This window comes from Cimex lectularius, unplaced genomic scaffold (assembly GCF_000648675.2).
Source record: "Cimex lectularius strain Harlan isolate CLEC.00 unplaced genomic scaffold, Clec_2.1 scaffold117, whole genome shotgun sequence".
NCBI lineage: Eukaryota > Metazoa > Arthropoda > Insecta > Hemiptera > Cimicidae > Cimex > Cimex lectularius.
The window spans coordinates 6,284-128,179 of record NW_019392706.1 but is presented as its reverse complement, the minus strand read 5'-3'; the positions used below and the strand labels follow the sequence as shown (position 1 = coordinate 128,179).

Here is a 121,896-nt window from a genome sequence, read left to right as displayed (position 1 = left end):
TAAAATAAATCATTGTAGTGTTTACAATGATTACGGATGGAAATACCAACAGGTTAGTGATATAAAACTTTAAATTAATTTATATCGGTTTTTGTAATCAAAAAACGAGGAAGAAGAGCCAACAACAGTTTCGACTTCTGACCCAGCATCGGGTTGTCGACGTCAGGTAGCAGTGACACAGACAGAGAAGATGTCGCGGAGAATCGGATCTTCTGAAGCGTCGAGGTCTCGGTGAAAATCATAGAAAATAGACATCGAACCAAAAATGGAAGAAGAGAAAGACAAAGAGAGAGACAGAAATACCCGGAGAGTGAGTTATGTAAGTCGAGTCAGCCATTAGGAGGCGAGCTGACTCAGTGAGCCCCCACCTTCTTCGACTCCGTTCCCACTCTGCTCTTTCGTTTCAGTTCTCCGTTAGCTCTGATCCTTGTTGGGACTCTACATGTGAACCCGTGCTTTTGTGTCCTGTGCAACAACAATAAATAACCCGACGAGCCGGTGAGTACTATTTATCGTTTTTAATAAAGAATCTGGGAAAATTTGTTTGAAAAATTTTCCGGGTGAGTATTAAGTCGTGTTTTTTGAACTTCCCTCTCGGTAAGCACATGCCTGCTCGATCTTTGTACTTTGGAAAAAGGATTCTGCGTCCTTAGGTGTACACCAGTCCTTTTTTTTTCTGCAGACCATGCTGTCATCTATTTATACGGGCGTTATTAAAATTCGACCTCGACTGTTACATAACTCTGTCTCTCGTAGCGTTCATCCGCGGGAATAATTCAATAATAAAGGGAGACCGGTTCAAAACAAAATACCGATGTGAAGTGCAACCAGTTTTATACCATTGACCTTGATGTGCCAACAGTTGCGCAATAGGTCTTCCTCTTGTTTTGTCCCGAAGATTTTTGTTGCGATTTGTTGTTATACGAGAGACAGAGAGAAGGAAGGAAGAAAGAAAAAACCGTGGGCTTCTGTTTCCTCATCTTCTTATCTCTTCCTTACATAACTCTGATAACACGTTTTACTTACGTCTAAATGAGAAAACCAATTGAAAAAATACGAGATAAAAATAAAACAGAAACACCTGAGTGATTTATTGCCGTTATCAAATACGACTCTTCTGATTATTTTTTTTACCTTTCTAAAAAAAATCCGCTTTTGCGGGCGAAACCTAACGGAGGATCGCCAGAGGTTAACCTCGTTTCTCTCAGATAATTTTGAATCTCTTTTATTCCGGAGAGGAAAAGGAAACATCGGAAAATCGTCGTGGGTTTTTTCGAAGTTGTTTTTCTTTTATTCAACTGGAGTTGGAAAAACGATGAGTTTGCATCCGCTTCACCGACGAAATCGCAGGAGGTTGATAACCCCGGCCGAGGATTTTCCGACGCGGGTGATTTCGCGATCCTTCATCCCATTCCTTCCTTATTTTCCTCTTCTTGCGGCCTGATTGTTGCATCTGTTTTTCGATTGAATATAAAAAAAACAAAAAAATTAAAATAAAAAACATTCCATTATAGCAGAATCACGAGTTGAAATTTTTGCAAAATAACATCTCAGCGCAAAGTTTCAACTTGAAAATGCAAAAATTCTACTTGACATAAAATCAGAGTGCTGTATAAAGAAGTAGACATTTTTTATTTCAATAATCAAAGTAAAACTCTTCAGCTTTATATTTACCTCATTTCAGTATAAGCAGACTGCACACAATCTAAAAACTCCTTCATACAAAAAAAAAAAGTAATCACTTCTTTCCCTTGTTTTGAGTGTTTTCCGCACATAGAAACACACTGGCGAAGTTAGTTTTATAGTAAGAACAATGAGGATTTTGCAGGTGAGGAAGGTCCGACTCGACTTAGGGTCAGGGTCGCCTAGAACCCATCAATACAATTTTTATAGTGGAGTTTCTGTCTTGTGACACACATTTATATTTTTTTGGAAGAAAACATTAGATCTGATAGACAAGGTATCGTGGCCTGTAAGGGCTCTCTTTACTCTCTTATGGAAGTAGGTATCGTCCAAATTACTGTTATCTAAAAAGATTAAATCAAAAACACTACCTAAAGTAGCCAAATTATAAGAGCATAACTGTCATCCAAACTTTTGTTATTTTTAAAAAGGTTAGATCAAAAACGCTATTTAAAGTGGCCAAATTATAAGGTCTCCTGCTAACAGTCCTCAAAATTTTAGTTTCCTGTTTGTTACACATTAGAGAAAATATCTTAGCTAAAGACGCCAAATCTTAGACGGGCTTAGATATGGAAGTAATATCGTCCAAACTGTAGTTACCTATCAGCAGATTAGACCAAAATACCCTAGGCATCGTGGCTAAATTATAAAGGCATTCTTTCTCTCCAGTGAATGTACCTGTCATCAAAACTACACTTACTACTAGTCAGAAAGTTAGACTTGTACTTAAGTATTCCAAGACCATCATGTTTGTCACATTTATATCTGGAGTTGTGACAACCCTAAGAAACTTTTTATCCTAAGAAACATGTGGGACTCCAGGAAGGATCGCGAAACGAGCTTCACGAGCATGTTGTACAGTAATATTTTATTATAGACTGGACTGGCGACAAAGGCGAGGAAAACGTCCTCGAATAGCTTTAGGGGAGTAAAAGTGAGCTTACGGTATGCTATCATCCTAGAATATTTGCTCGATTCGGACCACGACACAGTCACGCCTTCAATTTGGACTTCCTCGCACGACAACGGTCTATAAACTATCGTTACTTTTTTATTGTGATTAATTATAATTTTTGAACGACGGCATGTCAAACTTGTTCGGTATTGTATCTACCCGTGTGTAGAGATTAGTGACCGTTAATCGATAATTATTCGGATATCGTGAGATGCGGTCTGGTGTGATGTAGGTGTCAGAAAAACATTTTCTTTATACGTTGGCACGATAAAGAAAATGTTTTTCTGACACCTACATCACACCAGACCGCATCTCACAATATCCGAATAATTATTGTATCTACCCTCAAAGAGGAAGAGTAGAGAGACAATTTTACATCCTGGCAAGGTGTTGTTTTAAAATATACAAGAATACATATACATAAAACGATGGATCCAAGGATAGAGCTTGAGGAATACCTGCCGAAATTTCACTAGGTTGGTAGGAAAACAACTAATAATAGTATATGTATCCTGCTTACACGGCTTCGCCGAATAGGATATCAGCTTGAGGTTACAATTCACAATAGAATATACAGATCTTTGATCCCTTCTCAAGTCATAAAATCACTTCGTTTGATATTATTTATCACATGAATGGATCAAAATGTACACATTAATTGAAGATTACAATGTTTAATAAATTGTTTACTCCTCTTGGATTATTTCACTTAAGGCAATCATATAAATGATAAATTAAGATAGTTTTCATGACTGTATATCTTTCAATTGTAACCTCAAGCTCGTGTACTATTTGTCAAAGCTATGGGTAACCAGAAGGTACCAATGGCCGCTGGTAACCAGCTGGAGGTTACTATTACAGTACTTGAATGTAAGTACTGCAATGAATCTTGAGTCCTGGGAGTGCTGAACTTGTATCTTGGTCATGGTTATATATCTTCATTATAACCTCCAGCTGGTTATCCAAGGCTTTACGGAATAGAACAACTAGCTGGGGGTTACAATTACGATTTAGAATGGGTAGTAGATCTCGTTCCACTGTCAAGTCATTAAGTTTAGAATATATTTTAGGTAGATGGTTTATATTCCAACATTGCGAATGTCGCCAAAAAACAGTACTGCCAACCCAAGGGCAGAAATATTAGGAACAACACCTCGCCCTAGACTCACAGGATTTATTTATTCTTTCTTCTTATTCTTACTCGTTTTACCCAGGAAATTTAAATTTTTTATGTACAAAACCTTTCTTCAGGAAAAGATATAATTTGACGTATAAAAATCAACCACGTGTTCATAAGACGACGACGATAAAAATTCGCCCTGAATTTCTAAACACGCCGGTCCCCCTGGAACCGGTGCCCTTTGTGCCAGATTCGAGACCTCGAAGTGTTATTTCATTTTATGGCATGGCAACTTGCCCTAGATCGACCTAACCAGTTAAGAAATGGTTCGGACTCTAGAATTTATGAGATTAAAATAGTATTACAAATTTTTCACATATCTTTGTATTATTATTATTATTATTATTGCTGCATTGTAATAATGCATCTCTTTCTAAATGAGAACGCTCATTATTGACCATATAACGAAAATGCTTTCAGATGATTTACCAAACATTTTTCTGAAAACTTTAGCCTTTGTCAAGTTTAGCTGTGAAATGCTAATACACAATTAAACATTATTCTGTTATCAAAAAAACGAAACCACTGCATATATTTTACCATTTCAGATGTTTGAAAATCCCCGTCAATTATTATCAGTTGTCCTTCCCAACAGCAGGCGGGATGATAAAAGATCAGGGCAATTGCGTGTACTGTTTGATGAGAGAGGTTTTTGTTTTGTTTTTGTGTTTGTATAGCGATTTTGAAGTGCTTTGTTAAACGTCAAAAAGGGATGTTTTTTGGGCTGATTGGATCAAGTTCTTCCTACTTGTGAGATTTCCGTAAATCGCGTTGTTCCTCTAATCTTTCTGACCGTGTATTGGCAAAACTGAATTTTTTTGCGCCAATCTCCATCTTGTATATCGTGTTTACATATACGAACAATGTAACAACCTGCCTAAATTGTAAACTTAAGCTGGCTTTCCTATTCGCTAAACCAAAATTCCATCTTTATTCTACGTACTCTGATACGAATATGCAAAAACCTAATAACAAAATAAAACCCCTAACCTATTTTTGAAAATTCGCACATTTTATGTACTGGTTATTGTATCAACAACCTGTCCATTCTTTAAAGGGTCTTGAACTATTTCGTAACGCCATGGATAACCAGCAGGAGGTTCGAATTACGATATTGAGTGGACTGCTTGTAAATCTCACCTACAGACATGAATATCTATTTACAACTTTAAACTTGTAGTTGCAAACATAGTGAATATTAATTAATCTTTATGTAAGGTATTGGTTGAGATAAAAAAGTCAGGGAAACGAGAGGGATTCGAACCCACGATCTTAGGCTAAATACGCCGCTGCTCTACCACTTGAGCTATCGTGACTTCGATCCACTCGGACACCAACTCCCCATCTCAACCCACCTTTCGAATTTTGAATGATTGAAAAATGGCAAAAAGAGAGAAAATTTGAAAGATGGGTTGAGATGGGAAGTTGGTGTCCGTGTGGATCGAAGTCGCGATAGCTCAAGTGGTAGAGCAGCGGCGTATTTAGCCGAAGGTCGTGGGTTCGAATCCCGCTCGTAACACTGACTTTTTTATATCAACCAATACCTTACATAAAGATTAATTAATTGAAAAAAGTTATTTGGTCAATCGGACCACGAACTCTAATGGATAGTGAATATATGTGTTAAGGTTTATGGACAACTCGTCCATTATTCTACATCGACCTTAATTGTAACCTCCAGCTGGTTGTACCATTTCATAGAACATGGATAACCACCTTGAGGTTGCAATTATGTTAAAAAATGGACGGCTTGTATAATCATTCTACTATTTAAAACTTGTATAAATATATTTGTTTAAAAGACCTGATATGTATTACAAAAAATATGTTTTAGTTAGAAGTTTTACTATTAGGTATTAAATATTAAAAATATTTTTATTAGATATAAATTAATATTTCTACCTGGAGATACACAAAGGCAAGAAATAACCTTAGAAAACACACACACACACACACACACACACACACACACACACACACACACACACACACACACACACACACACACACACACACAAACGTCTCGTTGCTCAAAACCACCAAATTAAGTACTAAATTGTTCTGGGTTCGAATTCCGGTCTAGCCTTTGGAATTTTATTTGAGAATAATTTTTATTCAAACCTATATTCCACGACACCCAATTGGTAGTTGGACGTGAAGCTCCCTTGTATGGCATTGGGGAGGGGGGTTTACTTTACTGTAAATGTCGTATTAATGATGTTATTATATTACCTATCGTATAATAATTACTTTATATGTTTCTGCCTAATTTGTTCTTTACAAATCAAGAAAAAAACTCGTAATAACCTTAGAAAGTGAATGCTCTGCTTTCTTTATCTGCAACAGCAGGTTCCTGAGGATAACCGACTGGAGGTTACAATTCTGGTAAGCAGAGAAAAATGGCGGCTGAGAAGTTAGGTCTGACGCGTATGTGCCACGCTAGGGGTTCGGGCTCGAATCTCGGCCTGGCCTTTGGAATTTTTTTGGGAATAATTTCGAAAAGAACAGGGTTGTAAAGTGGTTCTGATCAATTTTTGGAATTTTTTTGGGAATAATTTCGAAAAGAACAGGGTTGTAAAGTGGTTCTGATCAATTTTCCACGTCACCCGAAGTTAATGCCTTCCTGTTGTGCAGCATTTGTGTTTTTGTAGATCAGAAAGGGTGAATTATCGAAAAATTGTTCTTATGCATTTTATAAAGTATATAATTTTGTTTTCACAAAACAAGTCAGATACACCTTGAATAAAGTACAAAAAAATTGAGAATTCAAGATTTTTCGGACGGAAGTAACACAAAACTATATAGAATGAGTAGAGTAACTCAGTCGATGTTGTTTTTGAACAGTTTTCGCCTAATGATTGATTAATATGCGTTCAAGGATATTTTACAAGCATAGGCATTTGAATTTCAGAGCGAGAGTAGAATTGCAAGTGTCTAACATTCCCGGCGTCATATTAGCTGCCAAGGCCTACAGTTTCCAGTCCTAAATATATTTCTAACAGTGGCTCAGAAACTCGTTTCAAAGGTATTTCGTGTCAAGGTTCGAGCCGGCGAACTTGAAATCCTGTGCCCAGTCGGCTGAAAGAAGGGTTTTAAAACGATTTTTTCTCTCTTTATTATTCCTAGTTATTTTGTTTGAACAACTGGTTGGTTTTGACACGAAGGTCGGATAAGTGTCTGAACGAAATGCGTTCTAAATTTGAAACACAATCGTTTCACTGGAAAAGTTTTCTTTTGCCACGGGACTTATGTCTTTAGGTCGACTTAACTCTGTAACAAGTCGCTATTCGAAATTCCGAAACTATTTTAACTCTCGGTTTTCTTTCAATAAGTTAGATTCTAGACGATTCTCTTAACGTAAGCGTGCCAGGTCGCGTTACACCTTAATCATTTTTGTACCGGTTTAACTATTAGCACTTGAATAGTTTTCACCTAAAGACTTTCCAATGTGACCCGCCGATAAGAAGCTGAAGAAATAAAGAAAGGACCTGTTGTGACTTAGCATGGATCACTATGTTTGATTTTACAGAAGGGCTCCTTGCCTATAGATAATAAAATTGTTGTCTTCGGCTGGTTATCCTATTCCGTAAAGCCATAAAACCAAAAGGAGGTTACACTTCCTTCTGTATTCTACGTAATCTGACCTAAACATACAAAATACCTCGTATCAAAATAAAACGCCTAACTTATTAAAATTGTGGAACACATACATAAAACTATTATTAAATTTATGGCTTAAAACGTGAATGGAGATCAGCTTAGAAGAGCGAGCGAGATCTACCAACCGTTGTAAATTACAATTGTAACCTCCATCTTTGCTTGTAGGGAACGTCAAGAAAACTCCATGTATGCAGTTCACATTAAAAGAAACCGATGTTTTGATTGATTTGTACAGATTTACATTATTTAGAGCATTTGTTTGCTTAAAAGCTCAATAATTATAAAAGAAACTTGAGGGTGCTTAAAAGCTCAGTAATAATAAAAGAAACTTGACGGTGAAGAGCAATGTTGGAGAAAATTCCGTGTTGCCACACGAGCAGAAACTTTAGGAACTACACCGTGCCCCTAAACTCGCGAGATTTCATACAAACCTTGAACCAATTGGTAAATTAGGTGTCGTTCATAGATGAATTTGGCACAAAAGGGTTAATTTCAAGCTAAAGTTAGTGTGTATTAAGATTCCCAGATGGAAATTCTATATTGGCTGCAAAAATTCAGTGTTGCCACATAAGGGCAGAAACACTGAGAACAAGATTGAGATCGTCCTAAACCCGCAAACCTTACACAAAATTGCTAAAATTGGTGTAGCTCTGAGGCAAATTTTATTCAGAAAGTGATAATTTCAATAAAAATCTATAGGTTTCTACTTGTATAAGTTTAAGTTAGTATGAGTATTCCAAGATGGAAATTTTAGATTAGAGTTGTTGCTCTGAGGCAAATGTTGGGCAGAAAGGGTCATTATAAAAAAAATCTTAATGCAATTTAGGAGTCGAAATAAACCGTGTGGAGCAAATTTTTTCATGAGAATTCCTCCCGTTATCGGCCGCGTCCTGTAATCTGACCGTTACCGATGATTGTTGTACTCTCAGTTGCATTCTGGTTTTTCGCCATCATCAGTCAAAATCATTTGCCCGCATAAAAACTCGGCAATTATAAATGAAACTTGCCACATGATGGTTGAGGAGCCATGTTGGAGATTGAAATTTCTAGGTTTTGTTTTAAATTTCTAGTTCCTACTTGTATTACGTTAAAGTTAGGCTTATTGAGGGGGAGCATTAGGCGTTGACATGGCGCTCTTCTCCGCCGGGTTCGAATCCAGCGGCCCTGCATTCGAACCCGACATACTAACAAATAGGCTTTTTTTCAAAAACACCAGCACCTGAGGCTCATATAACGTCGTAGTTGATTGAAATCCCCTCGTTAAAATAAATTAAAAAAAAAAATTATCCTGAATCACAAAAAACATTAAACAATAATAATGGCCTTATTTATTGTATTTTTATGCACAATTGTAATATTAAGTTACAATTAATTAAGGTTAGTTGAAATAAAAAAGTCAGTGGCACGAGCGGGATTCGAACCCACAATCTTCGGCTAGATACGCCGCTGCTCTACCACTTGAGCTATCGTGACCTCGATCCACTCGGACACTAACTTCCCATCTCAACCTCACCTTTTGAATTTTCCCTCCTTTTTGCCATTTTTCTCTTTTTGACTGTTTTTATCTCAACTAAAAACCTTAATTAATTGTAACATATTAATTGGTCAAGCGGACCACGAAATTAGTGACTTTTATAATATTAAGGTTGATATCAATTACATGAAAGCAGTGTCAGTCACTGTCCCAAGACTTTTTCACTACTATAGAAGGCTCTCTGCAATTAGCACCTTCGCAGTCGCCGGGGTGTTTTTCTACATATAATTCTATAAATAATTGGTTTGTTGAAATGGAAAAAAGTTAGAACACAAGCCTTAGAAATACAAAATCCGAGTTTGCTAAAATTATTAGTTCTATCCTCTGTGTATAGGAAGGTTTACGCCTATTTTTGCGGTAAAGGCGGAACTGGGTTGGCGTGTTTTCGTCGGCGTGTTTTCCGAATTCTAATTCTGCGACGGCCCCGAGGCAGGGGTGAGGATCGGCTCAAGAGAGCCGGCATTGTATTCCAAATATAAATGTGGGAGCCGGGGGTGGGGGCGGTTGCGTAATGGGAGAGTTCCTCGTGACCCGTATACACACGTTGCAAGGGCCAAGGTTGGCCGGGAGAAAACTAGCCCATCGCCTCATCTCTTCGGTACGCTTTCCAAGAGAGGGACAGCGGAAAGTCTGAGCCGGAGCGGAGAGAGATCCGAGGAAGGATTCGAGGGAGAGGGCTTGCTTTGTCGGGCCGGCAGCCTACTTCGAGCACCTTTCTAAATGGGCCCCCCTCTCGCGACCGAGGCCTCGATACTCTTCCCGAGTCACAAACAGTGGACTAGAAACCCCACTAAGGATCCCTTGAGAAACGAAGACAACCTCATTTTGAGCGGTACGCGTTCCAATTGTCGGATCCGACTAAAAACAGCCCTCTTCCACTTGAAAACCGCTGCCCCACTCGGAAGGGTGTGCCGATCCACCTTCCCTTCTATTTGATCCACTTTCTTTCTCGCTCTTCATCTCTGGGTCAACGGATTTTCCTAATCGATTCCGTTTAGGTCGTGTTTGACCAAGCACGACAGTTCCGAAGGCAGAATTTCCATGGCGGCACAATATAATAAGCATTGGCCACAAGCTTATTATACACCGCAACCTCCATAAACATTAATGCCCTCCATACACGGGTCGACGCGCGCTCGATGCAACTGCGACGCACTTTTGTCACAACTCTTACTTCCTATACAAGCAAGTAGTCAATCTCTCACGGGTCGACACCATTTCGATCCGTTCTCGACTTCCTTGCGATGCTACTTTGATTCGATTCTTGCGATGTGCAGTGCACTGCAAAAATAGAGCTAGTTGCGTGTTTCGGGTTAGTATCCCATGGAGGCGTCGAACATAAAAATTGTACAGGATGTGGAAACTGATTTGTACAAATACACACTCCCTGCTTATTCCAGAAAGGGCACAACGGCGAAAGCGTGGAATGGGGATTTTATACAAATTATTACAACCTTTTGTTTGTTTAAAGATATATNTATATATAAGTATTAGAACCTTTTGAATGAACAAAAAAGTAAATAAAGATAATACGTAATATGCATAAAGTGCATTCAATTGTTTTTCTTCCGCGGCTTATGCAATAATTGATTGTACGGAAGTACCCATTCTTTTCTTTGCCACCTTTTCATTTGACGGTACCAGTAGAACATCTGGAGTAATTCTGCTTGACATCGTTAAAGCATTTGATACGGTGTGGCATAATGCTTTAATATTCTCAAGATGATAGACTACAGGTTTCCCATATAACTAATAGCAATAATAGTCTCCTACCTAAAAAAATCGACGATTCGTATTTCAAGTGGAAAACGGTACCTTAACTATCCGAAGCGCAAACTCCGGTGTACCTCAGGGATCGGTTAGGCCCCACCTTATTCCTGGTATATCTTAATGTCTTCCCTAAGGCCTTAACATAGTAATATTTCTCGACGGTGCAGGACTCTTTACATCATTCTCGCGTGTTAGTGCCAATGAGAAAAAATTAAACAATACTGAAAAAAAAGCATTTTGATAAATGGAAGATAAGAATCAACCCGGCTTAGACGGAGGCTATCCTATTTACTTTAGTATACGTAGACCTTGTATAACCGCAGACATTAGTTGCAGGGGTTCCACGTTGCCTTGGTCACTCTCCGTTAAATGTCTCGGAATAGGGCTGGATAGTAAGTTAAATTTCACATCACACATAGACTTACTTGTAAATAAAGGAAAACAGTTCGTGAAAATGTTGTTTCCGCTGTTGAGCGGGACTCCACTGTCAACGAGAAAAATAAATAATTATTTATAAAACAGTGATAAGGCCAATACTAACATACGCTTGTCCTGACTGGTATTTCACATGCACTACAAAAATCGACCCGTGTAGGGTACCCACACGTTTAGGTCGAGCCGAGTTGCATTGCAGTCACATCGCATTCAAGTTGCGTCGACCGCAAGTCGACCAGTGTATGGAAACAAAAATCTTGGAAAAATTTTCAATGAAGATGAAATTACTATTAACACTTAGATATTACATAGATTTTAGATGTTACAGGTTACATACGCTGAATGAATTCATATGTTCATGAAGACTTTTCAATGTGATTTCGATCCTTTCTTTCTTATTATTGTGCAAACAATAAAAGGGCTGGTCAAATAACACACTCCTCAGTCTACGGTTAGTAGACTCAAGGCTATGGAGTGTGCCATTATATGAAATACCTCATACTCGGCCTTACACATTTAATTAGCACGGTTGGCGAGAATACACCAATATTCTGTACTTCCAACACCCCAATTGCCAATTACAGTATATCATAATTGCAGCATACGGCTGGTTATTCCGGTATATATCGTAAATGTAACCTCCAGCTGGTTATCCTACACGGTAAAGCCATGGAACCAGCTTGTGGTTATATGTATTACGCAGGGTGGGCGACCAAGTCGCGAGCGGTTAAATGCCTGGGTAGACTCATACCTGCATAACTCTCTAAAGCTTGAAGTTATAATTACGATGTAAAATGAAAGGGTAGTAGATCTAGTAAGCAAATATAAACATCTACTTAAGGTACTGAAAATTAGTTTCAAAAATAGTGAATTTATGATTTGACACTAGGACGAGATCTACAACCTATTCTACATCTTAATTGCAACCTCCAGTTGGTTAACCACAGCTTTACTGAATAGAACAACTAGCTGGAGGTTAGCAGATCCCAGAACCCGCTTTATTTACTAATTATCTCCAATTGCACTTGAATATTTTCGACTCTAACATACTTTTATACGATTTTTTTACGATTATCGCAACTTACGTCAACACCCCTAATGAAAAATAAAGGGCTTTTTGCGATATCTAGCAATAATCTTGATTATTTTGAAATGATGACTGTTGTCAATCTATATTGTCTCCTTCTACTAGTTAATTAGAGTTAAGATGTGTTCACAATTAAATTGTAAAAACTCTGTAAACATATAAATATGTGTGCATATAAAATAGAAAAAAAATCTTGAAAAGGAATAAACGAGAGATAAACGATCTAAGGAAGGCAACTCCCGCTAATTCCAGCAAGACCTTCCAAACATACCTATCCGAGGATCGACAATCAATATTTTTTATGTTATTCAGAAATCGTGAGATGCGGCTGGTGTGATGTAGGTTTCAGAAAAACATTTTCTTTATCGTGCCAACGTTTCGATCTTTATTGAGATCATCTTCACTCTCAACACGACACGCAAGAATGGCACAATTACACAGAAGACAAACACTTTGAGCCCTGAAGATGATCTCAATAAAGATCGAAATAATTATAAAGAAAATGTTTTTCTGAAACCTACATCACACCAGACCGCAAATCACGATTTCTGAATAATTATCGATTAACGGTCACTAATCACCACACATTTTTTATATTTTTAAAAAGACTAAAACCCATCACTAATATTACACTCTCTTCGTCGAGAGAAGACGAAAATTGAATATGTTTGACTTTAACACACTTAACAAGATTAGCACGGCTTAAATGAACAACACCAATGTAAAATTCAGATATAGTTTGAGAGTTTTAAGCTCAATTATTTTGGGATGATAAATTCGCCGGCACTTTTCGACAGTCGGCAAGGAACCTGATTCAACTATCTAAAAATAAATGCCACCTCGTTTCCTAAAAAAACTAACCAAACCGGTACTTGCATAACTTGATAAACAAATCAGTAAGTATTTATTTAGCCATGGAATGTTAGTTTACGACGATTATATAACGAAATCCTTCAATGGCAAACCGAAATGGATGGAAAGTCAGAGATGGATCAAAGGAGGAGAATAAAGAATATTCGATGGAGTGAAAATGAACGTTGTTAATAACGACAGAAGTGTGATCTGTTTTCCGTCCAGAAGTTAAAAGTAAACGTCAAATAGTAACTTTATTAATAAGACGAATATCGCGTAGTAATGTTAAGAACCTGTTTTGAACGGGCTGCACAATTGTAGGTCAGCTTTCCGAAAGAAAAAAAAACTGCGAAGGAGGTTAACTGTATATTGTATTTGTAATTCAGAAAAGGCCGTAGGTGTTGTTCTAACAATTTTTCGCAGATTTAATGGGTTAAAAAAGGGTGCGATGTTGGACGTTCGTGATATCGCGTAACGGAACATTTTATTTCATGAAAGACGTTTCTGGAGCCGATTTCACATAGGCGAATCATGAGGACAAAACAGAACGTGTAAGGCTGCGACGAGAACATTCTTTGAGGACGTTCACCAAGACTTTCTTCTCTGTCCTAAATCCCTACTTATTCAACCCTCTTTCCCGGTCGTCCTCTTCATCGAGATCAAGTCGTCGATTTCTCAGAATTCGAACCCCAAAACCCAATCCCAGATGGGATGAGTAATCCGCCGGTTTTAGACTTAATATAAAAGCCGGTGATGATTCATTGAGGGGCTACTATCTAAAAGAAAAAAAAACCGAACTTCTTCTGGAGAAGGTCATCAACCGAACGAATCCTCTCTTGCCAGCAGGAATTACGCAAAAGAAAGCCTTGTCCCAGGCTTTCGCTATTGCATTTGCTTAATTCTTGAAATGTTAATATTCGTACAAGAACCAGCAAATGAAAATTATTTACACAATAAACATCAGGGCATCATTTGAATACGGTCTAGATTGATTATATCTGAACAAAATTAGAACATTTCTTGTTTCATTAACGCGATTTAGGAGTCGAAATAAAGAGTACGAAACATTTTTTTTCGTGGGATTTCTTCCTTTCGTCCCCGGGGTCCTGTAATTTGACCATTGCCGATGATTGGTGTCCTGTTAGACGTGTTTTGACTTTTCGCCATCATCAGTCAGAATCGTTTGCCCGCATAAAAACAACCAGCGCGAAGTCGCCAGGGAACTGAGTGTAAATCACTACAATAGGAAGGGTTTTTTTGGCCCTTCGAGAAACAAGGCCAACAGAGAAGGCCAGTACCTTGTCGACCTATGGCTACAGACGCGAGAGACGATAGATTCATCCGTAAGAAGAAGGCTCAATTTAAATAACCTCAGGGCCCGGCTCCCGGCTCGTGGACCTCTTCTTACCACAGCTCAGAAATGCTTCAATTCCCACAGGATCATGTGAATTTGACATTAGAAGATTGGGTGGGGACTAGTTCTCTTTACAGATGAGGTGATAGATGGCCTCAAATCTTCAGATGGGCATAATTTCATATGGAGACGCTCAGGAGAAATGTACGCCCCATGTTGTATGGTTCCTCGATGGCATTCCACAGTGGTGATGTTCTGGGGTGGCATTTCCTTGGATCTCCGCACCGAATTGGTTGTTGGGCGAGGAGGATCTCTAACTTCAGAGGTACTTCAAAAGACATAATCGAAGAACAAGTAGGGCCGTTTGGTTGAAAACTCGGTATTAAAGCAGAAAAAACTTTTTTTAAACATTTTTATTTGCTTTTGAATTTTTTTATTTTTATTTACTTTATTTTTTTTTTTAGAATTAGGTAATAAATCTTTTCTTTTTAAATGTCTTATTTTTACAACCAAACCTGGTATAGCAATATGTATATGTATGAATAAACCGAAATGCATTAAAATTTAAGGGTGGTTCGTTAATTTTGCAGTGTAAGTTTTTTAACGGAGAAACTTTACATTTACCCCTTTAACTTGACCTTCCGATCATTAAAGTCTGTCTATTCTCGCTGTATTTGCCTGTCAGGCCTTTCGGTTTCTCGCCATCATCAGTGGCGAATTATGTGATCTGCCATCATCTGTGTCCGAATCATTTGCCTGCCAGCATAAAAACTTTTAAATTAAACAAGAAACTCACCCCTTGGTGGTGAGGAGCCATGCCTTCCAGATTCCAAGATGGAGATTGACGCCAAATAAATCAGTGTGGCGACCAAAAAACTGGATTTCCCCCATTACCTTTAACAAAATTTAACAAAGACCCAACACTGAAGACTGCGAGGAGATGAAACGCGACTGAGCAAGCGAGGGTAGGCAGATAAAAATGATCGATAACGCCAAATTTTTTATTACTATTTTCATTACTATAAAAATTAAGATTAAGTCAGCCAGTAAATCTCTGTTTTTCCTTGGGGTGGGCTTAGTATGTATAGGAATGATTTTCATAGAATACTTAGTTCATAAGTCTCACATCACGCAAAAAAAAAAAAAAAAAAAAAAAAAAAAAAAAAAAAAAAAAAAAAAAAAAACGCCGTTCTCCATGAATGAAAGTCGGAATTTTTAACACCTTCCTAAATACAACATTCCGATTTAAAATTCGCCTCTGTCCCGTAATTCCTAGAATTGACTATTTAAATGCCGTTCAGACGAGTAATCATAACGTTAAACGGTAAATCTGTAACCTGTTGAGTTTCGGAGGGCCAATATTCCAGACTGCTTCCCTCAAATCAACACAATACTGGTTCAACCTGCATTTCTCTTAAATAAAGGATAGTGTTTTCTTTAGAAAAATTTTAAATTGAGGAGCAATGCTGGAGGTTGTGTATTCAAAGATGGAGATTGGCACGAAATACATCGGAACGGGGCGGCGTATAGAACAGCGAGACCAGGCGGACCATTATCGGTTTCAAGTTTTTTGTCTAGACACGTACTATTAAAGCAGAATCAAGCGGTTAAATCGTAAGATTAATGATACCGAGATAAAGATTGGTGTCAAAAAAATGAGTGTTGCCAATATGCAGGCCGAAATATTAGGACCAATATTGCGCCCTCGCCATAAACTCAAAATTTTCCCTTTGCCTGAACAAACGTGTTAATGCTGGTGTTTCTCTGGGCGAAATTTGGGCCAGAAAGGGTTAATTTCATCGAAAAAATTATATTGGCGCCAAAAAAACTCAGTGTTGCCAATGCACAGGCACAAATACTGCGCCTGATTGAAACTCACGGACTTTTCCACTACACTAATATCAATACTGAAAATGGCGATAAGCCGAAACTTGTCTATCAGACCAAATACTATATCATATTATGATTAAGTCAACAGCGTGGGCTGAGTCGGGATTCGAATCTTGAACCTCTAGCAAGGAAAATAGGACAAGTCCAGTCGAAGTCTGGGTGAGAAAGATTAGCTTACAGCGAATCGTGGCGGACCCTAATCGGTTTTAAGCTCTTTGTCCACAAGTTTACGCACTTCTTAAAAATCAGATTCAACTGGCTTAGTCGTAAGATCCTCGTTGATTGAAAACCGAAAAATGTGAGGAGCCATGTTGGAGTTTGGCGCCAAAAAACTCAGTGTTACCAATGTACAGGCACAAATATTATTGTACACTGCACCTGTCCTAAACTCACAGGATTTCTCCCAATATCAACACTGAAGATGGTGAGAAGCCGAAACATATTATGTTTAATTGAAAAGTATGGGATGTGTCGGGATTTAAGCCTACAACCAATAGAGTGGGTTTTAGGTTCCAACTTCTTATAAATCAGAATCAACAGGTTTAGTGATTGAAGATTCGAAGATGGAGATGGCGTAAAAAATCAGTTTTGCCAATGTACGGGAAGAAATTTTATGAACAGAACTGCGCCCGACCTAAAATCATGGGATATACCGCTAACGTTAAGCAAAATTCAACAAAGACCCAGCACTGAACAAACCAACGCAGCGAGTATGGCCAGACCTAAATGATCGATAATGGCTAAATTTCAGGGTTATCCTCAGTGGAAAAGATGACTCAAAGGTGTACGTTTTGACAGTCTTTATGACATCATCAACAATTTTGGCTTTATTGACGTCAACGTGTTACCTCACACAGCAGTTATTTAAATTATTCAGATTTCTGTAGAGAATAAATTTATAAATTGGAATTTGTGACCTTTTAACGTTTAAGAACAGATGAAGTTAGGGATTTTCCGCCATTTCACCGTGCCAGTCATTGGGATTTACAACTTTTACTTTTGAAACACCAACTACGTGAATTATTGAAAAAATAGTATAGATATAACAAAGATAAAACGATTACTAACTTCTAAATGAATGTACTGTTTGTCTGGTGAAAAAGCTGATAGGTGGATGACGTTTAGGACTAGAACAGCGATAAACTCGGTTCCTAGTTAAGACTTATCTACAATTTATAGAGGTACAAGACCGTTTTTCATGTAGGGCACGTCTTCATCTTAAAGGCGTTCTTCTCGATCAACAGAAAGGTCGCAATATATAGTTTTTCATGTTTAGTCTATAATTTCAACAAACTAGTTTCCTTCGACAAACAACAGATGATTTAAATTGATAATTTGACCCGGAGGGGATTTCGGCAGTCGTCTGCTATGGGTATACATCACATCGAATCTTTTTTAAATAAATTAAACCATTGAACGTCCGCACAAAGGTTTGCAATCTGTGGTTAAATCTTTCTATTTTAGATGTGTTATTTAGCAACCAGTTGTTCAATAATTTGTTGAAGTTGTGAGGAGAGGTCAGGAATGAAGTATTTTAGAAAAATTCCTTTTTTATTTTTTTCTCCCCGACAAATCGATTATTCGGGTCATCTCTAGGGCATAAAGTGTGGTGCTATTCTTGTGGTGTCATGTTTGTTTCGTGCGAAAATGTTCTGACCATATTTTTTGCAAAACAGGTGTTTTTCTAAAATACTTCGTTCCTGATAGCTCCTCAATAAGTCAACAAAGTATTTCTGTTTTACTTTTATGGAGTCTATTTGAAGTCTTATACCAAGTCTTCGGGTCTAAACTTAAGAAGACTAACCTAATTCTTTATACACGGGCATATCCGAAAATGTAATATCCGATATTTTCGACCAAGATCCACGGCATTTAATTTAAACCCGCTTTGGACTTTTTTTGTTCTTAACATCGAGACAAACAAGTAGAGCCACTAAGTGACAAAGCCGTTATCGTTCGCCACGAAAGACCGATAAAGGAGTTCTTTGATAAACGATGATATAAACGGACACTACAAATTATCTCTAATTTAAATACCAAACAGTATTTATTATCCTAAAATTAATTGTTCAAAACATTTCTAACAACACACGTAAAATATTTACGTTAGAGATAGAGGTAGAGATAGATAGATGCATAGAGAGCGTGAGAGAGAGACAAAAGAGAGAGAGAGAGAGAGAGAGAGAGAGAGAGAGAGAGATACATACACAGAGTGATATATGGAGATAGATAATAGATAGAGGGGTTTTTGGGCTGTACATACAATTTTTTTGCGTGACAATTTTTTCGTCTTCGCAATGCGTTGGGTTAGGTCACGCTTTTAGGTAGTAGTTACTTTACTCCATACCTGGTGGAAGAAAAAGCAAATATAGTAAATACAACCGATGAGCCACTTTCAAGGCTATGGATGTCGGGATTGTCAGAACTGTATATATGACAAAATTGAATTGTAAAGAGTAATCACCAAGTCTAGACAAGTGAAGTTTCTAGAATGGCTAATTGCTAATTGGCCGAGTGACTGCAGACTCCGCCTTGAATATCGAAATATGCATGCTTATCGTCCATCTAAATGATACGTGCCGGAAATGAAAATTGCATTTTCTGAACAATTGCTGTCCGCTTGACAAGAATAATTTATACATTGGTTTATCTGAAATGCACAACGAGTACTGAATTTATTTAAACACATTTTGTTGTTGGGGAAGGAGTGTCTTGATTGGTTTCATTGGATCATAAATGAACAGATTATGCACTGCTATGTTTGGGTAATTTAGAAGGCTAGTAAGTTGTGTTCAGTCATCGACCCGCTGATAAATGTACTGTGATAGCCGACAATACATGCATAGCAGAATTGTTAGATCATCAGGTCATCGCCGCTTAAAGCCAGGACATGCTGGTATTTTCCGTAAAAACAAGGTTATACCGATCTTAAGCCATAGTTGAAGTAAATATTTTCAAGCTAACGCAACCTCTTGTAAACGTAAAACGATTTTAATTTCAATGTCGTTTTATCCTCTTGCCTTCCCTTCTACCCTGTAGTGTTAATCTGAATAAAATGTAAATCGAATAATTGCCTAGGTTATGTAAGAATCACGGGCGAATATGTAGAATCACGTTTCGAGGCGGCACACCTTTTTTTTTATCACCGCTTTTAAAAATTCAAATCAAAAGACTCAGTTTTTACTTACCCGCCAGCCATTGGAGATTCAAGTATCGTACTTTTGCCTCATTTTTTAGTAAAGTTTCCGGTCGTTGTTCGTGGTTAGGATCCATCTATCCAACGGCACATATCTGGAATGGGATGAGATAGAAATGTTTGGTTGGCGGCATTTAACTACATTTTGGTCTAGTTTCACCGCCTTGAGTAATGTCACGTACTTCAATACACCCTGTATAAAAGCTGACCAGTCATCAGGATTAAACAATATGAAAGTTTTAAACATGAGATATCCATGAAGTATTTTTTCGTCTTTTGTTTTTTATTGTCGCATAATTTGGCTGGTTAGTTGTCTGGTTTCGAATAACGTATCAAAATTTAAATAGTGTTTACCAATATACATATATTTAAACTTGTCTCATCAAAATTGTGATGCTGTGACGGTTTGCGAAATAAAAGTTTTATTTCCACATTCTAATTTCTCCAGTAAGTCGTAAAACAAAAATTAATTAACAAAATACGACAACTCTTTTAAATATCCGCAGATCGTTTCTGCACATAGTTCCGCGACGATGAAGAATCGGGTGATTCACCGAGCTAATATAAGAAAAGGGTGAAACAACATAAACCAAAAATTTTCAACTCCGTCGATTGTTTGGACAGATAGATAAGTTTCAGTTTACATCTTTGGAAATTCCGAGGAAAATGAAAAAAAAATAGAACAAGACTATCCTTTCATAGCTGTGAGTGACTATGGACGAAGTTAAAATGGGCTTGTGAAGGGGAAAAAAATGCGTCACTTCGAAATTTTATTTTCGCTTTGGGCTAAATCAAGACATTCCTTTCCTTCTTTTTTACTGTTTGCGCCCAATCAAAACTAATATTTACTTCGCATTATCAGACCAAAATAGATTAAAAAAATTTAAAAAATAAAAAGTCATTAATTGGGATCAGAAACCCAGAAATCGGTATAGATAAAAAAGAAAACGCCAAATAAATATGGAAGAAGGGGGTCTTAAAGGTTATCGATGATTGGTTTTAACTTTTTCCATAAATGTTATGCAATCCAATGTTACAAGCAGTTTTTCCATTTTTCTTCGTTTTATAATTAATTGGTTGACACGGTGGAGGGGGAAAAACCTGACCGCTGGATGCTGATAATGCGGTGATTTGTCAGGGCTGATATCAGCATGTGTTCGACTCGGGCGGATGAATTGTTTTTTGATAGCCGCCGTTATCTACACACAGGCTTTCCATTAGTCAACTATAACAATCGTTATTAAAATTGACACGGTTTTTTATAAAGGCGCTTTCCGCCAATGACAACATATGTAATACGATTCAATTTCCAGCAAATGACTAATTTTTAAATAGTAAGAAGCATAGAGATTTCTTAAATAGAGATTTCATCATATTGTCAGCAGGTGGCGAACCTGATTGGTCGTTCCTGATCAATTTGGTCTGCCTGTTCACACTGGGTTGAAAAACGACGCGTTTTATCAACTCGCCATCTTCAATGTGTCATAAAAGAAACTCACCCCCTGGCGGTTGAGGAGTAATGTTGTAGTTTGAACATTCTAAGATGGAAATGGGGCTAAAAATGTACGTGTGGCCAGCACAAGGGCAAAAATATTAGGAAAACTACTGTGCCCGTCCTAAACTCATGATATTTCTCGCAAATTTTGAACAAAATGGCTAAACTTGGGGTTGCCCTGAGACTAATTTGGGCCAGAAAGGATTAATTTAAATTTCTTAAATCTCTAGGTTCCTACACGTACATATTAAGTTTAAAGTTAATACTAAGATTCCAAGAGGGAGGTTTTAGATTGGCGCCAAAAAATCTGTGTTGCCAACACATGAGGAGGAAAACTGAGAACGACACTCCGCCCGCTCTAAACTTACGTGATTTACTTCTAACTGTAAACAAAATGGTTAAAATTGGTGTTGCCCCACGGCCAATTTGGGGAGAAATGGGTAAATTATTTTAAAAAAATTATGAGCATGCTTGTATTAAATTAATGGCTTTTTGGCATTTCGCCATCTTTAGTGTGTCTGTGCATAAATCATTTGCCTGAATAAAAATTCAACAATTATAAGAGAAACACCATCACTTGGTGGTCGAGGAAGCACAATGTTGGAGATGGAAGATTTCAAGATGGAGATTAGCGCCAAAAAAGTCAGTGTTGTCAAAACACGGGCAGAAATATTAGGAACAACACTGTGCCAGGCCTAAAGACAGAGGATATTGGATTGATTAGGTGGTCAGTGGTAAAACAATGAAATTTCCCATGGTATATCCGAATCCCATGTATGTCATTCTACAATGTTGTACTTATTTAGATTAAGAAATGTTAAATTGGCAAACAGAAGAGCGAGGACGGTTGTTATCAGAAGCCAAAGTCAATATAGACTCAGATACGGACAGGTTAAAACGAGAGCGATACGACAACGGTGAACAAATATAAATAAACTACTCACTTACTATCTGAACTCATGAAAATAGAGATGAAATTTTTATTTTGAATAAATTTGATTGTCATGTACGTGTTATTTGTTCGTCATTGTAATGCTTACGAATTATATAAGAATTGTCTGTTCGTTTTCTTATTTACTGAGCAAAGCATTTCATGTCCTAAGTCTTTGCAACAGTTGATAAATGACGACAACTACCAGAATCTAATCAAGGTTTACTCTCTCGAAGATAAAGCCTCACATTTAGACGGAGACATTTAAAAAGCGAAAATGTTTTTTTCTAAAGGTCTTTTGAATAGAAAGAAACAAAAACACGATATTAATTATTTTTGGCCAGATAAGAGGTTTTGTTTACATTCAGAGGCATTGACGACCTCCTTGAAATCAGGATAGATATAACCGTAGGTTTGTTACAGAATATTACTTTGAATTTCAAATATTTTATATCATAATTTTGAATTTAAAAATCAGAGAAAAGGCTAATTTGAAAGAAAATTAAAATAATTGTAACCTCTAGCCGGTTATCTATAGTTTCATGGAACAGGATAGCCAGAAGGAGGTTACAATTCGATTGTGGAATGGACGGCTTGTAGATCTCGTTACCCTAGTCAGAAATAAATTAACTTAAAAGACGACTCACTGAAACAGTAAAAAACAAACAAAAATAAAAAAGTGGAAATTGTAACTTAGAAGGTTTAATTTTAGAGGAGAATACAAAAATTATAACAAAGCGAAAACATATTTGTATTATGCAAGGCAAATTGTAAGCTCAAGCTGTCCTATTCCGTAAAGCTATGGATAACCAGCCGGAAGTTACCATTTGTACATAGAATGGACGCTTTGCAGATCTCATTAAGGGAGATCTCCAACTCTTCCATTTTTTATATAGAACTGTGTAATTGCAACCTCCTTTTGGTTATTCTATTCCATAAAGCTATGGAAAGCCAGCAGGAGGACACAATTCCAATATAGAAAAGGCGTGTTGTCCATCTCGTACAAAAATATAAACATATACTTACAATAGTGACACTTAGTTGTTCAAACATAATTAATTTATGAGTTAACTATGAAACGAGGTCTACAACCCGTCCATATTCTATGTAGAATTATGGAATTGTAAATCCTTATTGGCCTTATCCCTGATTTTTCAATACGAAATATCAAAAATTCGATGAAAGGAAAGGCACATTAATTCGTATTATTAATATAATTTATTAAAATGTATTTAATATGTGGATACATTAATCTTAGCATTAGGTGTTAGGGCATAACAACCTCGTATCACATCCAAAATAGAAAATAGGGTCCCTACGATTAAACGTTTTCGAGGGCACGACCATGAGCGACAAGCGGGGGAGTTTTTTTTTTTTTTGGAACCGGCTCTATTTAGACGTTTTTAGTTATTACCCTTGTACCACTTACTAAACATAATAACATACAAATAAACTTCTTTAATTGAGGGTGCTCCAACACAGCCCCCCCCCAAAAAAAAAAAATCTGCGCCCTATGATCCGAGATAATCATAGACAATGTAAAAATAGGCAGTGCGGAGTTTTAAAAATACACGGTTACAGTCGAGTTCCAATATAGGCTTTGCACTCTTCATCTGGATCGACTAAACCCTTTTATCCTAATTACCTACAAAACAACAACCACGTGTTTTTATACAAATAATTTCTTAATATTATCTATTTTAAATAAAGATTTGTTTTTATAAATCCAGTTTCTATAGAAATGCCAAGAATTGTGGAATTGCAACGCTTTTTTTTTTAAATTGACATTTTCAAAACGGAAACGAACGAACAACCAACACTAGCCGATTGACCACAACGGCCCCGAACCCTGCAGGTGAATCGAACCAATACAAATTACGTGGGACCGCTTGGTTTGGACTAACGGTCAGATGGAAGCCGGGAGGTATTGCACTTGCTCGTTACCACGGATTAAGACGGGATTTTCCTGTGTTGGTCTGGCAAGTTTAGGCTTCCGCCGTCATCCTTATGTGCTATTGTGAATTGGCAACACCATTATTTTGCGCCAATCTCCAAACTCCAACATGGCTCCTCACATTTTTTGGTCTTCAATCAATGATGACTACAATTAAGTCTGATGATTGTGATTTTTAGGTGGTGCGAAAATCTACGAACAAAAACTTGGGGAAAACCTGGCGATGGTCCGCCTAGTTTCGCTGTGTACTCGGATCAGACGAATTTCGGCAATGTGCAAAATGGATCCTCTCATTTTATTTTTTTCAAAAACGACTAGAAAAAAATTGTTGTGATATCAACGACATTCAACTGTAGATCTCAATCACTAGAAATTAGAATGTAATAAATTATCAAAAGAGAGGTGATATTTGTTAAATGGGAAACGCTACATAGTGAATAACTGGGAAAGTCTTTTACATATAACCTTTGATTCTTCATATAGATAGGGTTTCATTTACATTAGGTTCCTATGGCATAAAATTACATTTATATTTTAACACTGTTCCATGAGGTTATTCTCTCTCGTTAATGGGCTATCCTAGTTGAACGTACAAATACATTTATGGATAGATATATTATGTTAATAAGCTTTCTCGAGGTGAAATTATTTCTTTTTTCCAGCGACTTCCAATGGCGAGTTAAATGTCACGCTTGTGAGAAATGTCTCATTTTGGATTTTATATCATTGATGCATATTCTCCTTGTACGTTTTCAGGGGTCCGTCAGCGTTCTTGTGATAGCTCGAAACTAGTCCCGGTGTACAATTTCCATCTGACGTTTGTTTGACATGTCGCGCCAGCTCGAAAACAACTAGCGTCACCAGTTGAGCAATATTAAAGACGTACAAAAGTAGTGTTAAACCATTTTAGAAGCATTATCAACATTCACTGGTGATAATCGCACGTCCCCGACTCGAGAAAGAACAATGTACCCTGGTTGCTTCTCGCAAAAATAGTCTTTTCCGCGATAGCACAATTTTATCTCTTCCTTGAATGCCTTTTTAAGACAAATCATAGCTTGAAATATGTTTTAATTCTTTATCCTCGACTAGGTGTACAGAAAACGAACTTCTAGCAAAGCTTAAACAATTATGACAGTATCTTTAGCATGATACCAAACTGAGCAATATGAAAAAAAAAAAAAAAAAAAAAACATTGCGGGTTATATTCACAAGGTTAACAAATGTGTTAAGAATATTTGTCTGCATAATTATGAAAGAAATTTACCCGTCTGGTGAAGAGCGATTTGGAGTTTTAAGATTCGTTCTAAGATGAAGATTTAGGTTAGCTCCAAAAACTTCGGTGTTGCCAACAAACGAGCACAAATATTAGGCGCAACACTGCGCCAACCCTTAACTCACGTGATTTCCCTCTAATCTTAAACAAAATTACTAAAATTTAAGCTACAAGCTCTTGAGTTCAATTTGGGCAGAAAGGGTTAATTTCATTGAAGAAAAAATCTCTAAGCTCCTACTTTATTAACTTAAAGTCAGTATTAAGGTTACATGATTTATTAATTTTATATTGGCGCCAAAAAGTTCATTGTAAAATAACGTGATTTCTGTTAAACAAAATTGCTAAAATTTGTGTTGCTCAGACTCAACTTTGATCCAGAAAGTGTAAATTTCATTTTTTAATCTCTAGGCACTTACTTGTACTTTGTTAGTTAAAGTTAGTATTAAGATCCCAAGATTGGCGCAAAAAATCAGTGTTGTCAACAAGAGGGCACAATTATTTTTAACAAAACTGCGCCCGCTCTAAACCCCCCTGATTTATTACTAACCTTATGCCAAATTGGTAGATCGTGTTGCTCAGATGTAACAATAAAGCCAACTTTGAAACAGTTATTGATAAATCTCAACAAATATGAACTGATAATACTGAAATTTTATGGTTGAATTAAGAGTTGATGGTGGAATGAAATCTACAGCCTGTACATTTGAATCATAATCGTAACTTGTAGATAGTCACCCATGGCATTACCGAATATGATAACCAGCTGGAGGTTGCAATGCCGAAAGGGTAATGAGATCACAGTCGAATGAAATCTAAAGCTCGTCCATTCTGATCCATTTGTTTTGTATCTTATATGCAAGTTTCTGTTTTTGCATAACATTACGACTTAAATGAATTCTGTGCGTAATTGATGTACCATCTATACATGGAAAAGATACGACGGCCCATTCCACAACAATAGAAATACAAAAATTATTACTAACCTTATGCAAAATTGGTAGATCGTGTTGCTCAGATGTAACAATAAAGCCAACTTTGAAACAGTTATTGATAAATCTCAACAAATATGAACTGACAATACTGAAATTTTATGGTTGAATTAAGAGTTGATGGTGGAATGAAATCTACAGCCTGTACATTTCAAACATAACATTACGACTTAAATGAGTTCTGTGCGTAATTGATGTACCATCTATACATGGAAAAGATACGACGGCCCATTCCACAACAATAGAAATACAAAAATTGGCAAGTGTTTTCATGTATTTACATAAAACCGATCAGCTTGTTTTTCTGTTTATATTACATCATCGACCCATTTAAACTGAGAAAACATATCAACAGCTTAGCGGATAGTCATAAATCCATTGGACCTGGAACACTGGAAGCGAAATGACGTTAAAGGACCACAGGACCATTATTAAATCGTACTAATTAATAGTATTGTTTACGGTCAATGATGTTTAAGCCTCGCCGGTCGTTCCATTCAAGGCGGAGAGTTCATTCACAATAGCAAATACCATATTACCCTCCGATCCCCGAAAAAAATGAAAATGCTAAAAATATGGCTGTTAACATCCGGACAAGATACAGGCCGTTTAATTAACCATTTTCACGTTGGTTAGCTCATATAAAATTGGAGTTTTGAATAAAAATCAACCGGATCAAACAATACAGCAGTGGATTTTTGGATAATCTCACCCTGCTTGTAACCCTGTCAGGATGGCACGTTGGAAAAGAGGGTTGTGTAATTAAAATGGAACATGAAACCTAATAATGATTCCTAAAATAAGCAAATATAAATATGCATATATGAACAACAACGAGATCCGTTCCTACTAGATAGGAATTGTAACCTCCAGCTTAGTGTTACTGCTGAGTAATGAGGTAAAGAAGTATACAATTACAATACTGCCAATTCAAACTGCTCTTAACCCTCAATGCTTTAATACAGAATTCTGATATTGGGTATTCTCGCCAGCAGAGCTAAGGCAACTTTAGTTTAACCCATTCCCTTAAAGCCATCACAATTATAACCTCCAGCTGTAGCTAGTTTATATATATATATATATATATGTGTGTGTGTGTGTGTGTGTGTGTGTGTGTGTGTGTGTGTGTGTGTGTGTGTGTGTGTGTGTGTGTTTGTTTGTTTGTTTGTTTAATTAACAATTTTATTTCGGAGGTGTAGGTTCATTGGCTGCACGGAAATCTTTAAGTGCATAAATATGATGGTTAACACCACTCCCAAGCATCTTAAGGCAAGTTGAAACAGGATTTTACCTGGAGTTTATCTACGTAGGATTATCGTTTCTTTTTATCATGATGCATTTGAGAATAGATAAGCGGTTGACGTCTTGTTCGGATGCCTGCAGACCTCCGTTTTCAAGGGTGTTTTATCAGTTATTTTTGATCCTTGAACACTTTTTTTAAAGAATCAGTTGGTTATTGATATTAAATAACCGGGCATTGGAATGTAATGTTTTTTTTAAATACAAGATTATCTTCTTGTAAATAATTTATGTGATTTTTTGTCCGTTTCATTTATTCTACTCTAAATATATTTACTTTAACCCTGCAAACGCAGAAGTACGGTTGAGGTAAAGAAGTTATAATGTTAAAGAGATTAAGAAGAAAAAAGGTCGTTACACTATTAATGACTTTTTAATGAGACAGGTTATCTCTCTTTCTAAAATTTGTTCTAGTTTCGCGTACAGAAGTACGAACAAAACGGATAAACATACAAGTACAAAAAAAGAGGTAGCTTTGCCTTTTTAAATCGCGAATGAACCTTTTCTCGTCTATAATACAAGGGAAATTCAACGATAAAGCCAATTTGTGAATATGACGTCATATACCCATGCAAAATCTACTTTTAAACAGTTTATCGATAAGAAAGTTAGTAGAAGCAGAAAACTACTGTTTAACGAGTAAATGGTGGTATCAAATTTCCATTAAAAGAATGCCCCTGTTATGTAAAGCCATGGATAACCAGTCGGAAGTTACAATTCCCTTAAAGAAATGGCGGGTTTTAGATCTCGTTTTCTTAAAATCTCACCTCTGCCTCATTCAATTTCTGAATCCGCTAACGAAAAAGTTTGAATCTGAAAGTGTATGTGAGTCTTCCTGAGGAATAAATTAGCATGCTATGAAAAATCTTAAGGTGTATTGTGTAATGTAAAGGTTACAACCAATTTTATATTGGAATTGTAACCTCCAAACTGTTTATTTCACCGCACGGGAGCTGGGAGTCTTCGGGGTGAAGCCGAAAACCGGACTTACTTTAAACTTTAGGTAAATACGCTACAATTTTCCATAGTGAAATTTTCGACATTTCAAGGTTATTTTTTATTGTTACCCTCCATAGGAACGAGATCTACAACTTATTCATTCTATTTCTTAATTGCAACCTCCAACTGGTTATTCCTGTATACAGCTTACATTATTTCTTATTAACAAAAAGGAAGGATAAAGCCAATATAAAAAAAGAAAAACTCTCACTTCCTTCGTCAAGCCTCGATGAAATAATATGAAAAGTAGGGGAGATTTTATGTCCGAGGTACCTATTGTCATTGCAACCTCCAGCTGGTTATCCTCTTTAGTAATGCCTTGGAAAACCAGCTAGAGGTTTCAATTACAATATAGAACGGATAGGTTGTAGATCGCGTTAACAAATATGAATATTTATTTATAATACTAAAACATGGTTTCAAGCATGGTGAATTTCCACATTTGGAACGAGATCTATATAATAATTATAATTCTTTTGAATAATTTAAAAAATTTACAGTTGGATTAGATCTCCAAATTTGTAAGGCTTATTGAGGATTTTATTATTTACAAAATTATGATATAGATACCGGAATTATTCTTGCCAACCGTGCTAACGCAAAGCTTATTCCCTTAAGTCATGGATACTGGAGGTTACAATTGCTGTACCGAATGAATGGGTGTCGTTCTCTTTCCAGTCAATTCATAAATTAACTTTGGTTGTAACAATTAGTTTCAGTATTGTAAGTAGATGTTCATATTTGTTTATGATATCTATAAACAGGTCATTCTACATCAGAATTATAACCTCGTTCCCATTCTACTGTCAGCACTGGCTTTAAGGGAATAGGTTAAGGTAAAAATGCCTTAGCACGGCTTTTGAGAAGCCCCCTGGTATAATAATTTTGTACATTATAAAATGCTCAATCAGCATGACAAATTTGGAGATCTAATCTAGCTGCAGGTTTTTCTAAACTACTAATTGTAACCTCTAAGTGGTTATCCGTTTTCATCATGCTATGGATAACAATCTGGAGGTTACAATCACGATATAGAATGGGTTGTAGATCTGCTGCAGATATACTTCTCAAGCTTACAATTTCTTCCTTAAGTTTCTTCCTGCTTTGCTTACTGATATTCATTTTTTGTTCAAATTTTGCAAGATCCACTTGAGTATTGCTAGTTTTCTTAAAAGTGGACGCTTCACTAAACAGACCAGATGATAAAAGGGTAAATACGTGAAAGGCAAGCGCCTTGAATTTACGTGAGCTTTGATGTGATTCATTAACCTACTCGCCTTGAAACATTACAAGCGTACTGTCAAAAAATCAGATTCTACGCTGTTCGTATGACTTTCGTTCCAAGAGAGCCGGGAGTCGGTTAAGTGAATCTCCGTAAGACAAACCGTAGTTTGATATTTCATACTGGGCCCGTATGAATTGCCTCTACGTCTTTTTTTGCTCTCTCTGACCTAGATAACTCTTTAACCGTAAGAGCGAGCCTCGGACTGGATGCATAGGTCAAGTTTAAACGGGTAGCTCCGATTGGAATATATTCCGGCCTTTGTCCTCATCGGATTTGCTTATGTTTAATGAACGAGAAGTGTAGATTCTCCTATATAAGCATGTGAACAAAAAAATTACAAAATTCCTGTGCTTTTAGATTGGTCTGTTAGTCGGCCCTGAAGTAGCTAACTAAGGAATTAAGTGTGTTTAGTAATGTTCCAATCTGAAATTAAACTCGGTTCAATTTATCCAGTTATCGAAAAACCCTAAGTTTCAACATGTAAACAAAGCTTTGTAACTGAGAGAAACATTATGCAATGAATTGAATATAGGGGGAGGGGGAAGCGCGTCCCTCTTGCAACTTAACTCCTCAAGGGCAAAGATTCTTCAACCTGGTGAATGTTTGTACCGGACTATTTGTGAAATGGCGTTGAATAACGTGTTTACAACTGACCTTCTTCGAGCTATGAAAGTGATTCCTTTCATGACAAAGGCAATCATTTGTAAACACTTCCAGAGCTTCTAATCAAGTGTCTTCTGTTTATTTTTTTATTTTCCCAAATCGTTTTTATAATTAAAATAATTGCAGTTTTTGATGATACTGATGTTGATGTTGATGAGCCGATGGAGTATGCAGTGGAGACAGTAGACTCGGTAACGAGCGAGGGACTCGTGCAGCAGGCCACGGTTTCGTAGAGCCTAATGACGGATGAATCTATCGTCTCTCTGATCTAGACCTAGGTCGACCCTGTCCTGGCCTTCTAGTGTGAAGCCCTGTTTCTCTGAATCATCGAAGAACACTCCTATTGTAGAGTGATTCACAGTCACTCTCCAGACGACTTTACCTACTTATCCTTCCTCTAATAATATTATGACCCTGATACTCAAATGCCTGACTGGAGACATGGAAAAGTTTTAAAGAGTAAGAATAATCCATTACAGTTCGTGGTCCGATTGACCAATTAACTTTTTAAATTAATTAATATTTATGAAAGGTATTGGTCGAGATAAAAGTCAGTGTTACGAGCGGGATTCGAATCCACGATCTTCGGCTAGATACGCCGCTACTCTACCACTTGAGCTATCGTGACTTCGATCCGCTCGGACACTAACTTCCCATCTCAACCTCACCTCTCGAATTTTTGAAAGTAGTAATAATAGTAGTAAAGAGCTTAGAAAATAGAAAATAATAAATAGTAAGAATAAATGAAATCATCGAAGGAAAAAGATTTACCGAAAGCGACCTTTAGGCGTGGAAGGGCATAATGCTCCTTTTTTGCAAATGGGATTAGTCAGTACAAGTGTAAACTAAGAAATTTACTGGGGTTTTTTTTTGGCGTTATGAACTATGCATATTAGCCATGTGACAATTCATATATTTGTGATCAAATTTGGGGGGGTTATTGTGAAAAAAGGGCCAGAGGCGACGGTGGGAATCGAACCCACGACCGCGGCGTGAGAGTCTCTCATGCTAACCACTCGGCTACCGCGGTCCCCCGCACTGTTTATTTACTGTTAAATATACTCAATTTATTTACTGTTTATTTGGACAACGATATCTCCTAATTACCTGTAACTAAAGTAGAAAGGTAATGGATTTAATGTTAAACTAAATAAATTGAGTGACTGTTAAATTTGTTCATTAGTGTATTTAACAACTGTAAATATGCAGGGTATATCAACTTTTATAGTCGTTTATTTCGGGAACGATTAAAATTATCAGAAAATGGTCTACTGCAACCCCAGGTTAATTTGGAGAGGAATCTCGTGGTGGTAACAGATTTAACATAACATTTCTCATCTAGGTGGAAAATGACACTAACTTTGTTATTTTAAATGAGAATCCCATATTTTTATTGTACAATTCGATTCTAGAGCTTATTTTATGCCACTTTTACTGAAAGGAAAAGTGATAGGATCGACCATTTCTGAGTTAAGCCCGATGTTTTTCTTTTGTAAGCAAAAAATATGTTCTCACTTGTTTTGACCTAGTTATGATATTATCTTCCATTTTGTTTTAGCTTTCTTATCTAATTGTCAATATGTATTTAAAAATATCAATGTTTCGACGTACTGCTACGTTTAGTTAAATTTCGAATGTCAATTACCTCTCTTATTGTAATTTTCTTTGTTATTATTTTGTCGAAGTTCTTTTGAAATCATTTGGATTATATCACGCAATAATGTATATCTGAGAATTCATTTCATGATCTGCTTTCCAACAAAAATTTTGCCCCTGACAAAAACTCAGCAATGGTCGATCCTATCCAAATTTTCCTTTCAGTAAAGTGGCATAAAATAAGCTCTAGAATAGAACTGTACAATAAAAATATGGAATATTCATTTCAAATAACAAAGTTAGTGTCATTTCCCAGCTAGATGAGAATGTTACCAGTGTGTTAAATCTGCTACCACCACGCGATGCCTAACCAAAATTAATTTGGGGATTGAATAACACCATTTTTTGCTAAAGTTAATCGTTTCCGAAATAAACAGGTGGACTGTACAAGTTGATACACCCTGTATAGACAATTTATTAAAGGAATTCTTGCCTGACATTTTAACTTCGTTAGCCATCTCATTCCCCGCCTTTGCCGTTGTGTCTCCTTTCTGGAATAAGCAGAGAGGGGTGTAATTGTACGGTTCAGGATGCTGTTTACTACTGTACAAATTTTATATTCCATACTGATCCAAAACATGCAACACGCTCGATTTTTGCGTACAGTGCAGGGCGTATGTGCCGAAAACAAGTTGTATCGCAAGCAACAAGTTCAGAAGTGAACGAAATGGCTTTGACCCATGAGTGGTTGCACAGATAGTAGAGTTGGGACAATTGTCTGTTGTGTCGACCCTTGTTGGAGAGCCGTTTAGAGACTGGTTAGGTAGGGTAAGGATTGGTTCAGGGATGGGTTAGGGACAAGTTAGGTTAGGCATAGATGTAGAGTAGATGTAATTTTCAGGGTATAGTATACTGCGCCCTTTAAGAGCTATTGTATCTCCCTTACTCTCTCTGCCTAAAGCACATCGGTGAGTCCTATTTCATCAAGAAACTTAATTCATAAGCCCGGTTTCAGTGGTGAAGCTCTTCTATGGCCACATTATACATCCCAAAACATTTCCTCCTGCGGGCTAGTGTAGCACCGCAGTTTGTTAGCAGTTGTGTTGGTGTCTCTTCTGCCTCTTTGCACAATCTGCATGTGCCATCTTGGATTATTCCAATCTTCTTTAAGTGTCCATTTAACTTGCAGTGTCCTGTTATGAATCCTATTAGGATTCGCAGTTTATCCATGCTTCCTTTGACACATTCTGTAATTTCTTTTCTTCCAAAATTGGTTAGAAGATTGTCTGTGTCCAATGAGTGAATTCCATAGTTCCCTCATTTTTTTTTGTCCTTCTGTCTGAGATACTCATTAATAGTGTGGGTTGCCACCGAAGGGTTCAGGTCCGTCAGCGGTGTAGCAGCTCCTTGCCTAGCAAGGGTGTCCGCTTTCTCGTTGACTTCTACTCCCATATTTCCTGGAACCCAGCAGAGGTTGACATTGTTCTGCGTTCCTAATATGTTAAGTTTGGTTTTGCAGTTCAGCACCATCCTTGAACTAATGATATTTGAGCTTAGTGCTTTGATGGCTCCTTGGCTATCTGACGTGATAGCTATATTCTTGTTTTTGTACCCTTTACTTAGGTTGAGTTGGGTACATCTTTCGATTGCATGAATCTCAGCTTGGAAGGTACTGGTGTATTTTCCCATGGGTTCTGAGTATTTGGTTGCAGGTCCAAATACTCCTGCCCCTGTACCTTCTTGTGTTCTAGATGCACTTGTGTACCAAAGGATGGTGCCATTCTTAAAAGAGGTGTTTCCCTCTCGTTCCCATTCTTGTTTGGTACCTAGGTTTATTTGGAAGTTTTGATTAAATTCAAACATCCTGTTCATGTTGTCTCGGAGCCATGAGTATTGGATGGTCTTTCCATAGTTTGTTGCTATCTCTCCATTTTAGTTTATTCCTGTTCGAGGTTTCTCTTTGGTAAAATTAATGATGGTTTTCTGCGCTGTCCTTATTACCATGTGGTGTAGGGGGATTAATCCCAGTACTTTTTCCATGCTAATTGTAGACATGTTCTCATTGCTCCCGTTATGGAGATGCATGCAAGTCTCTGTATTTTTTTGAGTTCTTTTCTTTTAGTTGCTTGTTCTGCTTTATCAGCACGGGCTATAGATCGGTATGTAAGTATAGGTCTTACTATCATGGTGTACATCCATAGCAGGGTTTCCGGTCTGCATCCCCAGTTCCTTCCTGCTATTCTTCTGTACACCATCAAAGCTCGCGTCGCCTTCGTGATGGCAGACCCGATGTGTTTCTTACAAGTTAGTGTTTTATCTAGTGTGATGCCCAGATATTTGACTTCTTTTTTGATTTCTATCACAGTGTTGTTGAGTGTTATTTGCCTCATGTGATCAAATTTCCTTTCCCGTGTAAAAGCGACTATAGTTGTTTTATTAGGGTTGATTCCTAAGTCAGCGGTTTTACACCATTCTTCCGTGATTTTTAGACCCTCTTGGATTATATCACAGAGAGTTTCCTTGAATTTTCCCCTGGCTGTCAGGTCTATGTCGTCCGCATAACCCTGACATTTTATCCCTGCACGATCCAGGGTCTCGAGAAGTTCATCAACTGTTAGGCTCCATAGAAGAGGTGACAGTACCCCCTCCTTGAAGACATCCTTTGGTTGTGCTAACTTCTATAGTGTCTGTTCCTATATTTGTTTCAGCTATTCTAGTTCTTAGCATTTCTCCAATCCATCTGGATGTGGTTTGGTCCACGTGTTTTTTTCCTTAGGTAGACCTTCATTAATGTTTGAAATGCATTGTCGAAGGCTCCCTCAATATCGAGGAACGCGCAGATTGCTATTTCCTTTGTTTCCAGTGTTTCGTTTGGGTCACTGGTTAGTTGGTACAGTGCAGTTTCTGTTGATCTTCCTGCTCTGTATGCATGCTGACAGTGATGGAGAGGTTTGTCTACCAGTGCTGTCCTTCTTATATGGTTGCCTATCAGCTTTTCAAGGGTTTTTAGAGGAAAGGATGTTAAGCTGATTGGTAGAATTTAGGTAGTGTAGGGTCTCTTTTTCCCACTTTCGGTATGAACCTTTGCCCTGCGCCCTGTCTGTGGTATATAACCTAGTGCTAAACTGCTTCTATATAATTGCATCAATCTTGGAGTGATTATATCCATTCCTTTGGGTAGCAGGATGGGAAAAATCCCATCCGTTCCTGGTGCTTTGTATGGGCTGAAAGTGTTAATCACCCAGAGGATTTTCTTCTCTGTGACTATTTCAGCTGCTTTCTTCCAATTTTCTTTCTTGGGATTATCTACTCTCACATTTTCTAGGGGAATGTCATAGGTGCTGCCTGGAAAATGTGTACTTAGAAGGAGCATTGCTTTTTGTTTCGTATCTTCTGTATAGTTACCTTCTACGTTCCTTAGGGCAGTGTTTAAATCTGTTCTGTCCTTTGCTAGTGCCCTGTGCAATCTAGCTGCTGTAGATACTGTGGAGATTTCTCCGCAGAATTTGCGAAAATTTTCTCTTTTCGCCCTGCGGATGGCATAGTTGTATGAAGTAAGTAACCTTTTGTATTCTCCCCAGTTATTTGATATTCTTGCTTTATTAAATGCTTTCCTGGTTTCTTTCCTTAGTTTGCTCAGTTCTGCCTTCCACCAAGGTGGTTATTGTCTACTTTTTGGGACCTTCACAGGGCAACGACTCATATGCATCAATTATATTCCCTGTGAATTCCGTAACGCAAGTTCCAATCATTGCAGGTTTTTGGTACTCTCTTTACTGTTGCGTGGTTTAGACTATGTCTTACCATCTCAGTGAACCTTGCCCAGTCTGTGTTTCGGGGGTTCCTAAATGATGTAAGGCCTGTCTTATCTGATTCGATGTCGAACCTTATTATTTTGTGGTCCGACTTCGACTCTTCACCTGAAACCCTCCAATTTTTTTATCACTTTATGTAGGCCTTGGCTGCAAATGGTAATATCCAATACTTCTCTTCTCGCTTTGGTGACAAAGGTAGGGGTTGATCCTATATTAAGTATTTCTAATTTTTCCTTCACCAAAAATTTTATGAGCGACTCACCTCGCTTGTTGTTGGTGCTTCCCCAGATTTGATGTGTGCGTTGGCATCGCATCCCACCCGTAAAGGGAGGTTCTTCTTGCTGCAGTAGTTGGCTAGTCTTCGTAGCTCTTCGGGGGGAGGGTGGTCCTCCTCTCCTGGGAAGTACGCCGATGCTAACACTGCTTCCAGTTTCTTCCCATCGGTTGTTATCTCCACCTAGATGGGAACTAAATCTCTAGTCATGAATTCTGAAAGACAGAGAGAATTAGTGTTTTTCCTAATTAATATACATGCACGGGGATTAGCCTGTCTGGAATCCCATACAGCTTTACCGTCTTTGCAGGACAAACCTCTAATTTATCCTTGCCACTGCCAGGGTTCCTGGATGAGAATTGCCCATAGAGGTTGTGCAATGAACATCCTAGCTATTATTGCCGAGGCAGCTTTAGCATGTTGGATGTTCACCCGGGCTATTCTCATTTTCTTCATGTAGGGTTATTCTTTTGGAGGAGGAGATGTCTCCTCGCCCAATAGCTCCTCCTCGGTGAGCATTCTCGGCTCTGTCTGTAGAGGAGGATTGGTCTGGGTTCCCAGGATGACCTGGTCAACTTCTATTTCGGCAGTATTTTCGGAGGTAGTCTCCGTGGGTGGAGGCATCGCTGCAGGGGGCTGCTCCGTTTGAATGGATGGGGGTGGTTGGGGCGGAGGTGTGGGATTTCTCCCGTTTTTGTATCTTCCTCCCCCTCCCTTTTTCAGGCCCCTGACCGAAACGATAATTGAGACCTTGACGGTTTGTCCTCTCTGAATTATCGTCTCTGCCGAAATTTCATCAATGCCCAGGATCATGACAATCACAGACCCCTCCGCTTTCACTGTGTGAACTTTCCACTCTTCAGCGCAGATTCCATCATTCTGCCTTGACCAATGCTAGCGTTCTCTGTTCTTCTCCTAGTTTTGTCCTAGGGAAGAATAGGTTAGGCATATCCATGATCCAATTTCTTTCCATGAAATGGAAAAAATATGCATGTTTTATGGGTTGATGTAGATAACTTGGCTAAAATATAGGAGAGGAAGGATTCCCCCCAATATGGTTATGAGTTATAACTTTTGCGACTTAGGTGCCCCCCTAGGTCTTATGACGCGACAGTTACATTCCCATTAGGCAATGATTTGGTAAATGGTAGTTTATGAGGGTAAGAAAGAAGGTGAGATGAAAAGCGTTAGAACAAATGTACAGTTTAGCGGTTCTAGTAGGTAGACGGAGGGAGAAGGATCTTTAATTAGCTCCGAGGTTTTGTTTTGATCGAGATGAACCGGGTTGTTTTCCCGTCGCGGGCAATTTTTTTGGAACGTGTCCAAACTTGTCGTAGGTCTCAGGCGGAATCGAGTGAATTTAAATTTTACCCCAACCTCTTTCCATCTCATCTCGCTGTTTTAAAAATAAATCCATCGGACCTCGTGTTCGGCCGTCTTTAGACGACGTCGTGATTCACCCGCTGTCATCGAACCCGTCGGGATTTTTCCAACCTTCCTCCCATTTTCAAGCCGAAAAAACTCCCATCGTGTAATAAACCCTACTCGCCAAATATGCTAAAGCGGTGTATTTGAAGCGTGGGAGTTCTCAGTATTGTCTAGTCCGAAGAGTGAGGGCATTGGCTCCTCGAGGGCACCAACCCTCCTCCTCTCCAAGGCTGAGGTAACCCGGCTTCTCTTCGGACAGACGTATCTTGTTATAGGCCAACCTCTTTTCATCAACGTTTTGAGATGAAAACATCTCTTGGAAAATAGGGGGTGATGATAACTTTTGCTTTAAAACCATAACAACCGTTTGGAGGAGGCATAAGTTCTTTCCAAGCAGGGACGAGTGGCCATACCCTTGATAATTTATTGTTAAGACGTGGACCCTTTCAAATTTTTCTGATTCATTTTTAACGACAATTTCATGGATGAATGTTTGTGTAATTTGTGCGTGTAGTGGTAAGAACTGTCAGAACGCGAAAATAAATTAGAATAATAAAAAGCTATTAGGATAATAAAGGTGGTTTTAGAAGCAGGTTAGCGTTACGTTTCGAATTGTAAAATACTTTTAATGAGGCTGAGTGGTCCCTATTTAAAATATGGCTTTCTAGTTTTTCACAAAGTTCATTGACACAAAGAGATATATCTAAGAAAAATTCCTTATTTCCTCTTTATAAATGTTACATCGGCCCAATTATGTCATTTTCCAGTTGTGATTTTACATGTCCCTAGGGTGAAAAGCAATTAATATCGAAAATTTATTGCGGAACGTTTGTCTTCTAGTCAGACATTGCACAAAGTCAGGAAGTTAAAAAGAACGAGATAGAATGTTCACACGGTTTTAGTAGTGTCGTTGAGAATTATTTTCCTACGGTTCTGAGAGTGATGAACCAGGTCGATAAACTACTAATACAGTTTAGTCGTCCTGACTGTTCTCGTTGTTTTTATTCTGGCAGACGTGTTTCGTCATTTCTTCATCTACTGAGGTTAAGGACCGCGACCAATATTGGTCTATTGTGCAATCTCATCATTGTCTAAAGCTGTTCTTTAAGCTTTTTACCAGATTCCAAAGAGTCTTCCGGTCTGGGCTTTTCCTCCAGGAATATCAACCGAGAGAAATTCTTTTGATGAGATTTTTCTTCATCGTTAATATTTGCACAAGTTTGTTTCTTTTGCTGCGAGTTTATACGTACGCCTCCAGAGTCTACAGTGGCCAGTCAGTCCTACTACCATTTTAGTTTAGTTAGTTTCTGCGATCTCAGAACCGAGGACTGATTTGTAACCCATTGTCTGATGGAGCTACATTTTGACAATTTGGTACGACGCTAAAGGGTTTAGGCCGATAGGCATCGAACTTTCCTTGGCCAATTTATTGGCCTCTTCGTTGCCCCTCTGCCCTGTAAGGATAATTTTGTGGTTCCCACATGTCTGCTTCGGAGGTTATTCTGTTTTGTAAAAAGTACTAGTAGCTGCAGTTCGGTCTTCCTGGTCTGACTGTTTTCCTTATATTTAATATGTCAGACGCGTATAGACATGTTTAGGCGTGTGTCCATTATTTGAGGTAAGTCTGTTAGGTAAAAAAGATTACTGCTTACATTTAGACGTTTCCGATCGACCTGGTCTGACTGTTTCATCTTCTGAGGTTAGTCTGTTAGTTTTAAAGTACTGGTACATGTAGGTTAGCCGTTTCTGATCTTCATGTTGTCCGACAATCTGAGTGTTACCGTTGTTATGGATCTGTAAGACATGCTTAGGCATCTTTCCGTCTTCTGAGGTTAATCTGTTCGTTAGAATTAGAAAGTCCCAATACTGTGATTAGGTAGTCTCTCATCATCCTGGTTTGGCTGTTCTCCTTGTTTTTGATCTGTCAGACTTATTTCGGGACTTCTCCATCTCACGTAGCCAGTCAACAGAGATGTCCGCTTTAGAAATATCATCAGAAGTATTTCTAAACACCCCTGTGATAGTATTTTCAAAGAAATCTAAACACAATAACTTTTACAGACCGAACATAAATCGTTCAATTTTAAATTAATAGTGAAACCTCATATGATAAATATGTATCTAGGCCTAGTACGGAGAAAGCGGTCCTTGTTTTCTTCGAGTTAAAGCAGTTAGGCCGATTTCCAAAATATCAACGAAACTGGTCCTGATCTCCATGACATGAAGATACCGTGATGAATCCTGACAAACGATACAAATCCGTTTTCTCGGACAAATTCAGAAAGGCTGGTAGAAAAAATGAGACTGGGTAGGGCGTTAAATTATAGTATTGGACGAGAGAGGGTCATGTTCGCGAAATGCAAATGTAGTCACAACATTGTGTAACCGGGTCATCATCCGTTCACGTTCTTTTAAAAATGACCCGCCTTTCGAAACCTTGAATCCGCGCTTCAATCTATTATTTCAAAGGAAATCAATACGCCATCGGATTTGATTTACCACATAGGACAAAATGGTGTAATGCAGAAAAAGATCCGTGGCTATAACGGAATACTTCACGAAATGTCATTCGTTATCTCATATTTTCAGATGCGGTTTTAAAATGAACCATAACTCTTTCCTGTTGATAACATTGTTAATGTTTAATATGCTCCTAATACTTTGAAACATAACAAACAACCCATGGGGTCCGATTAACCGGTAAAATAGTTAACCGTAGTAACCGGTTTGACCTTGCTTAGCACATTAAATATAAGACGTCATTCCTTCTGAATTTATGTTTTGGAGACGAATGTGAGCGATGAAATGAATTACCAAACATCTTTTTCGACAGATCTATTAGAGACCGAGTCATGTCCCCATTAGTCCAATAATCTGAATGCAGCCCGCGGAGAGGATTGCCATATCGTTAGACTTGGTGTGTCAGGATGTTGACGGAAGACGTATATCCTTAGAATGGACGTAGGATTTTCCCTTGAGGAAGGACGATATATATATATATATATATATATATATATACTAGAAAGGAAGGATTCCATTTTCAGTGGTAATTATGGCAGTGAAATTGGTGGTCAGGAATGATGTGAACTTCATCATCCCTCCAAAAAGATTTTGTTTTCGACAATATTACGTATTTTGAATGGAATTCGCTTTTTTTTCTTCGGCGACGCTATTGAAAAACGTGTGATTCTATTTTACCTGGATTGGAATCACAACTACAATTAAAGAAAACATATTAGGTTCAGCCTGTTTCGTCGTTCAAGTTTCCTCTTGAAAAACCGATTCAGCTATCCTTCCCAATATTTGGTTTGGGTATGATCTTGTAATTATACGGTTTTGAGTTGAAACGGGCCCTCGTGTGGGAGAGGATGGTTAGGTTAAGTTGGGTTAGATAAGGAATACTTAAGACAAACAGGGTTAGTTTAGTTTAGAAATGGATAGGATATAATTGATTGATTGCCTAGGATTAAAATTGGATGAAATTACGAATGTTCGGAAAGGTAAGGAAGAATAGGGTGATAATTTAGTTAGGTTATAATGATTAGTGTTAAGTTAGATTAGTTAAAGTTGGGTTAGGGTTAAGTTAGGTTAGGTTTATAACATTTGTAATTTTATTAAATAAAAAGTTTCTTAATCTGATAATAATGTTTTGCTTTTTGTTCGCAGGCGCCATTGAGAACTTGGTTCGGCTTCTCGATATAGCGTCGTTTTCCATGAAAAAAAAATTCCCCGATATTCTGAGACTAAGCTAGGTAATGATTGTACAAAAACTATGTTTGCTGGTTTCAGAATGTTTTGCATGGCTGATTAATCAAGACCTTATCGTTTAAATTGTTATTAACGCATGATAGCTTGATTTGTCGCAGTTTTTTTTTTTTTTTGCACGAGGTGAATTACTCAATCATTAATACAGAGAAAACAGTGTTTCTGTTTATGTAATAAATTCATAAACAATTATACAAAAGTAAAGATTTATTTTGAGTAGAATTCAGGATATGGAATTTTTGGAGTCATCACTGTCTCATAAATACTAATTTTGTTTTACATTGGATATAATTTCCTAACGGTGGATTTGCTGCGTTGGTTTGAAAATTGCCGTATTAATAATCATTTTGTTTCGTATCGTATAAAATCAGGATTACCATCATCAATGAGACAATGAATAGATTTTGTGTGTTTATGCTAAGCTTGTGTCGCGTGGAGCTAGAAAAATCGAACATTTTATCTAAGCCCTTCACAAGCGCAGGCATTTAATCGTCTAATCGCGAACGTGATTCTGAACACCGAGTCACAACACTTCCGGATTTCTAGTGGTGCACGAACATAAATTGTTATGGTATAACATCATTTTTTTTTTTTTTTTTTTTGTCGACCGTACACTCATCGGTGATTATCTGGCTGTGAACAATTTATCTCTTCGATTTCAATTCCGGGTAGATGGAAACAGTCAAAATCCCAATTGACCTCCTGATCTTGCCATATCAAATGTGTCATGCCAAATGGTATTTGATATGAAAAAGAATTTATTATTTATTTAAAATGGCATTGAAAAATACCTAATCGTCGGTAGCAGTTTTAAAAGAAACTCGCCCCCTGTGGTGAAGAGCCATTTTAGAAGATTCCAAGATGGAAATTTTAGATTGGCGCCAAAAAATCAGTGTTGACAACACGTAGGCCGAAATAGTAGGTACAACACTGGGTTAGCCTAATATCACGGGATTTCCACTTAACCTTGAAAAAAAAATAGTTAAGTTGCTCTAAGGTATATCAAAGTATATAGCTGTGTAGGTAGGAATTATTTTTCGAGGATCGGTTTTCCCCCCTTAGTCCATACATTACACAGTAAAACGACAGTAACAACTAAGATGAAATTATCGAAACCTTTCACGCTTCGTCTCGTCGAATTAGCCATCGGGAAAAATTAGAACGGCCTTAACTGGGCCAAAGACCCCCGGGTATTATTATTTTCCCGGATATAAACCGACAATTCAGAGTATCGACTCGATCACGATTACACTAGAAAGACTGTATTTTTAGTAATATTTCCGCGACAAAAACAAACTAAGCCTTGTGGCCGCTGGTTTTCATGGAGACTTTTTCGAACAACTTTTACGTTTTGTCCAGGTTGTTCTTTCCTGCCTAGAGGAACGTTCCTTAAGCCATTACTTTCAAAACATAGATCAGCTTTTCTAGTACATTTAGTTTTTGAACAAACATAAATCTATTCACTCAAGTTGTCGTCAAATAGTTGTTATTTATTTAAACGGCGGAACTTTCATTTTGATGCCCATAGGATGTCTACTTACTAATGTCATCTCTGGTTTTCTCAAAAATTAGATAAAAAATTTATAGTTTTTTCAGTTCATGAACTCTAATTTCAATCATTGCAGTAATTGCAGTTCAAATGGTAACCTACAGTTTCATTCGCAGACTCATTAAGTGATTTAATGAAAAATTACAAAAACTATTTGAAAATAAGATTTTTAAGAACGTTCGATACTGCAAAAATAACAAGTTAAACCAGATACTGCACATAAAGAACTAGGCCATCCCCTAACCCCACCTATCCTAATCATTATTAATCTAACCATACCAATCCTAACCATTCCTAGCCTAATGCTATATATCATTCCCAACCTAACCAAATAACACTATTTATCGTAACCATTCCTAACCTAGCCTGTATCTAATTATCCTATTCATTTCTAACTTAACCTAATCTAATTCTACTTATTCTAACAATTTCTAACGTATTGAGATGACACTGGTGGGTCATTTACTTGGTTCGTTCATACTTGCGGGTTTTGATATTACCCAAACGCATTTCGGCTTGCGCCATTTTCAGCGAAGAACTGTCTGATATTCTCTGGTACCATAATCCCTAATTTAACATAACAAAATCCATGCGCACTCCGGTCGATAACGCGAAAGTAATCAAGCAAAAAAAAACGAAAACATGATAAGAGATACAACTAAAAAATGGATTAACTTTATTTATAATAACTGTTTCTGGTGTTAATTTGGGGTGCAATAACCTAAGCTGTTTTAAATATTCATTTGTGGCTATTTTTGTGTTACTGGGGAGTTCGCAGCGTTATGTTAGGTTAGGTAGTATTAGGGTACGGTTAGGAATGGCTAGGGTAAGTAGAGTTAGGTTAAGAATATATAGGATAAGTAGGGTTGAAATTAGTTTAGATATGGTTAGGACACGTAGGTTTAGTGTTAGGTTAAGTTAGAATAAATAGGGTTGGCAGTTAGCTAAGGTTAGGTGAGGAATGGTTAGGATAAGGAGAGTTTGACTTAGGTTATGGTAGGAATAGTTAGAAGTACCTGTAAGTAGGGTTAGAGTTAGGTTAGGTCTTGAGTTAAGTTAGGATAAGTAGGAATGGACGTTAGCTTAGGTTCCTCCTGAAACCGAATACAATAAAGCTCTGAGAAAAGCTAACAGAAAATCGTGGAGAAGTTTCTGTGAAGGTATGGATAACCTTCCCACTGCGACAACGACACAGAAAATTCTAACGAACGGGCAGGCTGATCTATTAAACATTGGCCAAAGACTATGCAGTAAAAATTGGGGTATGGATACTTGTAAGTATGGGTGCATTGGGACTATGCAGTAAAAAATAAACCCCAAAATAGCGTATTGGTTATGCACCACAACGGTAAGACCATTGGTCACATATGGAGCTATAGCGTGGTGGCCAAAGTCTCTAAATAAGAAGACACAGACCAAATTACAGAGTCTACAAAGACTAGCGTGCCTCAATATTACAGGAGCAATGCATACCTGTCCAACTACATCAATGGAGGCCGCACTCAACCTCCCGCCCTTACATATTTATGTACAAAAGATGGCTTTTGAGAGTGTCAATAGACTCCCCAGATATAAAGAAATAAAACCAGATATAAGGAGTAGCCACCACAAAATTCTACAAAGAATTAAAATAAATGTAATGGCTACAACGGTGTCTGCCAAAATGATAGAAAAGCTACACTTTGACAGACCCTTCCAGGTGGACATGGACGATAGACATTTGGAAGAAATGTGGACCCAAATTTCAAGAAGGGGCCCTAATATTGTACACAGATGGTTCGAAGATGGAACAGGGAGTAGGCGTAGAGGTAAAATTACTAATAAGGGCCGAATTACACCCTAGAGAAGCCCCTTGGACTAACCCCAACGATTTTGCATGCTGAAGTCCATACAGTACAACTATTTGCCACGAGCCAATAAAGAAAATATGAAACGTGCACAGATATACTCTCAGACAGCCAAGCAGCCATAGAGGCACTAATGCACATGCTCCGCATTTGTCTGGGAGTGCCTAAACTGCCAAATGACTCTGGAAAACCAAAACAAGATAACTGTAAAGTTGGTTCCCGGACATATAGGTATAGAAGGAAATAAACAGACTGACCAACTAGCAAAAAAAGGGGCAACCCTCTCACATATGGGATCAGAACCACAACTAAGTACTCCGGAGTGTGTGCTTAAGTTGGAACTAGAAAAATGGATTGAGAAAGAAAAACTCGAACACTGGAAAAACATTCCAGATATGAGACAGGCTAAGAGATTTATACACATCTCTCAAAATTTCTCTTTCAGCAGGCAGGGTTTGAGGAGGATGCCTTTATACTGGCCACTGCCCTCTTAACTATCGCATTAAGAAGATGTCAAGGCTGAGACGGAAACATGCCGTCTCAGTCAGGAGGAGCCAGAGACATTGGCACATATCCTTGAATGTAAAGCAGTAGCCCGTTTGCGGTACTGCCACTTCGGTAGGATATTTCTCATACCCAAAGAGATCCACCTAGGAAAGTGCTCAGTTTTATAAGGAATAGCGCAGTTTCCAAGGTATAGCAAGCCATAGGGGTTCCACAGTAGACCTGTTTAGGTCGCAGTTGGATGGTTAGGATAAGTATGGCTAGAGTTGTTTATGAATGGTTTAGATAAGTCGGTTAGGGTGAGAGTTAGGTTAGGAATGGCGAGATTTTTTTTTAAAATCATAGTTTGATTTAGCTATGCTAAACTAATACATAAGCAATAAATTTGTACGGCTATTTAAAGAAGCAGGCTGTATTAAAAATAGACATCGGTTTTAAAAATATTTTAGACTATATATTTGATATTTTTTCAATCTCTAACTTTATTCTGAACCGTTTTTCAAATGGTTATCTCCATTTTTCATCAAATCGAACAGACTTGATTAATCTGCAAATGAAAATGTAGGTTTAACATTCGAAGAAAACTTCTTTTTTTAGGTTGAGTAGTTTTTAGTAAACCAAGGGGTTGATACTGGTAAGTTGACACCCTGTCTATGCTGTGATCGACCTACTGTATTAAATTAAAGGATTCTAATCTGTGTTTATAGTGTATATTTCACGTCATTTTGTTCAAGTTTCATGTTTCAAGCTCAAAAAATCCAAGGGAAATTGTATAGATCCTGCTGGTTAATCTCATTACTTAATAGGCTAGGCAAGATAAGCATGTACCCCGAAATAATCCTTTTTTCAATTGAACAACACTTAATTTAACACGGTCAAACTAATACATAATCAATAAATTTGTACGGTTATTTAAAGAAGCAGGCTGTCTTAAAAATAGACATCGGTTTTAAAAATATTTTAGACTATTAGTACACTTTTGACCTTAAATCCTGGGGTTAACTGCCGTCGGGGTCTTACCGAATGAACGATAACCTCCAGTCCTGCATTGAAAAAATTAGTCTGAGACGAATTCGCGATAAATATATTATTGCATTCAAAGGCTACTTTGCAAAATCTCTGATTTGTATTAATTAAGGGGTGCGGTATTATCTCGAGAAGGTCCATCGCTTCCGAAGACACGGTTTTGCATTTTGAAAAGTGTTGTGAACTTGGTGTGAAATTTATTTTCGATGTTCAACACTCGACGATACAAGGACAATAGCGAGGTTTGGAGATAACGATTGGCCCGAGGAGGGGCTGGCTGCGATTCACAATCTTTATCGGGGTTTGAATAAGTGCGCCGTCTTGGCGAGATTCGAAGGAGCTGTGAACATTTCCCTTCTTCCAGGTTTGGTGTTATTTCATAAAATATGTTTGTCTGTTTTAGTAGAGCCGGTCAATTGTGCCTGTTGGGAACGAGGATTCTTGGGGAAGGCCTCGGACGGCGATGATATGGTCGAGAGAACGCGGTTACCGACCTCGATCCTTTAGAAATTGGATCCTTATTCGGGTTCCTTGATCCTTTACGGCCACTTACCCTCCTTCGTTGTTTGCCCCCTCTTCGCCATCCTGGTAAAACAAACAAATTCTCTAAAAATAATTACTCTCGTCATGATCGCCTGCTTGTGTTACCCATCGGTTGTGCGAACCGGCGGAAGCGACTTATCTCCCGTTGCGTCATAGTTTTTATTTTTATCGTTTAATTGAGTGCTTGCATTTGAAGGTGGGTTGTATTTTTATTTACGAAGTTCGAAATCGCATTTGTCCCCGGTGATCGCGGGGCCCTGATTTTTTTTTTTTTTTTTTTACTTTTTACCCCTTTCGATTTGGCCGTTATTTTGTTGACTTGAAAATGTTCTAAAAAACAATATTCGATTATTCAATTATTCAACACTTTCAGCCGCCCTTTGTTTATAGATATAACAGATTTCATTAAATTACCCTACTTCTTCATCAACCTATTCTCAATGTTGTCTGGGAGAATAGAGAATAGAGAATAGATTTTATTTGCCAATTAACAAAATTTACAATTTTACAGATATGGTATTTATACAACAGTAGATTTGTATTATATAACAATGGCATTCAGGCTTTTGGGAGGTGATGAACTTATAATTTGGTCGTTACCGATCGAAAGACGCAGAGTGGGTCTGTCAGACGAGTTTCTGCTTCTCGCCATCTTACGTGTTGTGTCTGTTAACTCGATAACATCTTTAAATATGTTAATTCATTATAAGAATGGCACAAAATTTTAAGACATCCAGCCCATCAAGGCAGAGGTTAAGAAAGTATTATAGTACCAGTATACATATTTAATATAGTTTAAGTTAGTTAGTTAATTAGTTAGCTTAATCCTAACCCTATCTGTTCTAACCATTCCTAATATAACCTAAATTAACTCTACTTTTCTTATCCTTACCATTCATAACCTAACTATGGTTCTAGTTATCTTTACCATTCATAACCTAACTATAACCCTACTTATGCTATCATACGTAACCTAACCCTAACATAACCTATTTTGTGTCCTACCTTGTTCTGCATTTTTGTTTGCAGATTCATCAAGAGCATTCGATTTCATGAAAAATGGCGAAAAATTGTTGAAAATCAGTCCAGAAAAACGTTACAAGTACCAAAAACTCACACCATTCCTAATCTAACTCTAACTTTATTTTGCCTAGCCATTCCTAACCTCACCTAACCCTCTATCCTAATCATTCGTAACCCAACAAAAAAAATCGTACGCTCTACTTTCAATCATCGTAATAAGTAATTTTTTCAAATGGTAACGTACAATTTAGTTTGTAAATTCATCAAGCGCATTAGATTTTATGAAAAATGGCGCAAACTTTTGAAAACGGCCCAGAGAAACGTTAGATAATAATAAATATAAAAAAATTAGAAAGAGACCGAAAAAAAACCGCCATTCCGAACCTATCATTCCCGGATTCCTACTTATCATAACCATTCTAACCATAACCCTATCTATACTAACCATTTCTAACTTAACGAAACTAAAACCCTAAAGTTTGGTTGGATATTTAGCGTTTAAATATCTTTGCGATAATCCGTATACATCTGTTAGAGCAGACAGCTGGGTGGTTTTATTGTCCAGAATGAACCGAACGGCCGTGGACTTCAAGGCGAAATCTGGCAAAAGCTGCATGTTTTTTCTCGGCCGTCTGCACCTTACTGCAAATTTAACTTTATTTCTGTAAAAAATTAACTAAACACAAAGAAATCTAATCGGAGATTGAATTAAGATATTTATAATTATTCCCCCCACAAGTTGCCTCTGTTTCTTTTTTACCGAGTGCTGAAATATAGTTTATAATTAAATAGATAAACTTACGTGACGCACCTAACTCTGACCCTTACCTCACCTAACGTAACCTAACCTTACTCATCGTAACGTAGCCTATCCCAATTCATGCGCACAACCTATCCACAACCTTACACTCCCCTCAACCTGACCCTACCTAACCTAACTTTACACATCATAACCTTACCTAACCCAACTCATACGCACTCCTCGTTTGCATATCAATGTTAAAAAAAAAATGCATTCCCTTGGGCTTCTTTTCATCACTTTTGCAGTTTGGCCATCTCTGAACATCTGCTTATAGCTTGTAAATAAACAGACAAACATTGTATTATGTATATATAACTTTAAATTACCTAAATTTAACCCTACTTGTGCTCATCTTACTCATCATAACCTAACCTATCCCAACTCATTCGCACTCCCCGAATTTATAATATATCCATGTTAAAAAAAAAGAATTCTCTTGGGTTACTTTATCATCTCTTTTGTAATTTGCCCATCTCAGGTCATCTTTATTAATTTATAAATAAACAGATAAACATAGAATCATAGCTATAGTCTATCAGCCTATTCGTTGCCATCAACCCCAGGTGTTGGCGGATATGTAGGGAGTAAGACCAGCTTTGACTTGAAAGGATGAGACGTCATAGTTACCTTGTCTGTTGTTTTTCTACATATATTTGTTGGGATGTGCCAATTGGCCCTTCTAGTCCGAAGGGTGAGTTCCTTATTATGCTAGTTTGTCCGCCTGTTTGAAATGCCTTCAATCCTCTCGAGCCTGGCAACCCACATCGGGGTTTCCAAATTTCCTTTTCCTCAGGAGTTGGAGGCTTGGCTTTTGCCCAGTTTTGAGTCGAAGGTGAAAAGGTCTAAAGCCTTCAGTACTCCTTGGCTGACTAAGAATAGTATTTCTTAGGCACGGAGTATTGCACCTTAGCTTGATAAATTGTTCGTGTGGGACGTTGTGGTTTCGCAAGGTCAAAATTTAGGTCAACTACTGCCCCCATGACACATTCTATTTTTAGTATACCACAATAAGGCCCATCCTAAGTCAAAGGTCGGTTTGATCTTATTGTAAAATTGAGGAGGTGGCCGACGAAATGTCTCGTGCGTTTAGTTCGGTGTAAGTTTTCAACGGTGACGATGCGAAAAAAGGACCCTGATCTCCTGTCCCCCCTTCGACACGGGGATCGTGTTTCAATAAGTCTTGGAAGTCTCGAGGTTACGTAAACAAGTTGTTAATACGCCCGGTGTACTCTGTATTGTGACGCTTTAATCCTGCCTCTTGCATCATCGTGCTTGCATCCTCTAATCACCACCTACTGCCACGGCTGAAGCATTTCCTTTTCCTTACAAAATTGCCGAATGCCCACCCTACATGCGCACATTTTCATAATTTACATTAAACTCTATTTTCTTTGGAAATAGTAAAACTTTTCTTTAAATTGTATCTTATTATATGAATTATTTCAAATCAGAACCTTCTCCTAATTATCTATCAATAAACAAGATAAAAATAAACAGCCAATGACATTTTCTTAGATATTGAGACCTTGGTATAAATAAAACCCACTTCAAACCAGATCTCCGCGATTATAAACTACCTGAGAATACTCGCTTCTTCTTCTTCTTTTCTTAACATTTCCTTCGAAAGTTTTAAATGCATTGTTCTCATATTTTTCTTCTATTTAAAACAGTGAGTTGTGCAAATGCTGATTGTAATTTGTGAATCTCTGAATGTTAATATAAAAACAATATTTATTCGATTGAGGAAAAATATAGTTTCCAGTTCAGAAGCACCTCCTTTTTGAGATTTTTCCGTTATAATAGCTAGTTAGCGATTAGTTTGGTCCGCCTATCGTCGCTGTGTTGGCCACCTTCAGTGGTTGTATCTCATTGTTTTGATGACGAAAAAAAAGAAAATTTCACTAATTCATGGTATCCAAGTGATCGTGTCTTTGATGTGATTAATATCTACCCTTAATATTTATTGTAATTGCTATATTATAAAGTTTTCAATGTGAGCTTAATGTGGCTTCAATAATGAATTTATGAGTTTAGCATAGCAGAGTGAACGAGAGGTAACCTCCATCTGGTTATCAAGTTGTATTTTTACGTCATTGCTTAAATGTGACATTAAAACACATTGCATTCAGCAAAGATTCAAACAAATTGGGTTTCTGATGTTTTGAACAGATACAGAACATAAGGAATCATTCGCTAGCGTAAAATCAAGCAATTATTCAAGAAACTTACCTCTGGTGAAAAAGGATGGACTTTGAAGATTCCAAGATGGAGATTTTAGATTCGCGACAATAAAATCAGTGTTGCCAATAGACAGGAATATTAGGAACAACACTGCGCCCTAAAAGTGGAAATTATCGTTAACCTTTAACAAAATTGCTAAATTTAGTGTTGCTCTAAGGCAAATTTAGGCCAAAAAGGGTTAATTTCATTTAAAAAATTATATCCCTAAGTGTATTCTATAAAGGGGAACCTGTTTGCTAAAAATAAATAATATACGTTTATTGCTTGAAACGGAGGAGTAATTTACTGCTAAGTCCTCTGTAGTACATAACGAGGTAATCAACCATATTTAGTACCTTGTTATTAAAATTTAGAGAATAAAATTCAGCCTTCATGTAGAAACCAACATGTACAGTGTTAAATCATCTCCACTGTAACGAAATTTGAGGTTTGCGTGAGTCTAGCCTTTTAGTTTTTTCTCCCTTCCCTCTGCTCGTGTTTGGCTATTAAGCTGATCGGAAGTTTTAGAAAAATAAATGATGGAATGTTTAGGAAGCTGTGAAAGCCGTTGAGAGGACCCAGTTGCTTATGGTGTTATCGGCCTGCTCCTTTAGAGTGGAGATCTCGTCGACGAGTCTATTCTAAGCAAGTGCTGCGAGTTCGTAAGTTACTGCTTGAAAGGGGAAGTGTTATTGAAGCTGTAGTGAGACAGTGGAAACTTTTGTTAACCACAGGCACCCATCTAATTCGATTTTTTATGTTTAGAACCAAATTACCTGCAAGTTTGGAGAATCACCAGGGTGTTGGCAGACCTATCCTTTTAGCATATTCCACTATCAGCCCTCTTACACTACATATTCACTCTCAACACATGCAAAGTACACAAAACTATCAGTATTATATAAAATAAACTAACCCTGCTTGCTACAAAATTCGGAACTTGGGATGCAGATGCTCAAGCACGATTCTCAGATCGGGTGACATTCCTACACGTTCTCTATATAGAGCCAAGGAATTACACCCGTCAGTTAGCTCGAGCAACCTTTCTCTACTTGCCGGAAACATACACGGGCTTTGATCCAAAGTAAGTGCCCATGTATCAACCTGGCATGGCCTATCCTTAATCGTGTGAGGGGGTATCTTTTCTTTTATGAGGCAGATCCTCCGAGAGCCATCCATGTACAGTGTTTTTGATTCGTGAGAGTTTCTCTGCCGACAGACCCTACCACTTTCTTTTATTCGTGTTTTTTATTGCATTTTTAGCGTGAGAGGGCCGGATCGCGGTAATTAAGTCGAAGGTTGGGTCGTCCCGGTCATAGCCGTCTCGTCGACCCAGATACTCGGTGCCGTGCTCAGCACGATTCGCTTATCGGGTGGTATTCCTTCACGCTCTCTGTATAGAGCCAAGGAGTTGCATCCTTCAGTTAGGTCTAGATCCAAATGTTTATTACTGGGTTACTACAATGTAATAATAAAAATAAATAGCATTATTTGGGCAAAGTCTGCCCTGTTTTCAATCGGTGTCACAGAAACGGACCAGGTTGTCTGCTTTGATGTTGTTTGCTTTCATCCTTAATTTTCGTCATGTGGCCTGCCCAGAATGTTTTGTATGAGATATTGTTTAGGATATTTGATGTTACATTTCTTTTTTTGTCTTTAATATCCGCTGTGGCAAAGTTTGCTTTTGCTTCACATCCATGCCTAGATCATGGCTTTTCACCCGAAAATAAAGTTTAAAAAAGTATTGTAAAGTGGATCTGACCCCATAGTCCTTGAAACCCAACAAGCTTTTGGATGTCAAGCTATTCTATAAGACGTTTTTTCTATCTTCTGGAAATATAAACCCCCCAGCATCTTTTCCATGGCGTGTTGCAGGTAGATTTTTATTTTATTTTGCTTGTTAAGCTCCAATTTGCGATCCGTCACTTTCTGTAACGAAGATCAGTTGTAGTGCTTTCCACTCAGTTCAATTTTACATTGGTTGTCAGGATTTCATCTTTATTTTCGGTATTTCCAGTCCTCTTCTCCTACTTTACCGAGTTCTTTCATTGTTTCTTTTATTTGGGTTGGGTTTGTCGCAAAGATAACATTATCCAAGAAGTTTAGGTTCGATAGATATTTGCCGTTTATTTGTAATCCTTTTTCCTTCAAATCCTGCTCAAACAATTCTTCGATTGAACAATTCAATAGAGTGTGGTATAACGTGTCGCCTAGTCCTACACGTCTTTTGTCTAGAGTCACTCTAGTCTTTACAGATATTGTTCCATACCTTGTTGGTTTGTACTGTCTTCTTCGACGCCTTGATTTTTGAAAATGAATTTATGATTAAGAATTATTTGATTAATTGTATTAATATGATGTATGATGGAAAATTATCTTTGTTCCCTGCTTATTCCGGAGGTGATTGGTTTAATGTTATTTTCACCCTATTTATCATAACTTACGCAAAAATGTTAACAATCGTTACGGAGAGTCAATAGTTGTTGTCCAATTGTTACATAAGTCATATTAAACATATGTATTGTAAATAAAGATATTGTCCTGCTTTTAGAAAAGTGTTTTCGATTGCAATAACAATTCAGACTTCGAATTTTCGTTCATCATAGAACTTATGCTTATGCGATTTTATGTGCCTCCTTCATTCTCCTTCAGCCTGCTTCTTTCCAATACCTTTGGGCTCTCATATCTAATTTTAACTAATCTTCTAAGTCTATTTTTCTTCTAATCCAATTTTTGCCTATTCTAGGAATCGCTCAGGTTGTGGGCTGTTGTCGAAGAAGATGGAGAATGGTTTAACTCTGACGTAGGTACTCCTAACTGTATCTAAAGCGTTCAAACTTATCCGACTTTGTGTTTATGTAGATATAAAAGAAACAGCTGAACAACAACAATAACAAAAAGGCCTGAGTAGTGATGCAACAATTTTTAAAAACGCAGCTGTTGCGGACGTCGTGCGGGAGTGGGAGAGTACCGTTAAATCCTACTTTAGGCCCTACTTTGCTGACATGGGGTGAAATTCTGTCCTGTTCAACCTAGTTTTTAGAGGAGAAAGACGGAACCGAAGCCTTGGGTTAAATATTTATACATTGAAAAACTTGCCCATGGGATTCTTATATTTTCTTTTATATTTTCTTTACAACCAACCCCCAACCCCTTTTAAACTGTCCAGTCTTAAATTCGTGAATAAAGTCGCCTTTGGTCAAAGTTTGAAGTGGAAGTTCAACAATCTATTACTTCATGGTGAATTTTGGTCTGGGAGTTGGTAGATAGTTGAGCCGGCTCTGGGTCACTGGCTGGGTCCGTCTGGCCGAATGGCATCAAAATCCGAGAGTGTAAACGGACCCAATAAATGAGCCAGTGACTGTTCAACATTTTTTGTATTGGTAATCTCCTTATAAAAAAAGTAAAATTTGACTAAAAAAACACCTTATTTAACTTAAGCAGACATGCCTTGTGACGATAGCAATCTTTAGTGGCCCTGAGAAGGCAGCCACGTCGGCTGCGAGTACTTTTTTAAGGCTAAAACCACTTGTGCTATTTTGCCTTGATTCCTTACCTAACAAATAATTATTTTACCTTAACTATACTTGATGGAGTACGATAAATCAGATCATGAACAAGACTAATTTGTGTGTTACATATTTACTGAGGATGTTATTTTATTTGGAGTATCATATATTGGTTTCATCTGTATGCTACATTTTCTGGTATAGTTTGGAGGCTTTAAGGAACCAAAACAATTGATCCAGACTCCTGGATGGAAGATGCTCAGAACTGGGGCAGTCTACCAGAATGTGCCTCATCGACAGTGGCTCATCACAGCGTTCACACATTGGTGGAGAACTCAGTGTCATTAGATACCCGTGTGGATGATGTATGTGCCCTATTCTGAGTCTGGTCAAGACCACTTCCTTAGCCGGTTTTCTCTCGCAGATAAGCTCCACGTTCGGAAGGTGTATTTTATTCCCCTTAATTTGTTGTCGTTGGTGTTTTCCCGTTCGTTTTGACATTTCAGCCATGTAGCACCTTAAACAAGAGAGGAAGTCATTTAGAGGAACTTCCTGATAGGGGTCTCCGTTGCGCGTACCCAGTTTTGCTGTCAAGTCTGCCTTCACGTTTCCGTTGATGCCACAATGCTGTGGTGACCAGTGAACGTCACATTTACATTTGCGGTCTGCAGTTGTTTTAATCGGCGAAAAATGTCTTTTATCAGCTGATTGTTTGAGAAATGATTCCTTAAATCCATCAAAACCGATAACGAATCGGTGCAGACAACGATCTGATTGTAGGGGGCGGAAAGTATATTGAAGGCTTTTTGTACTGCTAGTAGCTCCGCTGTGAAATTATTACATAGTGGAGACAGTTTGAACCCATGCATTCGTAGTAACCGTGTTGTAGCTAGTGCTGACAGCTTACTCTACTATTAAAGTTATTTGAGATCTAGTCGACGAGTGCATTAAGTAGGTTAAGCTGTACAGAGCTGCTGCAAGCTCATTGGTTGCAGCATGGAAAGCCATTTGTTGAAGTAGTGGTGAAACCTACTGGACAACAAGTTAACCACAGGCAGTCACCACAAATCCGTCCAACTTGTATTTGCCACGTTATTTGCCTTAGGTTCTAATTCTGTCAAATTCCATTGTTTTTTTAATTGATTTTAATATGTAAAAAGGTTTCACCCCTCGTTCCGTGACACCTAATGGGTAATTGGATGTTAAGCCCTCCTGTAAGATAGGAATTAATTTACTTTAGTTAACTTTGCCAACAAACAGCCAATATCTTACAATCTATTACATAGTTCCAACATATTTCCAAATCTGATTGTCTTCATTCCCCTGGGTTTTACCTAGACTCATGTGGTATGGCTAAAGCTACTAAAACGGCAAGACCTAAACAGCGGTTTACTACTTTACTTTTGTGATGACAGTCGAAGCTATCGATTCAGACATGAGAACTGTGGGAAATCGCTAAAACTTCCAATGCCCAATGTCTCCAATCCTTCCTAAAGTCCTCATAAGTACAAATTATAGCATGTTCTTATAAACACCTCTACTTAAATCAGAGCGGCTCTTTCGGGTTCGACAAGGATCACATTACTTGGACTATGGGAGTACCGCAGTATGCTTTGACCAATCCTCTATGTACTTTAAATCACAGATGTCCCGTTTGTATCTACAACTCACATCTTTCGCTGATGATACAGCAGCACTATCTTCTAACCCCAGTTGTACAGTTGCTTTGGAATACTTGTAGTGAAATATTACATGTTTTGCACATTGATGTAGATTATGAAAAATGAAGATAAATAGAAGTGTTTCCACAACGAATCATATGTTACACAACGAAGCAAATTCACATTCTCCTATAACAATCTTCCTCCCAAATCTGACTGCATACCTTTGGTTCCACCTAGATTTATGATTAACATACATAGAATCAATATACGCGACTAAAACGGCAAGACCTAAAGGGTCTACTCTACTTAAGGGATATCAATACAAAACAAACTTACACTTTACAAAACTACAATCAATTCGGATGTGCAAAATTGTGGGTACTGTTAAACCTTCCAATATCCAACGTTTCCAATCCTTTCAATCCAAACTTCTTTGATAAATTGTGTTACCGATGTGGACACCACTTTCAAGGAAAAAAATGTTATAGGGCTCAAGAGACACCCTTGTCTTTATTAACAGAAATGCTCTTTGTTTTCAGCATTGTGTTAACTCACACATATGACTGTGAATTCAGTTCCATTCTTGAAGATTTGTTAATATTGTTGAAAAAAAAATCATTAGGAGTGTGAGAAGTCTTTTATGTTATTGTTTTATATTTGGACTTATTCAGTATGAATCTAACATTTTGAATAATCAGCACCTGCCAGTATAATGCCAGTACTCATATATTTTGAAAAAATGGTTATCATGATTTAAATGATAATTTTCTGCAGGCTTTATATACATAAAAAGCATATTTGTATTGTAAATTATTCAACTAGTCGTATACATACAGCCCTGCCTTGATTTGAAACTACTTTAACTATAAATGTTCAAATAAAAAATATTCAAATGAGTTTACTAATCAATAAGAACTGGTGTGTTTGTTGTGTGTTTTCACTTCAAGGGGAGCGCGTCACTTTCGTAGAATGTACTGATAAAATTTGATAGATCAAATATTATGATTCACACTCTTTTTTCAAACAAAGTCTTCTTAAAGTGGTCATTTTCCAGGAATGCGAGAGGAAATCAATGCAATTTAAAAGATTGGCATTATTAATCATTGCAGTTTGTCAAAATAAACTTTTTGTAAATAGATGTTGAAATATTGTATCTTTATGCACAAAATTAATTTAAACAATTATTATGCTGAAACAGTGTTAGAGCGCTACAATCGACATTTTTGTCTGTATACATTTTGTATTATAACATTATAAGAGTGGAGAAGTAATCCAATAATTACACTCCTATCATGGCACTATTCTCAGGGAGGAAATGATGAACAATTTAGGTGCCTTAGAGGATTGTTAGGAAGGGTTCTGGATGAAAGGTGTAGGGATGAGGGTCTGGGATATTTATATAGTCGTTTGTGTCGACTTCTTAGGTATTGAGGACAAATGGGATCCGAAAGATTAGTGGTGTTAGGGTTGAAGGCAAAGGGGTCTTGGAAAAAGATTCGAAGAATTTTGGACTGGAGTCTGGATTCTTTGGAAATTGGAACTTGGTTGAATCGAAGTGGTAACTTTTAGTAATGATGTGCAGATGTGTTTGTTTTATAGTGAGTGTTTTGATCTGTTGTCTTTTGAGTAGTTTATACATTCTGTTCAGTTCTGTTCTTTTGAGTCAAATGTGGTGGCTCTAAGTCTTTTGTCGATGTAAAGTCCCAAATAATGGATGACATCGATTGGTTGTAGATTAAAGGTTATTTGCTGGGATTTTGTTAAGTCTGATTTTCTATTTCTTGAACCATTCTTCCAAACAAGAGATAGACCCTGCAGGCTTCTGAAGGCCACTGGGACTGGATTTGCTGAAAGGATGATGGTATTTTCTGCATATGTGAGGACTATCAGGATTGCAGTGTTTAAGTGGGTATAAGGATGGATTCGTAGAATAGGATTTTAGGATGATTTTATGAGTGAATAAAAAAGGATTCCTTTGATCCCACAATCCATCCAAGGTTTAACGTCTAAGAAAACTTCCTCTGGCTCAAAGGAAGATACCAAACTGTAGCACTAGAATGTCGTTAGAGCCTTCAAAGATGAGTTTGGAGGAGTTATTTTTTTCTCAGAAATTTTGCCAAATAAATGAAAAAGTGGGATAAACTTATGAAAACTTAAAGAGAATGAAAGTTTTATGGCCCCGATTTGGTTTTAACAATGGATAATGTGATCGATACAGCTTTGTTTTGATTTAATACAAGTTAAATTTGGTCATTTGGCAATAGTTTGTACTTACTATAATACAAGTTACAAAAAAAGTGGTAAATAACCATTCAGATTCATCACTTGCCATGAAACACACAATACAAAATCTGATTTAGAAATTAGACTTAATTACTTTTAAATAAGTTAATTACTTTAAAAACATTGAATCATGGATGTGTAACCTAACCTTATCTAACTTAACCTAATCATCCCAAAAACATCCATGTTCAAAATTCATACATTTTGAAGCTAAAAAAAATTTTAATGATAATTTTTAATTGGTGTTTTATCGAAACACAATTCAATTTAAATGGCCAACACCATTAAAACTGATTAAAATCCATTGAGTTCAGTTCTCCAAGTAATAATCCCCCCAGTTGTTGAAACAAAAGCAACTTGAAATTAACTGTAAATTTTGTAATGGATAGCAATAATTTACTAACATCCAGCCCTTCAAAGTGCCTTATTGTATATAGTCAATTAAAAAATTAATTCAATGTTGGTATGTACAGATTTGTATAAAAATTTATCATGACACCACAAAATAAGAATAAATGTTAGTTTATTTGATTTTACATTGTTTGCATGTGAATTCTTTAAATAAAATGATGCCTAATGAAAATAATGTAATTTTTTTTTTCAGATCCCATCCATTCCACATGATGGTTGGTGAATTTATTGAACGCCCTAATAACTCGCCAGTGAATGGTGAAACCCTTCATCAGCCTGCTGCCCCGATTAACAATAACAATTCTACCAATGGTAACAACAACATTCCGACAAATGGCAATATGACTGGAGGGTCCACTTATTGCTTTATTGAGCCAAACGTAGACTTGAATTTGATGGGCAGAGAGGGTGATACCAATTCCAGTCCAGAGGCTAGTAATACTCTTCCTGATAATTATACTTCCACTTTTGAATTGAACAACCATCTTCAACGTAAAGACTTGTTTTCACAGAGGAAGCAGAGAGAATTTATCCCAGACAACAAAAAAGATGAAAGCTACTGGGATAGAAGGCGAAGGAATAATGAAGCTGCTAAAAGATCGAGAGAGAAGAGAAGATACAACGATATGATACTCGAACAAAGAGTTGTAGAGTTGAGTAAAGAAAATCATTTCTTAAAGGCTCAATTATCTGCAATTAAAGATAAATATGGCATCAGTGGAGAAACGATCGTTAATGTTGAGCAGGTCATGGCAACGTTGCCTACAAACGATCAAGTACTCAGTATGACAAAACGTGCAAAAATTGCAAATGCTCCATTGACTCCACCCATTCTTTATCAACCGAGTTCCCATCCGACACCTGTTATACACAGGACAGTGTCGAACAGCTCTTCTCCACCGCTTGCACCACTAAATCAGGCTTATCCAGACAGTGAAAGTTACAATGACGTGGACAGGTATCCGTTTCCACATTTTCCTCCGGTTTTACCTCCTCTCAATCCTCCTGCCCTGGAAGCTGGAGGAAACAGTGTTCTCAATCTGAGCAGGAGCGGTCGGCGCACTTCGCCCACTCCTTACGACCTGCCTCCAGTCGACCTACCGACATCTTCTAACAACAGCCTACCGCACAAGCTGAGACATAAAAGTCATCTTGGTGACAAAGATGTAGCAGCAACGGCCCTTCTCTCGTTACACAATATCAAGCAGGAACCGAATTCCAGAGCAAGCCCACCGTGGGACGGTGAAGGCAGCAGTGATGAACGCGATTCGGGCATCTCTCTAGGCGCAGAATGGATTATCTCTACACACAATGTTCCCGACGGCCATCCTACGCCCTCTTCACCTCTTCCTCACAACCCGATTGAAAATGAAGATGAAGACTCTCATTTGAAATCTGAAGTCGCCCGCCTAGCTTCAGAAGTCGCCAGCCTTAAAAGTATGCTTTCTCGAAATAAAAACAACCCCTTAGGGATCAATTGAAACGGAAAGCGCTACATTTAACTTGTACAGTATTTATTTATATTTGACTAATATGATAAGATCAAAAAATTAAACCTGTGTGATCCTTCATTCACACTGTATTGTGAACCAAATTATTTATTATTGTGTTAAGTTAATATGTATAACGTATTTTTGTATAATTTTTTCATACAAGTGTAATATAATCTGTATATAATTGTTAAATATTTATTGTTAAGTTTCATAAATAGAGTTACAAAAACTATATTTAAAAAAAAGAAAAAGAAAATGAGAAAAAATTTGGACATCTCAGAAACAACATGTGATACGTTTTTTATATATTAAATAATTGATAGTTACTGTTTCTAATTATAATAAGAATAAAGATAAAATACTACGATATGTTAATAAGTGTTTTTTATATGAGTATTGTTTTGTGAACATGCAAATATTGAAATGAGAACCTTTCCTGTAGATAGTAAAATCATGTATGAAAAAACCCATGCCTAAAGTTTATGGCACATGTATTTATTTCATTTTCAGTCTTTTATCATCTGGTAAAACAAGAAAAAATTAATTAATTAATTATGTGTGCCATTTATATATTTTTCCTACAGTAATTGACTATTTTAAATATTTCTCCCGCAAAATCTTAAAGGAATGCTTCCAAAGCATTATCCGCATATGATACTTCATTTTTTTATTGTAGATTATAGACTTTTATAAGGGATATTATTTATTATTATTATTATTTATTGACATAACAATGTACAGTGCACATTGTAATCTTTGAAAAAATGTTTAATTTGTTAATTAATACTAATGTTTGAGTTAAAATAGTTCAACGTGAAAGGTAGTCATACAAACTGCAAATGTATGTTTTAAAAAATACAACTTCATGTATAGATAAAGCAGTTTTTATTCTTGTGTATGCGCGTATGCTATACAGCACTTAAAAGTTTGTTTTTAACACTTTTTTTATTGTTATTCTTTTGCAAAAGATACTTTTTGCAGTTAAATTAAACAATATTGTGTAAATGTATGGTGCTTATTGTTTCTTGCATACTTGGGTCTATTGATTTTTTTTTTTTTTGTGAGAACAAAATGGATATTATTTGGATATTTGTGGTTTACATCCCTTGGATTATTACTATATAAATTATAGTTTTAAAGTACTTTCATTGAGTTAGAACATGGGTTGGGTAAAAGAAACAGCTATCAAAATATAAATTAGAAATAACGTTTGTCGCTTTCACTTAAATATGGTTTCTTTTCATTGTATTGAATAATCATAATACACAATATTTTTTCCGATTTTTACTTTATTTCCATTCTGAATTTTACTTTCTCAACTTTTTTGAGGCATATTTGATTGAATGCGTTCTAGTAAATTGGAAATATAATGAACTTCTGATTTAGAAAGAAAATGGTATTCTTAACAATTTGTTTATAAAAACCATACAATTTTATTCAATTATTTTTTTGGTTGAATAAAATTAGATTCATCTCTAAAACGTTCAATGTTGTTATACAATGAGTAAGTTGGAAAATTTGTGAATGCATTGTTCAACTGATACTGTGACTTTGTACATCCATGCATAGCTTTGATAAAAATATATATTGTTATTATAATAATTTATTTTATTTTGCCTCTACCTACACAATATAATGAAATTATCTGACAATTATTAATTGCAACTGTAATGACTGGTCCCGGTTAAATTAGACCTCTGAAGGTTATATTTAAAATTCACTAATTTCGTGGTCCGCTTGACCAATTAATATATTACAATTAATTAAGGTTTTTAGTTGAGATAAAAAAGTCAATGGCACGAGCGGGATGAAAAATGGCAAAAAGGAGGGAAAATGCAAAAGGTGGGGTTGAGATGGGAAGTTGGTGTCTGAGTGGATCGAGGTCACGATAGCTCAAGTGGTAGAGCAGCAGCGTATCTAGCCGAAGATCGTGGGTTCGAATCCCGCTTGTGCCATTGACTTTTTTATCTCAACTAAAAACCTTAATTAATTGTTATATTTAAAAGTTCAAATACTGAAACTGGACAAAATAATCAAAATCATTAACAGAAGCTGGAGAGATGACCTGTTTAGACATTAAAAGGTCTAAAATTATAGGGAAAAATCTTTCCAAAAATGTATCATTGATATCAATATTTTAGAAATTTCAATGTAAAAATGTAAACTTAAGAGCAGAAGCAGACATAAACACGTAAGTATATGGGCAGCATGCCCAATGTCTTCCCATCTCAACCGCACCTTTTGAATTTTCCCTCCTTTTTGCCATTTTTCAATGTCTTTCAGGCAGAGACTATGTCTAATGAACACTGTGATAGGGAAATCATAATGCTAGATATTAGCAATAAAAGAAATTTGTGAAAAAAAATCACCCTTGTTTGAATACCAGGGCATATAGAGCAGAGGAGCAACCAAAGGGCTGATAACTTTACCAAGTAAAGTTCAATCCTTTTGCATCTGAACTGCCAAAAGTGTAGATCCATCAGGCAATGGTTGAAGAGTAAGTCAGGTTCAATGTGATTGTTTTCTAGGAGAGGCATGCGAAACAGTTCGTCAAAGGAGGACAAGAATGACTGGCCAATGGACTCCGTGGGCATACATATAAACTCGTAGCAGCAGAAACCTTTGTTGAAATTTTCAGGGAGAAGAGACAGAATGTCTTCTGTTGGTACGGAGGCCTATGCAAGCAGCGATTCTTACCCCAGAGAGAGGAATAAAAGACCTGAAAACATGGGAGTCCTTAGCAAAGCTTTGGGACCTGGTAAAAATCCTTAAGCTTAACTTAAGAGCTCTAGATATTAATGGAGATTGCACAATAGGCCAATATCGGTCGCAGTGTGTAAGGTCATAAAGAGACCAACTTTTTTAACCTTAACCTTATAAATTCATTAGTTTTCGTGGTCCGCTTGACCAATTGATATCTTTCAATTAAGTAAGGGTAATTAGGTAAGTTGATATAAAAAAGTCAGTCACGAGCGGGATTTGAACCCACGATCTTCGGCTAGATACGCCGCTGCTCTACCACTTGAGCTATCGTGACCTCGATCCACCCGCACACTAACTTCCCATCTCAACCGCACCTTTTGAATTTTCCCTCCTTTTTGCCATTTTTCAAATGTCATGTAATCTATTTGATTCTCGGCGACAAATCAAATGGCCACGGAGAGCTTTAGTGAAGATATACTTCATTTAACTTATTAAATTCACTATTTAATTAATTAATTAAAGTTTTTAGTTGAGATAAAACCTTATACACAATATTAACCCTTAATGCCACATGTTGCTATGTCTAATGTAAATGTAATGAAATAATGTTAATATTGAGGCCATCTATCACTTCATCTGTGAAGATACTAGTTCCCACCCAATCTTCCAATGTCCAATTCACATGATCCCGTGCGAATTGAAGCATGGCCATTTTCTGAGCTGTGATAAGAAGAGGTCCACGAGCCGCGAGCCAGGCCCTGAGGTTATTTAAATTGAGCTTTCTTCTTACAGTCCTGGAGGAAATCTAAATATTTTGTATTTGCATTATGAGATTTCTGGTCTCATTTCCCGTAATGCTGTGGTTTTGTAGAGCCTGATGACGGATGAATCTATCGTCTCTCTGGTCTGTAGACCTACATTAACTGGCTGTATAGTGTGAAACTCTGTTTCTCAGAATCACCAAAGAACCCTTCCTATTGTAAAGTAGTAACTTTGTCCTCCAGTCTCCTGGAGACCTACTATCTAACCTAACTCTAATAACATTATGACCCTGACACTGTCATACTCACTCAAAGACCTGACTGGTGCTATTGAAAAAGGTTTAAGAATAATTCACTAATTTCGTGGTCCGCTTGACCAATTAATATATTACAATTAATTAATGTTTTTGGTTGAGATAAAAAAGTCAATGGCACGAGCGAGATGAAAAATGGCAAAAAGGAGGGAAAATTCAAAAGGTGGGGTTGAGATGGGAAGTTAGTGTCCGAGTGGATCGAGGTCACGATAGCTCAAGTGGTAGAGCAACGGCGTATCTAGCCGAAGATCGTGGGTTCGAATCCCGCTCGTGCCATTGACTTTTTTATCTCAACCAAAAACATTAATCAATTTAAGAATAATATTAAATGCAATCAACAAAGGAAAAAGATTAACTGAAAGCGATGTTTAGGCATAGTAGAATTGAAGGGCATAATAATGCTTCTTTTTGTGCAAATGGGGTTAATCAGTACAAAAGTACACAAATGAAGTAATAAACCATTATTTAGTTTTTTTTACTACGATAGCTCCTAATTAACTGTAACTAATATAGAAAGATAATGGATTTAATTTTAAACTAAATAAACTGAGTGGTGCGTTAAATTTGCCCATCAATGTATATTTAATAAGGAGGGGTGTCGATGGCCACAACGGTATAGGTGCTTCATTCTCCAATGAATCTATATTGTGTTTATCTTGCTTTTGATTTTTTCTTGTGATACTAGGCTTCTAAGCCTGTATTTGTAATAAATAAAATTTAAAAAAATAAATAACTACTGGCTTTACAAAACTGAACCTGCTAACAAGGCAAACACAAGTCAGACTCACTAACCACTCTTCAACCGCGCTTTGATTGTATAGGTGAAAAGGAAAAAAACTATTCGAAATTTTACTTTGGAAAACAAGTTTAATTAATTTACACAAAAGACTTCATTATAAGTAAGGAATCATTTGGTAATACACATAAGATCAGTCATTTTACGTACTGTATTAACCTGTAGTTAATATATCAAAGGCAACATTGAGATTAAATCTAACTTCATTACCAATTGATTTTAGAAAGTATGTCAGCACATTATGTTTCCTCTAAATTTAATCTTTTACACAAAGTATGCATCATAATTATATTACACTTAATTAATTAATAGGAACAAAACAGAATCCCACATATAGAATAATTTAACATTTTGAAAAATAAAAATATTGATCATTGTGAGAACAAAAATTTTGTAAACAAATTTATAAGCTAGTTTGTAAATTGTGGGACGTCAGCTTGTTTTGTAGACACGAAATTGCACTTAAACATTTCAAAACGTTGCTGAATAATAAAATAAATCTGTCAAATTTTGCTATGTAAAATCCTTTTTAAATTTATTGTACGCTAGATTCGACAAACTGATAATTTATCTTACAGCCGTTGTATCAAAAGTCGCATATATGGTACTAGAAAAATACTGAAAAAAATAATGATTAAAAAGTAATAAAACTGCACAAAAATATTCACTACAAAACACAGCTACAATATTCAAATGTAGCACGTACTCAAGACGTTTCAAACATTGTGACAAGCAATTCAATAATTATAAAATCTTTTACCTCAATCGTCTTAGTTTAAAAAACAAAATAAAACCACTTTTCTATACTTATATCTGAACGTGTTTCATTAAAATAAATCGATAAATAAAATAAACAAATTAACATTAAAGTTTTTAACAAGGAGATTTCTTAAAAATGTATGGATGACTAACTCTATGGCTACTATTTTTTTCTTTTCCAATAACCAATGTATAAAAAAAAATTGTAAATATAATAAAATTATGTACAAAAGTTAAAATATGAAACAAATACAATAATTTATAAACAGATTGCACTATATTCGATTTTGAAGAAAAAAAAAACAATTTTTTCCAAGCCAATAAACTAAAACTATTAAAATATGTAAAAACTAAAAAATAAAGGAGAAAACAGTTAAGTTAAATATCCAAATAGGTAATTTGTATTCAGGTCATCTTTGTAACATAAAAAAACAAATTTTATAATAAACTTTGTTTGAAATTACGAAAAGTCAAAGAGAACTTAAACGTCATTTCCTAATCTATACAGATTTTTTTAAATATTTACAAAAGGTTCTATCTTTGGTATTTATTAATATCTAATTACACATAGTTTATATTTTTAGCATTTTTTGCTCCTTTAAATTACATTAACATCATTTGTTCGCTTTTCTAAAAAAAGAAAAAAGGTATGCTAAAACATAAAAAGATTAATGTAAAAAATTGACTTTTTCCCTTTTTTAAAACTTGGAGCTATGATGATCAAACACAACAAAATTAACAAATTAAGAACATAACTAATAATCAATCACATGGAAGCTCATCAGTCAAAATTGACTAATACAATTTTTTTATATATAAAAAAACTCAAGATTTAGGAGCTTTGGAACTCATTATAATAATTGAGATCTAGTTTATAGCAAATATTTACAAAATACTGCATTACAAAATCAGGAACCTCATGTATTGTAAATCCTATGATTATATTTCAACGTGCAAGAAGTATCACTTTCGAATACAATTTTCCACTTTAAAACATAATCCAATTGCAAGAAATCAACTGTAACTCATCGTAAGCAGCAGTATGAGTGAATAATACGTGTTAATCACTTAGTATAATTGTTTTTATATACAAGTATATATAATAATATGTAACCAACATTCGTTTATACAATTTTTTCTTTCGGTTTGTTTTATTTACAGCATATACCGTCGATAAGCCAAATTGATTGAACACAAATCTTACTGCAACACAGAAAAATGCCAGGGTTTATTAAGAATGAAAATACTGCTCAATGTTAATTATAACTAATGTCAAAAAATATTTCTGGTTGAATTAATTAGATAAAAAAAATAATAATAATAATACTAAGCTTCAGCCACTGCCTTTTTTTTTTCTTCCTTCCGTTTCTCTTTTAATCAATTTCTTATGAGCTAGTTGAACCGTTTTATGAAAATAAATTTTTAACACTTAAAATACCAAATAAAACATAATAAAAAATAATATAAAATATGTTTATGCAAATATTCTATAATAGTTTTCATTTTACATTGGAGTGATTTGGAAAAAAAATCAATGTTAAGACATTCAATGCAGCTGATCTTTAGGGAAGCTGAAATATTCCAACCAGTGGGACTGGCAGGTAGGTCATATGTTTTGAAAATTAACAGAAAGCAGCGGCAGAAAAAAACAGAAAAAAAAGCGCGCTACAAAATATAATGCTAAAGGGTCAAAGTAAAACTACGTATCAAAAATATTTACGCAAAAATTATTTTTTTTTTGCCCAGGTACAATTTTGACAAATAAAAAACAACGTTGAAATATATTTCGTCTTACTTTTGTTTTTGACGCAAGGTACAGAATCAGGTCAGGTGTTGATTATAATTAACTGTCTTAATCACCTTAATAATAAGGAAATTACCCACAATTTTTTTTTGTTTTAGATCTTTACAATAGAGTTAATTTTGGATGAAAAAAAATTGACTAGTAATAATGATTACTAATGATGAGTTAGAATATAATAAAATACTGTGGTACGAAATAATAGTTTTCTTAAAGTCTCAAATTGCATTTTTCATTAAAGAATTTTCTTCATTTAAAAAGGAAAAAAAATTTGAACAATAGTACAATAGTCAGTGATGAAATCATTATGTCTAAAGTTTATTTGAATTTTTTTACACTAATAAACCTTGTAGAACATTATGAAGTTATAATTTATATTTATCACATTTTTTAAGCTTAAAATGAAATTAAATTAAAAAAAATGAGATCTTATAATCAGCTAATAAAAATAAAATATCCAAATCAAATTCAAAAAGTGGATAATATCTTTCATTTCGGTCTTAGTTAATTGAAATAACTAAACTTTTAAAAAATATAATTATTTTGATTGGCAAAACAATACACCTATGTGATTGTGGTTTAGATCCTTAATCTTTGTACAATACGATTTTTTCTCCAAGTGTTCCTACTTTTTACTGTCGATGTTTTATCAATACATTGGAAGTTTAACAAATAATGGAAACCGTCCAACATGATAATATTTTTAATACTTATGCATTTTCTTGCCTGCTGTTTAGTAGTGATGGCGATTTTTGCAACAACAGCAGCTTGGACAGCAGTTGTGGTGATAATGGTGGTGTTGGACGTGGTGATGGTGGTGATGGGGAGTCCATCATCTGATATGTGGACTCGCGTTGTGCAATAGTCAGCCAAACCGTTCCTTAACAAGAAACATCAATTTCTTTTTACCCTTGTATGCGAGTTTCATGTTTTCGACCAGTTGAGTAAACTGGACGTGCCCGTCTTGAGCTAGTATAAACGTATCTCGCGCTTTTTCTAAAAAGTCGATAAAATCCCCATAATGCCGTGGGGAGATGTTGGTTAACCTGGAATGAGTTGTATTGACATAAGCGGTCACTGCAGCGTCTAAGAGTAGTCGCAGTGGAGGCCTGTCGTATGGTAAAGGTTTCATGCTCGCTCTGTTTGAACTGCTGTTACTCCTATGATGATGGTGATGACTGTGATGATGGTGGTGATGATGTTTACTCGTTTCTGCATTTGGGTGAGGGCAAGGAATACCAGGAGCGGTGATGGAACATCTCCTCAATATGTCAGAAAGAACAGTGGCACATTGGACATTTTTAACGAGCAGCGGGATCATGTTGCTCAGTTCGATTTTCCCCAAAGAATGGCTCAAAGCACACGCCCAGTGGATATCATTAATTGCTGGATGAGTGTCCTGAAAAACGCACAATTTTGTAGATTAACTATTTCAAATTTAATCTATCTAGTTCACTACAAGAAATAGAAATTTTTTGAAACAAATTGATATGTTAAAAACAGGAGGATATTTCATAATAATAGATTATATACAGATGCAACAAAAATAAATTTTGTTAGTAAATTAAATAGGTTCAATTGCTACATTCGCATATGACATGACTGCCTTCACTATGTTCAAAAACATAAAATCTGCTTAAATTCACTATTTTTCGTGGTCCGCTTGACCAATTAATAACATTCAATTAATTAAGGTTTTTAAGTTGAGATAAAAAGTCAGTGTCATGAGCGGCATTCGAACCCACGACCTTCGGCTTGATACGCCGCTACTCTACCACTTGAGCTATTGTGACTTCGATCTTAGCTCAAGTTGTAGAGTAGCGGCGTATTAAGCTGAAGGTCATGGGTTCGAATCCCGCTCATGACACTGACTTTTTATCTCAACTTAAAAACATTAATTAATTGAATAAAATCTGCTATTGAACATCAAAAGCACAAGTTGATGGAGTTGTATTTCAATGAAAGTCAATTATCTGTCAAATATGTAGCCAAAATATTTACTCTTCGGAGAATGCCAGAGCCAAAAAGATTACAGATAAGACATATTCTGGGGGCGTCGGTGGCCGCAACGGTTTAGGCGTTGACACGGCGCTCATCACTGTAAGGTAAAGGTCCCAGGTTCGAATCTAGCGGCCCTGCATTCGAACCCGACATACTTACAAATGGGCTTTTTTTCAAAAACCGGCACCCCGAGGGTTGATATAACCTCTGCTGTTGCGAACCCTTGTTTAAAAAAAAAAACAAAACACGATAAACAGAGAGCCAAGTATTAAACTGAAGAGACCTTGATTCACAAGTTCAAACATAGGCTGATTCCATTCTATGACATGTTGGGACAGCTTCTAAAATCAAGCGTATTTCAAAACATAGTGCTACAGACAGCTTTGTTTGAACTACACACGGAATTTGGCATAGTAGTGAGACAATCGCAGAAAATTCCATGAGGCTACTCCATGTAAAAAGAGCACATCAGTCACTGAAGGTCGTACTGTGAAGTTGGGGGCCCCATTGCAACGCTGTAGAACGACCTATAGTTCAGGGAGTGAAAAATAGGTTGGGAAATTTTGGAAAATGTTAAAGGAAAATTGAAGGGAAAAGTGAGAGGTGCTCACGGGAAAGGTTGTAAAAGGGGAGAGAGAGGTGAGCTTGAGAAGAGGTTCTTATATTACTTTCCAAATAGATTCTTACTGAAAAACCGCAACTGCTGAAATATGATGGAGGGAGAGGTTGAGGACTGAAATCAGAGGGTCAAGCACACAGCCTATTTTGCTCTGGCCAAAACATACCACCCACCAAAATTTTACAGAAAATTTTCCTAAATTATTTAAACAAAAATGAAAACAATCAGGTAAGGTATAAAGTAAAACAAAAAAGTTTTGATTAAAGTATGTACAAAACAAAAAGAATTGAGCTGTAGGGACTAGGAGGAAACACAGGATGGGATGAGTGAGAATTCCACCAGCAGTGACCATTGTCGCAACTCAAATGACATCAGGCAAAGTTCAGGAGTTTTTGAATTTTTTTTTTAAAGAAAACTGGCTTGCCCTCTTTACAATTATTTCCGCGAAGTTGCCATTTTTGCCTTTTGATCAGGGTAATCAGGTAAGATGATGACCAATGATGCCAAAAACTTTGGTGGACTGTGCATAGCTAATGCTTGAGTGAGAGGGTTGTCTGTATCTCAGAAGACAGTTTCAGGAGAGAAGATCCTGTTAGAAAATGACATAACAAATTATATGATGTATGTGCAGCCTATGTACATAGGTTGTGTAAATAGGTCCAACCCACTTAACCTCTACCATACCCCAACTTGCCCCACCAAAAGCACTTTTCAACTGTCCAACAGGCTAGATTAATCTCTACTTAAACAAGTTATGGAATGTAAAAAGATCAAATAGAAAAGTTCGAAGCTGCACGTCATATGGAAACATGTTGGTGTTTGAGCATCACATAAAAAATACATCCAATATTAAACATGTGCATCACACTATTATTTTCTCTTCTTCATGGAAAAACATTGAATCATGGATATGTAACCTAACCTAACATGACCTCCTACTCTAACCGTAACTCGAACTCTAACCTAATCAAAGCCAACTGTCTCTGTCAAAAAGAAGATTTACTGGCACATTGCAATCATTAATGAGGACTTTAAATAAACTGGGGATAGATGCTATCAACATAGAAAAAACTGCAACTTAAGGCCATTGAGTACTCTGCCAAGAAACTTTTTGGTCGAGAAGATGATTGCCTAGAAACAGCCCATTTCCTTAACACGTTCAGTGCCAGTGACCTGTATGAAGGCCAAACTGGCCCAATTTGATTGACGGATGACCTGCATGCAGGTCATGGCACAAACGTTTTTAGGAATTTTTTGAATTTTTTTTGCAAATTGTAAAACCAGGTGCACTGAACGTGTTAAGGGAAAACACTTCATACACACTGCCAGATATATAAAGTGTAATAATAGTGGACAGTTATACAGCAGTTAACAAGCGAGTACAATGGGCAATATTCCCATGGCTAAAAAATGTATGCATCTGAATATATAAATTAAACATAAGACAGTTTTTACAGGCCCAAAATATGGAGTTGGATTGTCAGAAAAAGAGCAGCTGACCTCTAGATGGCATTAACACATGAATACAATTTATTTTAATATTAGACTTTATTTTGTAGACTCTTAGTGGTTAGGACGTTAGACTCTCGTAACCCCACAGATGTGGGTTTGATTCCGACTTTCTCCCCTGGAATTTCTGACCCCCCCATTCACAAACATACTGCCCTTAATGTGGTAGACACGATGCTAAAAGGTCATTTTTTAAACTCACCCTAATAAAAAGCAAATAAGACATTACCTGGTTATACGCAAGGTGTACTTTTTTCATAGCTAAAATAGCTAGTTTGTATGCTCTTGTCGGATATCCTCGATGTTCCATGTATCTCGCGATAGTAAACAGTTGGGATGATGTCATTATAGCGGACGCAGCATCAATGACAATCTGGTAAGCTGTTTCAAAAGACAATGCTTCATTTTCACAAAGGGTCAAAGCATTCAAGGCACAATTTGGGGGATCCTAGAACATGGAATCATGTTAAAAACCATCTTGTTTAGAAGTTTAATATATGTATTCAATGATGTACCTTTGAGGTGCACTGTAAAGCCAAAGTTCGAGCACATCCTGATAGTTCTTCTTGTTGAGCAAATGTCAGGTTTAGTCTCATAATAGTGCCTTGTGACATAATTGTGGTAGCAACAGGGCCTGTAATTTAAAAAGTACACTCATATTTTATTGACCTTCTCTTTACTTTAATCACTTTAAATAACATGCTAATTATCCTTAACGAACTTAGTGAAAAACTATACTTAATAATTTAAGATAATTAGTCAGAATTTGTCTACATAAAACCCATTTTTCATGTAAATTACTGTAATATGTTGAATTGCAAATATATAAACAATAAAAAAAATTACCGGTAGCCTCTGTGGGAGTAAACAGTTGGTGCCAGTTTTGCATGATGGATACTAAAGCTTCAACACCAACCTCAGTCGCACAAGTCACAAGCCATCGAACCATTTCTCGTCTCCTCCAGTTCAATGACGAAAGCGTCATTCGCATAACCTTGCAGCAATAAATATAATTTTCACCTCTGCTTTTAGCATTAAATGCAATCATTACGGAGAAATATTTACCTGCAATCCGAGTTCAAATGCAACGCTCAAAAGCGTTGGATGTCTCGGTCCATTTTCTGGTGTTGCGAATCGGAATGCATCCTGTGCAAGTTTAAAAAGATGAGACGAACTGTGAATATGCCTTTGTGACGATTCTAACACAGTGCGTAACCTCATCACTTCACCTGTAACACACCATGGAATAATATCTTGACTGTTTACTGTATAAAGCAGGCCTTAAGCGGCCCATATTATTGCACAATATTTTGGGTTGTGCAATTTAATTGATCGTGTTTAGTCGATATTGAATGTTTGTGCAATACATTGCATGATTGACGAAAAGTTGAAAATATATTGTACAACCTGGAAAATATTGCACCGTCTGTTGGCATTATTGCGCAATATCAATCAGTTTGTGAAGTATCAAAGTGGAAAATATTGCACAAACTTCAATATCGCCTTCAAACTATTCAAGTTCATTGCACAAACAAAATTTTGTACAATATTATTGAACGTTAAGGGGCAACCGTCAAATTATTGTGCAATCTATATTGTACAATAATATTGACCGTCTATGGGCCGCTTTAGGCATTCAATTATATTGCACAATATTTTTGAACATTAAGGAGTTTGCTCAATAGTTGAACAAAAGTTGAGTGAGGTTAATTTTGATTGTACTGTATGAAGCAATATCAATATTATCAATATGAAGCAATACCATATTATATTGCACAATATTTTTTAATCTATTTCTAGGATTTGAAGGACAAGTACTTCACACATGTTTGTATTGACAAAATGGCAGAGAAACTGACAAAACTTAAAGAAGGGAGTTCATTGTCGATTGCATACAGCTATATAGAGAATTGCCAGCTCTGTGGAATGGCAAGAATAAAGATTATCACGATGGTGATATAAAAAATTGAATTACAAAGCATTGTTATATAAATGCCAAGAGATGTTCCCAGAGCAACAAAAGATGGCAATTTTTTAATTTTAATTTTTAAGAACCAATTACCATAAGGATCTGAAGAAACGCCTCCAGCCAATGAGGATCAAAAAAGTCATTCAATAATGTTGCACAATAAAACTATTGTACAATGTTATTTAGGTCTAGGGTACACCTGTCATCCAATACTATAGCACAATAAAAGTATTGTGCAATGTTATTGTAGGTCTAGTAAAGAAAAAACTAAAATTTTTAAAGAATCAGTTACCGCAAGGAGCTCAACGAACACCTCTAGTTAATGAAAATCAAGATGTCAAGATATCAAGAATAAAAGTATTGTGCAATTAAATTCACTATTTTTCGTGGTCCGCTTGACCAATTAATAACATTCAATTAATTAAGGTTTTAAGTTGAGATAAAAAAGTCAGTGTCACGAGCGGCAAAATGGCAAAAAGGAGGGAAAATTCAAAAAGGTGGGGTTGAGATGGGAAGTTGGTGCCCGAGGGGATCGAAGTCACGATAGCTCAAGTGGTAGAGTAGCAGCGTATCAAGCCGAAGGTCGTGGGTTTGAATCCCGCTTGTGGCACTGACTTTTTTATCTCAACTTAAAACCTTAATTAATTGAGTATTGTGCAATGTTATTGTATGTCTAGAGTATGCCTGTTATCCAATACTACTTCACAATAAAATGATTGTGCAGTGTTATCATACGTCTAGGGTTCACAAGTTCATATGAAAATATAATAAAACAAGCAACAAACCTTTGGCAGCGCTCAGCATGGTTGATGCCAAGGCACACTGTTGAGTTTCAATATGTCCCAAGGTGAACCATCTCGGATAACCAGTAAGAACCCCATTTAGCGGATCGTCACTATCTTCTTGATCTTCAAGTATCGGAAGCCTGAAAAAAATGTTTAATTAAAATCGTTAAAATATTTAAATTGCTAGTTTAACATACCTCATGGCCCTTAATCCAACTTCATAGGCAAGATCGGGGTAAAAGTTAAGAAGAGAATGAAAAAGAAACCTTGCGAATGTATGCATTGGGATGCTTTCAGCATGAATTCCAATGCCAAGGCCGCTCGACGGACCACCTTCTAATAAAACAATTGCTTGCCTGCGAAGAACGGCAACTAGACCATTGTCAAGTTCCATTTCTTGTAGTTTTGATATGAGTCTGTCTTCTTGTTTACACGCTTTCTCCTGTCATAAGAAATATATAAGTAAACAAATCAATTACATGAATACTAATAGTTTAAATGAATTAAAAATGATTTACTTGTGCATATAGTCCAGGTGGCATTATACGTTGTTGACCGAGGCCTATTAATGCTACTTCGACAGCTAGTGACAGATATGTTTCCGAACGATCTCTTGAACCGACTACAGCAACATGATGGTATTTTGGTGGTACGGAAAGGCTGGTATCATCGGCTCCAGTTGGATCTGGAATATACATACAATTAATTATTAAAACATTCCAACTCACATAATAAAATAATTACGATGAAAAATTATTTTACCAAAATATGATGGTGTTCTTGGAACTTGATCATCATGGACTAACGATGCCTCGGCCAGGGTGTCAAAAAGACAACCGATGGGATCCAATGGATGCCCGATCCAACCTTCTGACCACATGGCATTGGCACATGCTTTACTTGAGCAAGGGGTTTCATTTTCACAAGATTTATCTTCCTTTTCACAGCATTTTATATTACAATTTGCAAGACACCTAGTCGAGTTTTGTCTGTGCATTTCATAGCACCGAGATGAGCACTGCATTCGATAATTGCATTCTCCAAACCTCTGCTTGCAATATCTATATCCATTATAGGTGGCATGATCTGAATATTTGCATTTGGAAGTGCAGGCCTGTTGTGTATCGCCACACGTGGACCGTTCACCATTAAGCTGTTGTTGCTGACTTTCATGCCACTGTCTCTGCGCAGTTAGTTGTTGCTGTTTCATAGTTCGAACTACCGCAACAGCAAGCCTTAGAGCGGCACTCTGGTGGCCGTGAGATCGCAAAGCGTCAACCCGGGCAGCACACAATGGCAATGCTTCTGTAATCACAACCCAAGTTTAAATACATAATAATAAAAAAATTTGTACCATTACTGATAAATTACCATGCCAAAGGGGTTGTCCTAAAGAATTAAAACTGCCTGAAAGAAGTGCACTATCAGGAACATGACTGCAGTAGGAATCACTTGAGAGAATATTTTTAAGATGCATATTATCCCAGGACATCCCAACTGCATCCAATGCCCTAAAAATAAATAAAAAATAGAAATTATATACTTAATAACATGCCAATGGTGTTATCAATGAAGATGATGAGAGGATACTAGGAAGCGAATATTTGGTATTCGCTTTGTATGGCAGGCTTTTGGCATATTATACTTTTCCTAGTTCCTTAGTTTCACATTTTCCGTCGTTATCCTCGTTGCTAAAGCTCATAAACCTCCCGACCAGATATCCTCCTACAGACCCATCAGCCTTTTTCCTACAATGTCCAAAATCCTTGAAAGGCTCCTTTTAAAACGATTAATCCCTGTCCTACTTATAATATTTTTCCCTTTCACCAATTCGGCTTCCGCCCACATCTTTCTACGACCCAACAAGGTTTTAGAGTTGTGGACACCATTTCCTCTGCTTTTGAGAACAAAGAGTATTGCCTGGGTGCGTTCCTAGATTGGATTCTTGATGACAAATGAAATGGCTACGGAGAGCTTTAGTGAAGTATACTTCATTTTAATTAATTAAATTCACTAATTTCATGGTCCGCTTGACCAATTAATATTATACAATTAATTAAGGTTTTTAGTTGAGATCAAATCCAATCCGATTACACGACATTTGAAAAATGGCAAAAAGGAGGGAAGATTCAAAAGGTGTGGTTGAGATGGGAAGTTAGTGTCCGAGTGGATCGAGGCCACGATAGCTCAAGTGGTAGAGCAGTGGCGTATCTAGCCGAAGATCGTGGGTTCGAATCCCGCTCGTGCCATTGACTTTTTTATCTCAACTAAAAACCTTAATTAATTGTATTGTATCTGATGTTATTCTTATCATTTGCAGCCTGTTGAGACTTTATAGGATGCTGTAAATAGTGTTTCCAGGATCTTGAAGTAAGTTCCTACTTCTAAGAATTTATTGATTAATGCTGGGTGCCTAAAGTGTTTAATTCCCATCAGTTTTATGGAGCCTAATGAGCTTTTCCTAGCTTCTCCTTATATACATGTTTTCAATGGAGGTAGGTTTAGCAGTCTCTAGAGCAATTGAGGGGGTTGTTTTCATTGCCCCTGTGATGCATAGGTTTGCCAGTCTTTGTAAGCTGTCACGAGGGGGTGAGTTTATTTTATAATTATTTAGTTTTTAAGCTAATGATTCAGTCAGAGACAGAAAAAAAGTAATTAAAATTGTGTGATTTCCACATAGGATCAGTTCGCACTATTAACATCCCCCCACCATAAGCATTCCCTACTAACAATGTGTAGGCATTTTGATCTCACTAAAGGTGGCATAAAACACTTTACAAATCTAATCCAATGGTTACTGTTAATTTGTAATATTTACCTATGAAAGATAGTCCTAACTTGAGGGGTCAGATTTGATTTATGAGAAGATTGGACCCAAGGCCTCCGTCGATTCGAGTCCATAAACCTTTGCGGATCATCTTCATCATCACTGCTGTCAGACGAAATGTAGCCTCCGCCAATTATCTGTGTTAAAGTTAACAGCATTAATGGCACAGGCTTTTTTTTTTTAAATTATTATTTAATTACATCGTTTCTTCTTTGAGGTGGTGGTTCTCGATAATCTGGGTCTTCTAAAGGGCACAATTCACTCCGAGACCATTTTTCTAACAGGTGCTTCCAGTGTAATTTCTCAGCTTGGAGGCTGTTGGAATTTAATACAATACACACCCACAGTGCGCCTGAAGATAATGATAAATAATCAATTTCACAACCGGAGTGTTAAACATATTGACAAAAGATTAAAAATAGATATACAATTATTACCTAATTGATCCCAAAGTTGACGGCATTTATCTGTCATTGGTGTACCCTGCGATTTCCAAAGGAATAATCTTGGATCTGAAAGGAATTGCTCTGTTATTAATGTAAGCATCCTTGGACCGTTTGAATCTCGAGCTCTCAACATTTCTCGCACCTACAACCAAAAAAAAAAAAAATAAATAAATAAAATAAATTAGTCTATTTTTGTTTAGCGGTCTAATTGACCAGATTTCTTCTTTCAATTAATTCTTTTTATGTAAGGTCTTGGTTGAGATGAAAAAGTTAGGGTCACGAGCGGGATTCGAGCCGAAAGTCGTGGATTCACTTTTTTCATCTCAACCAAGACCTTACACAAAAAGAAAAATTAATTTATAAATTAGGTTTACTTTTTTCAAATTTAAATATGAGAACATACTTTGGCAAATAGTGAGTCAAGCTGTTTATTTGCATTATAGTAGCTCCCTTGCGACAAGTAAGACTTGACTTGTTCACATACTTGCTCTTCATCTAAGTGCCACGTGTGTTCATCGTCAGCACTGGCACCAGCAGTTGGATCTGGGGCACCTAAAGAAAAAATTCCGTTAAATCATTTTTACTTGTCACCTATTCTTCAGACGTTTCATGGAATACACGAATACTTACCCGGGATTTGATTTATAGATGATTTTTGCTGCAAAATCTCATCGGCGAGTTTTTGGGCCGTTGGCAACACCTCTGTGTGATGTTCCGATATGAGATATTGTACAAATTTTTGTAGTTGTTGTCTGTCCATCTGTAGCAGAGTTTCTGAGAGAACGTTAATTGTTAAATCGTTTCAAGAACATAGAAGAAAAGGAAATTAGAGAATATATTTTACCAGATATTGGCACTCGAAGTCTGACACTATCGGCATTGCGAATTCTATATAATGTGAGTGCAACGACATGTTCACACCAGAAAATATCCTTCAGCTCACAGCTGCACGTTACAGATGTTATTTTACATCTGGAACAGGATAAGAAAAAGTATTAAAAATAGCATAATTAAGTTTAAACATTTATTGAGAACAATTTGAACTTTTCACTCTTATACAAGGGCTGTTTGCTAGTCGTATGACAAAGTTTGTCAGGTGATTCTACACCTCAAATGCAACAAAAAAAGTTCGTATGAACTGATTCTCAACCCTTTTGCAGATATTTAACTTTCTAAGTTTTTCAACTATTAACGATTTCGTCATAAATCTACTCATAACTCTTGAACTATTCATTTTTCAGATCTGTAAATTTTCTTTAGGAAGTCATGCTTCTAGTAGAACTTTTAATTTAATTTCTGTTAAAAAAACAAACACTAACTTTTTTAAAAACTGTTAAATTTACAATATGTAAAAACAACTAAATTTACTACCTTATTGGAAAAATACATGGTACAACTTAGTAAATTTCGTAACAACTTCATTGTTTAATAAGTTTAATAGCTACATACCCTTTTCTTTAATTACATCCAACTAAAATGCAGAATGTAAATGGGGAAAATGTGGTGACGGTGTGAAAATGGGGCATGGGGTTAATCTAGTTAAATTCAACTTTTTGTCCCGGACAAAATTTATTGCACAACTTTAACTTTATAAAAAAGCACAAAAAAAAGAAAAGAAAAATGAAACAAACACATAAAAAAGAGACAATAAACCTAGCGAACAACCAAAACACAAAAATGGGCAAAATATCTACATTAAGTACACACACACACACACACACACAAAAAGAAAAAAAAGAACAACAATACGGACGTTGTCAAACCCGAATATAACGTTATAAAAATCACAAAAATAAAGAAAAATAAAACAAAACGCTTAAAAACGAGACAATAAGAAAAGCAAACAACCAAAGCAGAAAAAAATGGACATAATATCTACATTAAACACACACAAAAAAGAAAAAAAAAGGAAAAACAATCCAGAAATTGTAAAATCCCGACTTTAAGGTCATAAAAAAGAACAAAAAGAAAGAAATATCCAACGTAAAAATCAAACAAAACACAATGTGTTTATGTATGTCATAGAAAATAAACAATAAACACAGTTAATAACCAATGTTGAATTTTTCAATTTTTTTAAAATGCTTTTTGTTCATTTTTAATAGTGAGTGAGAGATGGAGTTAGAGAATATATAGAAAAAGCATGATAAAGAAAAAGAGAAGAAGGATAAAAAGGGAGTAAGAGAGAGTACGCGAGTGACATAGAGATAGAAATGGATAATACATAGAAAAAGAGACGAGAGAGAGGAGATAGATAGAGATAGAGAGGAGAAGGAGAGAGAGTGAGAGAGAGGGAGGAGAGAGAGGGTGAGAGGGGGCGGAGAGAGATGGGGAGGAGTGAGAGGGGGTGGAGAGAGAGAGTGAGAGGGGGCGGAGAGAGAGGGGGAGGAGAGAGAGGGTGTGAGGGGGCGGTGAGAGGGGGCGGAGAGAGAGAGGGCGGAGAGAGATGGGGAGGAGTGAGAGTGGGAGGAGAGAGAGGGTGAGGAGAGAGAGGGTGAGAGGGGGAGGAGAGTGAGAGTGAAAGAGAGAGAGGAGAGAGAGATAGAGAGAGAGAGAGAGGAAGAGGAGAGAGAAAATAAAGAAATTGCACAAGGGGGCAATTCAAATTTTTCTTTCAACCCGTCAGGGAGATTAACAATTAAAAAGCCCCGCGTCAGTTTTCTATGCTCTATTTAATTATTTGCTCGTTGTTTTGTAAGGATAAATTAAGTTTTTCTATAATTTTAATTAGAATTCAATGTATCAAAAATGTCAAGGAGTCCTTTGAAAAAAGCTCGACCTTTCATCAGGCGTGAGTTACCACTAAAAAATAAATTCATTGGCTAACAGTTCGCATATATTTTTACAGAGCTTTACAATTTAAGCTGAAAAAAGTCTTTTAACATCTAATTAAATACTTTTACAGGACTCTCGAAGCTTACAAACGCCGTTTTCATTAGTTTTTTTTTAAATCGATTCTGGGGCAGCCCTCCTGTTAGACAGGAATTTTAATGAGTCGTAAATCAAATTTAGCCGAGTACAGAAACTTAAAACGTGGGAATTCCGTGGAAAATCGGTCCCCGGACGAATTAGGCTAGAAGAGATGTCGGTCGAGTCGGGCAACCACTCAAATAACGAAAACTTGCCACTCAAAAAGCGAGTACAAGTGGAAACCCGTCCATTGCATCCTAGTCTGCCTTCCTAGATGTGGGAGAAGCGGCCGAGTTGAACCCCGATAATAAGCTCCTTAGGAAAGCTACATTAGAGAGCCTTAGAGTCAAAGGCCAGAAGAGATCATAAAGAAACCATGTCCCTAATTTATAAAAGGGCATTGATGTTGGTTGGAGCTGGTTTACATCCCTAACTCCAACTGCTGCAAGTTAGGACCAAAAAAAGAAGGCTCGGTCGGTTTGGACCAAAGTTTTCAATACGTTGTAAGACGAGCTAAGGCCATGATGTGTCGTTATTTTGTAAACATTTGAGAATGTCAACACATTTGGAGAGTAAACAGCAAGATCATCCTGGCCTAACCTAACTCGAACTAATCTTATTCTAGCCATTCCTAACCTAACTTTACTCTAATCTTGCTTTTCCTAACCTAGTCTAATTCTACTTCTGGGGCAGTAGGTTTGGTTATCCTAACCAAACCTAATTCTCACATTGCTTTTCCTAACATAACCTGACACTAACCCTAGTTATCCTAACCCTTTTTAATCTAACTTAACTCTAATCCTAGTTATTTCAAACAGCTAACTAATCCTAATCACTAGCCCTAACCTGACCTAACTGTAACCCTAGTTATCCTCAACCTTTCTAATCTAACCTAACTCAAATCCTACCTAACCGCAATCATAGTTATCCTAACCATTCCTAACCACTTGCCCTAACCTAACCCTAACCCACCTTATCCTAACCATTTCTAATTTACCCCAACTCTAATCCTACTTAACCCAAGTATTCCTAATCCTACCTAACTATAATCATAGTTATCCTAACAATTCCTAACCACTAGCCCTAACCTAACACAACTTATCCTAACTATTCCTACTTTAACCTACTATATTTGGTCAACACGAGGAGCGCTGCTAACTCCAGATCAAATATATGCAATTTGTTCATTTTTAAAAAATTAAAAACTCATTAAATCCCTTTTAAACGAGCAAGTTAGGTTTTTGATTAAAAACGTGTTTTTAAAACATCCTTAAGTTCACATAAGTCTCGAAATGTTTTGAAAATGTAGTGGATATAGAAGAGGACAAGTATCTGGTAAAAGCGATGCTGAAGAACTCCATTCTCCAGTGAGGGTAACTCACAACAATCCACTCTAGTCCTTCATCAAAAAGAGAAAGAAACTTTTCAGTCGCTAGGTTTTACTGTCATGAATATTAAAGTATAGCGTTCCATCAGGGATCTCTTGAGTCTCGTGAAACGCCAGAGTGTAACGAAGTCGGGGCTTCTTTTAGCCTTTCCGCCCGGAAAAAATGGCCTAAATCTTTGACTGAACGATACTTTAAATGACTATTGTAAAAGTTAAAGCAGCTGAACAAAAAATGGAAGACCGGGTGGAAATTAAGAGAAGAGAGAAAGTGATTGGGGTGGATGGGGAATTATGCTAAAAATCTATTTTAATATCCCAAGGGGGGGATGACTTTTCAATTGTTAATGACACAAAATAAAAGGTTTCGAAAAAAAAAGTCTGTATACGTTATTACTTATTACAAACATCTTGTACCTTCTGGGAAAATTATGATGTGAGTTTATGAACTACTACATCAAACACATCCGATCTGTAGTTGTACAAGTCAGGGTTTTTGTACAAGTGAGCTGTTGATGTCAATTCTGAGGAAGTCGCTTGTTGTTCTTAATGCAGTTCGTTTGAGGGCGAACGGCTCTTTCCTTTGTTTGGAGTATCACTATTCCATTAAGAAGAGACTTCCTACATGTGCCCTCTTTCCGGTATCCCATTTTCCTTTTTTATATATGTATATTTAACGAGCAACACGCGATATGTAAGCAGCAGCGCCCACCGGACCGATACGCATCACGCATCAACACGAAGGCTGACCCTTCTCCTGCCAGCTACGAACCGCAACGGACGGAAGTGAGTGACCTGTCTTTTTTGGGGGTTAATTTTGAATGAGTTTTCGGACCCCGAGGCCACATTGACTAATCCTTCTCTTCTAACTCGTTAACACCCATACTCTGATGAAGAGATGATCAGAGGATTCTGAGACCCCCTTATGAGGTAATATTATATGCGGCTGCTAGCACGCAGTAAGTAACGCAAAACCTAGCGTTAAAATAGTTTACAAGATAACACACTTGCAAATCGGTTAACATGCCTCAGACCGCAGTGTGTCTTGTGTGCGATTAGCACAGGTTGCGTGAATACTGATGTATTTGAATTAGACTTGGCTCTGTTAATGTCTTTTTAGTGTGGTTAGAGATGGATATAATTAATGTACCTCACCCTATAATGATACAAAAGGGCTAACAATAAGCCCTCTTAATTTAGGTACAAAACTAGGTTTTAGGATAATGGCTAAATAAACTATGGGACTACATGAAATTCAGTTTTCATGGCAAAGGCTCCTTAATAAAAAGGGAGACTTCTGACTTTTATTGTATAACTCGCTCTTAGTATAAGTAATTTCACCCGCCCCTAACACTACCGAACCTAATCTAAAACGTTCCTCGCGTGAACTACTTAACCCAGCCCAAACGATAAATACTCCCCAATAACGTGGAATCAAGTTGGAAAAATGGTCATACGAAAAAAAAACGCTTTTTAGACCTATAAATCATTTTCAAAGATTTTTCTTTTAATGAAATTGTTCCTAAAAGTATTAGAATCTTTTAGAGAAAAGTCCTGAGAATAATGATAGGTGCGTAAGGAAACGCCCTTCAAACAATGTATCATGTAACTTAACCGTCCCTAGCCTAACCCCCCACTACCTAACCTAACCCTAACCCCACGTAACCTAATGATCATTCCTAACCTAACCATTCCCTAACCCCACGTAACCTAATGATTATTCCTAACCTAACCATTACTAATCTAGCCTACTCTACCATACCTAACCTAATCATTCTGTAAATAGCGCGTTGGGAGGGAGGAAATAGATTAGAAGAATATAGATTAGACATGAAAATTCCAAATATAATTGGTTTATAAACTTATTCAGCAAGAGCAAGAAGGGAACCATAGCGAACCTTCACGTGACCACTGTCATCCTAGACTTATGTTCCCCTTCTGTTGCGCATTCTTACCGAACAATATTTATAATAATTTGTTCGATTTTTGAGGAGCGGTCAAGAATGGGGTAGTTTAGAAAAACACTTTTTTTCATTTTTTTTGCTGACGTTTCAACTTTTAATTGGGTCATCTTGTGGTGCTATTCTTGTGGTGTCATATTGGTGTTGTATGAAATTGTTGTGAACACCAAAATAGGTAAAAAGCTGTTGGAGACAAGCCTACAGAATAAGTTAGGGTGCGAAAGAACTTCGTAGTCCAGCTAAGTATCCCTTAGGTTAGGAGGACTGGCGGTGGTGTAGAAGTACTTTTCCGATTTAGCAATGCAGGCTGTTTTTTGATAGGTTTTTTGGCCAATTTCAGAACTTATATTGAATGTCTCCAGCCATACGGTTTTAGCATGTGTGCTGGCCTTTCGTTGACATTTAACCACTGACCTGCCCGATTGTCGCACACAATCCATTTTTCATCGTTATTCTTTCGAGAAAATGCTCGGTTTTTGCCTAGCAAGCAACGAAAGACGTCTCTCGGAGCTTCAACTGCTGCTGCCGTGAGATCATGAGGTACTTTTCCGACGTTACATAAGTGTTGAAACGATGCTGCGCCTGAGTTGTGTAGAGAATCGTTTGACAGTGTGACTACGGTATTCTTGCACAGTAAAGTTTGAGGATTCTTTCGACGCACTCCCTTCCCCAAGAACAAGTTTAACTTCATAAAAGTACATAGCATAAAATTCGCGTATGTTCATGTTTGAAGGTACTCTAAAGAGTGCGTAAGATGTAATAAATTAGGGAGGTAATCAATAAAACAGAAAAATGATTAATAATTGCTTGTTATGATCTGTAAACACGCTGGTAGGAAACAGGAAACTTCTTAATCTTAGATGAATGTATAAAATCGTAAAAGCTGGCATTTCGTGTGAAAAACTTGGTTTAAGATGAATGAAGTACGAATTTTCACAACATCGAGTTTATAAAACAATATTTTCACTTTAATAATTAATATCTCAATAAACGTTTCGATGAAGACTATGATAATAAGAAATAAGCTCTATTTGTGTTTAAGAATAATTTTTAGTCTTCCTCATATGTAATTTTGTGACTTGATACAGAGAAACAAAAAGATTCACTTGATACACAGACGGCACCACGACGATACCTCAAACCCCACTCCACACCGAATCACCCTGGAAGAATGTCCGGCTGTAATTTCCGCCGCAATAAGCTAGAAGGTTCAACGGTCTCGAGAGGTCTCGTTAATAGTCCCATGATCTAAAACCTAACCCCCATCGGGTTGTATTGTTACACCTGCTCCATTCTTCAAGCCAGATGGTACGTTTATCGGCGAGACGGACCTGCCACAGACCGGCTAATAAAAATTCGCTTGCGACCTGGGGTCGATTTGAACGAGGGCAATGACGTTTATGCATTGTCATATTAATCGAAACTGGTGGTTTTATGTAAAATATGATTTTTTCAAAACGGAAAATTTGATATGTAGACTTGTAGCCGGTTGAATGAGACCTTGGATCCTTTGTTTTCCCTTTCCATTCATGACAGTGAATGGAATTTTTGCCACGGCGATCATACTGACGATCTAGAGTCAACATAATAAATACACTTTGGCCCACTCTTTTGTGTCACAGCTTATCTAATCGATTTCACCTCGTAACTTTTTACAGAACTAACTCAAAATGGCGTTGTCCTCTTCAATCGTCTTTCTATGTGCTGACTACGTTGCAGGCGGCTGGGCGTCGGTGTTCGAGTGGCTTATAACCAGACAGCGTACTGGATGTTCAGATTCCTCTGTATGTGTATTACGAATACACCAAAAAGCATTTACCATAGTTCGTAGAACTGTATTTTGGAACCGTTGAATTATGATTGTATCGCTTCATTTGGCACATCCCAAAATTGTATATCATGTACGTTTTAATATGTGATTATAAATCATTATTTTATTTTGTATTTGGACATTTGTGGACGGTTGACACTCCTCGATGTTCTGACCCTAGGATCTATATCTCAGGGGATTTCACCTACCCGGTTATGTAATTGGGTCGCTAGTATTCCTCTTAAATCAGATGCTCAGGGGATCGTCGTTCTATAATAAAACTAACTTCTATAATACAGACACACAACCTATATACAGTGAACTCATAGTTGGTGGACTTCGCAATATTCCTCCATCGACATAAACAGAGGGGAGATGGTAACGCTATAACTCACCATCACCCTTCACCACTCACACTAATAAATACACGCACTCAATATTGTATTGATAGCCGGAAATTCCTTCCCAACAACCAATAAAGTTGACGGTATTTGAAGAAAATCCTTTCCTTATGTTTTCGATATGCGCTTTCCAATTTAACGTTTAATTGGCATCTACAGTCATGTCTATTTAACAGAAATCTGTGATGGTACTACTTTACAAATGAAGAAATTGATCTGTCTGCTAATTTTCTACCTTCCATTTGTCGAGTTAAGGACGCTGTTGAGTGACCTTTGCAGTCGGTTCGTGAATGCGCGAGTACATTTTTCGCTATTACGTCGCTAACCTCACTATCCACAACGACCTCAATATTCCTTTTGTCAACGAATTGATCCGTTCCTGATTCCAAAAGTTTCACACCAACCTCTCGTTCCATCCTCATCCGACTACTTGATCCCTCTCTGCACATTACCAATCTGAGAACACGCCACGTCGCCTTAAACGACGATGGCCTCGAGACCTCCTTGCCCCTAAATCCCTCACACGGAGTGCCAGCATTGGCTGTCGTGGCATTTGTCCTCCGGGTGCGGCGCTGGCGTTTGTGTGGAAAGTGGGTTGTGACCGTGTGAAAAAAAAGTTTTTTTGATCACATTTGTAATATGTATGAATATGTATAGAGTACAAATAAAATAGAAAATTCGACTGAGAGGGCAGTCTAACGGGCCATTGCCCCTTGAGAAGACACTTCTTCATAATGGGTATCCTACCAGACCCCTTTTGCCGCTTCTGTGAAATAAAAGAGGAAACGGCTCGACACTACCTCGCAGAATGTGATAGGTATGCCAGGGATAGATTTGAAACTTTTGAAGGAGAGGATATTGACAAATCACTCCCCAAGATAAAATGGTCCAAAATCTTGGGGTTTGTAAACAGGTCCAAGAGGTTTATGCAGGACTCGTGAGCCGACCAAGTCCCGGTCCTTTTAGGGATGGGGTATGGGCCTACCTAGGCTTTTAACCCCTCGGGTCTTGGTCGCCCACCCTGCATAATATATATAGGGCAGCCGTGTCATCGACAAATGTTACGGTTTTGTTTTCCATCAGTGCAAGGTTATTTGTATTCAACAAATACAGCACGGGGCCTAGGATATTACCTTGCGGTACGCCAGCTTTGATTTCAAATAAATCGTGCGTATTCTTTGTCAAGAAACTACGCCCATCGTTTCCTTTATGGAATTGATAAACGTAGGTTTGTTATTTATTAGCTTAGTGGTAGTTTTAATATGCACCTCTTTGGTTTTCAGTGTGTCGTTTAGTTTGAGGTGTGTTTACAGACACAGAGGCAATGAGAAAGTGGACATGTTGGCCAAAAAACGAGCCAATATGACAGACCCTACTCTGGCCCAGCATCTCGCCACAAAAAAAGAACACATCCAAAAATGGATCCTTAACGAGTCTAAATTCTGGTGGAACAATACCCCAGGTATGAGGCACGCGAGGAGATTTATAGAAGGGCATCCGCAACACTTATTCTGGCTGGACTCCTGACAGGGCATGCCACCTAAGAAGGCACTGGATGGGAGTACAACAGAAGAAACACTGTGCAGACACTGCCAGGAAGAGGAGGAGACCGCAGAACACATTTCATGCTTTTGTGAAGGTCTGTGCAGGTGCAGATGTTTGCAAATAGGAGAGGAAAAGCCGCAAGCAAGATTCTACACTAAGGAGCCGCTGGCAACGATTTGGAGATTAATCAACAATCTGAAACTGGCCGTGTTAAAAAAAAAAAAAAAAAAAAAAAAAAAAAAAAAAAAAAAAAAAAAAAACAATAAATCTACTCAGGTCGAAGTGCAGAAGTCCTTGTGGCCGCCTCTTTTAACCTTATCTCTATACTTTGAGGTATCTTTTGGGTAATGTTGTACTGTGTTTGACAAGTGTTGGCGCTAGCCATCTCATTTTTAAATATACTTTGTTTTGGATTATTGTAATCCCTAATCCTACTCCCACGCTCCTTGCAAACCCAGTCCTGTTTTACTCCTATGCTAGAAAGGTCCTCACGTCTCTCTTTTCTCATGCTTTTTTCTCCCGTATTAATAATAAACCCTCTGTGCTTCTACATCGATCTCTTCCACCAGAAATCATCGGATATTCTGCGGCGAAGTCAGCGGAATCGGGCCCGAGCTCCCTACGCTTCCTGCAGCCTGCATCTGAAGGAGGGTGGTAAGGCCCTTATGAACCTCTCCCGTAATTTATTTTAATTTAGAATTTTCTTAAATTTATTTTATTAACGTTTCAATAATTTTTTAAAATGATTATTTTTTTTCTTCCACGGCATTGGTCGTAACAAGTTTTTATGCAAGGGCTGGTTTGTTTATGACTCGTCTCTATGTTTTGTTTGTGTATTTTTGGGAGTACTGTCAGTTTGAATGTTTCTTTCGGCTTTGTGATTAAAGGGGATTTGTTAATTGTGTCTTTGATCTTGTTGAAGTTACCACTGCTTCAACAACCGTCTCGTTCCACTCTTCAGTCAATGAGGTTACGGGAATCCTGTAGATAAGCAGGGGGCTTATTTCATACTCGTCGACGAGGTCTCAGTAATCAATAATGGAGCCAGCCATCAGCACCATTTACGACAGCAAAAGGGTACTTACGTAGTATTCAACTCTCGCCTTCCATACAGCCAACGGAAGCCAGCTGCCTGCTGCACGAGTCCCTACCGACTCTACTCACTCCGCTACATCCACCAACGGCTCATCAACATCGGTCCATGGACATCAACCAACGGCTCCATCCAAAACACAAGCCCTTTTCAGGGCCACCAAAATGACTGAGTTGTGGATGTAGTCTGATTTTGTGTAAAATACGGTGGCGTTACTTTTGTCTGCTCGTGTGATGAATCTTTTTGCATAGTACTGTCTTTTTGTTACGACAATGACTGACCACTGATCAACTAGAAGTAAGGTAGTGGGTAGATTCTCCTTGAAATGTTTACAACATTCGGAAGGGCAAGGATGACATTGTGGCTTATCAACCTTTTCCGTTATACCGAGCGACCATCACTTTTCGGTGTCAAAAATATTAGGGTTGTCGTTGATACTGGAATTTTATCTCAGTGTTCCTCGGATTTAGTTATTCGACTCGATCCCGTTATAAGTGTATAAAATGTCTAATAAAAAATCCTTTTTAATGTAATGTCCGGCCGGCGGGTGGTTTCACAGCTTTTAAATGGCGGCGAGACAAAAACAAAATCTCATAGCGTGAATAAGCACGAGGGAAATTGAAAAACATGCCCCTGTTTGTGACAAAGTTGTTAATCTGATCAATCTAGCCGTGTTTTTTTTTTTTTTTTTTTTTTTTTTTCAACATGCTGTTTTTATACCAACACTCATTAACATGTCTGAAGATTTTTCCCAATTTTTTTAACAAAAACCAAATGTACTGTGAAGAAACGGTACCTTGCCTTAAAACACAACGGATTGATGTTGCTTATCAACATGGAAAAAATACTATTTTGATGTTGATGTGGGCCTTCATATGGTCCACTCGGATAGAGTGAAAATTAAACTACATTGTTAAATTTCAAAAGCACTTAGATGTAGATCATTCCGGTGTATCATACTTGCACCCTTTAGGAACTATTTGCATACACTGTTCTGTACTTATATAGGATACGGTGAGTCCCAGTTCATTAAGGAATTTGATAGTAGTCCTGGTTTCAGTGGTTGAATTTCTTCTACGGTTACTTTATACATCCCAAAACACTTCCTTCTGCGAGCAATTTGGCGCCATAGTTAGCAGGTTGGTGTCTCTTCTGTTTCTATGCAGAATCTGCACGTACCGTGTTGTATTATAGCAATCTTCTTCAGATGTCCACTCAGTCTGCAGTGTGTTGTTTAAGATGAGGACTCCTTAACCGGAACATAGAGAGAATATCCGGTTCGTCGATCGAGTTGTTGAGCCCAACTTGAAGTTAGTGCAGAGGGAAGAGTAGTTAATATACGAGTTCAGTCCGCACTCCTCGAGGAAATAAATTTAACAGCACGGGACTGAATATTTCCAGACTTCTGTCACCTTTGGAAGAGGGCGTCCATTTAATCCCTGTATATTCCAAATGTAAGTATTCTAAAACGGGACCATTATCAATCAATCTTTGTTTCTGTATCTTCAATTTTTTTGTAATTCTATGAATGAAACTTAAAATTTGATTAGCACTATTAATTATTAAAGTGCAATGAAAGTTAAATGTCATGTCGTTAGAATAAGTGATTCCCAGGTCTTTAATGGTTGTTTGCCTGTCCAATTGGATGTTTTGTATGGTGTGATTTTAATAGACAACGCTACGTCTATGACTCTAACTAATAACTGCACTTATTTACATTTAGTTCCCTGCTGTCGCTTGAATACCACTCTACAAAATGGTTTAAAGATCTTTGCAGAATGGAATTTATAGCAGTATAGGCCTTCATTAGCGAAGATGAAGAAATTAACTGAGCAAAAAGAAAGAGAAATATCATTAATAAGTATTTTGAAAAGGAAAGGGCCGAATAACGCCCCCTGAGGTACACCAAGACTGCTATTTTTAGAAGTTCCTGGAATAAGTTTCACAATTTGATATTTATCGTGTAAATAGTCGGTTTGCAAACTCTAAAATAGTACAAAGTTTGCATTTCCCCTTTAGGCTCATTCAATATCTTTCATTCTACCTATCTCATTCTCTCTCTCTCTCTCTCTCTCTCTCTCTCTCTCTCTCTCTCTCTCTGCCTATCTCTCCTTTCTTTCTCTCCCTCGCTCTCATATATCACTCACTAAGTTTGCATATCCCCTTTAGGCCCATTCAATATCTTTAATTTCTTTTCATTCTTTCTATCTCGTTCTCTCTACCGCTCCCTGTCTCTTTTTCAATCCACCCCCTCCCTCTCACTAACATTGTCAGACTTTTTTTAAAACTCTTTCTCTCTCGTTGCTTTCTCTACTCCCACATGTTCTGGGACCCACCCAGCAGAGGGTGATTTTAATATGCACACTTAATCCATTTAGTTTAGTTCTACAATTTAGCACTAGTATCAATGATGTTTGCTTAGTGCTTGATGGCTATCTGAAATGTTAGCTATAAGCCAGGAACACACTTACCCGATGCTACGCCTTGCGACGCTACCCGATGCTACTCGACGCAAATCCAAACTCCGATTTTCCATAAGGTTGCACTACTCCCGTGCACATTTACCCGATGCTATGCCACGCTAACCTCTGCGATCCCCACTGTCCAGATTTTCGTCGGATCGCATCGAGTAGAGTCGAAGACAAAAGAACCGGACGCTCATATTTTTATTCAAACTACATGTATTATTGTCGTTATATTAATTACAACATACTTATTTTAATAGAAACCAAATTAATTAATTTTAATGGTTTAGTAGAAAATTAATCAAAACACCTGAATACGATTTTTTGACATAATGAATTTAACTAACAATTTATTGTACTCGCTTCGGCGGTACATATACTAAAATTGTAACAATTTATTACACGGTTTTGTTCATAAAATTTAATTAACAATTTATTTCATAGTTTTGCTCGTAACATTACAACATTTTGTAATGTCGGGTAGCATCAGAACAGGACACTCATATTTTTTGTAGTTTATTTCAAATTAAGTACATGTAATTTTAATGTTATTTTAATGTAAACCAAATTAAACGAGATAAAAAATGCATAAGTTTTTCTAAACATTGTTTAATTATGATGGTTAGGAGTAACTTTATTTAAAACAATTAAGTTTAACAAAGAATTTATTAGATGGTTGTGCTCATAAAATTTAACTAATAATTTATTACAAGGTTTTGCTCAAAATAGTGCATTAAGAACAAAAGATGCGTTGGGATTGTGATAGTGATTATTGTGATAAACGCTGTGGATTGTACGAGACGTGTGCACCCACCAAAACGTGGCAAGGCGTCGGGTAGCATCGGGTGTGTTCCTGGCTATATTCGTGTTTTTGTACCATTTGTTCAGATTGGACTGGGTAAATCGCTCTTTGAGGGGAACTCGTGGGCTGTGCGTATTTGGTTCCCCGACAACTCAAAGTAATTTCCTTTGGAAGTGAACCGACACCTTTTGCACATCCATCTTATCTACAAATTGTTTAAACACATGGTTTTCATCTAAATAAAAGGATGCATAATTGTTAAATTACGTTGAAACACAGATTCAGTTTTATTTATAATTTATTGCAAATATTTTCCTCCTCCAGTACAATCTAGTATTTCATGACGGTGACTTTCTCAGACTAGTCGCTGGTCCCAAGCTGAAACCATATTTCTCGCTGGATTATTTGTTCGATCGGGCGTTCAAAAGTTGTACAACCTTGGACCTAAAGTTATTAAGCGAAACAACCAATGGAATTTCCAAGCGTGATCTTCTACGTCGGTCACGTATAACAATAAAATCATCAGGATACGTATTGCACTTTTGCCGTTTCTTTTTTTTTCTTTCAAGAGAGGGAATCCATTCCTACGCCCCTGTCAAATCCATCACAAACTGATTTAAGGTAATTGCACGTTTTATAACGCGACTATTACCCAGGCGGAATACAAATTTCACCGGCTGAGGCCAATTGACTCTCATAAAACCCCGGTCGACATCTGGCGGAACAGATCCGATGGAATGCCCGTTTTAAAACGAAGGACATTACCTGTCGAAGCTCACGGAGACTTTGAACTTTTTGTCCGGCTCAGGGTTGTACGGCGGTGGCGGCGAGGATGTCAGCGGTGTCCGGCAGTTGGATACAACCCCACTCAGGTGAAAGCCTGCAAAACAAGAACCAGAGTTAGACACAACGTACCCATATCTACAATAAATATATTCAACAATAATTTTTGCAGGAGTGTTTAACATCGCCCAGTGTTCGCCGCAAAATATGTTCAGCGTAAGCTACACTTTAATTGCGTGTCTAGCTGCAGTTTTTCTATGTAAATCTAGGTTCTGCTATATTTTGATGTATGCATCTTCCTTACTTTTTATTACTCCCTCACACACGCGTCGACACACCTTGTTCTTTTTCTCAACTATCGTTCAAACTCTTTCATTTGCTCTCTGCCTTTGTCTCTGTCCGTCTGTCTCTCTCTCTTTATATATATATAGAGAGAGAGAGACAGATAGTCAGACCATCTCTCTCACCATCAACGCTCGGTTTAGCAACGACAGTCAATGACCTAGTACTTCTTAACAGAATGATCCGAGTCGATTGACTAAACTAAGGAAATCGGAAAGTACAATAAGCCAGAAAGCTGCAGTGCTTCGGGAACAAAAATCCCCGCTTCTCCATCATCATCAACATCGTCGTCATCGACCTCTTTCTAATTACGGTTAGGTTTGTTAGGAATGGTTAGGTAGGTCAGGATAAGTAGGGTTTGGTTAGGTTAGGAATGGGTTACATTGAAGTAGGGTAGAGTAAATTTAGGTTAGGATACGTAGGGTTAGGGACGAATAAAGTTAGGCTAGGAAGGTTGCGATACGTAGAGATAGGGACACGTAAAGTTAAGTTAGGGTTGCTTGAGTTAGAGTTGGAGACGGATGTGGGGTTTCTCGTTCTCACTCTTTCTCTCTCTCTCCCTCTCATCTATCACTCACTAAGTTTCTCCTTTATGCTCATTCAATGTTTTTCACTTCTTTTCATTCTTTATGTCGCGCCCTGTCCCGGATTGTCTGTTTGGTTCTCTCTCTCTCTCGCTCTCTCTCTCTCTCTCTCTCTCTCTCTCTCTCTCTCTCTCTCCCCCTGATATATCATACTCCACGTTTGTATATCCCCCACACTTATTCGATATATTTCATTTCCTATCATTCTTTCTATCTCGCCCTCTCGCTGACTGTCTGTTTCTCTCTGTCCCTCCTCACAACTCTGACAAACTTTCATTATCTCTTTGCCTATTCAATCTTTCTCTCTATCTCTCTGTCTTCCCCCTCTCTTTATCGGACACGCTTTCTTTCTCCTATTACTCTCCATCTCACGCTCTTATAATGTTTTATCTTCTTCTCTCTGACTCTTTTATTTCAGTCCATCTTTCTCCGCTTTATTCCCCGAACAGTTAGGTGATGTTTTTATTCGACATGTACAAAGTGAATTTTTCAAAAGACAAACTTAGAAATTGAAATTAGCCGAACTTCATTTTTACGTCACAATGTGATTTTTGAGACCTTGAATATATTTAAGTTGACTGAGTATGTCGGGGGAGAGCCGTGAGTCTAAGACTGTGTTACGCACTTATCTGATAAAATGTGATAATTTTATGTTAACGTTATGGAGATATAGAAACTATAAACCCAAGGAGATATGGCCGTTCGTAACGCTAAGCGAAAACCACATCGAAGCAATATAACACAAGTACCATTATCAGGGAAAAGTTCACATATCATCATAATTCCAACGATAAACCGAGAAATTTCGCAGACGAATTTACATTAGGAGTAAATATATTGTAAATGGCCACTATTGTAAAAACGTCTTGGAGGAGTGGAATACTGTACAAATCTTGTCGGATCTAGGCATTGTCCTTAATTGGCAACGGCCACGATAGCGAATTTCAATTGTAATCGATCCACGATTCTCCCCAGTCCAACTTACACCTTTACAGTAATCTTTCAATATCATTTCACATGCAGTCAAGTTTCTTCTCTGGACTGACTTAATAAACAATCGCTTTTGGCCAATTTTCTCGAGAATGTTTCTTCCGCCTCGTTTGATCTTGTTAATTGATCTTTTGACGGCCGATAGTTGGCTAATTGGTTTTTAAAACACCTTTCAATTATTCGGTTGGGTTTGTAGCCGGTAGACGGAAAAACAGAAGCCTGTTTGACGCAAGGCCATTTCTGAGACTCCTTTGGACGTACACATCAACTTATTGACTCTTTCGTGCCCAACATTGCCTCAACACCAAATTCAGTAAATTTCCTATAGCTTAGCTAATTCCATGGTTTTAAGGCGGGGGCAGTTTTTTTTTTTTTTTTTTCTTCAAAGCTTCATCCCGTGAATTAGCACACTAATTTTTTAACGCAAATCTAAAATCTCCATCTTCTTAATGATAATCTATCTATAATAATAATAATAATTATTATTATATATATATATATTATTATAATTATTAGCCAACTTTAGCGATTTTGCGTAAGGTTAGCAGGAAATCCCGTGAGTTTAGGGCGGGCGCCGTGTTGTTCCTGCCCTGTTTCTGCAGTGTATTGGCAACACTGATTTTATTAGCGCCAATCTAAAATCTCCATCTTGGAATAATCCATCTCCAACAATGGCTCTTCACCCGACCACCGACTCTTGTAGATTGTTATATTTGCCAAACATGACACTTTTCACATCCGGTTTATAAATTTAACCCTGTCTTGCCTTAAGTTGCTTCAGAGCAATGCCGACTTTAGAAATTTTTAAGGTTAACTAGAAATCCCGCGAGTTTAGGGCGGGCGCCGTGTTGTTTCCTGCCATGTTTCTGCCAGTGTATTGGCAACACTGATTTTTTTGGCGCCAATCTAAATCTCCAACACTAAACTTTTCCGCCAACTTTTAAACCAAATTGCTAATGTTGGTCTTGCTATAAGACAACATTAGGTCATGAAGGGTTAAAGGTTCAGAGGCCTCACAAGCTGCCAATTTCGTTCTTTCTTCCTGAAAAAGTCCCCCGAGTCAACAAGTCCTAAATCCAACTTTACCGTACAAATTTTCGCAGACGCCGATCAATTTATATTATTATCGACACAGGTATTACTGCTTAAAAGAGGAACTACTTTATGAAATATAGAGTAGCAACACATTGATGAGCGTTCATTGAATGTTTCAAGACTTGTTTCGATCAATTTTGTATGCTATCTTCTTTCCATTGATTGATTTGTAGAATCGAGTTGGTGGTTTAATTTTGACCTTGATATTCAGTAGATTAAAGTTAATAGGTTAATCAAACGTCGGAGGTCTTCGAAACGTCCTGATTCCTTCGTACTGCCGTTGCTTGTCAGATTAGTCGATCAATTGAAGCTCTGGTGAATTTTGAAAAGATATGGGTTCGGTTTTGTCCAGAATGACAAAAATGTGAACAAAAAATCTTACCTACTTGATGTGATGGCAAAAGCTTTTACGTACAATTTACAAGTCGAACAGAACAACATTCGTAATAAAGACGAAATTCTCGAGCCTCGGATATTACGGGCCCTTACGCTAATTTGGGCCCCGATAAACCTCTCCTCTTGAATTTAACTGCCCTTGAAAAAAAAAAAAAAGTTTTCCCCCATAGATACAGATCACGTCAAGGGCCTACCCTTATGATACTTGTTGAGCACCCCGGAGGGTGGAAAATACGAAAAAAAAGAGTGTGCGAGAAACGAGCAACACCCCCGCCCCCGTTGAGCAGGGAACCCACCCCCGCCCGCTGCCACCTGTGCACAGTTCTGCTGAAGGGGCCTACTGGCGGCTCTTGAATTTATGGTCTGATGAGTGCGGCTCTTTATATTTGGTAATTACTTCGGAGCAATTTACTTCATCTCTCATGTCCTCGCGGAATGATGATATTTCATTTACCATCCACTTCAGTAGGTCTGCGGTGAGTTCAAAAGATTAACGAAGACGATCGACGCAATTTTAAATTTTATAGCCCTCCTCATCAACAAACTTACCTACAAAGAAATAACCCCTTGTTAAGTTAATGTTGATCTATTGAATTCTAATATCCTAGATCAACTTCCATATCAATGGTCGCATCCATTCTCAGAACCACAGATTTTCATATTAAATTCCACTGCTTCTTAAATTTGGCAAAGTATTAGCGAACCTTCGTAACCATAATTCCCCCCACTCCACCCCGAACATTGTAACAGTTGACTATGACAAATCAGAAAAAGACACTGCTCTTATGGCACGAATGTGGACCTCGGACTGTACAAGGCAACCAAAATCTTACACATAATAATCGATGTTAGCATCACTAACCATACCGGTCCACTTTAATCAAAACATATGACAAACCAGTAACAATAAAAGATTTCACTATGAAACATGCTTTCTTTACAATCCATCGTACACAAGTTCTAACCACCTGGAGATTAATGCCCGATGACACAGTCTACGCCATCCAAGATCATGTACACAGCCTCGCCTGTTAGAACCTGGGGGACGGCGCCATCCTCGATCATATACGTGGACCTGGAGTCTACGCCAACCTAGGACATGTACACAGCCTCGTAAGCGAAGACCCCGTGTACACGCCATCCTAGATCATATTCACAGCCTAGTCTGCAGAAACAAGGAGTCCACGCCATCCTAGGTCGTGTACACACCTCGTCAGCGAATACCCGGTTCCCAGTCTCTCCGACGACCACCCATCGTTTGCAAGCCGACGCCGCTCCTGGCTGAGTTATAAGGATATAAGACTGGCCAGTACCGGTGACCGTCAGCCTGAGAGAGAGGGAGAAGAATCAGGAATCTACCAGATGTAGAGGAAATTAGGAAACACGAGATCAGAAGCAGTTGATGGTTCTGAGTTCTCAATGCAGTACGGTGTTCAATTCGACAGTGAGATCAATCACCTGAGTCCGGAGGTTGACTGCCGTCGAGGGTGCAAGTAACTGAGGGTGGGGTAAACATCGGTTTAAATTGTACCAAATTGTAGGCGGTATGTACTAAAGTGGTCCTTTAGTTTTTGGCACTCTGTCCTGCTTCGACTGTACGTTCTGTAATCGCTGAGAATGGCAAAAAGACCAAAAGCTCAGATGATTTTCTACCACATTAGACAAATGTGTTGATGTAGAGAATTTCCACCGCGGTCCTCGATAATTTTAGAAGTTTAATAATTTTCCTTTTTCACTCCACTGCTAATAATTAACAAACAACGAGAGAAGTTTCCCAGTAAGTTAATTTTCCTGATTTTCACTTAACGTCCACTTTCTGCATTATATCAACTGGAAGAAACTTCCAAAGCGGAAATACCTTTGGTTAAATTTCGCATAAGCGCAATTTAAGTACTAGAGTTAAATTTAATTCGCTTTGACAATTATAATAATAGTGGTATTATTATCGCGTTAATACTTCAATAAAAAGCAAACCTCTTTTGGCACTTTTTCTGCCGATATTGTAAATTTAAGATGATTTCACGAGGATTCTGAGAGAAAGGAAAAGATTTATCATCGTTTTATCGTTCGCTCGACAATTTCCTTTTAACGCAGCCGATACAAGAAGGGAAACAACAAAACTTAATCCTCGTTTAAATTCCTCCTCCCGATTATTCCAGGAGGATAACAAAAAATCGGGCGTATCACGTTCCCAGGGGTTGGACCGGGAGAGAGAGAGAAAAAATCTTTAAAACCATTTACATAAAAAGATAATTAGTTTAGTTTCGAAGCCCGGGTAGGTAGTTTGTTTGAGCCGTTGATCACGACTCTGGAGTAAAACGGTCTTGCGGAACGTAAAAAGAAGATGAGAGAAGCCCCTTTTCGTCTGATGATCGACTCCAATGGAAGAAAAGGCTTCAATTATCACAGGAGTGTCTACGCGACTTGGAATAAAAACTCACCGGTATCGAATGTAAAAACTGTTAAGTACCAGACAGCCCATGAATCTTGGTAAAAGCAGCGAATCTCAAAACTGAGTTGTCAGGGCTGACAATCTGTACAACTGGAAAACATATTAGATGGTCGCTAGACAGAATAGAAACACAGAAGCTTGTCATGCTTTGATCCTTGTGAAGAGCATGCCGCTGAATTTAAGAATGGTTCACGGGCACGGGAGCGAGTTTCTGGGTCCCCTTTTGTTTTGGAGGATGTGGTTTTTTTATTGTATAAAGATCTGTTTTATGTGTTTTGTGGTTCTGAGTTTTGTATGAGTGCATGTATTTATTAATGTTAGTGGTGAGGGGCTGATACCCAAATATAAAGGTGTCCATTCACGATCGCTCCAAATGGAACCGCGGCAATCCGTACAGCTGCATTTGGAGTGCCTGAAATTTGAGGGGGCATTNTCACGATAGCTCAGGTGGTAGAGCAGCGGCGTATCAAGCCGAAGGTCGTGGGTTCGAATCCCTCTCGTGCCATTAGCTTTTTTTCATCTCAACTAAAAACCTTTTAATTGTAATGTATTAATTGGTCAAGCGGACCACGAAATTAGTGAATTATATTTAGTGTTCTATTGACCAAATTACTCCTTTCAATTATTTCATCTTTTTTGTAAGGTTTTGGTTAAAATGAAAAAGCTAGTGCCACGAGCGGGATCTGAATCCATGGCCTTCGTCTAAATACGCCGCTACTCTACCACTTCAGCTATCGTGACTTCGATCCTCTCCGACACCAAAAAATGGCAAAGAGAGAGAAAATTCGAAAGGTTGTAGGTTGAGATGAGGAGTTGGTGCCCTAGTGGATCGAACTATCGAAGTCAGTATAGCTCAAGTGGTTAGCGCAGCGGCGTATTTAGCCGAATGTCGTGGATTCGAATCCCCTCGTGACATTATTTTTTCATTTCAACCAAAACCTTACAAAAAAAAGATTAACTTCTTATTTATATTTACTCCAGCTTGTTACCCTTTTGATTAGAAAACAAAAGACAGTCATGAAAGAAATCATCACTACATGAAAGGTTGGTAACCACATTACGATTTCTCGCTACAGGGATGAACTACAAAGAACTTAAGTTCTCTACTACGATTTCTGATCATTCTTAGGGGTTATCGATACCGCATCTCTCATTGCATTTGTATCCTTCATTTTGAAAACGTCCACCAACTGGTTGAGGATCAAATTTCTTTTATTACTATCGTGGTAATATAATCATTGCCCACTACTTTCATAAACATGGTAAACTATCATACAATTCAATCACCTCAACAATAAAATCTCGATTGGATGTCATTACCAATAAAGAATAAACGTTTTTGACTTTTTGAGAATGTACGACGGAGATGTTTGCTCAGTGACAGAAAGACAGAGACTGCGCCAAAAAACGAGGGTTTTCCCATTCACGAACGTGCCATGCCGTCGTCGCGCCGTAGATATTTGGAGCGGCGCGATGGAGTTTGGATCGGTCGAATATTCGGCACAGCCGGGCACGCCAGTTCAGTTTTTCCATTGACGTGGTTTTTGGAACGGCGTCGCTCCGTTTGGACTGCTAGGAGCGCTCGTGAATGGCCACCTTAACGTCACTATCTCCCTTCCAGCAGTGTGTGTGTTTAGGGTTGATGGCGGAATATCTATAAAAATACCCCATCGACCCTATTTTGATTATATTATTAATATTGCGTATAGGTTGATGAAGGAATATCGAGTGGACCAACTAACCAGAATGAGTGAATGTATTTATTTGTGCAAATGTATTATAGAAGTTAGTTTTAGGCTAGATTGCATTTTGCATGCGTTTGGGGCTGAAATTGCGAACTTGTCGAAACCCCCTGGAGCCTAACCCCGATAGTTGGGAAGCGATTCTCCTGAGCATCTAGCTTAAACGGGCGACCCAGCAGTACAACGGAGTAATAAACTCCCCTGAGGTATTGACCGTAGGGTTAGCATTCCCCTGTGCTTCGGGGTGAACTTCCAATGCGAACGACATAATTTGCCTATCCCCGGAATTCCTGAAGACCTGAATTCCATAAAAGAATGGCGCATAAGAACAACGTAGAATTGAATTTTAGTAAGTCGAAAGTCATTGTTAAAGGATCCAGTCACCTCCTCAATTCCCTCCCCCCATCCTTTCCACTGTTAAAAACCTCAGTGTTACCTTCGAACAAAACCTTTCCTGGAGACCACACATTTCCAAAACTTCCCCAGGCTGTATTTTACCCCTCATTCAATACACCAGTCCTGGCAGTCCTAACGTTCGCCCCTAGTAAACTCCTACTCTCCTCTTTCATCTTTACTATCTTCGATTACAGCTGTCTCCTTTATGGTTGATTTTCGGAGGAATAAGACAAGCGTCAACACAGGCACTGCCCAAAAGTCTAGTCTTACACCTCACCTTAGACCTATACTGGCTATAACCCTCCTTCCGTAGTTAGTATTTCCATACCTTGCTTCACCAATCCACAAATTCTCGACCTCACTACATTTTCCGTCTACTTCAATTCAAATCTTCTATCCACTCTCGTAACACCCGCTTGTTTACCAATAATAATACTCCCCGTCATAAAACCTACACATTGAGTGGTCCTTCTTAGCTCGAGCCGCAAAGCTATGGAAGTCTTTTCCTTTGCTGATTCGCTAAACAAGTTATACGAAAGCGTTCTTTATTCTCCTGTGCATGTACCTGTAGTCCAAACAATAAGTACATATTTGGCAGCAGATTGTGCTGGTACTAGTAGCTTCGCATTGTTTAAAAATAATAGTCACATCTCTGATGACAGGGTTTCACGGATATGGGCGAGAACCGTCTTCGTGATAAGTTACATCGTTCGTAGCGGGAGCATAAGGGCAAGATCGCAATGCCGGGAAGAGACCAGCGCGGTGGTGTTCAGATGGCTTCGAGTTCGATTATGATGACAGAGATAAAGGGCTGATGACGTTCGCGCTAGACTGCTATGACAGAGTCTATAGACGGAGCTACGACAGCTTCTATTACTTCACCATCAACATGTTTGCCGCATTGCGCAGTTTCGAGCGAGTGTGTGGCGAAACTCAGAAACTTGTTCTGCACACCTGCAGCCTGGCGACATCAGTCCTACCTGTGAAATTCCAGGAGAGGCACGCATAAGCAGGCTTCGGCCAGCCCACACCACCTTGTACAGGAGTATTTTGTCGGCAGGCGACACAATGGACTGACAACAGAGGAAAATAGCCGATAGCCGCTTTGCCCTTTTTACTTTTATCATTAACACGGAGAGTAAAAATATCACCACAAGATATTTGACCGACTCAGACAATGACGCAGTTACAATTTCAATTTGGATCTTTTTATACAGCAATGGTCCACGCATGATTAGCCATCCTATGCAGCATACTGCGTTGTCTAACCTGTTCGATATTGTATTTATCTTCCAAGAGTAAGAGTAGCGAGCGATATCGTCAGCGAAAAGAGCCGCCATTTTTAGGGCCATAGTTCTTTGGGCGAGGTATTTTGTCAAAATATACAAGGAAGCAGATGGGTCCAAGAAGGGACCCTTGAGGAACACCAGCAACAAGAGATACAAGTGGACTATTTTTATTATGTATGGAGGGAAGCTATATTCCATCATCCTGCTACTATACCATTGACAGTGTCAAAGGCCTTTTAGATATATTAAACCCATGCCAGCATGCTTTCTTGCATTAAAGCTAACGTTGTGACATGTAATATCCTGGCTATTTGGGCAGTGGTAGATAGTCCTGGCCTGAAACAGCTCCAACTAGGTGGATTGTCCATGAGATTTCGACAAATCTGGCACCACGGTTGATGATTTCACCAGCGAGCACAATGCCATTTCGTATTTATCGTATTAAAAAGAAGAACAAAACATCGAGCATTTTTTTAAAATACAATTTAATATTGTGATAAACTTAAAACGCCCATGGTACATCCAAGGATATATACAATTTGATTTGATCCCACATTGAACTGGCAAAATTTTTTAATGGTATCCTCTCTGTAATCTCTAGTTGAAATATTTCAAAAAAGAAAATAATTTGTTAATTAAGGAAAATTGATATTGTTAACCTACGCATAAGAGTGTACTAAGGAAGAAGCTGAGTGTAATGAATAATTTATTAACCCAGACTAACTACAACTATTACCGTTCATATTCCCTTGTTTTTCAAAAAGGAAACACGACCGATTTAAAACAGGCTGTAATAGGGACATTAATGTATTACAAACCCACGACTGAAGACGTTCCCGTAAGGGGACCAATGCCGGTTCAGCAAGAGTTCACCGACTCGCAGACCGACACCCAGCATAATCATTTTACTCTGTCTAACGCGTTTCGGCTTCTGACAATACAAGTATGCCCTGCTTTTTAGGAAGATAGGCAAGAATGTACAGTTTCCCAACTCCGCAGACCCTGGAGGGGAACAGTGGGGTTCGGCCAAGTATAATATTCAATCTATATATCCTTAAGCATCCCAACAACACAAGCGACCTCCAACATCAAAGAAACCTCGACATTATCAAAGATTGGTGCAAAACGTCTGAACGAGGAAGGTACACTGTGATTTACAACTAAAAATCAACGTTCAAAGTCAGATACTTAGGACTAAACTTACACAGCAGATGAACTTGGAATCCCCTCATAAGACTTAGCAGACGACTTGGCCAACTATGAAGAATCCCGTTTTCAAAATTTCCATCCCAGGCTTTCGATCCAACCCTACCCTACTGCCCAAGCCGTATCTACACTTTCCCATCCCGAGAACTTCCCCGTCACCTTAAACCACGAGATCGCCTCGCTTTTTAATCCCTCATATTGACTGCCTGCGTTAGCTGATTTCTCATGGACCGACTTCCATACATGTGAAATCTTAGGACTACATATTGACCAGACTTGGAATTCCAACACAAGATTCTCAGGCAAATTGTCAAAGTGTCTTACTACATCTCTTATCTCGCAATGACCACCATATTCCATTTACCACTGAGCTGATCAGATATCGTTTCCAAAAGTTTCACACCAACTTTTCGATTCATCCTAACCATAGAGCCAAAGCTTTCTTTACACTCCCGATAACCCGCCATGTGACCCCGAGACCTCCTTGCCACAAAGCTGAACGTTTCATATTTTGGTCGGAAGGTGTTTCAACTTGTATTCTCCTTTTCTTAGCCGAGGGGTGAACTGACAAAAACAGGGTCAAGTGCCTAGAATTAAACCCAATCCTACTGGAAACCAAATCTTGCCAGTTCCCCTCCTAGATGGTATTTTCCTTGAAACTTTCATTTTTAATCTTTATAGTCCTTTGATTATTTTTCATACGTCGAAAATGATATACACTGTTTACTTAGTCACAACATAAGATTGCCGAGGAGCTGAATAATACATCTGCAGCCAGGGCTGCCGAATCCGTCTTCTATTATACAAAGGGACAAATTATTCGACCGTCTATGGTAAAGCGGCCTTAAATAAAATACCACCCCGACGATAAAATAAGCACACGTTTCGAAAAGTAAGACAACAGCGAAGCATTTTAGGAACTCCATAAATGTTTATTAGCTCTATAATTTAAATCCGATAAGGGAAACACGGACAGGCATAATTGATTGCCATATGCATTATTCATACTTCCAATCCGAACGGTTTGCATTTTGATTTCAAACGTGGAAACCCGCGTTCGAGAGTAGCGAGGAAAAATGGAAAAGTGACTGGAATACGTTACTTCCTGTGGATGGAACTGGAACAATACAGAGATCATCAAAAGGCCTGCAACAGTTCCAACCTCCGGAGGAACGTCGAGAAGCGTAGGCAGGAAAAAAAAACAAGGAGTCAATTGTGGATTCGTTACGAAAATTTCTCCTTAGCCATGCTCTCGTGTCTTACATTTCCATAAATCGAAAAGATTTCGTTTATTGTTATTTTTTTCTGAAGAATCCGGGAAAATACACTTCTTGGCGAAATCTATCGATTTTCTTAGGAGGCGGATGCGTTTGAAATAATATTGATCCATTACAGATGTTCAGCCTCACGCTGAGTTGAGCACAGGGCGTGTTGACGAATCCCACGCCCGCCCGCACCCTATCTCATCATCCAAATCCTTTTGATGTAATAAAAGAATGCTCGGCTGAAAATCGATGCTCGCCGGGAGCACAGAAGGACGCTTTTCTCCACGATCGGTAACAAGCAGTTCAATCGCAAGCGGGAGGGCATTCTTCAATCACAGATTTCAATGAGACTTTGTTGGGTGATTCCAGGTCGAAAAATATTAGACACGTGTTCCAGCAGAAGAAAAAGAGGGCAAAAAATGGGAAAAAGGAGGGAAAATTCAAAAGGTGGTGTTTAGATGGGAAGTTAGTGCCCGAGTGGATCGAGGTCACGATAGCTCAAGTGGCAGAGCAGCGGCGTATCGAGCCGAAGATCGTGGGTTCGAATCCCGCTCGTGCCATTGACTTTTTTATCTGAACCAAAAAATCTTAATTAATTGTAATATATTAATTGTTCAAGCGGACCACGAAATTAGTGAATTTAAAGAAACTGCATTGCACTGCACTGGCTGGAAAGTGGTTTCAAGTTCCACACAGTAGGTGATATGGAAGGTATAAGTAGTGCTACAGTTTGTAAATAGGAGGGGTATAAAACCTGTGATAAATTTAGTCAATACTAGTTTTTTTATCACAATTGTTGCAGACCGGAAAACGTCACCACAGTTATAAATTCGTTTTTCAATATTGCCCATTTTTCTTATGTTTGTGGAATAATAGATGGATAATTGATTCTGCCTTAATACGTGGTTAATAGCTATAATAATAACAGCAATAAGCAATAACAGCAACCGGTTCGATTCACTAACTAAACAAAACACTTGAAACAGCAAATGTGATTCGGTTTCCCTCTCTAACGGCTGACTTGAAATTTTGCTTGTATAATATCACTTGTAGTATTAGTGAGGTCTTCTCCATTAAAAAAAATCCTCATTAATTCCTGTCTCAATAGGATTATGAAAAAGGCTCCTGGAGTCTAGGGTCTTAGGTTAATATATGGGCTATGATATCGAGGTCTTCCTTACTCAAGAATGGCTTTCCTAAGTGCCATAGCCATTTCCTTCCTATTTCCGGGCAGCTGCAAAGGATGTCCTCTGCTTTCTCCACTAGTTTAAATTGGATGGTTCGATCGGTTTGCCCCCACAACCCGTACGTCTTTTTAGCGGTATGTAATCGAAGTCTACATTGCTCAAGGAAGGCTTTCCTAGTTACCACAATTTTTCAATGCTTTTGCAGGGCAGTTCCTGAAGATGTGCTCTGTTTTTCTCGTAAAGCTTTTAAAATTGGATGGTTAGAGCGTCGAAGGGGTTTGTTTTCTGGATATAGACTGCTAAATAATGGCTTTCCTTGGTGCATTTTCTGCATTTTCCATGCTTTAGCAGGAAAGTTGCTGAAGATGTGCTCTATTTTCCTCATCTATGTGGTGACCGTTTGTCGATAATTATTCAGAAATCGTGAGATGCGGTAAAGATCGAAACGTTGGCACGATAAAGAAAATGTTTTCCTGAAACCTACATCTCACCAAGACCACATCTCACGATTTCTGAATAATCATTTTCTCATATAGCTTAAATCGGATGGTTAGGGCTACAAAAGGGTATAATTTCTACATCTAGACTGCACAAGAATTGCTTTTCTAGATACCGTAACCTTATCTTTGTTATTGCAGGGCAGTTACACAGGATGTCCTCCAATTTCTTTATAAAGGTTTAATGTTATGAAGATTTGTTTTCGGTTTCGAGGTCTACATTGCTGAAGGACGACTTAAAGTACCATAGCTTTTTACTACCTATTGTTGGTCAGTTGCACAGGGAGTCTGCTATTTTCGTCATTTAGTTTAAATGGTATGGTTAGGTCTTCTTAGAGGTACGTAATCGAGTTCTGCACTGCCCACGTATGACTTTCTTACGTACCATTGAAATTTCATTGGGCAAGTAAGGAAGGCATTTGCGGTGTTCTGTGTTCTTCATATAGTTTTTAAAGAGAAGGTTGTTGTTTCCCACGGTGCATGGTATCGAGTTATTCATTGCTCAGGTATATCTTTCTTATGTACCAGAGCCTATTTTTACCTATCGCAGGGCAGCTTAACAAGATGTGCTCTGTTAACCTCATATTCTTCAAAAAGGAAGGTTAGGCCTTCTCATGGCATCGAGGTCTAGTCTACATGCCTCAAGGATGGCTTTCCTAGATGCCATAGCCTTTTACTTGCTAATTGTTGGTCAGTCGCAGAGGAAGTCCTCTGTTTTTAGTTTATAGTTTAACAGGGACGGTTAGGACTTCTCAGGAGTATCAAGCCGAAGATCGTGCGTTCGAATCCCGCTCGTGCCATTGACTTTTTTATCTGAACTAAAAACCTTAATTAATTTTAGTTTATATTGAATTTTATGAGAGTGAGGATGTGGAAAATGAAATATGTCCAAACTAGATTTTCGTCAAATTTATTTCTACTAATTTAAACTTGAGCGAAGTGCCCATCAATACAGTGTGGGGGAGGGAAGCAATAGCGAATGCACGGTGCAGCGATGGTTTCAGAGATTTCGTCATGGAGATTTCTATCTCGAAGACAGGGAAGCTTGCGGTAGGCCTTCCATTTTGGACGACGACCAACTCAAAACGTTGATTGAAGAAAATTCACGTAATACGACACGGGAAATTGCGGAAGAGCTTAGTGTTGACCACTCAACCGTTGTTAGCCGCCTGGCGCAAATTGGTAAAGCAAATAAGCTCGAAAAGTGGGTACCGCACGAACTAACCGAAGCCCCGAGAAATCGACTCTGAAATTTGCACGTCTCTTCTGTTGCACCACCAAAATAATCCATTTCTCGATCGAATCATCACGTGTGATGAGATTCTGTGCGATAACAGGAACCGTTCAGTCAGTGGGTGGACAAGGATGAAGCACCAAACATTTCCCGAAACCAAATCTGTAACCAAAATAGATTATGGTGACTGTTTGGTGGTGTTATTTAATGCTGGACGTTTCTACGTTCATGCTATATCGACAATGTGTAGATTTGATAACAAAATAAGTAGGCAAATTGATAATGGCCGTTTTACCTTTTTTCTACGGTTCTAATTTATTTGTAGAAGTCAGGTTTATGCCATTCCGTGTAGTTTGTTGGGTTCCTGTAAAGTCCAAGTAAAGTTTTCTGTAGATCCATGGAGTCATTTCAGAGTTATGATTATCGTATTTATGAGTTTGGAAAAAATCGACCGCCTACTACTCGCTTTTTTCTTCAATTTTCTTATTTATTTAGTTATCAAATTCAAACATTGTTGATACAGTTTGAAAGTAGAAACATTCAGCTTTACAACGGTCGTAATAAAGTTGTTGATATAAAATAAGTGTGATCAGTTTATGTATTGCAATGGAACTGATGGAACTGCGATGTTTGTCACGTGCTACCAAAAACCTAGGATCTTCAACCACCAGCGTATGCCAGAACTACTATCGTGACGTCGTTAGCTAAATACTAGCCAGAACAAGAGTCAACACTAGTAATGAAATCAGAAATGACTTCATAGAGCAAACTAGCATTATACAAACCTGTTGATTTATGGACATACGGAGCTGTAAGGTACCACTCAGCCATCCAATATCCAACTAATCCAAGCAGTCCAGTCCCCTGTGCCAAACAGTCAACATTCCCTACATGAATTCTTCAATGTCATTTCCACTTTTCTAACCTCATTATCCACAATCTTAACCCTTAGTACTGAATTGATCCGTTACATCCCATCTTTCCAACCCATTTTTAACCGTTCTGTAAAAGCCTTCTCCCATACCTAGAACTCTCTATGTCGGCTCAATAGGCGATACCTCGATTCCTCCCTAGTTCGCAAAGTCAAATTGTAACATAGAACTACTGAAATCGAACTTCTTATCCCGACTCTACAGTTTCCAGGCTGATCCTCGAGCTCGGAAAAGACCCTAGGACGAAAGTGAGGGGGTGACATTGTCCCTCCTATCCCGGCATCGGGGGTTTTCTCGAAGGTTTGTGATTGGTAATTAGTGAGCCGGATATGAACGGAAAAGAGAAACCCCGTTCAGTCCTTCCCCCCAGTTGATCCCGAAATCGATCTCTTCACCCTTCAGCGGTTCAGGTTTATCTAGGCTCTTTACCCGCTTTCTGAGCCTCCCCTGTTCACAGTTTTCCCAGTTTCGTTCACATAGGAGGAAAATCTTTCCTGAAGACACGTCAGGTTCGCCGATAATCCTTTTTGGCTTAGTGTTGTCTTACAGCAAGATGAACATTAGCAATTTGGCTAAAAAGTTGGCAGGAAATCCCATAAGTTTAATGATAGAGATTTAGATTGGCGCCAAACAAATCTGTGTTGCCAATACACTGGCAGATAAAAGCAGGGATAAGACTGCGCCCGCCCTAAACTCATGGGATTTCCATCTAACGTTAAAAGTGGTTAAGTTGGCATTGCTCTCAAGCAACTTAAAACAAGAAATGGTTGAATTTATACACCGGATATGAAAAATTTAATGTCTGCCAAAAATAACAATCTATACATGATGCGGTTGTGTGGTGAAGAGCCGTTTGTAGATAGAAGATTCCAAGGCAGAATGTTTGAGATTAGGGCCAAAAAATTGAGTGTTGCCAACACACGGAATGAAACATGGCGCAAAAACACTGCACACGCCCTAATCTCATGAGATTAGTTAAGCTATATCAAATTTACTAAATTTTATGTTGACCAGAGGCCATTTTGGGCAAAGATAGGTTTAATTGTACAAATATTTTTTAAAAATTTTATATACTCGATGGTACTTGATTTTCTGGTCTAATAATCTATTTTTCTACATAATTAAGCGGACCGACAGGAATACTGTTTTCTTGTGAACCCCTCCTTAATATAATTTACCAAGGTCTTTTAATTGCATAATTTATAAGTTTATAATGTTTTTCTGTATTCTTTTTGGATTTTTGTTGGACGAAAGGCTATTCTTTATGCCGCGCATGAGTCACGATTCAAGATCCATGATTGGGAAACGTCTTGTTTATTCAGTCTTCAGATTAAATCATTAAAACAATTAGCATATGAGGCAATATATACAGGGTGAATTGCTACTCGTGCTACAAACTTCTCCAGTAGATTCTTCACCCTAAAATGAACAAAAAAGTTCATATTGTCCATGGTCCNCAGGACGTGATATCTTTCAAAATCGATAAAAAGCGAAATTACTCTGAAATGGTTGAGAATCGGACCATGGACAATATGAACTTTTTGGTTCATTTTAGGGTGAAGAATCTACTGGAGAAGTTTGTAGCACGAGTAGCAATTCACCCTGTATATGACAAATATATATATTTCATCTTCCTTTTGTTCTCTTTCTAATGCTCCTTTCATGTTTCGACAAAACCCCATATCCAGTTCGGCATCGACCACGCCCCCACTGTTGAATCTCAGGGCGATCTTACTGTTTACCGCCTGGGGAACGGAGTAAAAAAGGTCCCCAGCCCTCCTCGAAGCTTTGTCGGATGTTTGCTTTTTCAGTGTTGGTTGGAGGCCTCCAAATGTGTCGCGAGGGGCAGCTGGTCTTCCTTCTATCGATTGCGCCCTTACATACAACTATAATCTGACATTTTGACGTTATTCCGTAGTACATTTGGAATTTGAATTATCGGAAATTAAGGACAGCATAGATAATCATTACTGGTTTGGAGCCCCCACTTAAAAGTTCGACAGAGGAAATAATATTGGATTCATCATGGATAGGATTTTGATATTGAAAGAGTACTTAAATAAGGTACCATTTACAGTGTCTTTGATGCGATGTGATATCACGAAGCTACAGTAGAAGCTGAAATAGCAATGAAAGTAACTAGATTTAGTATGAATCACGCGATATTCAACAAAGAATACACAAAAATATGTGATAAACAGTTTAAACCATGCCGAAATTGTTTAATAGCCACATCTGAAGCCACGATCCTACCCATTGGGCCTAAACGACCAATAAAAATATAGTAAAAGGTTACAGCGTCAGTAGAGAAGCATTAGCGAGTTTAGCCCCAATAGAGTCTTAACCGCATAAGAAGGCCCGACAAGAAAAAGTTACAAGTTATAACACTGTTTCCTGAGACTGTATTTATAATCGTGAATGTCGTATGATATATGATATACACCAAAGAAGGACGATAAGATTATGAAGGCATTTCTTCATAGTTGAACCAACCAGCTGGTAATAAACACCGCAAATACAATCGCTTTTCTTTGCATTTATTTCTTTTGTGAAATGGAGTAGCGGAAAATGGAGTTATTCCTCATGACAAAACCTATATAAAGATGGACACTACAGAAGGGCGACCTCAGATCATGAAGGCAGTTCCTCATAATTAACCTAACCTATTGAACATAGCTAACAGACATGCAAGTCAACCTTATCCAAAGGGAGAAACAATTTTTCCTTAGGACATCGTCCTTTTAATTCATAACGGCAAATCAAATGCAAACACAGTTTGGATACTTGGATAAAGGATTAGTCAATGTAAGCAAAGGTAAAACTATAAACAAAAATCACATAATTTGATATTTGACTCAGGATTTAGTAGCATGCAAGCTAAGTGACAACCTTGTAATAACTGAACAATACGAGAAGATTTGGTGAGGATTGTTACTGAACGAGTCAATATTATCAATGGTAAATTTTCGCCAGCGCGCAGCGACTCGTTTGATTTTTCATCGGATCAATATAGTGTCGGATACAACGGAAAAAACAATTACGGGTCAAAAAGGGACGTCAAGGCGGTGTCGGACCGGGTTACCGGGTAACGGCGTCAATCTCAATTCGATTTGGTAACGTTATCAGTAAATCTCTGGGAACGCTGCTAAACGTCCTTGTCTATAAAAGGCCCCCTTTAAACTTGACCACGAGGAAAAAAGTTTCCTTCGATAAACACGGTTTGTTCTGTTGTAGATAAAGAGATAAAAGTTCGGATTTTCGTCGAGAACCGATGTTTTAGAATCTTGTGGAAAAGAAAACATAGCAAACCCATGAAGTGCATCCCAAGGCGACTAGATTTAGCTTTTACACCGCAATCCGACCGTAAATTCTAGCCTACACAGCTCGCTGGAAAGGTTAAACAGAGGGAAAGTGTCCTATTGTCAGTCTGAGGTGGATTGATTGATGCCAATTGCTGCCGCGAGGCCAGCGACGCTTCAGCCGTCGGGGAAGGATTACTGGGAATATATGTTTCTTACACGAGGGTTCGTATGAATGGATAATGGCTAAACTTCTCATAGCGGTTTTCATAACTTCAAGGAAATATTGGATATTAAGGTCATCGTGAATGTAATAGTGGATACATAGAAAGCAGAATTGACAATAGTACGGAGGATTTTTCATTGTTGGGATTGGATAAATTGGAGGTTGGAACGTTTTGCTGAACCCCAAAGTTTGATGCATTATGTCCATACGGTCTCAAAATATTAATATAAATGAATCGTTTGTTTTGTAAAGTTTGGATCGTTTTCCAGCAATCTTTTAAAAAATTTAGTTCTTGTCTTTTGATTCGTGGGTGTGGGTTCCATGTAAGTCGTTTGTTAATGTACAGTCCAAGACTGAGTGCATTAGCTATTGGGAGAAGGACACTATTGCGGTAGATGGAAGCATTGGCTATTCTCCGAAGGGGGAAAGTGGCATATATTTGAGCAGTTTGTAGTTAATATCAACCGCTTGAAATTCTGCTCGAGACATGTGCTATAGGTTTGCAGGTTTCTGGTTGAGATGACAGGATCTTTATGAGAACAAAGGATGCTGTGTCATGTGCATAGGTGGTAAGGATGGTTTTACGACGTGGAATGTCTGCAGTGTACAGTGGGTAGAGAATGGGTCCCTGGTGGAGAGGGGTCACTGAAGACTTGGAAGTATCTGTCGAATAGGTATGATTTTAGGATCAGGTAGTAGATAAAATGAAGGACTCTTAAAATTCCCTACCAGCCCCGAGTGCCAAACCCGATCGAAGACTTCGCATTAGGAATACACCGGAGCAGCACTCCTTTTGCTCAAAAGAGGTAGCGCTGACGTCTACAACGCCATGACGTTGCTGAACAGTGGAATGACGACGACTGAACACAAACAGTCAGGGATAACAAGAAAACAAAATTTGGTGCGTCCCGGCTATGTACGTTTTCATTATCGATCGGATAAGCCTCCAAATAACACATTAGTCACAAGGTCCTTTTGTACTTTCGCGTTTCCTATCCACCCAAGAATATGCAATATTGAGAGGAACATTCAGCTCCTCCACTGTTAGAGATTGGACAGGCTTTGATGAATTGAAATAAATCTTACGATGTTCCACCTTAGAAAAAAGGTCAAGGAGCAATTTGATCTTGTCTTCGAATATGAAAACCTATTCAATTTTTTACCAATTGTAGGTAGACTTACCACTTTTTGAGCAAAGATGAAATTCTTAAGACAATTTATTAATTGAAAAACGTACGAAAGACTCTCCTGTATCTATATTTCTTTCAGTCAGTCACTACCTTAAAAAATTTGCCGTTTGTCCATCATTTGAAACACGAGTGTCTGTCAACCTTTTAACTTGTTATACTGTACACTACAATAAAAAACGTGTCGAATTAATGCTTGGTATTACGCTAAATCTGTTGAGCGAGGGAATTCACGTAAATGATCACATCTGGGCCGCACTCACGGAGATCGCCTTCGAGATTGAGAGACTCGAAATAGCCCAGATGGAAAGAATGCACGTTGAAACCGCTCTAACCTTTCGAAACCCGAGAGAAACTATTAAAAAAATAAGTGTATCGCCTCAAAATACCAGGCCCTTCCTGCTTGACCAGATAGCAGACTTCCAAATAAATAGTCACAACTATGTCTGGAACCGGCTGACCCCGTTCGCACGAGGAGAGTTGAACGAACATTTCGTCTCGACTCCGATTCTGTCCGATGAAATAGAAATTTACGTTGATTGATTTTTATATATAAAAACTAATTACTGCAATTGAAAAAGATAATCTACAAAGTATAGCAAGTACACATGGATGGAAAACCTGTGCTGCATGATGAGAGATGGGCAGTAGAGGTCGTCGAGGCCCATCAACGTCTCATGCGAGGGTCATTACTCATTAGGTAAAAGTGAATGAGCAATTTTTGACAAAAGACGATGCCCTTTGAGGCAAAATTGGGTTATATAACAAGAGGAACATTGAACAGGAAACATAGAACGTGGCCTCCTTGACTATTGTTCTGAGGAGTTTAGATGGGAGCGAATTAAGTTGGAACGCTCAGCTCTTCTGTACAGCTCCTCATCTCACCTAATTATAACCTTGCTTATCCTAAACATACTTTAACCTTACATATCATGACGATTTCTAACCTAACGCTAGCCCTACCTAGCCTCACCATACTTTAACCTTACTTATTCTAACCATTTCTAACCTAACTCAACCCCAACTTTAATTATCCTAGCCATTCCTATTCTAACTTAATGCATTTGATCGACACGAGGAACACTGTAGACTTTGTGACAGTCTGACAAATATAACCAATACATTGAATCCTTTCTTTATCAAACAACTCATCAAGTCCTTTTACATGAGTAAGCTAGGTTTTTTAAATGAAAAACGTGTTTTTAAAACGTCCTTAAAATGTTTTCAAAATGTTCTGGAAAAAATAGAAGAGGACCAGGCTCAGCTTGAGACTATTCTATACAGTCACAGCAGTTAAATGTAATTGGGAGGTGAGATGCAGACGTCAACGAGATGCCACGGGTTTGCAATCTGGTCAAGTCTTTTTGCTTCTTTTCCTTTTGGTTGTCGGTGTTAGTAGAAGTGAAAAATGATCACCTTTTTTCTCTGGCCAGCGGTGTCCCTTAAAATGGGCCTTCCTCAATGGGTCAACTTGTAGTTTCCCCTGTCTGAAAAGCGAGGGGGTTATGTAAGGAATATCACTGTGATAGTAGTGGCTAGGCGAGGTAAGAGGCTGGTCTTACTTTTTCAAATGTCTGGGGCCAGCGAACTTAGCGAAATGAAACACAGCGTAGTAAGACACCTTCGAAAGACTAGAAGCAAATGCGGTTGTTAAATCAGTGATTTGCAGTAAAAATATTAATATTGATGAGCAATATTATCTCTTTAAAAAAATAACCCAACTTTTCTTTGCGTATCTTAATTGTCTATTTATTTGATACGCTAATTGAGATTATTATAAATAATTGTTGAAGTGTGCTTCTGCTGTCACAGCACGGTTGTCATGTAGAGAAAAATCCGATGTCAGTGAAAGACACGTGTCCTCGAGGAGCAGCAACCGTTTGCTCAGTACGGGTTTTTTTTCCTTATACGGCATTATTACTATTATTGTCAGGTGTCTGCAAAATAAAAGTTCTTTGCACGAAGGCTTTCGTCTATTGTTCGACGTGATTTCCATTGGCGGCCATACACTACACAATGAAGAAAGAAATTTACTACTAAGAAAACGGGCTGAACTTTTCAACGTCACCGATTCTGGTTCAAGACGACATTAGCGATCTATGCAGCTTCTGTTCGACGAGTCGTTTGAAACGAGTCGAATTAGCAAATGTCTAAGTAGTCACAGGGGAAGGTGTACGAAAATTTCATTGCAAATAAGTGCAAATCAATAAAATTAGTATAACTGATTACAAATCAATTTCACTTTTCGAGTAATGTCATTTTCTATCAATTCATCTTTAAACTTTAAATCTTGAGTATAAAGACGCATAAGAATTTATCAACGTTGTCGTGATAAAAATGCATCATATATGAAAGCCTGAAAAGTGGGAACCTGTAAAATAAAAATTGGGGTCGAAGCTCATGTATTCTTTTTTTACCAGTGCTGTCTTGATCGACATGCCTTCTAGATCACATGACACATTCTAGCCGTTCCACCACTTCGATAAGGTTATTTATTATACTTTCGGAATGTTTTTACCAGTGCCGTCTAGATCGACAGGCCTTCTAGATCACACGATACATTCTAGCCGTTACACCTCTTCGATAAGATTTTTTTTAACAGTGCCATCTAGATCGACACGCCTTCTAGACTTCGCGATATATCCTAGCCACCATAAGTGCAGAAAATTTCGTAAATTTACTAACATAGGCAGATATGAGCCGAAACATTATTATATGAATAATGACAAACACTGAAGACTAGCAACAACGACAAAAAAAAAAAAAAAAAAAATTCAAGTGTATTTTTAGCAATTCCATTTCTGTACATAGTTTCTATTTAAACTCTACAGCGAATTCGTCACAAAATTTGATACGGTTTTTTTTTCATATCATGATAATGGATTAAAAAAAAACCTTTTTTTTTTTTTTAACTGTTAACTTATGATTCATTTGTTATTTCAGAAACTTACAATAGCCGTAACGTTAGAACAATCAGTCTTCAAATGATAATTTCAAGGAGATTGGATTGTTATTGAGGGGAGGGAGAAAGGTTTATTTACAAGTGATTACACTTTAAAAAAACTATACAATGTGTGACTCACAGGGTAGTTATTGAGATAAGTCAAAAAATTCAACAGATTATCCGTTCAATTTCAATCCATTGTTTAATCTTTAATCGCAAGATACTTTTCCAAGGCTACAGAAAAAACCAAATATTTTTCGTCCCCTTACAAAGCCACGAGTGATCAAACTTAATAATTTACTGATGTTTTTCTTCATCAACGGTCAACATTCTTGTAGGGAATTCTATTTGGGAACTTCCAGGGGGAAAAGCGTTTTCAGTTTAATTAAATAGGGAAAAAACCCCGACCGGGTCTGCGATGTCAAGATCAAGCCGGAACCATGCGTGAAGTTTAAATTGAAAATTAACTTTCCTTTAAAAATCCAATATTTATCGATGGACGTGCCGGGAAAGACTGACACTTCTAGTTTTAATTGGCTCCTCGTCCAACATAGCAACATTCTTGCTCTCAACCTTTATATCATTTATATTGCTCACGTACCTGTACACCCTAATGCTATATCACCACCTACCTGTACGATACCTTAACTCTGTCCATCCAAGAACACCTTGAGCTTACAGAAAACTAGTGCAAAAAGTGAACCTCCTTGGCACAGCTGTATTGCCATATATTCTTTACTATTTTACACATTTTTACCTAATTTTGCATTGACTACAATATATGATAATACGAAAGCAAGTGTTACTTTTATGACGAGATATGAAGCTCATAGTTTACTTTGACAACATTTTAATACAAACGGTTGGATTAATAAAAATATTAAAAAAGTCGATAATGGTTTCCAATGAGAACATAATTCAGCGAATCAATGGGCGGAGGGTAAAAGTTTTCTTTGAGGGTGGCTGGTTAGATGTCGGATAGGTGCACGAGGGTGCGATTCTGGGGTGGAGGATCCAAACTATTAACAGATATCGACCCAGCCACCGGCCGCCCTTCCTCCCTGATCCCTGCCTTTCTTCTTATCTCTTCTCTGCTCGTTTGACGTTTTGGCAGGAGAGATTTTGGTGTCGCTGTGACCCAATCACCACAAAGGCTGAGCGTCAAATCGATCGGCCTTTCTCAATTAGAAACTGGTCGTGATTTTTCTTTTTTTTGTTTCAAGTTGATATAATTTTGCAGGAATTTCTTAAATTTAGAACAGTCTTCCGACTTGTGGTTACCACGAAGGTTGTAATAGGTCGAAAGAGAAAAACCTAGGCTCACCACAGTAAAGAAAACACACTATGCAAATAAAGCAGGCACTTACGTCGAGAAAACTACAAGTTTCAACTGTTTTGGCTGATATATGAGGAACGTTAAAGTGAATATGCCAGGGATGAGAGTAACGACAATCGCTTCTCAGGCCATAAATGGTTAGGGATGGTTAACATAAATGATTTTGTACTTTTACAATGTGGGGAAAATACGATAAAGAATGGACGGGTAATACCGGAATTGTAACCTCCAGCTGGTTATCAATGGTTTTACGGAAGATGACAACCATCACGAAGTTGTATATTAAGGAGAAGTTTGAGTAATGCAAGATGTTCACATTTTTGCTAACAAGATCTAGAACCCGTACATTTTATATGGGAATTGTTGCTGGTTATGATGGCTTTATGAAAGAGGACAACCAGCTGGAGGTTGTTAAACGTTAAAACTACGTTAAAACCCGTCCATTGTATATCGAATTCCCGTCATATTGTAATCTAACATCTCGTTCCATTTTTAACTTATAAATTTGCTTATTTGAAATTGTTTATTACGTGAATCAATATCAATCAACACTGGACACATCTACTAATGAATCGATTGAATGTTACAAGTTTAAAACATTGTTAACTCTCCATGGATTATATTAATGTTCGTCACTTAAGACAAACATATATATATTATAAATAAGCAATTTAATATAGATTACATGACGACATATCGTTTAATTGTACCCTCTAGCAGATCAAACTATTCTGGAAAGCCAAGTTCTGTCAACTTATGACCTGATGAACAAGGCCTGCCTTCTATCACCCCGATATTTCTGCCTGATATGGACCGCCAGCGGTTAAGGAGCGTTGCAGTGCAGAGATAATAAATCAAGAAGGATAATTGTTATTTTATTTGTGTTACTGTTCACGTACATGAAGAACACTTGAAACTGTAAGGGCCTGGGCGGATGTTAACTTTTTTCTTTATAAACAGTTTCTCTTTTGAAGGTTCCGTCGTTGCGTCAAATTTGCAAATTAGCGGCGACCGCGCGGCACCCTCGGATTGTGGGGAACCCCTCCCACTGAGGAGGTGGACGGCTAGAGGCTCCCCAGTAGAACGGCACCCGGAGGCGGCGGCACGTCCACCCGCCGCACCTCGTGCATCTCCCTCCCTGCCCTTCGTTTTTACCCATCGATCCGGGCATTAACCGATTACGGCCAAATCCCTATCGGCATACGTTTTATTTAATACTAGGCACACACCCCTTCCAACTGGACGGGGAGAGAAAGAAAACCCATTTTTAACCAAAATGGTCGATTCTTCCTATGTGGAAATCATCTGATATGACACACAAAAAAGTCCGTCTTTTCTTAGGAAAAATAAGGACAATAATGTCTTTATTAGTGAACTATGATATCATTTTTCATCTTATAATTATTACTCATCATGCGATGAATCATGGTCACTGAGCGTGCACAAGTTGATTTTCTTTTTAAATAAAACTTTCTTTTGCACTTCAATCAGAGTAAAATTCGTAATCATTTTGGTCTGTGTCTTACGGTGTTGGTCTATCACACTCATTTTATGATGTTATTTCTCTTTTATAAAATTATGAGAAATGTGTCGATGTCTTTAGTGTATTAACTTTGGTTTTTTATTATTCCGGTCGATCTTTGTGATCCTCGGTCTGTTTTCATTTTAACCCAGCTGATTATGGCTTTGCGGAATAGGAGAGAGAACACTTGAAGTTTACAAGTACGATATGGAATGATCGAGTAGACAAATTGACAGTGTAACAAAATCTACAACTCGTCCATTGAGTATTGGAATTGTAACCTATCCCGTAAACCAAGTATAGCAAGATGGAGGGTTACATATATACATATACAAAATATATACACATATAAATTATATATACATATATAAAACTACTGGATGTTACGATTCATTTCGTCCCACTGTCAACTCATAAATTCATCATATACATAAAAAACCTGTTTCAGTATGTAGATGTTCTTGTTTGTCGTAATCAATTACTGGGTTGACAGTGGGGCGAGTACGAAAACCCGTCAATTTTTTGTGGCAATTGGAACATCCAGCTGGTTACTGATAACCAGTTAAGGTTACAATTCCAATCAAAATGGACGAGTTGTATTGGCAGTGGCAAGGAGTTTCACCTCCTACTCGTAGATATCCACCCATCACGCCAAATACAAATGTTCCATCGTTTTAGTCTGCCCGACGTTGCTTGTTTATGTTGGGCATCCAGAGACCCCGTCTAGAAATCACACGATAAATTATCAAGTACCCGAAAATAAACATACAAGACCAATCTTTTCTTTTTATAAACACGACATCTTTGTATATCTGTTTCATTTGCCAAACTATTAAATTCTAGTTGACGAGCGAAATCCGGCCGACTTGAAACGCATCCCCGCCCACTGGGGAAATCTCGTGTACGCAATTTAACAAATTGAATCTAAAAATTGGAAAAGTTAAACTGGCGGAACTAGAGTTCCCTTTGCAAAGGGAGGATATGGAAAAAGTTTCGTCCCAATGATAGAAAAGTTCGAAAACTTTTAGATTAAGGACGAAACGGCCAGTTTATTTAAATGTGAAAAACGATTGAATATTATTTCACATGACAGATAAATCAGCCTGTTAAACAATAGAATGGGACGGTGTTTCCGAACTATGCTAAAATAACTTGTCCTATAAGATGAAGAAAACAACTTTAAAGACATTTCGGACTATATTCCGAGTGAAACTGGTTCCCTAGGCTATTTACAGGAGAAGAAATCCCATGGATTGACTCTACGTTCCTCGCATCGAGAATAGAACCAACTTTGCCTAGAAGTAACAAACAATTGCCCAGTACCGGGGGTAAATTTGGAGGAACACACGAGGCACGAGTGGATACGAGCCAATTCTCAAAAACGGGATTGTAATTCTAAATTTATACAGCTCGTTAAGTTTAGATTGGAAAATTGTTTCGAAAAAATTGCAAATTTTGGTGGTTTCCCTATCCCTTTATGTCCGAATCTCCCTTGTTATAACATCAATTACTGAAGAATTTATTCATGATTACAAGCTTAAAAGACCGTTGACTCTTGGATTATACGAAGGTTCGTCACAAAAGAAAATGATACAAATAATCGATAAACGGAACTGCAACCTTCAGTTGGCCATTCTATTTCGCTAAAGTCATAAACGACCAACTGGAGGCTACAATTTCGATATAGAATGGACGGATTGTAGCTATTGTTGACAATCTTCATACTTACTCACTCATACCTTCAATACTGAAACGAGCGAAAAAGAGAAATCGTAAGTCCAAATTAACGTTGTAACCTGCAGCTGGTTATTAATGGCTTTAAAAAAAGAGGGCAACTAGTTGGAGGTTACAGTTCATCTCGTTCTACTGTCAACTCATTAAATTCACTATGTTTGAAGCTATAATTTTCAGAGGTTTCGGTAAGTTCTCTATGATAACGAGATCTACAACCCGTCCTCTATCTTAACCGTAACCAGCTGGAGGTTACAATCTGGACAGGATACCTTCAACATTTTGTACATGTTTCGTCCTGTTTCACCGACTGTTCCAATTTCACCGACTTTTTAACGAATCCACAGGGAAGAGTTCGGTGATCTTGGTGAAAAAAATTAAAACCTGAAGGTTTCCCTATAGTGGGTTTGTTTAGTCTTCTGAAAACCTTTAAGGTGTTATTGTGAAATGACAGTGGAACGAGATTGAGAACTGGTTCATTTTTTATGGTAGTTGTAACCTCCAACTGATTATCTATGGTTTTACGGAATAGGATAACCAGGTAGAGGTTACATTCCGTATAGGGTACGTTAAAAATCTCAACCATGTTTCGTCCTGTTTCACCGACCGTTCCATATCTCAATCGACTATTTATCGAATCCACTGGAGAAAGATTTCTTAATGAGGAATTGAAAACCAAAATGTTTTTCTATCGTGGTTTTCATTTAGTGTTGTAATGAAAAGGTCAGGTGTATTGTGAAATGTAAAGGTTATGATTTGAAAACCGGTCCATTCTTTATCGTAGTTGCTGTAACCTCCAACTGGTTATCCATCGCTTAACATAATAAGACAACCAGCACCATGTTACAATTCCGATATAGAATGCTTTTGAGATTTCCTTTACTCTGTATGTAATTAAACGTTTCAATATTGGAAGAATATGTAAATAATAGATCTACAACAGATCCAATCTATATCATAATTGTAACCTCTAATTGGTTATCCACGGCCGACGGGAATAGGATAACCTCCTGGGCGGTACAAGCCGCATTACTCGTGGATATCACAGTGCAAGTTTACTTGAAAATGATTCTAAATGTTAAAAATGATTTTGTTAGATTTTGACATGAAAACATCTTTAATGAAACATTCTTCAGTTCGAAATTCCAATTCATTCTTGCAAAAATTAATAAATTTAATATCTATTCCTTGATGGAAAAAGATGCAGCAACTGTCGGGTTTTCTCAAACGGAGACGACTCTCAACCTACTCCATTCACGTTAAGAGTGTTCTCCATATGTCAAGTATTCGAAACCACGTTGCAACATAAAAATAAACAATTCCAAGCTTTATTGTCTCTAACGACGAGAACGGTTGGGTAT

The 121,896-nt window shown here is 37.7% G+C and overlaps 2 protein-coding genes across 8 annotated transcripts; one reads left to right on the top strand and one right to left on the bottom strand.

The window, feature by feature from the left end:
- The first annotated feature begins 407 nt into the window (after window positions 1–407).
- LOC106666622 (nuclear factor interleukin-3-regulated protein) lies at window positions 408–61,838 on the top strand. Of its 7 annotated transcripts, XM_014393938.2 has the most exons (5): window positions 408–498; window positions 41,267–41,352; window positions 53,626–53,682; window positions 58,940–59,177; window positions 59,259–61,838. In XM_014393938.2, exons 3-5 carry the CDS (start codon window positions 53,660–53,662, stop codon window positions 60,225–60,227), a joined length of 1,230 nt encoding a protein of 409 aa, XP_014249424.1. In that variant the 5' UTR covers window positions 408–498; window positions 41,267–41,352; window positions 53,626–53,659; the 3' UTR covers window positions 60,228–61,838. The 7 variants fall into 7 exon arrangements, with proteins under 7 accessions (XP_014249424.1, XP_014249420.1, XP_024082019.1 ...); XM_014393934.2 differs by having other exon boundaries at window positions 58,940–61,838; XM_024226251.1 differs by lacking the exon at window positions 41,267–41,352 and having other exon boundaries at window positions 58,940–61,838.
- A 6,022-nt stretch (window positions 61,839–67,860) lies between these two features.
- LOC106666644 (zinc finger SWIM domain-containing protein 5-like) lies at window positions 67,861–97,606 on the bottom strand. The gene is made up of 18 exons (XM_024226261.1): window positions 97,549–97,606; window positions 92,666–92,780; window positions 78,374–78,501; window positions 78,160–78,303; window positions 77,933–78,081; window positions 77,521–77,671; window positions 77,284–77,435; window positions 77,075–77,220; window positions 75,628–75,767; window positions 75,019–75,561; window positions 74,775–74,941; window positions 74,454–74,698; window positions 74,257–74,396; window positions 72,568–72,731; window positions 72,349–72,496; window positions 72,018–72,136; window positions 71,732–71,950; window positions 67,861–68,772 (listed from the first exon to the last, which is right to left on the bottom strand). Exons 1-18 carry the CDS (start codon window positions 97,604–97,606, stop codon window positions 68,239–68,241), a joined length of 3,462 nt encoding a protein of 1,153 aa, XP_024082029.1. The 3' UTR covers window positions 67,861–68,238.
- Window positions 97,607–121,896: the final 24,290 nt, after the last annotated feature.

Bases quoted from the DNA above. Each gene is read 5' to 3' on its own strand.
- LOC106666622 (XM_024226251.1), top strand. From the start codon at position 53,660: ATGGAGAATGGTTTAACTCTGAC. The intron at 53,683-58,939 runs GTAGGTACTCCT...TTTTTTTTTCAG, and splicing joins GAGAATGGTTTAACTCTGAC to ATCCCATCCATTCCACATGA.
- LOC106666644 (XM_024226261.1), bottom strand. From the start codon at position 97,606: ATGTTTACCCCACCCTCAGTTACTTGCACCCTCGACGGCAGTCAACCT. The intron at 92,781-97,548 runs GTGATTGATCTC...CTTGTTTTGCAG, and splicing joins CAGTCAACCTCCGGACTCAG to GCTTTCACCTGAGTGGGGTT. The intron at 72,732-74,256 runs GTTTGTTGCTTG...GGTGTGTTACAG, and splicing joins CATGCTGAGCGCTGCCAAAG to GTGAAGTGATGAGGTTACGC.